The sequence below is a fragment of the Neodiprion lecontei genome, chromosome 1, assembly GCF_021901455.1.
Source record: "Neodiprion lecontei isolate iyNeoLeco1 chromosome 1, iyNeoLeco1.1, whole genome shotgun sequence".
Taxonomy (NCBI): Eukaryota; Metazoa; Arthropoda; class Insecta; order Hymenoptera; family Diprionidae; genus Neodiprion; species Neodiprion lecontei.
Window position 1 is genome coordinate 41,229,482 of NC_060260.1, and position 144,179 is coordinate 41,373,660.

At 38.6% G+C, this 144,179-nt stretch overlaps 7 protein-coding genes across 23 annotated transcripts; 3 read left to right on the forward strand and 4 right to left on the reverse strand.

Annotated features, from left to right (window-relative positions):
• Positions 1–6,336: 6,336 nt before the first annotated feature.
• Positions 6,337–36,439, reverse strand: LOC107216659 (voltage-dependent calcium channel subunit alpha-2/delta-4). Of its 2 annotated transcripts, XM_015653916.2 has the most exons (24): positions 35,010–36,439; positions 29,032–29,113; positions 25,212–25,322; positions 23,293–23,515; positions 23,002–23,133; positions 21,935–22,525; positions 21,618–21,754; positions 20,115–20,195; positions 19,898–19,978; positions 19,706–19,780; positions 19,605–19,619; positions 18,749–18,856; positions 18,483–18,554; positions 18,040–18,181; positions 17,310–17,531; positions 16,929–17,028; positions 15,255–15,287; positions 12,262–12,381; positions 12,021–12,133; positions 11,370–11,509; positions 10,612–10,784; positions 9,804–10,006; positions 8,229–8,544; positions 6,337–7,751 (listed from the first exon to the last, which is right to left on the reverse strand). In XM_015653916.2, exons 1-24 carry the CDS (start codon positions 35,105–35,107, stop codon positions 7,454–7,456), a joined length of 3,666 nt encoding a protein of 1,221 aa, XP_015509402.1. In that variant the 5' UTR covers positions 35,108–36,439; the 3' UTR covers positions 6,337–7,453. The 2 variants fall into 2 exon arrangements, with proteins under 2 accessions (XP_015509402.1, XP_046597078.1); XM_046741122.1 differs by lacking the exon at positions 15,255–15,287.
• A 2,646-nt stretch (positions 36,440–39,085) lies between these two features.
• On the reverse strand, positions 39,086–46,564 carry LOC107216656 (exosome RNA helicase MTR4). The gene is made up of 10 exons (XM_015653910.2): positions 46,254–46,564; positions 46,092–46,193; positions 45,730–45,972; positions 45,450–45,657; positions 44,144–44,410; positions 43,216–44,044; positions 42,777–42,949; positions 41,535–41,966; positions 40,917–41,454; positions 39,086–39,593 (listed from the first exon to the last, which is right to left on the reverse strand). The coding sequence occupies exons 1-10, from the start codon at positions 46,547–46,549 to the stop codon at positions 39,436–39,438; spliced, it is 3,246 nt and encodes a 1,081-aa protein (XP_015509396.1). The 5' UTR covers positions 46,550–46,564; the 3' UTR covers positions 39,086–39,435.
• Positions 46,565–48,362: 1,798 nt separating this feature from the next.
• LOC107216652 (39S ribosomal protein L42, mitochondrial) lies at positions 48,363–49,361 on the forward strand. The gene is made up of 2 exons (XM_015653906.2): positions 48,363–48,781; positions 48,870–49,361. The coding sequence occupies exons 1-2, from the start codon at positions 48,779–48,781 to the stop codon at positions 49,227–49,229; spliced, it is 363 nt and encodes a 120-aa protein (XP_015509392.1). The 5' UTR covers positions 48,363–48,778; the 3' UTR covers positions 49,230–49,361.
• Positions 49,362–49,926: 565 nt separating this feature from the next.
• On the reverse strand, positions 49,927–59,977 carry LOC107216647. The gene is made up of 10 exons (XM_046741131.1): positions 59,371–59,977; positions 59,113–59,180; positions 58,952–59,042; positions 58,694–58,790; positions 57,852–58,013; positions 57,094–57,323; positions 54,679–56,896; positions 52,850–52,917; positions 52,092–52,298; positions 49,927–51,148 (listed from the first exon to the last, which is right to left on the reverse strand). The coding sequence occupies exons 4-10, from the start codon at positions 58,771–58,773 to the stop codon at positions 50,514–50,516; spliced, it is 3,600 nt and encodes a 1,199-aa protein (XP_046597087.1). The 5' UTR covers positions 58,774–58,790; positions 58,952–59,042; positions 59,113–59,180; positions 59,371–59,977; the 3' UTR covers positions 49,927–50,513.
• Positions 59,978–61,516: 1,539 nt separating this feature from the next.
• On the reverse strand, positions 61,517–70,951 carry LOC107216651 (mitogen-activated protein kinase p38b). 10 transcript variants are annotated; one of them, XM_015653905.2, is made up of 10 exons: positions 70,513–70,942; positions 68,899–69,028; positions 68,766–68,824; positions 68,550–68,691; positions 68,244–68,406; positions 68,007–68,078; positions 65,931–66,010; positions 65,317–65,395; positions 64,638–64,811; positions 61,517–63,047 (listed from the first exon to the last, which is right to left on the reverse strand). In XM_015653905.2, the coding sequence occupies exons 1-10, from the start codon at positions 70,623–70,625 to the stop codon at positions 62,968–62,970; spliced, it is 1,092 nt and encodes a 363-aa protein (XP_015509391.1). In that variant the 5' UTR covers positions 70,626–70,942; the 3' UTR covers positions 61,517–62,967. The 10 variants fall into 10 exon arrangements, 8 of the variants coding, with proteins under 8 accessions (XP_015509391.1, XP_046597144.1, XP_015509390.1 ...); XM_046741188.1 differs by lacking the exon at positions 65,931–66,010 and adding an exon at positions 66,846–66,976; XM_015653904.2 differs by lacking the exon at positions 65,931–66,010 and adding an exon at positions 66,846–66,925 and having other exon boundaries at positions 70,513–70,939.
• A 6,450-nt stretch (positions 70,952–77,401) lies between these two features.
• Positions 77,402–85,615, forward strand: LOC107225361 (ubiquitin-protein ligase E3C). Its single transcript, XM_015665798.2, has 5 exons — positions 77,402–77,477; positions 77,889–78,387; positions 78,916–79,454; positions 79,627–81,671; positions 82,000–85,615. Exons 2-5 carry the CDS (start codon positions 77,972–77,974, stop codon positions 82,165–82,167), a joined length of 3,168 nt encoding a protein of 1,055 aa, XP_015521284.1. The 5' UTR covers positions 77,402–77,477; positions 77,889–77,971; the 3' UTR covers positions 82,168–85,615.
• A 12,585-nt stretch (positions 85,616–98,200) lies between these two features.
• Positions 98,201–111,412, forward strand: LOC124292746 (hydrocephalus-inducing protein homolog). 7 transcript variants are annotated; one of them, XM_046730510.1, is made up of 18 exons: positions 98,201–98,403; positions 101,728–101,850; positions 101,934–102,017; positions 102,173–102,354; positions 102,928–103,172; positions 103,292–103,507; positions 103,841–104,021; positions 104,245–104,537; positions 104,996–105,205; positions 106,714–106,977; positions 107,255–107,430; positions 107,505–107,596; positions 107,745–107,927; positions 108,125–108,366; positions 108,674–108,813; positions 109,007–110,125; positions 110,794–110,984; positions 111,388–111,412. In XM_046730510.1, exons 1-16 carry the CDS (start codon positions 98,270–98,272, stop codon positions 109,179–109,181), a joined length of 2,940 nt encoding a protein of 979 aa, XP_046586466.1. In that variant the 5' UTR covers positions 98,201–98,269; the 3' UTR covers positions 109,182–110,125; positions 110,794–110,984; positions 111,388–111,412. The 7 variants fall into 7 exon arrangements, with proteins under 7 accessions (XP_046586466.1, XP_046586471.1, XP_046586460.1 ...); XM_046730515.1 differs by lacking the exon at positions 111,388–111,412 and having other exon boundaries at positions 109,007–109,196; positions 109,908–110,125; positions 110,794–111,121; XM_046730504.1 differs by lacking the exon at positions 111,388–111,412 and having other exon boundaries at positions 110,794–111,121.
• Positions 111,413–144,179: the final 32,767 nt, after the last annotated feature.

Sequence of the window (144,179 nt, forward strand, 5' to 3'; positions counted from 1 at the left end):
GAGGCACTACTAATTTAGTATATGTATAGATTTGCACAAACATAATCTACAATGTGCGCTTGTGTAAAATACACGCGTGTTCCCTATACCTATACTGGTATGCCCATGACCAAGCCCAAGTCTTCGGAACCAGAAAGCCGAGGGTGGGAAGTCGCTCGATAACCGCTCAGCTTCGGCATAGATTTTGTCCGGTTATACAAATTTTTCGAACCAACGACATAAGTCAAAGCAGAATGGTCGAACTACAACTTGTTATAATTTGAAAACTATGTACACCTCCGACTTTACCAGTCACGCAACTTGAACCAAGTTTTTTTATCAGGCCAAACTAACTGGCACGTCTTCTGTTATAGGTACGTATATACCTATAGGTGTATGTAACATGCCACTATTCCGCATACAATTGGAATTTGTTTGCAATTACGTAATTTATCGTCTACAACATATCTAATGAACATTACGAACAATATTTTTTACACAACTTGGAATTAGTATCTATAAAACAGGCCGTTGAAGAATTCTTCTCTCGGGAACGAATACGTGTGAAGAAAATTAAGTATAAAAAAAAATTCAATGCAATCTTTCAAGAACGATGCAAATTCGGTCTCAAGATGTATTTCTAAGATCGTGAGTTTCGCTTGTTTAAAAAGTCGCTGATCTGAATTTTCTATGCGTCTTGAAAAATACTCTCTTGTGCTTCTAGCCTGGGGAAAAATATATTTTTAATTTCTGTCTTCATGGAATAACAAAGTTTAGCAGAATCAGCTTGGAGAAAAAGACTTGTAGTCTCATGAAATTCCGATAAGCTATTACGTATACAGCTGTATTCGCCGGTTACTGAAAAAAGTGACCTTTGAGCAATAGGGAGCTATTATAATGTAGGTTTCGAATAAAGTCGGCTGCGTTAGTTGCACTTGGATTCGGTAACCAATAAATGACCTTATCCATCAATCCTTCGACGTTCGTATAGGCATTATCGATTTTTTCAAGTTCAAAAAAATTACTATTCATTTAGACGTAAGTGTGCATCGCCAGGACCTATTGGGATTACTCCTTGTACGTACGTGTGTGAGGTACAATTAACGTATCTACATACCTACATTATAATACATTCATCCGTGACAATCGAGTTAAAATCCATTGGTGGCTGTCATATTTCGCTACAACTCTATGATCAATAATTAGTGAAAATTAATATTTGTATAGCTCACCCCGCCGGACTCTGACTTGAGGGTCTCTCATTTAATACCTAGGTAAACACTCGCTACTTAGGTATCTGTCGATATTGGTAAAAATTCTTAACCTCGTATTGTCTGTATAATAGATAATTCAATTTTTTTTTTTTCTTTTTTTTCTCATGTTAACAATAATTATAGTTGCATAGCGGTAATAGTTGTAACTGTACAATATAAATACATACAGGGTGATTCTGGGCGGACGATAGCGCAAAAAGAAAAACGCCTATAGTGTTTCTTGTTTCCGTTTAACTAGCAGTGCGAAAGTGGTTTGTTGCATCGGCAGGAAAAGTCTGCAGTAATTCTACCTATCGTGCAAGACAAACACTGACACTCTTCCAACTTTTATCACCGATTGTTTATACCTACAGCGATCTGCTCTGACAGGGTACTATCAACATTGAGCAGCGTTAACATTGAGCAGCATTGTCATTGAGCAGGTATTATCGATATTAAGTGAAGCGGCATAGCACCACGCAGGCGTTTACCTCGAAACACCCTGTATTATGCTATACATATGTATTATATGTATACCAGATATATGTATATAATATACATGTCATATATGTATGTACCGAACACGTAGATATTGGTGAGGCGGACCCCTCTTAGCCGCTCTGTATAAGCTGTCTACTTGATGATAGCACTGATCGTTCTTGGATGGCCGCATGGGCGCATGCGTCCTTGAAATCCGTTTCACCAAATATTTACAGTATCGCGTTATTCTGATACGTTTCAGCTTTGCAGAACTGATTCATTCGCAAAACATACCTTATTTACGGATATATTATTTCAAGTTTCATCCTTATCGTATAGCAATACTTGTGATAAGTACGTAGATTACAATGTATACAATAACAATTATTGGGCCAAATGCATGAAAAGACGGCAAACGTCCTCGCTCCGTTTTCACGCCTCAATCCACTTCCAGGACACTAAGGAAAATCTGTCGTATCAGTTCAACACGAATTATTCAGACTTTTCATGCCCCGTCGATCAACTTCTATAATCATTTGCTTTCATTTCACTTATACAGCCAAGTTGATAGGTAGCTTTTGTAATCTCACTTAAATTTCTATGCACATACGAAGCAAAGTCTCGACTCGCGTCTAATTGTAAATAAAACTACCGAGATGGGTGGGCGATTCCCATACGTTTGTGTAATATGAGGTACTGATGCAGGTCTTGGAATACAAGGAATATACAGGTGTGAGGTGATTCATACAAATTTTCGCGCTATCACGTAGGAACTAAGATATTTTCTTTAACCAGGTTTGGGTCGACTATCCGATTCTTTTCAAATCATTCGCATATCACGGTTTTTGTAAAAAAAATACAAAAAAAAAAAAAATACTTGGCGAACACCGTTTAACCTTAAAGGGGTAAACTCGGAAGGTTGACACGGTCAACCCCACTCCATTTAATCTCGACTAGCCTTCGTTTTCCTAGCTTTGTTGACCTGCTGAACCGTACAGAGTAATTATATGCTTTACTCGTGCCGTTGATGTTCCGCATTGAATTGCGATGTATTGTGGTAGATATATATTGCGGTCAATATGATTATATCTGTCATTGTCATAATCGATCAGGTACTATATACCTTGCCCTTAGAGTAAACTGAAACATATACTACATACAATTTACTTATGCCATCCACATCTGATTCCGATAGCGTTTAGGAAAATCTGCTATGGTTGTGCGTTTGGAAAAACCCATTCAACTTATAACCTTATGTCTATAATGCTTTATCACGGTTTCCACTTTAACGCAGAAATTTGAGTATAATCCATTTCTCCGACACCGATTTACGTATGATAACTAAGTTGAGTCATTCTTGAGTTGAATAAAATCCTTTGAATAGTCAAAATGGATATACAATCTACGCGTCGTATATTTCTGTGGGTTGGTGTCTTGATGTAATAATCAGTATTTTCTGTAGGTAACTGATATTACAAGTGCCCAGCCGATTGTTGAGTACGATACTTCAAAATTCAATGCCTTGTCTTATACCTGACTTATACTGTTGTGATCTTATTGAGTTATCACGCGACGAATTCACAGTCCAAAGTAATGACAGTCATCGACGTGTTAACTATTTACATTCATGGCTGACTTCCATTCGTCATAAGTAACTTTTTGAAAAATCCTCACACGTGTCCAATACCTTGGGGTAGTTTATTTCATCCAAACTCGATCAGAGATTCTCCCTACCTTTCTTGCAAAATTACACTGAAATTTTTCTTTTCTTCGCGAAATATTATTATAACAGAAGAAGAAAATTAATAAAAGCATTTTTGTATAAAAAAATCAGTGTAATTTGACCTTTTATGTGTAGGTGTAATGATTTTATCGGTCTGACAGTTCGAATATTATTGAAAGTTCACAATAATTCAGAAAGAAATAGTTCAAAATTGAAAATAAGAGCGGAACCAAAAAAAAAAAAAAAAATGTAATACTCAGGCGGATGAGGGAAAAAGTATGTGTGAGGGAAAAATCATATGCTACTTTCCTCCCGCTTGTGTGGTCAAGAAGTGAACCATTATCGTTGAGTAGGGAATAAAAAACTTTACAACGTTCGTTCGAAGCACTAATTCGGTACCTACTTTTATGATGAATCTAGGGTAAATGACCCTCACAACTCTTCACGCGCGACGGCAGTTTGAGAGATATCAATTAAGGCAAGTGGACCAGTCTTTGACACGTTTGGACCCAATTATTGACCCTTTTATTTTTCAAAATTATAAATTTACGGCACGGATTGTGAATTTGTCGATGGCTAAAACTAACTGCTAGGGGATTAGGCACTAAGAATTTATTTTTTGCTAATATTAGAACCAAGGATCAAACAGATACAACCAAAGAAGGTCAATAATTGGGACAGAGTCGGCAACAGGTACACTTACCTTACTCGACCGCCAGCAGAATCGTCTTATGTCAGTAAATTTGATTTTCGACCTTATTTCAAGCCGAAATATTTTGTATAACAATAACGCAGAAAACTTTGCTCCTAAAGTATTGCGAGTAACGTGACTAACGCAGTACAAAAGAAAAAAAAAAAAAAAGAAACAAACCACCAACTTCGGTTAGACAATGGCAAATATTCACTACTTTGAGCTGTAAGGCGATATTATTGTAAAATTGCGATTTGCAATTGCTGAAGTGTTTTGTTATACATAATTTATCCGTACATTATACTTTAACAATTATACACAGGTTACATTGGCTAGTTTCTAAACATTCAACATTATCTTCGACTTGATCAGTTACGAAGTTTTAACCAGAAAAACTTGGTCATTTTCACTCAATTTATACTGATCCATTTATATTTGGCCATTAATTTATTGTCTATTATGTACATAATATATTATTCGCGTATAGTTCTTTCTGTAATATCGGATAAGTAACGTTATAGGATCGCATGATATCGGACATTTTTAATTTGTTGTTGTTCGTGACGCCTAGTAATCAAAAAATATTTTTCTGTTTCAGAAATTACATTGGGAATGCATGAATATTATTCATCGTTGTTCTATCCTTTGGCAATTCACTATGATATAAAAACTCGCACACTTCGATATCGATCGACGAGTTTTACTTCACTAGGTCATAATTACTGTAAGGATCGATTATTATACAATCAGCCGTATGACATCGCCGTAACCGATATACCTAATCTGGTGAATTTGTATCAAAACGGTTTACAAGCATAAATATAATAGACTCAAATCTCTGAATTTATGTTACCCAATTACTATCCGCTGTTGCGTTGAAAAGATCGTCTCTAACTCCATTCTCTGATAAATCGAAACCACACGTAATCCATAGAATTCACGTGCGTGCCGAAAGCTTCACCTTCGCAATCAGTGAATTTTCTTGAATTTGCGTATATCTACACCGCATGACGTCAGTATTAATTCTTCGTATTCGTATGGCAAACTTCCGACAAAAATACGTATTGTTTATCAGACCGAAGCATCAGAAGACCTCATACCCAATTCTAATTCGCAGGGTGTGTTTGCAGCAAAGCAAAGTTATCCGGATGCACCAAGTACCTGTGGCGTTCCAACTATCAAATCACGGGTATAGTGAGATAGTCAACACAGGTATAGTTGACGGACATTTGCAACATTTCTACGACACGGCTATAATATACCGTTACAGGGTATAGAAGCTGTTGATAATGATTGTTAGATGATAGTTCTCCTACAAAGGAATTTCCGCGTTGGGGTAATAATTGATAACGCAAACGATGATTGTGTGAAAACCTCCCGAAACTTATTATAAAAATATCATGTATAGCTCTTCACGCACAGAAGCATAATTGAAACGTATGGTCCGTACCTGCAAGCCAACTCCAAAATCAGCGCGCAGGAGGACGCAGAGAACGATCTACGGTCCATGTCGAGGCTAGTAATTAACATCACGGCCGCAACTCAGGTGATTCTCGCGATTTTACCTAATTTCTTATTGCGAACACGCCATCTTTGCTTTTTTTCTGATCACGCGGTTAGCGGAGATTGGTCATCCACCGTACTCTTAAAATGTTCCTAAAGATATGAAATACTTTCGCGATACTCGCTTGCGTATATCTTGCGGATTGTCGAAAAATTGCATTGCACGACACCTCGGGATTGGATAAGAAATTTTATCGACTGCCTTTAACAGCTAGATATAGTCCAGGAAGAGAGACCTGCCCGCGCAAATGCAGACCATGCAGTTTCCCAATGAGATTCCGGTATTGTACGATAACTATGATACGAGTATAATTATATTACAAAAATTTATCTGCTACAAGAATGACAATGACGATCACGATTCTTGTAATAATGATTATCATACTTATACATCGCAGCGAATGGATACAGGGACGTTTATTGTCCTACCAAGGGATATGTCAAGATTATATTATATTATAATGATTTAGAGTGATTCATAAAAGTTCCGGCAACAAATATTTATCTAATAACAATAAATCTCGAAATGAACAAAATAGAATGTTTTCATTGCCTAGCAATATATATATATGTATATGTATATATTTGTGTGTGTTGTGTGTGTGTGTGTGTATATATATATATATATATATATATATATATATATATATATATATATATATGTATATATATAATATCTCATAATTGCATATTATACCTATTAAGTGTAAATGTATTTAATTACCCTCATATTACAATGAAATTAATTGAAATACTCGCAATGATTAGATAGTTAACAATTGTCGAAGAAATTGGACCGCACGTCAAATTTAAACGTAATACGGAACTAAGCACCGGTAATTAACGTAATATACGTAAACGCGGTAGCATTACCGTACGTAGCAACTCTCATCTCTATTGTTACGCGTCTATAGCTCCTAGGAATTTCCAAATCAATACAATCTATTGCAGGAAACGGTCATTCGAAGTGAAAACTGTTCCACCGTTCGTATCAATCGATGTAAGCGTTGCTTATAACTGTAATCGCATCTGCCTCCCATGCGGCCCAATTGTGTGCACGATATTTCAATCGATAATAGAATCACAACATAGATATATATATATATATATATATATATATATATATATATATATATATATATAAGTATATACACATGTATGTATACCTATAATGTATAATACTATATCATTCGGATCAGTTCCTCAGCGATCAGTATAATTCCTTTCTCTCTGCGTTCCCCTCATACACGCAGCATACACACGCACGCACGCGCGCCAATCTACACCATATTTCGTGCAGATGAGATTTATATTTATAGGTGCGTATTGCCAACCGTGACTACTACCCACCCGTGGCGTTCACGACGCATGCTCCAAAATAATCGGCAATAGTGTCCGGGCGTATGCCGTATATATATATGCGTATCTTATACAATACACATATACATATATATATTGTATAAGGTACGCATCGCACGCATGTAGACAATTCTTCTAGGGTCGAGGTACAGGGGTAATATAGGTATACACGTACAGCACGGCAACGTTTCTCATGTGTTAATTAATAATATGATCGCCAGAATCATTAGGTACACCGCGAGGCATTCGAATTTAAGGTGCTGGCGTTATATAAATAACCGGACATGTAATATCCACTGTCCTACGTGTTACACGTATACATATATGTGGTATACTGTATACTTGCCCCCCGTCCCGAACCAGGTATACTATTATTATAAATTATTGTACGATAAGGTGGAAAAATCACGTCAGTTGAGACGTTGCAGTTGTGAGGAGGATTGTAACGACGGCCAGAGTCGTCACACTGATGTCGACGCGGTTTGATCCTCCGCACTGTTTAATTTCCATCTCCTCGGGGTGATAATTTATACATTTCGGTGGTCTGTGTCGGTAGAGGCGTTCTCTCCTCGCGGTACACGCCTCTGGTTCGGTAAGTGCCTCTATCGGCTCTATACTGAGCAGTTTGCTTCCGCAGGGGCACGTAGTGTCGACCACCAGAAGGATCAAATTCGTATGTTGAATCTTCTGCACACTGAACGGTCTAGAATGGAATGGAAATGCGAGGAGCACGATGAGCGCCATCATTCATTTGCTGACATGCAGCACTTATCTCCATTCAAGATTTTTACTTTCGGCTTGGGGTGAAAATTAAAATCTGGTTCGAGTCAATTTTTCCCTCCCATCGGTTAACGTAATCAGTGTATTCAATTTCATTGATTATACAAAACTAAAAGTCGAAGGGATCAATCCTCACGCGAATCCAAGTAAGTCTGTCGTTGTCAAATGACACCTGGAAGGTAGTAGAAATGCCCGATTTCGACGCTATGTTTAAAGTGACGATTGACAAACATAAACCTATATCGTGCATGAGGTGAGTGGAGTCGATACTATACTCATATACAGTGATATACTGCGGTAAAAGGTTGCGGAATCAAGTATCATAAGCCGGGGGATTGAACCAATAGAAATATAATTGACAACGAAATAAGTAAATGTGCAAGTAATACTTATACGATACCTTTCGCACCCGCTCTCGTCGCAATTGGTCAACTTCCCCTTGAGCGGATTACTCAGGCCGCTGGTATTCAATCGTTCCGGTTGCAGTATGTAAAGCTCGGTCTTCTTCTCGCAAGCACGAATCCTTCGCCCTGCGGAATAACTCGCGTGAGTCGCGTGGGTCGCCGGGGGCACCGCCGGAGCCGGAGCCGGAGCAGGAGCGGGTCCTGCAGCCGGAGGCGCCGGAAGTTCCTCCGTCTCAGGTGCGGTTTCCTGAGTGTATTTAGGTTGATACGACTCGACGTGGTTCGTATCGTAGTCCGTATAGGCGGGTTCGTCTGAAAAATTTCACGTTCCAAAAATTCTTACTACACGTTCGGTCGTTATCGCTATCACAGAGAGATTTGATTGAATAACCAATTGCTTAATTACTACGCCTTGGTACCTACGAATTACCTCAGAACGAGGCGAATAATAGAGGTACAAGGAATACAATATACCTAATGGTAATAAAACTATAAAATAATAGTTGGCTAACATACGGTAAAGTAGAATTAAAGTGGCAATAATGTATCGCGTGTCATATAATGGTATTATGAGGACGTCCGCGCCATTATACGCCCTTTTACCACGCGTAAAGTAGAAAAAGCGTATTTTCCCCTCTTTGTATGTATGCGAAAAATATGAGGATACATTTAAAAACGTTGAAATCGGCAAATCGATCGATTAACGATAAAATATCTTGTCGGTTAAGCCCTTTCATCGCGAACTTTATGGAAAAGTAGCAGAAATACCCGGCGTCACCCGGTTTATAATTTTTTCTTTAATCGTTAAATTGAAATACATGGAAAATTCTGATGAAGAAAAAATATCGCATTCACAGAGGAAGGAGCGTCCATAAATTACGAAATCGAAACTCGAGGGTTTTCGACCCACTCTCCCCGCTTTTTTAATTTTCTGTCAGCTTTAAAGACCCCCGCTCCGGCAAACGACATAAGCATTGCCCCCCCCCCCCCCCCCCCGCCCTCACTCCCCCCATCCGCACATGAACCTAGACTCCCTTTGTTACCGGGAAGAAATAATCACGCGCAGTATTCATTTTTATTCGTGAATTTCACTTTTTGCCAGACGATCCCAGAGACCCGCGTAGGATGCCCGTTCGCGCGTGTTTGCCCGCGGGACCGGCAGCATTACAGATCTGGCTCCGCTTCTCCCACTTAAACCACATTCCCCCCTGTCAATATCATCTTACCCCCACTACCGGCGATCAGAGTGGTGGGGCAACGGTGAGTCTGACAATGAGCGCGATAGTTCAAGGAGTAGAGAACGCGTAAGACGTTCATTGATTATTAACTCAAACTTTTACGTAGAAAATTGAATATAACATAGCCTGTGACACTTCCGTAATCATGAGGAACATTTTAAACAAAGTTTCATAAAACTCCGTCAAATAGATTTTAAGTTAAATCTGTAAAAACGTCCGTACAAAGAATTTTACAAGTACATTGGTATACGTTATGGAAAATAATCACTTTCACTAATGGTGTAAGGTCACATGTGCTCAGTTACGAGCTTGTGAGTCCTTTCGGTCACTTACCATCCGGCTCTGTTTCTTCGGCGTGAGTCCACTGCACGGGTCCCCATAATCCGTAAAGATTCATCCGGACGGCGAAACTCCAGAATAAACCACCAATCGATGCTAACGTTTTGACGATCGAGTTCGAAATGGTTCTTACAGCAGCTGAATAATGTGACCGTTGAGGAAGACAAGCTCCCTGGTAGTCAACGACCGTTATGTTTCTGTTCGAATCAGAGAAAGCGGAAGCGTTGTGAATGCTGGATACCATCCCAAGGCAATTGCATCAAAGCCATGCACTCAAGTCACCGACGAATGTTGACGAAATTGCGTCAATTAGCAAGAGTACAATCACTCGCTGTCATTCCGAGAAATAGAATTTAAACTAAAAAACTGTACGGATTTACAAATTCTAATGTATCGAGCCGGAGACAATCGTTATTAACACTCGTATTGAGCAGAAAAAAGAGACGCGTCGAACTGTGAATATTCTGATACCTTGCCTCGATTCGAATCCAATTCTTTCTTTTGAACGGCGCGATCGCACCATGTATCGAACGGCTAATACTCAAGCTCATGCAATTGACAATCGGAAAATACGTAATAGATATAGCGTTCAACGATTTAAAAAATTGCGAAACATATATGCTTGAATATGGAAAATGAAATTATAGGTTGACTATAAGCGCAGTTTCACGATATTCCGTAAACATCTGGGCGCTGACCGCGTCCGGATAATCCTTAACTTAGGCGCATGACTCTGAAGCATAGTAATAATACCACGTGTTGTCTAGTGTGGCGAACGATCATAATTTAATCCTTGGTTCACCTGTAAATTCTATCTTGAACCAGAGAGTCCATGATTGTTCCGTCAATTTCACCGAAGAATTTCCCAGTGTGCTCGTGCCTTTCGCTTATAATAATAAAACCATTGTTGTCTAGGATATAACAGTCCAGTTCTTCAGACGCGCAAGTTTTTTTGCACTCCGTCATTGCTGTACACTGCGGATTGTAAAACGATTCGTGTATTATAAGTGCCCGTAATTTTATTCTTACACGACTTTAATGAATGACGATGGCCGAGTTCAAATGAAATCGATCCGCTCCTTCCAAGATATCGGAAGGATTTTTTATTTCACAGTCGTCGCTAAAATTTGCGCCCTGATTTCTCTTGATGAATGAAAATATAGGTATGAATTTAGGCAAATTGCACGTAAGTATGCGAGGAGTGGTTATGGATCTTTGCGAAAGGCTGGTTCTAGCCGTGCGCTTAGTTTCTTTGTTTTACTGGTAAAATATTTATTGCATGCGGAAAAAATATGAACATTTGTTTGCTGATTGGAAAAAATGTTTTGCAAGTGAATTGAACATTTCGACAGAGAAACAGAAGGATTATTATCAGATCCAAATTCAACTGAAATACTTCATTGTGATCTACCATGAACTATTTTTTGTTATTGTAAAGTCGGTACCGCGTAGGGCTTGGAATCAGAATAAGTCTTTTGGTTGGGTGAAAAACAATAAAATTTGAAGAGAAGTTAGATACGCCGCTAGTGAAATATACAGGTCAAATTACAGCGTACTCACCGTCGACGTGATATTGATAAAGTGAGATGCCAGCGATGAATGTAGGAACTGGAGACCGACCACTGCCGCAGGAGCCCTGTGGCCCTTTCGTTCAACGAATACAGCGTGCGTTGCGGTTACCAATGATTTTGCACCGTCGGCTGCCGGATACAAAATAGAAAAATTCGATTTATCGAGTTGGAAGCGTGCCCTAAGCCGGTTTCGTTGGCATTTGATTCGCGGGGTTTGTTCATTATTGCTTCAATAAGTGTTTCTTTTTGTCCTCCTAACGAGCGAAACATGCGAATGCCTACCTACGTTGGGTCAATCGTTCGATACTTCTCACCACAGAGAACTAATTCGCCACGCGAATAAAAAGACCGGATTTTTGTTAAACCCTACCGACAAACAAATCCTTGGCCACCTCTATCGTCGGCGGGATAAAGAGTGGCTTTGGTTATTGAAAAATTGATCAACTTAAAAATTTGTTGCATGGTGTTTCCGCCATTACGTGCATAGCTGTAGTATATCAACCAGTTGCGCCTGAGTAATGTACGGTATATCATTTCAGCTTGTATGCAGTTCGTACATGTTCGTTACGGAATATACCTATAGTATATGTATAATCAAGGTAGTATACGATGAAGAAAAGTAGGTACTTAATTGACTCACCGGCGTTGAAGGGCACACTGAACACAAAACTTTCCGGTTCGACGGAGTGCTGGTCGACGGCTCGCTTATACCAGGAGGAATCCATAGCCCTCCTGTGGACGTCGCCAAAGTGTCTGCGGATCACGGGAAAGTGATGATAAACTTATCCGGCAAAGCTCCGAATCGCTTATAAAGGAGAGTTTTTACCGCGTTTGCCCCATGGACAGCGTATAGGCATGTATAATATATCAGGTATAGTTACGGTTCGTTTGTAGCTTCGACTGCCGGAACATCCTCCTGTGACGGATGCTCGTGCCATCGGAGCAGTCCGCTACGGGTGGCGATAAAGCTGCGCGTTACTCCGAACATACCTTTTCCTTGGCTGCAAAACAAGAAAACACCGTCAGAAATAAACATTCACATCACCTTGAGGATAAAACGTGTCGACGTAACCCTGAACGGGGTTTTATTTTATACGAGTATAATTAGCATCAAGTATTATTACGGACTCGATGTGATAATATAAGTCAATTTTAATGGTGAATCGGTGTGCCGGTAAAAATAAATTTCTCTGCAACGGGTACATCGTTGCTTGGAGACATTCCAGAAACCACCGCATAAGTACACGCTTAAACTCTGACCCGCGCGTACCCTTTCACTGACCACTAATTACAAAATTCCTTATTATTATGGGAAGTGGTATTTATTGGCAAAATTCACTTGCATACTCATTCGCAATTGAAGGAAAAATTCAACTGAAATTCGGAGTATCGTATCAACAGATAAATATCGCAATTCCATGCATCCGGATGAGAGGTCAACAATATTCGTATAACGTATCACCAAAATTACCCACTCCTTGTCCTCGGGTATGCTGCTTGTTAAACAATTGTCAGATGCATCGGAATATCATACCAATTCCGGATACGGGCCAGAAAATATTTTCTTGTATGGAATATAGAAGAGCACCGATTCGCCTCAGTCCACTTTACACACAGACGCATCGTACTATTCAATACGGACTTATTTTACGCATGCATACTATTCGATATGACAACATTCCGCAGGGCTTTTCTCTGAAACAAACACCATCTTCTACACGGTATTATTCACCAAAGGTATCGGTCGACGCGAATGATATTTGATACGACGCGATGTTATTCTACTAGTACGCGATTGCACGTACGTACATATGTTGTATTCCCAATATTCTGCAGGGCATATATTTCTCTCCGATTTTTCAGAAACGAAAGATAATTTCACGGTGTTCGTGTTCAGGAACAACTGTTTGATAAAAGGCAATTTTGCTTTCTTCACAAGCTTATTGCAACACTTGTGTGACGGAAGCAATGTCGTCGAAAACAAAAAGAAATAAGAAAAACTCGTACATTGATGAAATACGTTGTTCCTGTTTGGAGAAATATCGGATAAGGTGACGCATCGATTCAAAAATTGATCCAGACGTCCGGATGAATTTTATTTTTTTTTCTGGAAAATAATACCCGTGTTGAATAACACATACGTATACTATAAGTTATATCGAATAATATCCGAGCCGGATAATGTCGTGTCGAACAACACTGCTTGCCGTGATCTTGTGTGCAAAATGGACTGACAATGAGGCGGAAAGGTACCTTTTCTGGAGTGATACGTCAAAAGCGCTACGTGTGGGATCAGTTTGTCCAGACCTATAAACCATTTCTGAGTCAATCCCGACCCTGTTTCGAAATTAACGAGCAGTACTTTCATCAATATTATGTCCTAATGTAGCTAGTCTCAATAACTCGGTCACTTTACGCGATGAGGCAATGAAATTTTCATTGTATAAATAAATATTACCTTCCATTATACGTAACAGGGTGTCCAGCGACCGGGAATTCCTGGAAAACCGGGAACTCGAAAGTGACCTTGAAAATGCGGAAAATATACGGGAATTTTTTCGTCAAATTGAACTTGCGTGAATTTTCGTCCCAGGTCTGATAATTATAATGAGAGCCCTTACTTAAATCATGTCGCATTAAAATCATATCTTCGAAATATTATATAATAACTCACCTAGTTATATTATTAATAAATATAAGCTATGTAAGAGTTTTTCCTTTTTTTTCGCGTCAATTTCCTCGCCACATCTCATATGCCTACAACTGCCATAGATGCATGTCTTAAGCAGGGCATAGGGATGCTCAACTTATTTTTACGGGAAATCCAACTGATTCGGATATTTATGTTCATCGACGAGCATATTATTTACAATAAGTATCCGGCGTACTTAAAGATTACTATTTAAAACAACTAATGTTCATTAGTTATACAGCTGAAAGTGATATAATGAATTTCCGGGAATTTTTATAAAATGATCGGAAAATTATGGGAATTTTCAAGTCCCGTGTTGCTGGACACCCTGTAACTACCCCTGCAATGTATTAGTATTGATTTCTTCGTGGTAATAAACCCGGGCGGATTTTTGAAAATCATCGTGGCATAAGGCGCGATGTCCGATAGTAAATATTCACGATACAAGAAGAATATTAAGTTTCCGGGTGGCTGACCTCGTCGCGATATCACAGTGATCAAAAGAAAAGAGCTCAGGGCATTGGGATTCAAATTTCAATCAGCAGAGCATCTGATAGACGGAATGGGCGCGGCAGTTACCCTGCAATACCTTACTAGTTCGTATCTTGAGAAGATAACAGGTGTAATTCACACCATTTGTAAACATGCCGCTCATCCAACAGTGGCATCGATATTGCATATATATGTGAGTTAGCCACATAAGTATATCGTAGATTTTCTCAAATTTCACTCGATACGAAATAGCTTTGGCGACTGCATAATTGAGCAGCCGTATAAGGTTTCGTTGCCCGGGTGTGCATATTATATGGGTACAGTTACGCTTTGCAAGTCAGGTTAACATTCCTTAAACACTTATTCGTACATTCTTGCAAGTTATCAAATGTATGAAATCCTTCCATTTCTATAAAGATCGGGTACGATCTTTACAAACCAATTAACAAAACACTTCTGTTGGTAACCCGTTGCAGTTGCACACCATTTACGCCCACACGTTAATATCATACGTTCTGATAAGTTATACATACACACATATGCACGTATACCATCCGAGTATACGTATACTTTATTTGTATGCATACACTACATATACAAATGTTAACGAAATCCAGTATTTCAATGACTGGTATATTCAGATAGGAAGGTGCACAAATTTTAATCATATAATCGTGTGTAATAAATTACCTGTGCAGTAGAGCCATCAGTATGGCAATTGGGCTAGCGGTGGAGACACAAATAAAAATGTAATAATAATAACAACAACAACAACAACAACAACAACTGCGGCAGCAACAACAGAATCAGTAATTATGGTGATGATGATTATGATGATGATGGTGGTGGTGGCGGCGATAGTAGGTGTAATGCGACGATGATGGTATAATTGGTATAATAATATTGATGACGATTTTGAGTGAAAAATTCAGTGAGGGCAATAGTATCGTAATGAGAATAGTGATGACGATGAAATCTTGGATGAAACCTTCGATCCAAACGAATGTTCAAAGAAAATGATGAATTATGAAATTATGAAACATTCATATCGGCATAATGTGTTGTGCAGTGGTGCATTTACAAGCTCTTTCCAACATACAGTTCGCCCGATTCCGAATTCACTACTCAATCCTCCATAGATTTTATTACGATACTTTGTGTTAATAATGGATAAGATATTGAAAATTTTTCTCGGTAATCATAAATTTCAATTACGGTCAACCCTTTGCAAAACTTGCATCTCCAATTATTATGATTAGCGTAAAAATGTACTAATTTAACGTTCAAATTTCCATGGAAAATAGCGAATGATTCCACGAGGCGTCGATTCGAATTCTGGAGTGGTTTTCCGAAAACAATTTTCAAACAAAATTTCAATTGTTAAAACCAAACAACAAATAACATATGTATACGATATGAGTTAGTCCACGTCAGGCAGAACGTGATTGGGTCGCTTACGCCAAGTTATTTGATTATTATAAATCGCTTTCGGTATATTCTTTCAGGTCTTCGGACAGGACTCGAATGTGATCGGATTATCGTCAAATCACTCGTGACCATGAATAAGTATATTCAGTAGAGATAAGCACAATCATATTTTTGTCACGAAATTGTTGTCGGTTGCAATGCATGTGAGTATACATTTTTTTTTTTCTTAATTTCCCTTGCAATAAATTCAATTCGATTTGTTAAACTTTCTCAAAAAAATTTATTCTCGGATCCAGAGAAATATTTTTTGATTGATTGAACAAGTAATCGCAAAGACAATTTGCATTTGCAAGTGGTAACTCGTGTATCTGAATAAACAAAAAATGTCATTCCCCTACACGGTTGATCACCATATTTGGCATGGTCGAACATATTTTTTCATACGTAATACAAAACATTCGTCCAGCAGGTACCTGGAACCGTAGAACGACCCTTGTTTAAAATAAAAATGATGTTAGATTCATATGAGTGACGGTAATTATATGAACACCGCTTTTAATAAACGGAAATAAAAATTATGGGGTTTGTGGGATTTGACAAGTTCAAAGAACATACGTGAATGTCACTTCGACATATTGAAAAATGATTCTCACCGAAATCCTTATAATTTCTACCGCAAGAAAGTTCCATCCATATAATTACTGTCATGCGTGCGAATCCAAAATAACTTTTTTTTCCACTTACAGATCATTTGAACAACAATATGCATATCATATTTCTGTTCTGCTAAGCGTGGAATAACTCAAAATTAAAGTCGGTCGAACAGCGAATCGAAAATTCTAATATCGTATTGAGTGCCAGTGCATGAGGTGCGGAAAAATTGTCGTAACTGGAAACAGTATGGCATCCGCATTATGTGCGATGAGGGTGACGTACCTTTGCTTATCATCTTTACGCATAGAATGTGTACTTTTTCTATCAAACTCATCGGTTACCAAAGCGTCCAGCACCAACGACTGCACCAAAGTCTTGTCACCTGAAACCAGCAGTAATTATACGTATAAGTAGGTATAACATGCGCAACAATTCAATTGCACAGACCGGCCTAATAGATGTGTAGAGAATTAAACATGTAATTTCATCGCCAATAATAAATCGTGCTCGCTTCCAGAACTATTACTCGACGTGTTCTACATACGCACGGTAGTGATAGGGTTGATACGACGAAGGGACATACACCAACACGATCTCTCGTTGGTATAACGCTCACTGAGATTTTACCAAATCGGAATAATGTTACTCGGTGATAATACTCACAATAGTACGAATCCTTGTCCGGCTTACTCGCTTGTCTATGATGCGAGCTGGGGCTTCTGGGTCTCAACGACATCCATTTCCAACCAGGACGGCGAGTCCGGTCTAAGAAATGAAAAACCCTATCCTCGGGGCTGGCGAACCATTTGTTCGACCCTGAGTTATATTCGCAGTAAACCCAGTCGGGGTGTACCTTCCAGTTATTCCCCTTGAAAAAGTCGGTAACTGAAATGTTGATCAGATAATAAAGATGATTAATCCAAAAGTTTCACACCACTTTACGACTAACAATAAAAAAAAAAAAAAAACCATATTTTCGAAATAGAGTCGGTATATATTCTACAACTATTTGAAAAAACAGTAATGGGAACTTGGCGGGAGGTTAATCATTGGCTTCGTCTTATAAACTAAGTGACCTAGTAAATTGAACGATACGGAGTCGGGTGGTTGAAGAATCGATTATCTTGTAGCTTGAGAGGCATATAATTTCTATTGCAATGGGCAATGGTAGATGGCGGTAAAACTCTACAGGGTGGGACAAGGGCAGCCTGTCAATTGTCAACTCGTGATCAGTGCGGTGATTAGTATCTACCAAGTTATTATGTGTAGATGGAGGAAACGGCCGTTAATTTATGAAAATTCACTACATCTATCTTATAGTTTTCACTCTGCCGATTTGGAAAGCGAAACAAAAATCATGGTAAATACAAAATTTTTTTCAATCTCATCTTACCGTTAAATTTAGCGTGCTTGATTTCTTGCTCTGCGAGGAGTTCGTACATCCCGTACCCCTCCGGCAAAGCGAGACCCAGAGAAAATGGTGTACCCTCGATCGGTATGTAGAAATATTTGTGCCTCCTCAAGGTCACCCTCTTCTGTGAATGTTTATTGGAACAGAAATCAAGTATTGGAATAGTTACGAAGATATCTGATAAGTGTTAACTGTCAGCACGCGGCACGCCTTTTCACATCGGCATTGGGTTCGCTCTTATTTTTTTCGAAATATCCAAAGAAGCAGGAGTATTATGTCGCATTAACAAGGAAAAAAAATGTCAATCACTGCGGTATCTTCCATATTCTAAATTTGTACCGATTGTATTTTATTGGCCCCTTCTCATTTCGTTTCTCCCAAATAAGGAAACTTTAGTTCAACTTTTTATAATGTGATATACTTACCATATCGTCATAGTGAATTTTCACAGCGAATTCGGTCTCTCCCTCCTTCTGATCAATCATATCGTGTCTCAGCTAGAAACGCAAAAAAGAAAAAATGAAGAAACAATACTAGAGATATCGAAGAACTCGATGATACATTGATACTTGTACGTTATACGCTGCTGTAGAAATAGTTGTTTCTATTACCAATCGCCATAGACATTACATATGTATAGGTATTGCCAGTCGCAAATCAAACTATAACCATTGACAACATAATGACTTACGTCCAAGAGCAGAGAGTTGTTCAGCGGATGGGAGGACGCCTCGTGTTCCGCCAGTTCGACTTCCGATAAATCAACGCTCACGTACTTTGGCCTCAGTGTCTCATCGTACTGAAGCAAAGTAATCGTTAACTTTCGCTCAAATGAGCAAACAAATTCTGTAGGCCAGTATATATCTGAAAGGTATCGACTTTGTCGCGGGATTTAATTACTATCAAGGAGACTGGTTACCATCATTATCGTTTTAAGAGCAGTAGGAAGGAGAGTAGAGCATGAGAGCACTTCTTTATGATTCAATGGCTATAATAGTCCCCAGATATGAATAAATATTGTTAAAAGAAAAGAGGGAAATGTCCGACATTTTTCGCCAAAGACGCTTTGGGTCACTTGAGGACGTTGTTTTACAATTAGATTCGTAAATGTAATTTTTTCGACTTTTTCTCCTCACAGTGGGTACGAGCCCGTACAAGATTCTACTCCCTATCCCTAATTTTTTTAAGTAACACTGCCCTCACGTGAATTTAATTTCCCCCATTGCGAGAAAACTTTATAGATTTTGGGCTAAAAATATGCCTAATAATTCACAGATACGTTTTCGGTCAGTTCCCTGGCCGCCCGACACCTCGTTCTATGCGGATAGAGGATTTGAAAAAAATAGATGTACCTTGTAAAAAAAATTCAGAATATTAATCCAAGACGCTTGTGCAGAGTGTTCAATAATAAAATAACCAAGCTCTAAATATATATATATATATATATATATATATATATATATATATAATAAATTGTATAAGTAACACATAAGCATAATTATTGTTAATGATCGACTTGCGGTCAGGAATGATATTCATGAACTTACGTCAATATTTCCTGGCTGCGTGTAATTAAACCACTCGTGTTAGGAATACAAGGAACGGGATACAGCTTCTGCAAGATACAGGGGAAATAAAAATACCTCACCAGGGGACGCAAATCCGGGTGGTACAAAATCCGACCATTGTTGTCAACAATGAACGAATAGCCATTGACGCCGAGCTGAAAATAAAGCAACGTCGTATGATATTTTCACGTCGTTATATCACACCTCGTCTATTGCTGTCGTCACGTCATGCGTCACAGTGTTATAAGGAGTCGTAACTAAATAATACGAACCTTATACGGAGGCACAAGCTTCTGTATCTGTTCGACCGGAACATCCGTACCTACGATTCCTAACAGATTGGCCACCCTCACCTAGAAAGATAGATACTTGCTCTGTATACCTAATATCGAATGCATACGCCTATGTAATTTACTTTATCAAAGGATTCTTTTTCTCTTCCGTGATACAGCTATAAGCATTGAAACAACTTTGTACTTGGATATTCACCGTATGGTTACGGCGGTCCAATATGGGCGCCGTCACAGAAGCCATCAGCTGCCCGCTACTTTCCTCGCCGTACCTGTTGCTCTGCATTTGGAAAGAAGAAAAGAATTGTATACAGTATACGAGGCGTACCCTGCGAAATCTCCATGTTTTGAATTCCACCATGTTCGATTTTATAGTAAACCTTTTTAGGCTATAGTAAGATGTTCTAGGCCCCTGCAGTTGTTGGTTTATTTATTATTTTTTTTTTTTTTTCTTTATTTTCAGCCAAACGTTTTTGATTTACGAACATGCAAATATTTTCTAGACAGTCGTATGTAAATTTCTCTCGAAATACATTTCTTTATGCCGATCATGCGATATCACTACCGTGATTTGATAATTTTGGTCCATTTTTTATTTTGTATTACATCAGGCCTTCCAGTTCATACGATCCGCCAATTCGATTCCCTTACACCTTGCATTTTGTCTTCATCCTCATCTATAATAACAGGTTCAGTTCCCATATGCTGGTCGGAAGGTGATTACTCGCTACACTGCTAGTTGTGCACAACGCCGGCTAAAATGCAACTAGTCGATCTCTTAACAATACATCATTCGCCCCAGGTACTTGATTCTTCGCTCATTCGGCTAATACATATAAAATTTATACTTTAGTCCGATCTTTCAAACAATTCAGTTCATTACATTCCATTCTCTCCAAAGTATACTCCAATTGCCAATCCCACTTCATAACACATCTACATGTTATGTTTACCTTATCCTCATTTGCAACGCTCCTGATCTAATAACGGAATAAACACAGCGATACTGTGGTATTGTAACTATTATAAAAAAAACTTAAGGAACGCAAGAATGCAATTTTTGAGAAATGTCTTGAAATTTTTGAACACAAACTTTTGGACATGACCGAAAGACGTTGACACAAAAATGGGAAAAACAATACAGGATGTAGGAATGTTAAATGTACTGCTATAGCCGCTAAGGTTTCATCTAATTGTAAATTAGAAATGATGCCGAGGTTCAAAACTCGGCGATTTCGTCTCAAATGTGCCATATAATTATATCCGATACCAGATCTTTTAATGAATGCGTGGAAAGGAAAATTAGATAATGAGATAAAAGTCCGCCTGTGCACAGAAAGCGCATGCAACTTTCATGGCCGATTTTTTTCTCGAGAAAGTCTATTGACCAAAGTAATTGGTTGCGTATAAGAGATGAATGAGAATTAAGTTGGTTTTTGTGCTACCCGGAACCAACGGCTTGGCATGGTTTCTTCACGTGTGGTGCTTAACAAACAATTGTCGTCCGCAAAAAGTAAGATCGTAGCTACCTAGGGTATACAGGTGGATTTACCTTTGCCGCCTGTGACATGTTACGCATCCATGAAAAGACCGGAATGATATGTTATCAATGTAAAGTTTCGATCATTACACTAGACCCCATAAGTCTGAAATGTACAATTCACTACACGGTTCTAATTCAGGTTGAAACAATTGAAAATACCTTTCCTCCAACGTATACGGACGTCCAGTGTATCGGATGATCGTGTTGATACAACACCATAGGTCTCGCCAGGACCTTGATATACTCGAAAACTTTTTCCTCGATTTCATCCATACTTGAAACTCTGGCGTAATAGCCTATAAATGATTTCAATGATCAATGATCAAATGATCAGATTTCCCCATTGGACGAATTCACGGGATTGTAGATGTGACTTTTTTTTTTTTTTTTTTTTTATAATCGTGAATTATATAGGTAAGTGTATAATGTTATTAATGTATATCTATTATCTATAGACCGATGACGAGTGAGTTTACCTTTGTTTGCACACGCCATTGCGCGTAGTCCGGGACTCTTTTCTCCGCCAACGAGATAGACGAATATCCTTACCGGCATGTGCGGTGAATTATATCTCTTGATAAGTTCCTTCGGCACGTCGTTAGTGTCGGACGTGATCATCATGATCGCCTGGTTGCACTGGCTACCCTGGCCGGTTCTGTTGTACTTGTGCAATATCTCAAAGGCTGTGCTCAGGGCCGCGGAAGCGTTGGTTGTTCCCTCCGGCTTCATCGCGTCGAGGGCCACCTTGAGCTCCCTGACGTTCTCAGGTGTGGCCTGGACCATACTGTCCTTGAAGCAGAGAACAGTCTCGTCCACGCCCTCTGCATAACGGTAGACGTTCACGTAGTCGTCAGGGCCAAGGGTCCCCAGAATGGCCTTGGCTGTCGCTACGGCGAGGTCGCGCCTCTTTCCGGACATGTAACCTCCGTTGTCGATGAGAATTGCTACGTCCTTAGAACTCGTCGCTCCTCCGACGAACCATCCGGAATTGCGAAAGTCGTATACATCACGTACCACCGACGATGATCGAGACGGCGTCGATGTCGGTAGAGGTGGCCACGAAATAGCTGGAATTCGTCCGATCTCGTTATACCCATAACTAAAGGATACTCGGCAAAGCGGACCGTCACCCGGTGACTCGAGCTGACTCCGTGCCTTAATGTACTCACGGATAACAATTAAGCAAGGTGGTTTATCTCTGACGGTGGGTGCAATCAGTCGCTTACTTCACCGAATATTCCCTGTATTTTACGAGACAATTACGCGTTCGACGTCAAATAGATCGTATCTCGAAATTGGCGAACACAATACGGTTGCATGGTACAATTGGAGATGATGTACATACAATAACCCGAGACCCGAGAAATGTGGTGGTAATTATTGACGACATAGCCAAAAGTTACTTCACCAGCCTGGGGCGTAAGGCGTAAGCGGACGGTCTTATACCGTGGTTTGTGTGAATAACTTCATACCTATACAGGTATACTTTAAAGGCATATTCACTTCTGTGGCCCTTGAACGTAAAGGAGGAATTTCTACCCACCAGGAAAACGACGCAGGAAGCCGGAAGTTGCTCCGAAGTATTGCCACGAAAGCGACGGGTCGCTCTCATAATTATTGGCGAAAAGTGGATCCAGATAGTCGCTCCATCGAATACCAGCGGCGACATCCGGGTCTTGAACCAAAGTCGAGAATGATGAAAATATACTCGAAGGTACTACCGGCGCGGTCGCATTGTTATGCTCGTTATAAGTTGTGCATGGTCGTGAATAATATGATACAAATGACATGCGTATAATTCGACATGAACATTAAGATATAAAGGAATCCTTACCGGTATCTTTGACGCCAAATGGCAAAAGCACCGCGGACAGGCTAACGTTTACGGGCAAATGGTCAAAGTGACGGCTGGGAGTCAGGATCATTTCTTGAGAACCGGGAGCAATTTTTTTATCCTTTGTAAATATATTCAGACGGTGGGAAGAGTAATACTTAGGGGGTGACTCAACGTCCCTCGGGGCAGAGACGGCCGCCTGTTCCGCGCTCTCCATTATCCGCTGTAACATTCGAATGTAATTCGAATTTATTGTTCGACCAACACGAATACATTAAATACAGGTAAATAAGAACGCGACACCCGCATTTTACCATAGTTCAGTCTAACGTCGAAACGCTTTGATTCAAGAACTTTGAAACCAATTAATTCTACCAAATTCACCTCATAGGTCGCCAACCTTGGGGAATCTGCTTGGAATTTTAACGCTGAGAACAGCAAAGGTTTCACGTTCAAATTCATTCACGTTCTCAATAGTTTTGTTAAAATTAGCAAGTTAAAGTTGGCCTTGTACCCGCAGATTTGCAAGAACTATAGTCCGAACAAAATGTGCTGTAAATGGGATAACATGAAAAGATTGCGTGTGTATCTCATAAGGGTCAATACTGCATGTCTTACAATGTGCTATTAAATCCCGTTTTACATTTTAAGAGTATGAAAATTGAGCGAAGCATTCCCCACTCCACCCAAATTGCTTCGTGTCACCATCAGGTCGCGTCTCGTTGGAGATTTACCATTTCCTCACAGATCCGTGCCAGACAGTCACACTCTTGTTCCATAACGAATCCAGAATCTTATAAAAAGGCGCCAACAAATCGTGTACCTCCTGCCCGACTTGCAATTAGTCTTAAGTTTCCCTTCATCCTACTCACAATCAACTGAATTCAAGGAGTACCTGTTTACACGCATTGACAAATAAGCTTTGTTTTTGAACTTGTCTTTGCAAGCACAGTGCCTACAAGTACACAAACGTCAGGTATACGCCCACGTGTGTTTGTGCGCGTCGTGTCTAGGTATGTATAAACACAAGCGAAAATGGAGAGTATTGATTGGCGGTGGTCTTGAGACGCGGCCGGCGCGACGCTGGGCGTCCCTACGACCGTCGTACCTCGCAGTCCACAGCCCTTATTCTTCTTCTTGAGCCGTTTAGGGCGCCTACCCTGGTCATCCCCGTATTGCCCTTCGTATCAGAAGTATAGGTATTTTTATCGCCTGCCACCTTTTCCCTAATTTCAAACACAATTTCAAAGCGCTGGTACGCTTTATTAGTATGACACGTATCGTGAACGACAAATTCGTCAGTTTTTTTTTCGGGGGCAGCATTCCGCAGTCTAGCTGTCAGCCAGTGTTTCAGGTGCCATTACTGAGATCGGCTGCAACGCCAAGATTTTAGGGTATATTACAAGTTCAAAACAACCTTGTGACCTGGCAGAGAAACATTGCGTTCAATATTAAAACGTTAATGATTTTCTAGAAAATGCCCATCTTTTCGACGGTAAGGGTGGTCGGCATTTAAGGGGTGTGACTCACGTGGTGGCTCATTAGGCCAAACGGCGAGATTGTTAGCTGGGACACGGGATAATTCAATGACGTTATATAGTAATTTTATACGTGACAATACAATTTTATTAATTGCAATTCAACTACGAACTGTGTTCTCATCGTAAAATTGAAGTTTTTTAATCAACGAGGGATGGATGAAATTTCATTCGCATTTGCGATTTCAGATGGTTGGCAAAGGGTTATTTATTGCAGAGAAATATTCTCTAGAAAGATATTCTGTAGAACATGTACCCCGTAGACCTGATCATTTCGTTCAGTGAGATAAGTGCTGCACTGGCGTGCCCGGACTATTGGCAAAAACACGCAGATTTAACTGGTTTTAAGTTTTGTGTGAATCAGTGAAAATGACCACTCACCATGACGGCATTCATTTTGAAATCCATCATGTTTTTCACTTCTGCTGCCATTTCTCGGATCAAGAGAAGCCCGTCCTTCCGTGCCACGTCAGCCTCCACTTCGTGATATTTCTGTAGGCAAGGAATAAAATTTATTGCAGTAACGAAGCGACGAAAAGTATCAGCTAGAGATAAATTCTCGAGTACTGGATATTGACTAGTTGAGTAGTAAAATTATCTTTCTTATCCATGCTCATGCTCAGTCACCACTCACGATCATGAGACCTGGCAGCTTTCAAATTAGAGGAGCTCATAAGTCATTGGTCCAACGTCAAGAACCCGATACTTTGTCACCTTGAGCAGACAAACTACCCTTTCGGCACTTGTTTTTTTTTTTTTGTTTTTTTTTTCAATTTTCAACGCAGAGACATCAGAGAGAAAACTCTGGATTTTTCAAATCAGTTATCATCGCCCTAGCAACGATCTGTAGTAAAGACCAAAAATCACTAACCGTCTGCGTCCTAATTTGAATGAGAACCTGACGGCAAATTCTGCAGTACAAGATGCGTTGAAGCACTTCGGTACATATTACCCACTTTTTCAAGCAGATAGCATAATAAGAAGAACGTGATGGAAGACTGCAATGAGTTTGCTCTTTCGAAGTAACGGCAGAAATTTTACGTATCAGTGAAATATTATGCATCAGAAACATTAGAAAATCCGCCGACAGATGAAAATTGGAAAACGATTTCGCAATAACTGCACTAACAATAAGTCTTCGGCGAGCTTGTAAAAAGATTCGCGATAAGAAAAATTTCCGCCGAAGATTCACGGATGAAATTGTTACTAGACTAAGGGTGGCCAGGGGTTAGCCACCAAAGCAGTCATTGTGTTACTCCTTACTTTAGTCATTTTGCAATCACTGTAATCACGTTGTACTCACGAAAGTGCCTGCCACCAAGGAGACATTTTTTAAATACTAATCATATCGTAATCATTGTGATTGCAGTAATCATGAAATCTTGAAAACCTTGATAATGTGAAATTTGAAAAGTAAAAACAAAATCACTGATGATTACAGATGATCGCATATGAGTGCTGGTTTTTTGTAATCAAGGCAGTCATGAAATTTTTCTGTAGTCATATGTAGTCAAATTTTCATACCTAAAAGGTGAAATCTTTTGCAATCGTAAGAATTTTTATATTATCTCTGTAGTCCGCTATCACTGCGTCGCGTTTTTCCGAGTGAGCGTGAGAGAGCCTACCACTTGAACGGCGGCTTCTGTCCGACAATCAATCCAAGATGAGTAGATAGATACCTACTTGTCGCAAAGTTTACCAATCCGCAGCTGTAGGCAATTGTCTGAATAGCCATTTGAATTGTAAGTATGCGCAGGAAGCGTTTTCGTCGCCCCTAAAAATATTAATTTCGTGGAGTTTCACCACTTTTCTCGCCATTTTGAAAAACCTTTTAGAAATCTTGCATTCTGACAAAGTCTTCGGGGTGTCGAATTTTCATACCTACAATAACGATTATTCATGTTATGCCGAATTCATTGAGTTGTTCCCAGTTCCAGCAAACAAATTTTTGTATTTCCCGAGACACGAAACCGGCTGTTTCTACACCTATCGTGCCTATTCGAGAGAACTTTCGATTTGAAATTATTTGCGATAGGGCGGGTAATACGATACCTGATAAATTAAAGCAAAGAAAATAAACATATACGAATGTTGCAATACTAATTGCCCGAGGAATTCTTCGTAATTTGCAAAGATATTTGGCAGACAAATCTCACTCGTGACAGACCGTTACCAGGCGAAATTAATAAAATATCCTACATGTGACGCTACAGCATCGCATGGAATGTCCCATAGATGCATGCATAATTAATTAATAGCCCTGCGTTGTACGTATACGTACAATTTTCAACGAACCATAATTATTACTATTTCCAAGTAATTTTCAACGCATGAAGTACGTACCGACGCGACGACGGTACACCCTGCGAGTGTATCCCTACCCCGTGCCTAGATAGATACGACAGGTATAGGAAGGGTGGTACAACAGGGGCGCTTCGCAGACGTGCTACCGACAGCCGAGAGACCGCTAACGATGACGGATGACGAACTACCCCTCCGCTCTCCCCAGGCCGCTGCATTCGACGTTGTCGTCGGTTGCTCTACGTACGTATAGCTCAGCTCAACTGTGGCCTATTCTTATGCAAGGATCGTTATGCCTGTAGAAACTTCTACACGCGTGAACGCAAGTGTCACTTTACAGGACTTCGGTTGTACCTATGGCGGATCGCGGGCTGTACTCTTTCGTATACCTGCACATTTGTTATCTGCACTGTGCAAAGTACCGCATACTCTGCCTTTTCGCCGAGTTACCCCTCCGCTAGTTGTTGGCTACATATTGTTAGAAAAGTAACAACGTTTAATTGTAAGTAAAGGTTCACCGATAAAATCGTGTGTGTTTTAGAAATACGTCCACTCGTCTTAAAGTTGTGAGATTTACTGTTTCTCCAATCGCAGTGATTGACGCAGCAATTCACGATCAGTAATTCAATTGATCATGACATGCGTTGCTTTTTAAGGGCCGAGATTATCTTCTTTAAATATACAGGGTGAGAGGGTACCTTCGTAACAGCATCTATGTAAGTGTTCGTTTGGTCTTTGGACCAACGATTTAATATAAGTAGCATATCCAATTGCTGGAATGATTAGAACGACCCACAGACGTACGCATATACCGTCCGTTTAATACGCACAAAACCATATTGTTAGTATCTTGTTTCTTTATAGAATGGCAGTCCGGACGCTTGCCGATATAGTATGCAGACAATAAGATTTTCTCAAAAATCGCAATCCCCGTGCCCTCAAAAAAGTGCTCCCAGTTGGTAACCAGTGCAGGTTATGAATATCATTAAAAGGGTACGATCAGGCAACTCGCTAAAACTTTACGTCAAATTTTTATGTTACGAAATTTTTGACTGCCAAGTGTCTATAAAAGGTCTTGGTAGCACAATTTAGCCAAATACACAACATTTACGATTTTAGCCTAACGAAAAATTGGAAAAAATTAAAGTTCGGACTCGATCGTCAAGTAAATTAAGTTTTGTATTTTTTATTTTTTTTCATCACGGTAGCGCTCCTACATCTGGATTATTGTACATGCAGAAACTGAGAGTCAGCAATTTTTAAAGAGAATCGAGGCAAAAACAAGGAGAGACTACAACGGTGGGAATATTATAATCAGCTGCAGTATGTTAAAAAGGCCTTCTCGATAACTTCTCGCACAAAATTGCAGTAAAACGACGTAGATGTACATATGAGTACAACTACATGCGAAATGCTCGATTTTCTACACCAAGGTTTTCAATTGTCTCAATTTTACGCACTATGTTATTGAGCGGAAGTTTACAGGTGGGTACCCACCTGACTCAATCTCGTTTCCGACAATTGTCAATTTTCCTTCTGTACGTGTAACAAATGTTGGTACGAAGGTAAGCTAGCACCCTGTATATTTAAAGACGGGGAGTATATCGTTTTTGAGATAAATGCATATTATAAATAAATAAACTACCTACAAGAATGCTGCATCAATTGACATTTTTGTGAACATAGTCTTGCCTCAGAAGTTAGAGACACAACACGTGTGTCCGAATGTTTATTACATGAATATTCTTAATTTTTTAATCATTTTACTTTACTCGCACTGTCTTTCACATCCATACACTTTTAAGTTATCGCTTGGGCACCTCTTTTGCAATCATACACGATATGTACGCTGGTCGGCGTGGCGTAGAAAAGAAGTTGTCGAAATCGATTTTTAACTTACCCGTTGTATTTCATTCATCTTTGTCACCTGTCTACCAAACTCCCAAAGATCCACGCCAAATTTTAGCGCCCAGTTCTTGACTCTATAACAGAATAACGAACCTGTGTGAAATACTGCGAGTGCATATTATTTAGGAGAATATTAATCATCATTAGCTGGAACGCAGACATCGACAAGTTGGTATAACATTTTGCGAATGTACTATCCGGCAAATGATTTAAATCTTTGCACGCTGTATTTTATTATTACTCTCGGTCATTCATATTTCGCTGGTAGAAAAGAAATATGAATTTCGATATCCTTTCAGAAGAATGCGGAACACTTCGGAACCGAAGAGCGTATAGAGTGTTTCTGGAAAAACAGAATTATTAGCTTGGCGTACCGATACGGTAGGGCAATTAAAAATTGCGTTTCGTTTCTACCAAAAGTACGAGTATAGTCTACAAACACTTCACACGTAGCTCTGGCTTGTATTGAGAATAACATTTTGCAATCACTAATTCTTAGCAACGGTTATTTCCTACAGGCCAAAGAACCGTCATTCGTCTTCAGCCATTGAAAATTTTCACACAAGTCGTGACTTACAAGGATATTCGGAAGAAACGCGCAGTTTCGAATTCTGTTTAAGGCAATATAGGTATGTCTATCCACTTGGCCCATTTAGCTCATCGAATATCTTATGGCCCTTAGCCCAAGTATTTCTACGTCACGTACTACAAGCGTAGGAGTTTTCCGAGTTCTTGGAAGTCCTAGGATCAGAGTTGCGAGCATCGGCAAAAGCTGGCACGCAACTGTCAGTAGGTGAACCTACAACTTGTAGGTACATACATACCTAGCAGCGTAACAAAGGTACGCGCACCTCTTGCGTTATAACAACTGTGTAGATACCCAAATAGATACGCTATTTACTTTATACCGGCCACCGGGGTAAACTCTATGAGTTTCGAGTCGAGATACCGACGCGTAACTGCGATTTCAACTCGAAACTCAAACAACCGATACAATTGCGTTGTATCAGAAGCATCACGCACGGTCCTTATACAGTTCCTACAAACGGCAACGGTTGTAACATCCCTACATGCCGCGTATATACGTATGTTATAATGTCATACATATTTGCACATACAATTAGATATAGGTAGGTAAACGGCACACACTTATCCGCAGATGTTTGCACGTTACGCGGTCACAACTGGCCGGCAATACCGAAATGATTCCGGACCCTTGCCCGGCCCTTCTTTCGCAAGCAGCGAGATTATCCACGGCAGAAGAGATTTGTCCGTAAATCCCGTATGCATCTATAAAATGCGAGAAGGACAGAGAGAAGAAACTGCGAAACACTCTATTTCTAGAGATACGGCAAGGATTCGCGTGATGAGTGTTCTTCAAAGGATTCACGCGCATGACAAACATACTCGTATTCCTAAGCCGCGCAGTTTGCGAAAAAATTTATGCAAATTTCGACTATTACATGAAAACAAGACGCAGCTCATGCACTTATGTTTATCCGGAAATTGGTGGTGACAACAAGGAGACACATGTCGATGATTCCGTTGTACTACATACAATTGAAAAACCAGCCACACGACTCGGAATCTTACGATTTCCATTGGCGATTGCTGACGGAGACGGTATAAGAAACCTGCAATAGCCGATTAAGCAACAACGTTACCCAAGTCCCCACGTGCGAAGGATCGTATCTGCTTCGAAATTCATTTTCAACAAAAGTTACACAAAGTATACTTTGGGCAGAAAAAAGTTTGAATTCGATATTATTATAGGTACGAATGCGTCCCAGATCTGGTACCCGTTAAATCCGACCGTACGTAAACGACTGATTGCGAGCTACCTCGAAGACGATCTAAGCCCGTGTGATGTCTTTTGGACAGCATCGTATACGGCATACATGAACATGGGACAACCTATACATATAAAATAATTATCCAATCAGTGACCAAGAGCTTAACGAAATCCCTCTACATTTATGCATCAGCTGCACTCAGAAATTACAAAATGAATAAAGGTATGCCTGACCACTTGCAAAGGAAAACCTCCAAGGGAAAAAATGCATTTATTCAAAGTGGTTGACATAATGATGGGAAAGGTCATCGCGTGAAAATTGTTTGGAACTAATTAAAATTCACTGTATATAGAGAGACTGCGTAATGGGGCATTACACCTGAAATCTCGTGCAATGTTTTTTCTCATATCGGACGAGGCGGGAAGAGGCAGCAGATATTACGTTATAAATTCAAACATATAATACAATTTGAAGATGACTAGTTGGAATTATCGCATTAGCAATTTTAGTACAATTACACCAACCTATTGTATGCCTGCCTATCTTAGTAGTGTGTTGATTTGGAATGCGAAGTCCTAAATATAATATTTCATTATAACATTCTAAAGACACTTATCCTTCTTCGGTCACAAGACAATCTTATATCGATGGCAACGAGGTTTCACTTGAACCGCGCCTGAAGGTTAGACTCGCCCGACTTTTTTCTCGCGTAATCCCATCTTTAAGCACCTCGTATCGAATTTGTATACCGCACCTTCGACTTCGCGCGGTCATACGTGTTTAACAGAATTTCTTTTTAGATTTTCTACATGACCGTTTAGTAGCTTGGAGATCTCCCTTCAAGGTGATTTTTTAAATATTGTTCGAGATTGTTCCTCGCCAAGTTATCCAATATCAAAAGAAATAATTTCTCAAAATCTTTGATCCTGCTTAACAAGTCAAAAAATCATTTTATGGAAATTTGAAAATAAACGAGCTTGAACCTCGAAATGCTGCTTTTCTGAATATTGAACAGAAAATGATCCGCAATGCCAGCTGCAGATTTGACAACTGCCCAAGATGGCTCTTGAAATTCAGCGATCGAGATTTAAACTCACCGCGACACAGCTTCCACAAAAATACCGAGCGTGTTTCCCGGTCGTACAATCTTGAGGAATAGAACAGTTTTACTTCAAAGCCCTGTTCTAAAATTCTTCCCACGTTCATTAATACCGGAGATATTGAAGTACAAACGCTACTTCCGGTATTAAGATTGCCCAAAGTTTTTTTCACTCATTATACCTATGATCAAAGTTTTCGCACACTATTTGTTTTGATATTGGATAACCGAATGAGTAACAATCACAGATGTTACGTGCTCATCGCTATTTCGCACTCACAACTCATTCTTGGTCTCTATTACCTGGAAGCTACATAGGTATATGTATTATTACGCCAGATTAATTGTAAACAATCCCTAGGGCATCCTATGCACACCCGACTATAGCCTCTTGTTCCCAGAACTCTGGTCATGGACTCTGCTTTCTGCACTCACTCCCGCATCGTTCCGCTCACCCCAAGTCACTTCCCGTCTTATACCTTCTAAACTGTGCACCTCGTCTTTACCTCTCGATCTATGCGCTAATCTTTGCGACTCTCTAATTAGGATCGTCACCACGCATTCCTACGTTTATAATCAATGAGTCACCAAGTCCTATTTCACTTACAAGACCCATGTTCACTTTCAACACCTCAATCAAGAGCCCTCATCCCAGTTAAACCCAGTCGCACTGTATTCCCTGCCGCTCGGGCATAAACGACCCTCAATTCGCACCACAGACAATATTGAAAAAATGATTTTGAATGGAAAACGCCAATCTGCAACTCCGGGCTATCTTGAAAATTTGAAGAACAGTTCTGTTGTTTGCGTTAACGGTGCAAAGTCGAAGGTTCAATTTAAAAATTTGGCATGGGTGACTTAAAGATAGAATTACTCTACAAAAAATGCATATAGACTAAATGTGATGGAACTTGAAGCCAAGATTTGCAGTTTTAAAATCGTTTTCGATTCAACTTTCTACTTGCATTTTACGCAAAGTTTCTGCGTTTCAAAGTTGGATCTTTCTACAGCAAAAGCGGGAGGGAAGGGGCTCGTTAATTTTTTTCACGAGTGTATTTACGTTCTTCCACACTGACAGTGAGAAAAAAGTGAGACGTATTATTTATTACAGAAAGTAACAAAAGTTTTGAGACCTCGCAATATAGTGTCTCGATGTTCGTCACAAAATCAGAACTTTTCAAACTGTCGAATTAACTGAAAATCAAACCGTAGAAGTCACACGAAAAGTCTGGTAGCCAAAAATCATTTAAAATAGCAGATGAAATTGAACATGATGACGATTTAGACGTACAAATTTCACGAGAGATGCTCTACGTCTAAAGGCCTCAAAAAAGTAACGTCAATTTTCGCATATGTCAACTTGCTCCTAATTGCCTTATACCTATACCTATCGTGTTGTGAAGTTGCGCGCTTTGGTCCTAAATTCGAAAAGAAAATCCACTTGCAACAAATATTAAGTTTAGTTGAGGAGGAATTTTTGCGATTTGCAATTTTAAATTAGGCTAATTCTGAACTCTAATCAAGTCTTCTGTATAAAAACGGCAGAAAAAGCAGAAAGTGTATGAAAATCCGGAAAATGTGACCAAAAGTGACATTGTGTACAAAAAGTAGGTAAAATCGGCTTTAGTGACTGATCACCAGAAGTCCCGCATGAATTCAATTCACTTTGCAAATTTGTATTGAATCTGCGTCAGGGGATATGTTGACGACTCGTCTGAGACGCTGCAAAGACAGATGACATGTCTAATTCAAAAACTGAGAATAATCAATTAGTAACCCACCCGTTCTGAAATTTCGTTCTTAGTTCGCTTTTAGTGTTTTCCAAACTGGACTGTGATTAATTGTAAATGGAATAATAAATCGTCTATAAATTTGTGTTAATTAATCTACGGTTATATGATATGAACGGAGGGTCTTCGTAAGATGTCACGGTACCGACATGTCACTTATAATTCTTGGATACTGGACTCAACGATGTTATTTTTTTCTCATTTGCGTTATACCTTTTTAAGTCAATTACGTTTCACACCTTTTGACTACGATAGCGCATTACGATTTCATTTAAACTTACGAATATAAAGATTTGTCTCGCATTGTTACATTCGTACCAAATCTCAGAATCAAAATTGATTTAGGGTAGAGAGGAAATTATTGAGTTATTAATATCATATTTAGCTATACATCAAACTGCATTAAGATGAACGCGCACAATGTACACCGGAATGCAATGTGAACACACATGATATCTCTACAGAGCGGCATTTGAACTTGAGCTAAAATATCATCCATAACACGCTACCCGTTGTTATAATTTTTTTTTACAATTTTTTTCCAGCACAAATTGTTCATATGTTATATTATTGATATAACTGAACGTCTTTAAGTCGCCGTATTTATGTGCCAGCTATGTACATCGAGTTATGCATCGGTTGATATAGGTATATGTATAATTGGTCGATAGACGATGGTAGAAGAAATGTAAAAAAATAGTAGAATTATCGGAAAATTTTTATGGCGATGCAAACGATGTTATTGTACTACACTCGCTTGTTTCGGCCAATTATTTATGTATACATACATCTATGCGTGTAGGTAAAAATGCCAGTTGGATGTGGGAGAGACACGTACAATTTACGTTAAATTACACCGATGGAGGGCAATCCTCGCTTCAAACAAAGTACGGTGATGTCGCGCAACTACAGAAAAACGAGGGGGACTCGAGTAAAATTTAAGTAATACCGAGCTTTACGTTTTTGAAATAACTAAAACGGAAGTAATGAAAAGTTTATTTCGTACAAGATTTGGATTGATAGTATGTGTGACCTGAAAAAAAATTTCCATCTTCTTCGATGAAAGTGTGTACGCAAACAAATTTTGGCAGAAAATTTTCTGTCCCCCGCTGCCAAAAATTTCACGCCCCCCTCCCCCCGCCCGCAAAACCCGTAGTACCGTTATGTAATCCGTATTCCTATAGACAACTAGTCATCGAGAATTACGTGTAAATTGCATCATGCACGTGTGCGTTATCTATAACTATGCCTATAGATATAGATAGATTTGCGTAAAGGGTATACTAACTCGTTGTGAGGAATATCTTCTTCTTGTTGGCGGGAAGTTTCTGCTCTCAGCAGAAGGATTACACCAAAACACAGAATTTTTACGCAAGCGAAAGCCATTTTGATTGAGATACTGATTGAGATTTAATAATATTACACCGGGTAGAAATTGATAGCGTTCACGTCGAAGCCGAAGAATATGAATTGTAAAACATGCAGTACAAACTATCTCAACGTATCGTCAATTATTTTCGTCGCGAATCCGAATAGCAGGTATAATTATTATTTTTCTAGTCACTTTTGCCCGGTTCTCGATTTAAATGATGAAACTGGATCTCGGGTTTATGCCTCGACTTGGTTCACATATTTTTGTCAACGTACGAGAGTATATCGACACACCGCCTTGACGAACCGCTCAACGATTGTGATTTTTATTTCTTCAGAGTGCTCCACCACAATTAGTGGTACTATTCTTATTATTATTGCACATTTGTCGCACTCGAATCTTTGCACTTTATGACACCAGTTTTCACTCGTGCTGCCTTTTCTATTGTCTTTATCGTGAAATCGGACCGGCGACCAGCCCTCTTCACATCTAGGGCTCTCAGGGCACGGCGGGTAGTCGAAGCTGGTTTTGATTCCGCAGGAACTCTCGTTATCACTCCGTAAGAACGCTATATAGAGAGGTCCGGATGAAGATTCAAACTGTCCGCAACAGCGTTGAAACGAGTATGTAGTCCAACGTTTGAAAACATCGAATTTCGCTGCCCGCGGACCGTGCACGTTGGGTGGAAATCCGTATATCTGGGTTTTATCGGCGAAGAAAAACGAAACACAAATGGAAGTCACTCCCCTTGCGAATATAAATTACACGCGATCAATCGCTCTCAGTCACGATGAAAATATTGTTGAAAATTGGCTAAGCTACGCGAAAGCACACTAAACAGTTTAAAAAATTCTAAACGACATCGAACGTTATTCGGGTAATTTTTTCGTTTCCTTAGGCGATTAATTCGGATGTGACGTTGACTTCGGCGACAAACAGCTCCCAGTGACACTTCTTGTTCGTTTAAGCAAAAACTGACGATTCCCGTCCCGTATGATATTGGTTTCACGTGCCTCCGTTAACACACGATATATTCGAGAATACAATTCCATGAGTATTCACGCATTCCCTTGCCTTATTCGTAGAGAAACACGGTCGAGAAACACAATCATCTTGGAGGCGAACCTTGGACTTGCGCTGGCGCAGTCCTTTTACTACGTACTACGTTACGCTGATACGTAGCGGTGGTCTACGTCGTCGTCGTCGTCGTTCGGCAGGTCGCGGGGCGCAGGGCGCGGTCCAGCTATACGGGGTACAGAGGGCTGAGGGCTGTGCGGGGGTGATACGGTGGCGGAAGGTAGATTTTTCTGGAGGAAAGGAACGGGGCGACAAGCAGCCCCGGTACCCGGACCCGCGTCGCTATGTGCGATTTCTACGGCGCGCAGCCGCCGCATCATTGATTTAACCCTGCGTATACCTATTGTACTACGTTCTTCCTCGTGTGTATTACGTAAAGTGCCTCTGGGCCGAGGCGCAAGGTAGCACGAGAGGTGCACGGGATCAGGCGGAGGTGACTTTGCCGATTTCACTCCGTTGAGTAAGAGACCTTCGAATCAAAGACTCGCGGGACCAGCCATGCTTAATTACAAATAGTAGCGCTAAATTTGAATCACGCAATCTAAAGTATACCCAATTCACGCCAACTATTTTAGTCATTGCAATCGTTGAACAGTTTCCAAAGTGGTAGCGGACGGCCAATATGTATATTTTTCGCGTAACGCAATACATTTTAACTTCGCTACTATTAAAACGGTGGATCTACCAAGAAAAAGTTACAGTTACGCCTACTGAGGAACCCTATATTTTTTCCTCGTCTTGTGGAAAATTCGGTTGGGACACGGTATTGTTCTGGTATATTATCCTGGTTGCTGCACCAATGGCTTGTCGAAAATGCTTATTACACACTCTTTGATTTTTCTAGGGGGTTTGGAGCGTGACGCCAAGTGATTAAGGGGGTGCCCTGGTCAATTTCGATGTTTACGTATTAGTATATATATATATATATATCCACATATCCAGATCCACGTATCTCAAACGCGAAAATGGGCTCAAAAGTCCCGTTCTATGCACAATTCTGAAAAAAAAGAAACTCCAATACATTTTCATTTGATGCAGAAATAAAGAAATACGTTGTTGCAGATAAATTCGCAATATATTCAATCCCACCGGACCCATACCAATAAATAGAGGTTATAAATAGGCAGTCTGTATATCTCCTTTCTCGAAGCAACGTCGTTAACTAAACGGTTGCTGAAGATTGCTATAGACAGCCGGCTAAGCGGCACCTTTCGAAGCTCTTGGCTCAGCGGGTTCAGCGCAGCTAGGTGCGCGAGGATACGGATAACTGACTAATTTAGCATCGTAGGACATTACCGTCATGATGGGAGGTGTATGTTCTTTCGATGGGCACATTTTCGTCCCATTTTGAGCAGACCATATTTGATTCTGAGCCCAATGAAAGCCATCTCGAAAATGTACAAAGTGGAGTCTACACGTATACCGTGCACATACCATGTGGAGATTTTCACACTTTAAAATGTGCGCAAAATGATCTCGAATGCGATTGGTTGAAAATCCAAGAAGGCTTCCATGGGGCGCGGGACGCGATTGGTTCTTACAGATGGCTTTGCAAGAACCTATCTCATCTCGTGGCCGCTATGCTGGCGTTGTAATATTGGGATTGTAAGACTTCCAATTAACAATCCCAGATTTTTTTATTCTTACGATAAAAATGCAACTGACAACCACTGACTCAATCACGTCGTTTTGATCAGTTTTAATCACTGAATTTTGTCGGTGCCCATTGTTGGGGGTGTCTTTTTGCTGCCGACGGCGTAGCGCTGCCGCATCAATTTGACGCCCGTGAAAATCCAGCCATAGGTACCACGTGCAACAGAGACAGAAGTAACGTTCTACTACCGGACAGTCGCACAGTGGTGAGTAACACGAATGAAGACAGTAGACACTGAGGGTGCCAGTCCCCAGGATTAAAATTCAATTTCGTTAGCCTGATGGAAATAATTTCTACGCCGAACCACGAATTTTATTTTACGATTAAGTAAAGGAATTCGAACTCTTTCGTAGTTTTGGCATAAAATTTTTTGTAATTCTTCATACGTTTTCGTCGCATGTGACAGATAAGTGTAGAATGGCTTGCATTTACTCGATCGTTTTCCTTCTATCAAATGTTGAAATGGGTAAAAATTCCTGGTTTAGAACAGTAACAAATGTTTTTTATAAGACTAGCGTATTGAGTCAAGGTCAGTTCATGAATATACGATAGATTCTCTAAATTCGTCTAGATGATACACAATAGATGAGAAGATCAATCTTCAAATGAAGACTCAAATTCTGCTTTACAGGTTTATCCTGCCGCAATAAGTTTTCCTTCCGACAATGAGCGAGATACGACAAGTAGCGGTGGTTTGAGAAGAGTATTGCATACTCTCTTTTACAGATTCGTAATCTTATCCATCTAAATGAAATTCTAAAATTGCCGATCATTAGAATCTGATTACAATTTTTCTTAGAAATTCATACTCTTTTATGAGAATTCATGGAGTTTCATAAAAATTTGTACTTTTTAACGAAATTCTAAGAATACTGCACGAAATAATAATTTATGAAAAAATGATTTTCTGCGAAAGATAATTACTATTTCAGACCCATGTCGCTAGTTGGGGGAAAAAAAAAAAAAAAAAAAAAAAACTACCAGTTTCTACAAAAAAATTATAAAAAATTCATATATACATACATACATACACGTGTATATACATATAGATTCATTTCAATCGAATGAAATTAATCTAACCATACCATGGTCACGAAATTATAATTATATATACTGGCTACTTTTTGAATTGTCGGTAGTGTACCATTCAATTTTGTCGATACACTAACTCCCATTAGCCTGGTTCTCCTTGGTAGAATGTGGTTACTGAACGGTTTGGAGAAGAAGTTCTGTTTCCTTCTTAATAATAATTCCATAATGCTTAAATGAAGTATTCCAATTTATAATCAAACATAATTCAGTTGCATGTACGGTTCATACAAATAGATAAACCGTTAGCATAACATAAAACATCCCACACATTTCCAGGACTAGATCGTCACAAATGCTGAATTTTGCTGATTGTGAATGGTATTGTCTCCTTTGTTATCATCAAGAGTTTGGCAGTTAACTGATAAAAATAGATCCAGACATTCCTTCAGAATGCACCCCAGGGTAATAGTCGTATATTCTTTCTATTTTCCATTCCGTTTACAATTCTATGTCAGTTTCTCCCCAATTTTTTCATTGCTCTGACAACTCGTCAACGTTTTAATTATAGACAATATTATTTCACAAGTACAAGGAGGCAGCGAAAACAATGTCTCGTTTTATCACCTTTATGCCTTCACTGAATTTATTTTCCAAATCCGAGTTTCCGATATTTTTTGCTGCTTGACAGAGTTGTCTCAGAATCTCCTCTAACCGACGCATACATCTTATTATAGACCCTGGAAAAAATATCATGTTAATCTATTGTTGTGATGTAAATAAGGGTAGCACATGAAGCACACGAATCTCAAGGTATTCTCATTCTTATAAACATGTGGAAGCTTCCACGGATGCGTGTGTACGTTTAACATAGCTACTCGGTTTTTGTTTCTACATATTGTGTAGCATAGCTGAACATTTTGATCCAGCCATAACCAATCACCATTGTGAAAGCTTTCGATTTTGAAAAAATTTCATCTTCACAGTAATTGCTCGAATAAAGAAATGACAGTTAGTCATAATTAATTTTTATATAATTTAAACTGTATATTAATTCAGGAAAACTATGATTTTAGCTATGCTTTTCATATTTTAAGTGGGGAGTAAAAAGGGCATGCGCTCAAGTCGTGGATATGAACGGAAACGAATCTAAGGAAAAGCAAAATTTCGTATTCCGACAATAATTTCATATCAATTTACATTATTTTGAAGGAAAAAGTATAAGTTTTTTTTTTTTGCAACTAAAATGTGAAAATGGGCGATTTTGGTCGCATGCTGAAAATGAACAAAACATGCTATTTCTCAACGAATGACGTGCGCGTTGAGAATTGTTGAATCATTTTTTCACCAGAGAAAAAAAAAACTGTTTTTGTCCACTCATAGAGCAAGTAGCCTCTGTACGGTGACGCACTTTACCACCCATCTCATACACGCGTCTCGTGATCTTGCAGTCTACCTTCTGGACTTGCGCTCTAAACTGCATATCCAATGACACTTCCCTAAAATATATCTAAATTTCTACCTTTCAAACTGAACACTTTGCCTCTAAAAACGTAATTAACAGAAGTCAATATCTAAAGTAATCCTTAGAGAAACGTGTTAGTAGCCATACTGAACATGAATTTTTATACAATCTTGCATTTCAACATCCTGGCTGTTGTCAAGTATGAAAGCAAAAAATAAACAAGAATATGCGATCTTAAAGCCACTAAACTCTCGTTCTCAAAACTAACTGCACCCACATGAAAATGAAACTTTTGTTCTTTCTACATGAAGATATTTGAATTTGATGAAACTCTATTATATCTATCATTTTGATATTCGAACACTCACTAGCAAACTAATATTAAATTCTATTATATCTAAAGCTGCATGAACAGTGTTTCTTACGATACCCTAGAAACTACTGAAACAAATGAAAAGTTGGAAATAGTGCACATGCTGGCCATGAATGACCACAAACATTCCATTCGCGCTGCATAAATATTTCACCACTGCTTCAATAGATATTGCAGTGATTAGTCCAAAATCTTCACTGTATTATTGACAATTAGAATACCCACCTTCAAATATATCAGTCATTTTGCAGATTTGTAAGAAATTGGCACCTTTACACCACGCGTACACAACATCCATTAGATATGGTTTAAATTTCTCCACGTATGCTTCTTCATCTATCTCCAGTTTAGCATCGGTGGTTACCTTAGCTATTCGCCTAGCCAAATCCTGCATCTGTCTTAGGGGTCCGCTTAGCTCTTCTGTGCTTTTAGGCATTTCATTACTCTTCTCGTCGCAAACAAAGCAACTAACTAGAGCCACCATTTGTGGTACGCTCAATGCGTTGAACAACCCGTTAAAAATCATCTCAGTCATCAACAATTCATCAGCGCCATTTAATTCACAAGCCACCCGACCTTTCAACTCGATAACATCAGCTGCTGTGCAATAAGCCATCCTGCGTAAGACTCTCTTTCTACATTTCAGTTCATCCATCTGCAATACGGACTTGGCGCGTTTGAGATCGGTTTTTGCTTGTTTTAGATCTTCGCCAATCTTTTCTTTGTGCAAAAATCGTTGGGATAGATCTGGTAATTCAGGATCCTGCAGAATAAAAAAATAACGTCTACATAATAAGTCTGATGAATCAGAGTATAGCCCACAAGTGATTGGCGACTTGTTACCTTATGCAATGGATGGGCAAATAGTCTTTCCTCCAGGGTTTCAATTTTTTTAATGACATCCTTGAAACCTGGATCTACGATATGCATATCAGTTATTGGATTTAATAACGGTGGACCATCCGGAAATCGCTTTTCAACTTCTTGAATAGTTTTCAATACACTCTTTCTGTTATCGGCAGGTCTTAGGTCTTTTGGATAAAATACCCGTAGTGAACTGACTTGTGAGATTAATGAATGTAATACTGGTACAACTTCCATATCTCCCTCATCACCATCCTTACATGGAAGTGGATTTCCTTCAGTAGACTGACTGGATATGTGAAGCAGAATGTCCACAATGATTACAGTCTTATCTTTCATTGGATTGTTTGGACTCTTCTTTTTGAAATTAACAATGATACCCCAATCAAATTCTGCAGTCTCATTTTTAACCTACCGAAATTATTTACAAGTACATATTATACAAAACATTTAGGATAATATGTCGCATTGTTAAGTAGTGATTTTTAGATGTAACAGTTGGTAATTGATAAATAAGTTATAGGAGACTACATTGGACTCCGACTATTTTCTTTCTAACTAATTTCCGATTGGGATTTGACATTTCCTTACAAGTACCTATCGTAATCACATTACTATTACCGACTCTCCACTGTTCGTGAGACTGCATACTTATATGTACTGGACGCGTCACATGTATCAATAAAGAGACGAATTGAATCTTGCATGCAAGTGTTGATGTTAAACACGCTTGGTCATTTCTCATGACTCAAAGGGAACCTAAGTGTGCAAGTCAAGCACTTGATTTTAACTGAAGCCTTAATAAGCGAGTTTCTCTTACACAAAGATCAGATAGCAAACGAGCAGCAAGTAAGTAGCAACGGCTCATGTGGGCTTCAGGAAACATGAGGCACTCAAAAATTTTATACGTATAGTAAGGAGTGACCAAGAGCTCAAATTCTTAATGTAGATGCTTAGTACTTTGCCGTAATATAAAACTGGCTGGGCTCTACAGCCTCATTATCAAGAAATTAATCAGAGTCGATTTTTAATAACATTCTTCGTTTTGTGCTCACACAAACATACTGTTTTTGAGGGACACTCGCATGAAAAAAACATTAAAGATAACGTATTACTGTGCACATTGAAGTAGCATGGAATTCAAAATCGCAGTGCTTCGTAAATTGTATTAGCCAACTACAAATAACTGGCATGGAAAAAAAAAATGGAAAATTTGAGTACCTTCACCAATCTACCAGGTTGTAAGAATGGAATAAGGTATTCAGGTTTCGTTAGATACATCCGAAATTCATTTCCTAGCTTGTCTAGTTGATCCCTGATCTGATGATATGATGAAACCTGGACAACCTTATCGATCACTATAGAATCGTGTAGTTGTTGCAAATTTTTAACCTCTGAAACATATCACAGTATTTGGTTAGTAAAACCTAAAATTAAGAAACCACCTTAATTCGGGTATACAATATACATATTTAACATAAAGAAAAGAGAACATGTATTGGCAGTACCTAAGTACTGTTACCAACGACTCGAAACTGTTGGAGATGCAATACTTCTCCGGCTGTTGAGAATAGTCTTTTAAACTTAAATTTCTTCTTTCGATGTAGAAAAAACATTACTACATTCGTTGAAAAATTGTAATAGCAATTCGCATACTTACTATTGTACAACTCTGGTATATTTGCTTGGTTTTGAAACTGAAAGAAACTTCTCTCCAGCATATACTCTGGATTTATTTCTTCTACTCTCAACAAGTTAAGGACCATATTGTACGTCAAATGAAACGCCGAGTTGATCGGATCAGGTTTTCCTTTAACAATGTCTCTGCCGACAGCTGGGCTTACTTTTTCATCTATCATTAAAATGACGATTCCTTTCTCGTCCAGTCCTCGTCTACCGGCCCTACCCGACATCTGAATATATTCACCCGAGGTTATCCATCGAAAATCTTTACCATCAAATTTTCTTGGTGCAGTGAACAGTACAGTTCTTGCTGGCATATTAAGGCCCATGGCAAATGTTTCAGTTGCAAATAAAGCTTTGATTAACCCTTCGGCAAACAGTATTTCAATGGTTTCCTTCAATATTGGTAAAAGGCCACCGTGATGGATTCCTATGCCACGCCTAAGTAACGGAAGCACATTTTCTACTTGAGGTAGACGTCTGTCTTCCTCATTGAGTACATCCATTGCGTTGTTGAATACTTCATCAACCAATCTCTTTTCATCTATGGTGTTGAAATCCAACTTTGCCATCTGCATGGCATAAATTTCGCAGTCCTTCTTTGAGAAACTGAAACTTATAACTGGGGCAAAGTTTCGCTCCATAATCATCTTGACAATTTTAAAAATATTGGTTTGACCAGCATTAGAGCGCATTCCGCCTCTTCGACCTTTTTGATCCCCTTTTGAGGCTTCGCCGCCTTGGTGCAGACAATTCATAGCTCTGTTGAAATTTTCCTCTTTAAATTCGCCGCTTTCGTCGACAACCTAATCACCGAAAATTTGTGAGACAAAAAATTTTTTAAACGAAAATTTGATAGCAAGAAATAGAAATGTCAAATTTTGTGCACAGGTAGTGATACTAACCAAATGAATTCCATCGCCACCGGCCGGAAATATATAATGTTGCAAAGGTGTTGGACGGTAATCTGTATATACTACATGGCAAGGTTGATTGTGTAAATGCGCTACCCATTCAGCAAATTGCCTGGCATTTGGGATGGTTGCCGATAGAAACACATAGTGAACATTGTCAGGTAGAAGAATCAAGGTTTCTTCCCATACCACCCCTCTTTCTTTGTCACGCATATAATGTATTTCATCAAAAATAACCCAACCAACCTCCCTCATCACCTGATAATCGTAATTCGTTCATAATACATCAGAACATTTTCCAAAGACTAAATTGATTTATATTTATACAGCGAACTGCCCAAAAGAAATGAGATCGAAGTTAGCAACGTCAACAAAACGAAAAGTTGAAACAAAATTCACTGTTTGGCAATATGAAGATATGAATATGAATATATGTTTATCCTTGTTATGAATAACTGAATTTAACACAATCCAAAAGTTGTAAAATAAGGATGTTTGCTATAAAAACATTATTACATGGATGTTACGAATTTGAACCACATCAAAGGAAACCAGCTTTAATTCAACTTTATTACATTTCAATTTCCCCAGCAAACTGTTACGACTAATATGCACAGTGATTCTGAATTGTTGACTTAGTTTAGGCATACCACTGTGTCACATTACAAGACATCACATTAAAAAAACACTAGCCACTCGAAATATCAGTCAAGCTGACAAATAGGGTTAACCTGTACTGACATATTCGTAGCGGTATTACTATGAATTAAAAAACTGGAGACGTACAAGCAACATCTTCCCGTCAGCCTCAAATATTAAGTTTGAAATTGACGATGAATTGAGAATAGCAAATATAAGTTACGGTTCTATTCAAAAAATTTCAGTTATGGTAATCATATACATACATTTAATACTAGACCAACCAACAATTAAGGCAAAGGTATTCTACCAGGTCGGTCAAAATGACTGATCTTTGAGAAGTACGCAATAATATAATATGTTTATAGCGTTCAAAATCATTGTTTGGAAACTTCAATTCTTTGCAAATAATTTGGGACGATCAAACATTTGACGTGTCTGGTGTTCAGTGAAAGTTCACTCTGTAGTGAAAATAGATAGTTAGATTAACTAAAAGATTGAAACTGTAGGTTGTTGTCTAAATTAATAATTTTTATACAAATGATATGCTATATTTTAATATTGTCAGATACCTTATGACTTTAAGTAATACTGTTTCTAGGCTGTCAATGCACGTTCTGCAGTTGTAAGTTTTATATTTTCAAGAGCAGGGACTTACCTCAGAACCTCTGTAGAGCATATTTCTCAAAATCTCTGTGGTCATAATCAGAACGCTGGCAGTGGGATTAATTGTGACATCGCCAGTAATCAATCCAACATCTTTAAACTCTTCAAAAAATTCTCTATATTTTTGATTGCTCAAGGCTTTTATAGGTGTAGTATATATCACTCGTTGCTTGTCTCTCAAGGAACATGCGATGGCGTATCTGTTTAGGAATTGCATTTGAATTTTCAATTCTGACGTTTTTATTGTTTTGGAATTGTTTATCAGTACATACTCAGCTACAACAGTTTTCCCAGCTGAAGTATGTGCAGATACGAGTACTGATTGATTGTTTTCGATGCACAAAATTGCTTCCTTTTGAAATGGATCTAAAACGAATTTATATTCTTTGGCCGGTAGCGAAGATTTCTTTTCCAAAGGAATGTAATCCTGCGCAGGTGGTACAGCCACTTCATGGGTACAGGACTCAATTGTTTCTATAGTATGTATTGTTATACGTGTTGCCAACTCTTCCAAGCTAAACAGAAATAGAATAGGTTACTTAGGAATGTATTGTTGAGGTAAAATAATCACGAAAACTTGTGTGCCAGGAAATTATATGCACAGTGAGTAGAATGCCACAAGTAGTTACTGTACTTTATGTCTTCGGTTATGGAATCTGTCCTCTGTCTTTTTCCAAATGGTTCCTCAATTTCCTCGAGATCTCTTTTAATGCTAGGATCGGTTTGCTCCTCCTTTCTAAAAATCGGTAATTTCGTGGTTAGCTATTGAGGTTAGGCGTCTATGATCACAGCTTACTTTGCTGTTGCTGTCGACTCTTCGAAAGGAATAGCATCCCCAGAAAACTGAACCACATCTTCACTGCTCTCTTCGAACACTTGAAAAAGATCTTCGCTAAAATCAGCCATTACAAAGTACAAATATTTTGTAGTTTGTAACTCCACGAGATTTCTTTTAATTTTAACATTAGTGGCCTTCTTGTGGAGGGTACATGTGGTAGCACGTCGGCCATATTGATGAGCTAAGTTTTCGGGCGCCACGTTTAAACGATTCACTTTAGGCAGTATTAAGTTTTTCGGACAGATCGTTGCCATAAACTATTTCCTCGAACTGTATAGGTATGTACGAACACAGATTCAATACTTTTTGTATAAGAAACTGTGCAGGTAAGCACTTTTTTTTTAAATCCAATTTTAATTCCGGCGTACATTCTATAGAGGTGCAAAGCACCTGGCATAGAACCAGAATAATACTCAGTATAAATGTATACAAAGAAAAAACCAAACCTGAATGAATATAGATACAAATACATTACTTGGTATCACAGCATTGACATTATTTACAGTTCCAGAAGCGTTACTTATACTTACAGGTGAAATGTAGTCTTATTCTCTACTTCGATCTCACATTGATTTTTTGGTTTTGAAAAAGATCTGTTTCTGCAGTTAGGAGCTACACAATACGGCATGTTGTATATTATTCTCACTCACTATTCAATTAAAAACATCGCTGTGGAAAATTATTGACTACCTTCTTACCTAACCTATACAAAAACATAACGATCCATCAAAGTGCAAGCCGTAAACGCTTATAGGTATATATCCGTGATATTCATATGTAAATCTATTTAGCTGTATAGAGTGCTTTCCATTTACTGACTCAAATCGACTTGTGTCGCTATTTCTGGTGTAACCGACCAATCTGGGCAGAGGAATTCACCAGAAAGAGCGACACAAGACAACCTGAGTCAGTAAATGAAAAGCACCCATACTTATGTAAATCTATATCTATTTAGCTCATCAATATGGCTGACGGCGCTGATTCCCCTCCCGTCTTTCGCTTTAACCCCGCTGGGAGAGGATCCGTTCATAAGTCCATGATGGCCTTAATGCCGCCTTGTCCAACCCCTGACACATGCTGCTAAAAGTGGTTCGCAAAATGTCCCTCGATTCTGCCGCCAATCTCCACCACTAGTGGCGCTAGTAGTTATTTGACAAGCTTGCGCGCGGTAAGCGAGGACAGTGAGCGTGTCAGAAGTCTACTAGCGCCACGTAGAGGAACTAAGAAACGGGGACAAAACGCGTACCATTTTTTAGTATACGAGCAATGGTGAGTGCCAGGGGGCTGGCCCTGTCCACGGTCTTACATACAGGTCTGGTAACGCCGGCACTTTTGAGTGGTAGGGGGTGTCACCGTTAGTGAGGCACACGGTCTTGTTTCCTATCTATCCGCTAGGGGCGCCATTGGCCCGGGGTATGATAGATATAGATATATACCGATAAGATAACCTGCTCATCGAAGTTTTTGACATTTCATAACTCAGTGTAAAGTGTGTAAACGGTGGATCATCACCACAAGATCTCAAACTGTCTCAAAAGTTGTGAGCCCTCGCTTGATGTTTATGGATTTATTGACTTAAACATTTGAGGATTCCGTTAAAATAAAACAATTATCACGTCCGCCATGGAATGCTAGTAAACATCTCAATCATTTTTTATTCGCATCTTTCTTCATTTTTGAGTGTTATTCAGGATTGTTGATTCCGAAAAATCAGCTGTTCGGATCTGATTTATGATTGGATCACCCCGAGGGGGCAGCGCTGCAGACGGCGAAGACGAGAACCACGGTTTTGCCTCATTATCTGAGTCATTCCCCACCCTACTAGTTTTCGGACCTGTATGTAAGACCGTGGCCCTGTCACATATGCACATTGCACAGAGGACCAAGACTATACAGAGATAAGAAGACAGAATCTGTCGGTACTGAAATGGGTCCAATTTTTTATTTCACTCCTAAGATGGCGTTACAATCGCAGAGGACCCTCCGCTCCGGTTTGTTCGCATGAACTGCGTTGACTGAAATTAAGGATGGTCTACAATCTCCGTAACCGTAACAGTGTCAGGAAGAAGTTTTGAGGATAGGGAATCTGTGTAATATGGTTTACAATCAGTCACCATTCGGCGTTGTAAACCCAAGAGCAGATTCCCTATCCTCCAATTTTCTAATGGTTACGGCTACAGATCTTATGAACCGTCCTTTAACATACACATTGCTATCTCTGTATCTTGCCTACTGATAGTGCTGACTGCTCTATTTATGACATCTCTATGGCCTGAGTCGCGAAATTTCAAAGAGTAAATCGGTGAAAGAGTCAAGACTATTGGTACCTCACTGTAAAGATTAGAATCATCAAGATTAAGAACAATAAAAAGAAATAATAACGCTCATTTCAAATGAATAAAGCAATGAACTAGATCAGTACAAATTTCTAATCGGTGACCAGAGTATATTCGTGATCGTCCTGATTGAGAGGTTTATCAGACATGGTTAGTAATCGTATACATTTTGTCACCTAAAAAAACCGCATATCATTCTCTAGCCTTCAGCCTTTGTAAAAATGTTACGATGTTTTAGATGAGGTTCTGTCTGAAAGGACCGCTGCTTGCCCTACGATCAATTCGGTGCCCAAAATTAAACTATTCTACGATGCCGTCGGAAGTGGTGGTCATTGCAGACGATGGAACGATTGTTTGCTGGCATCCTGAACAACATTTTCCATACCAATACACCAAACCTTTGCCAGCTGAGAAAATTGAGGAAAATTCGGTGCTCAGTAATCGAGCAAAAGAAGCTATGGACGTATTTAGGAAAAAACATCCGGAGGTAGTACGGGAAGAACTGACCAAAATCACATTCACTACGAAACACAGATGGTATCCAAGAGCTAGGGACAAGAAAGCTAAGAAAACGCCTATGGATAGGGAGTACTTGTAGTGGAAAGTTATTGAAATGATTGTTTGCTAGTTGAAAAAGTTATGTATCATACGTGCAGCACATAATTAGGCAGACATATTTTTGTAATGCACCATAATAAATCCATCAAATAAAATATGTGGCCCATGGAAACTTGTAATAATTTCTATGTACGTACATATGATTCTTTTGACAAGTTAACTTTGCACTCCGTTATCGAAGCCTCACGATTTGTTGAATGTCATGCTGTCAATAGTGGGACTCAGCTTCAATTTAGACTTAGTGTTCAGCCTGCCCAAAAGAAGAAATAATATAAAGGATTCTGCACTGATTTCTATCTACAGCCCGTAGATTGATTCTGAAATATGTTAAACAAACAGTAGCAAACTATCCCGTTGGTCTTAAATATGCCGAAATTAATTCAGTCAAAAACATTATACAGTCGTCGGTAAATGTTTACGCTACGGACATAATAGGGAAATGAAGTACAGTGTGTCAGTTATATAACGGTAATGATTCTGCCAAGAAATGTATTCAGTACGTTGAAAAATTATAGCAGTATTGGAAGACAAATTTGTATTACACAAGTCATTGTTTCAGCCCAGGTAATCAGCTGTTTTCATACAACATTTCATACAGGAAATGCATCACGTATATTTGATTAAAGTACTAATAAAGTTCTCCACGTTCACGCGACTGAGCACCTTGGGGAACCTAGATAGTTTATAAAAATTTATTTACACTTCAGATATTCCATATACTTATATTCTATTTACAAATGTTTTTCCCACCTGATCTTACATCAACTTTACTCTAACTTTTAATGCTATGATATATGTATATATATCTTTTTTCTGAGTAAAATTTTATTATCACATGTGAGATTTGTACCTTGTTTGCAGAAGTTTTGATTCCTTTCTTTTCTCACACTCAGTTAATTCGTGTAATGAAAATGTATGCGAAGCCAACACTATGGGAAAATATGGACATACTGAATCGTGAATACAATTTAAACATAAGGCTCAGAATTGAAAGCGCAATTGACACAAACCAAACTTTAAATCTTAACATTCCACATTATATCCCACAATAATGACCAATATGACTTTGAAAACGTTACTAAATGAAAAAATTCATGGTGAAGTTACTTATTCTTACATTGTGGTAAAAAGATGAAAGTAGACTGTCTGCAAAAAATCCTTGTCTTAAATAAATATAGTATTAGACATGTTGATAAAACATGTTTCGTCGACATAAGCATTGTATACCACATACAAATAGTTATCATTGTTATGTAATGTTGCATCATCTTCCAATATTGTCAGGGCATAATTGCCTCTCGCCATCATTCATCAAAATCTGCATTGCTTTGTATAATAAATACACGCCAAAGGTTCGCTTTTGATGGTGACTCCATGTTGCGGCAACACCATAGTACTCCCCTGATTTTGAATTTTTCAGTCTATCCAATCCCAACGCATCTATCATTGCAGCCTCTCGAGTGTACGCCTCAACAGGAATTGTATTTTGAAACAGATGCAAGCAGACCACTCCGCAGTTGCTATTCCAAATATCCAAAATGTAGTTCATTTTTTTATCGCTTGTACTTCTGTTACCTCTTTTCCATTCTCCGTATGCTTCATACAAATGAGCATATGGTCTTGATCGCTTTCCTTTACCAACGTAAAATATCGACGACAAAAATGATCGCCAACATTCGATCGATGATAATGCATCTACTCGACGTGGGAGATTATCTGTAATACGAGGATCCATCAGCAGGTAGTTGAATGACGACTTGATTGTACCTTCTCTCCATCGTCGTGTTGGATCAGGCTTCGAAAATTCGCTGAATACTTGCTGTTCTAACGTTTCATACAGCGACAAGTCATTCACCCAACTCTCAGATCGCAACGTTCTTTCAATTTCCATGCTGAATTCTAGATGAAAGAAAATTCGTAATAAATACATACACGTATGAATAGTACATATGTACAGATAGTAGATACTAGCGCTGTGCGGCTTCCCGAAATCTCTGAAAAAAAGGTCGGGTTCAGACGGGTATGTATCGGATTGGGTTTTCTGGCGATCTCGGAACAGTCGGGAAACCCAGAATCTTTGGAAGACCCAGGATTGTCGGAGAACCAGAAATCTTTGGGAAAGCTGAAACGTGAGTAACCTAATTTATCTAATATTTATAATATTAGACAAATACTAAATACTAATAGAAAATAGTATAGCGAAATGACATGGATATCGTCAGTAAAAAGTACATCATCTTTCATTGGGGGATCCGAGAATTTCGAAAAATTCGACAAGCGTTTTTTTTCGAGGACCCCGATATTTTCGGAAAGCCCGACATTTTCAGAAATTCCCCAAGTTTCCGGAATTCCGGGGTTTTCGGGAATCCGACCCGAAACTAATAGATTTCTCCCGACGCGATCCGAAGAATTCTGACACCGGCACAGCCCTAGTAGATACCTTAACTCTTACTCGACACACCTCACAGGTGAGGTGTAGCCGACACACAATCATTAATCAATGCCCAGTAAATATTCAACAGAATGACTTGAAAAACTTCTGACATACCCTTCAAATATGAGATTCGCTGGCGGCATGATTTTTAAAGGAAATTTCGTTGTTAACAAGTGAAAAAAATTGGCAAATTTCTGAAAGCATCTGTATTCTATAAGTTATTAAACTTGGCGTTGTGTCGAATAGACCCCAAGATGCCGAGTAAGGATCAAACAAATTATTACGATGAAGATAACAACAGTAACAACAACAATAACAAAAATGATAATAGTGATATGAAGTATCGTTCAAATTGTACTGAAATAAAATAAATTAATTATTAAATAGTAGCAGGACAAATTTATTTACTTGGTGAAGCTGCAATCTTGGGACATGGCAAACTTGGGGTCAATTTTTGAAGTTTCCATAGTCGCTTCAGATAGACATGGCGAGTTGTAGCTGTTATAGGACCAGGCGGATGACCAATCAGTTTAGTCAACTCTGCGCGCAGAGTTTCACTGTCCATAAATACCAATGATGATGGTAAACTTGAAGTGTACGATTCTGTCGATTTATCTGCCAAATGAAAATATTACAATTCTTACGTACAACTAATAATAAATTGCAAGGCATATAATTTTTCTGAAAGTTTCAGCAATATTCATTGTGGTAACATCCTTTCTTTTTAAATAATACTTCACACACGATTGTAGAAATTTGATTTTTCGTATTTTAAATGTCGATACGCAACAAAGTATTCCTGTACTTTATACATGTATTGTCTATGCATGCGTGCAGATAATTATTTTAATTTGGAATTTCGAATACGCTTATAAATTACTTCACACACAGTATACCAAAAATATAATCAGGCGGTTACGAACGAATATAATCAAGTGTTTACTCAGTAGATAGTTAACAACTTTTGCAATTTTTAAATAAAATAATTCCACGAAAGTTCAAGTAAACTACAATCGGGTTTCGCATCTTAGAAAAAAATACGCGTCCACTGCCAATTAGTGTTAAGGGTAGGCAGCCATACATCACACAATACAGGTCAGTTGAACCAAATTAATTATAGCACGTACCGAAATAAAAACCTTTTGTAAATACGGTAATTCACTTACCATCTAAACAATCGCTGCCTTTCTCAGATGGTGAAGAACAGTTGACTTCAGGTTTGATTATTGGAATGCTACAACATTATTGTCGAAAAGTTATAACAATTAGTTGATCTGGAAACTGTGATAATTCTCAATCAAAATACGCATGTAAGCCTTGTACCTTTTGACCAAGGATAGGCGATATGTAAAAAAAATCGATAATATGTAAGATATCGAACATATATCTGAATCTATATATACTTTCAGTCACTGTGATTACACATATCTTGAAAACACTCGGAAGTTTAACAACATTTACAGGCAATCAAAAAAGAGATATGTATTAATACTTTTTGTTGATGGCAGATCACTGTGAAAATTTTTGGAAAAAATTGATATTATGTAGTGTGCAAAATCAATTATTAAAATAAAAATTTAGAAAGCAACTAAACTCAATCGTCACGGGGAAAATATTAAATTTTTTTTGACTTCATATTTTCCGCTTGAAAGATAAGAAAAATAAGAAAACATTCACGCGTGGTTTGATAATTTCTTCATCTTAATGGAACATATTTCCAGAGTGACAGAAAAATAAGAAATTATCGGGTCAGGAACTTTTTGCAGAATTAAAAGATGAATCCATATATTGCTGAGCATACTACAGAAATGCTGAAATAAGAAAACGGAAAATATCTACTCTGCAGGTATACCCGAGCCAAAATACTGTGCGTGCACACAGGCCTCCTATGATTTATATTTATGATCTTGCAGAATATGCCTAGTTTAAATAATCTAAATTTTCTAAGTATAAGCCGTATTGTTTTTAGTACATATATGGTGGCCACTCAAAATAGTTGAAGAAATTCCCTGATTTTCCCTGACCAAATTATAACTTTCCTGATTGAAACGATAGTGTCATTTCGAGTATCTAATAAATAAACCTCTGTCTGTATCAATCAGTTTTCAAAAATACCTTATAATCTATTTAATAGTCCTGTAACCGAGCACGTGGAAAACAGATTGTTCATAGAATTTCCTGTCATGGAAAAAGCATTATTCTTTCGCGTTCTGTCACAATGACATAGAAATACCTGACTTTTCCATGACTATGTTTTTATTATGTTCTTTTTTAGTCTGAATGACAGAGCATTTAACAATTTTTCTGCAGCATCATGACAATATTCCTATCCAGTATAGTTTTAGCTATGTTGAAAGTACTTTATGCTCTTTCTTCTAGCATTATTTGTAATTCTAGTTATTCTTTCTTTAAACCACAATCAGGGTACTTGGGTATTAGTACTTATTTAAAGATATTACGTCTCAAAGTTGATAGAGATTCGTTCGAGGTGTTCTCCACAGTTCTTAATTTGTGTATTGGCATATGTAAACTTTGCAGAGGATGCAAATGCATTTTCATATTCACCACCCCGATTAGTCACAAGTATCTCACAGTGGTTTGTTTAATCAATTTTTCAATAATTTTCATTCCTTATTACTATTCATAATTACATGATCGTTGCAAATATAAAATAAAACAAAAGTAACAATCTTTGTTAACAAGTAAGTTATGAACCAGAATCCCAGTTTTCTCGGAGTCATCCAAAAAGTGGCAACTTGTATGATTGTGGGTTAAGGAAAGTGTCACACAACTGGCCCACGTCTTTACATATTAGACATCTAACCACAATTCTCCTACACATCTCACACATTGAATTTCAAGTTTATTCAGATCCATGCACAGTTTTGGGCATAAAGGTCGTATAAAGCATAGTTTAGTCATTGGTGTTGAAGGAAATCTCACCTTGTTTTGATAAGGAAAGTAGATAGTATATGTATGGGTAGTTGTAACTCACTTCACTGGAGTGACCAACAAGCGGCGTTCCAATAGAATGACTCCCTCCTCTGCGTCTTCATATTTGTATTCCTCTTCGATGCTAACGAAAGATGCATAACTTGATGTGTTAGTACTTGACGTAACGTTGGATAAGAGACCAGAGCTTTTCCTATCACTAAAGCATTTGTTGTTAACCAAATCAAGTGGGAAATTACACTGATTTTGAGATAATTTGGATCTGGCTTTTGCCAGGCTATCATAACTGGCGGATTTGTTCTTGGTTAATTGATGCGGTTTCATTAATGAATCTGTTTTGCTGAAATTGGCTGAATCTGTTTCATCTTCGATATAAGTATCAGAGAAATAACTACTGTGATCAGTGTGTGCAAGCGAATCGTCAGTTTCCTTCAAGTTTGATACATGTGGGCAGGGCCTTAACGTTAGTTTCTCATTGTTTTCATTTTTCAAGCCGATTGACCTCACGCGAACATGATTACCAGCAAGTATATTCAAGTCAGGTTTCAATGTTCCATATTCAATTGCTTCCTTCGGGAGATGTATGGTATTGTTTGTCTCTGTTGAGTTACCATTAAGATTGTCCGATCGATGGCTCACACCATCGGCTACCTCGTTTCTTGTAGAATCAATGACGGTATTCACTATTTCATTTCGTTCGTTCGTTACTGGAAGTTTTGGATTTAATCTTCTCTTCCAATAATTGAAATGATTATTATCGTCAATGCCTAATGCTGGAAGCTCAGTAGGGATACAATCTTTTAATTTAATTTTAGTACTTATGTCGTCTTGAAGTTGCGTCTCAGTTCTTGGAATATCTGAAATCTGGTTGGAATCCATAGGTAAAATACTTTTGTCAGAATCATCGTCATACATCGTTTCCTCTAACTTTATGGCAATTCTTTTAGTCAAAGTCCTTCTATCAAAGAATGGAGTAGCTTTTTCTATATTTGGTGAGAATCCTGCAGCATCAAAGTAATCACTTTTATTATAGGTTTTGTTAAACGGGGTTGCTGGTGAACATGTCGTGGAATAACTGGGTGTCACAATTTTTGTTGGTTTGGCTGATAATGTTTTTTTTTCTTTCGCCGAATCTGTAAGGTTTGGGATGTATATATGTCTTTCTGATTGCATTGGAGAAGTGTGGAGTCTATTTGGACTTAATACCATTTTCTTCATTTGCATGTAACCCAGGTCGGTCGGTTTGCACAACACAGAAAGATTTTTGCCATTGTCCCCGTTGATGACATTTTTCCGACATTCTGATACTTGATTGATACTACAGACTGGTCGTCTCTTTGAATGCTTTGACATTTGTACAGCTGTACTATTTGTAGACAATTTTCCTTCCGCGTGCAATTTTTTATAAGCATTAGTCGGCGTTACGATCAGATTTGGTGACTTGCTTACAATGGAACAATCAGGTGAATACGAAGTCTTTTCAAGGCCTTGTTTACTCGGCGTGCGAAATAGTGCTGCCTTTTTGTTTGGTGAGAATTCCCTACCGTTTGAGGTAGTTTTGACGTTCAAATTATGCATGGTTTTCCCTGTGGTAGATGGCGTTTTTTTCCTTTCAGAAAATGGTTCTCTCTTTGGACATCGTAGAGGAGTTTTGTGAATGATTTTATTTTTAGAAGCGGTTTTTGTGTTATGCTGTAGCACAGTTTCAGTCGTTTTGACATCTCGGAATTTAGTCCTGGCATCAGATGTAGCCTCTACCGATTTTATATCGGTTTTCGGTGAGCTGATGCGAGGCATGTTTTCGCCTTCTTTTCGTGGTTCTAAAAAAAACGGTTCTTCAATATTGGCTTCGTTATTGAGGTGTGAAACAGGACACCAATCGAATACAAGATTTTCGTTCATCATGTTTCGTTCTCCGCATTTGAACCTCTCCTTGTTGTTCAAATTGTGATCAAGACCATTTTTTCTGCTCCGTGGAAGACACTTCTTATGTCGCCTGATGTTTATATGTTTTGGCAACGAAGTCGACGACTCGTCAGTAGTCGTCATTGTACTGTCAATATTCGCAGGATACCTTGCGAACAGGTTAGACACCTGGTTGCCGGTTTTTCCATTATTTAAATTTACCGCTGCATCAGCGTTGTTATTGTTAAATATATGGCTTTTTTGAATATCTGGATGCTTGTTGCCAGCCATGGTGGATGTATCCTCTGAGACAGCATATTCAGCCATCACACCACCATTGCTCACTACAACTTTATCTGTGAAACAAATAAGGGAATGTATTGAAGTTCTTGTCTTTTGAATTAAAGAACTTAGAGCAATTGAAGTGCATCTCCTGTACAATTTTTAATGAATAGCTTAAGAACATATTTCCTGAAAGCGATGAATATAGATACACAAGCATACATATACATCTTTCACGAGTATACACATGCATTCGTCAAGTTCTCCTTACCCAAGGCAATACTGTACTTCAGATTTAGGTCTTCTTCAAAAGATTCGCCACAATACTTTCCAAGGGTAGCAATGGCGTCGTAATGAGCCTCGTCAAAGGCATAATGGAAAGGGGACCTCCCATCATCATCAAGCAATAGAGGATCACCGCCGTTAGATAATAGAAGTTCAAGAACATCGAGGCGACCCCACGCAGCAGCTACATGTACCGGCGTCATTCCATCCACAGACCTGTTTTTAAATACATCTAGCTACAGTATCAAGCAATGATACTTGGACAGCCAATTAACTATTCACTTTGTTTGTTGCTTCCTTTCTTAATCTGATCTAAAAGTAAACTGCATAGGCGGTCGTTTACTTTGATCTACCGAATGATAATTTTTTTTTTAATTGAGTGCGAACCACTGCGCATCAGTTCGAGCGTAGCTAGTATCAGTTTCGTGTTTACTTTAATGAATATGCTACAAATTTGGGTGGGAAGTTTGATACGTCAAAGTGAAACACGAATTTTTTTAATTTCTACTTTGAAGAGACAAAGGAAGCATATACTCTTTCCCTTTTTGATTTGATTATGATTAGGTAGAAAGTTAATTCTTGGGTAGGAATAACAAGTTATTACTGCGATATATACGCCTTTCAGTCATCGAGAAGAAATCGTGCTCTCAAGTTAAGGCTACCAACCATGAGCTCCTACTTGCATTCGTGTGTTTTATGACGTTTCAATTTTATTAATCGAATATGAAATCAGTAACTACTGACTTGATATTAGGATTTCCACCATGACGCAGGAACAACTTGGTTACTTCTTCGGCAAATGTTTCAGAGTCATTGCCGATAACCAAATGAAAAGGCGTTATCCCTTGGGATGGTATCAAAACATTGGGATCTGCCTCTTTATTTAGTAATAGGGTTGTCACTTGCCTAAAAAAAAAACATACCTTAATACACAATGCAATGAGACTAGGTTCTCGTTTAAGATCATTGCCCTAATAGCTCGCTCGATGGTCAATATACATGTATATTGAATTGTAATCAGGATATAGTCAGGGTTAAAAAAAAATAAGATCAAATTACTTCAATATGAGTTTGCGGTGCATTTCGATAACCATTGTTAAGGATAAGATTCTGGATATGTGCAGAAATGGTGATTACCATTTTTTTTTTTTTTGTCACTGCCTTCCAATTACCGTTATCTAAATAGCTATAATGACTGCTAGTGATCACGGTGATTTCAAAAGGTAGTTTCAGGAGGTGCACTGGTCCATTTCGACGTTGACGTATGCATCTCCAAATGTCGAAGACCACGTATCTCAAACGCAAAAAGGGCTTCACAGCTCCATTCTATGCGTCAAAGGAAAATGCGTTGGAGGCTTTTTGTTCAGAATTTTGTATGGAATGGGGCTGTTGAGCTCTTTTTCGTGTTTGAGATACGTGGACCTCGATATTTGGATACATATATGTGTCATCGTCGAAGTCGACCATGGCCAGGCCTTTTGATATTTTGCAATTGTAGCGGGAATAAATGAACATAGATTTAATTTTGTTATTTTCATTGTATTTATTATGTGTGCAGAAGAAACAATCATAGTAACAATACTTACGTTATATTATTGTCTTCCAATCCGTCATAAAGAGATGATGCCAGAAACAATTCAGCCTTGGCTTTTGGCGTTGAAAGCATTTCGATCAATTTCAATCCTAGATCCGAGTAATGATTTTTATTCTAGAGAGTAATTGTACACATCGCTTAGCAGCGGTAGAAATTGCATTATACGCCTACACAGTAAAGTCTTTTGCTATAATTCTTATTACTAACGAATATCGGATATTTGTTTGGTAGCTTATTTTGAACTTGTTACCGTTGACTTGAGAGAATATAGATCGCCAGCGTTACGGGGTTTTGTCGCTGTCATACGCCCAATATACACTGAATGGTTGAATGTGCATGCGCTAAAATGTAAGAGCAAGAGCAGTTGTTTTGTTAGATAGAGCTTATAGACACTCTATGGATGTTACATACATCACGGCCACGAATGTAAATTGTAGAGTGGACTGGCAACTCCTGGTGGTGTGACGTCGGAACGGTACCTAGTGGAAATCTCCAGATGTTAGACACCGGAAACATTCACACGCAGCTACAGCCAGACTCACATCAGTAGTTTGGGTCACCAATTACCGATTAAGTATTGAAATACACCGGACAACGGGCATTCTGTCGCTCTAGTCGAACGAACCGAAGAGGGAGAAATTGTTGGATAAAAGATTTAATTTGGCTTACCTTTTTGAGAGTATTCTGGATGCGATGACTTGTAGATTGGTGAGAGGTTTTAGTGGAATAACTGACTTTAATATATTTGGATATTTTGACTAACTTGGTTTATTTTATAAGTTTGATATTTAAAAGTCACAAACGCAGAGTTACACAGTGTAAGATCTTAGACTTAGTAAAAATGGAGTTGCAGCTCGCTGAACTTTTGGGCAGAGTAACGTTGTATGAAAGTTTTAATGCAAAAGGCTAAAGGATTTTACCGCGAGACTGTACCGGAACTAGATGACGAATCTGGAGGTAGAAACACAAGAGAGCGATCGAGTGATCGGTCGCCGTTTTTATAGGGGTCGATCGTTGCGCAGAACGATCCCCCTCTCTAGTTTTTTGGTCGCCTTTGCGCACCTCCCCTCTTTTCTAGGAATTCTAATTAGGGCACGACATCTTCGCCGCATGCACGCCTGTGATCTTATTTCTTTAGCTATTACTATATTGTAGGTTTTTACGTATGGTATATCGCTGCTTGGTGCGGTGGTGTAGGTGCGTGGACTTGGTTCCGTAGTTCTCCGAACTGCGTGAGCTTTTCGTTGTGTCGCCAGCCCCCTTTGTGGCGCCAGCCCCCTTTGTGGCGCCAGCCCCTTTGTGGCGCCCGTCAGCCACTTAACTACCTGTCTACCTCTGAATGTTTTTTGCTATCTTGCTCGTTACAAAGCCCATATTTCATTTTGGTTACCTGTCGTTTGTTAGTTTTATAGTTATATCTATATAGAATTGTATATGTATTATAGTCGACTACTGTCGTTGTTAGTTTTATAGTTGTATCTATATAGAATTGCATATGTATTAAAGTCGACTACTGTCGTTGTTAATCTGGAGTACAATAGCAATTGTTTATGAACATAGTTTGTTATTTGTTTAGCATTATTAGAATCACGCTGCTGCGAATATCTTTAGTTGTTTGTGTTATAACTATCTTAACAGATTTAGGGTACTTAGTAATTTGATGATTCATAGCTTTAGAGCAGGTTTACATGTGTGCTTTTGTATATGATTCCCTTCTGTAGTTGTTAATTCTTATATTGATATAAATCGGCTTGGAAGCTTCTAGAACGTTTTCGTTTCGTCGGTAAGTTTCCTAATGTATTCTCTAGGTAAGGCCCTGTATGGCTCCACATTGGAGATCTGCATTGCCTTCAAAACGTTGCGCGTGTTGCCTACAATACGGCGTTGCGGAAGAAGGTATAGTTCATGCTGGGTAATTAGCATTCACGGTTTGATGGTTTTGCAGCCTCTGGTTTTATGGGTTGCAGCAGTGCTATCTTTACATTATATTGGTTATGCATTTATCTATGGTTTTACAGTCTTCTATACTCCAGGCTATATAGTAAAGCGTATGTTGCTTAAGTATAGCTCTCAGCTCCGAATGCACAAATGGCATTGCTGAGTGCTATATAATAATTGGGTATAATTGTGTTAGTTAATTATAGTGTTAATGTGATAGTGATATATAATAACGTATAATAATATTATAGTTCTCTGTAGTACGAAGATCTCGTAACATGGTTTGTAAGCCTTGGCTAGTGAATTTCATAGTTATTTCCATCTAGGGGTATTCCAAATAGTTAGACAGTCGTTTTAATTTCTTATGGTTACAAGATTCTCGTACTTCGAGTTTGGTTAGTTGATAAAAGTAACATGCAGTAATAATAATCGATAAAACATACGGACGTTCCGGTCGGACGTTACAGTGGTTTCGCCCATGTAGGCACCTTCGCCGTTATAGCCCTGGTGATCTTGATGCTCATTTTATTTTATTTTTTTTAATCTAGCAAGTTATCCACAACCGATTTGCCTGACATGAAGTCTGAAATAACCACATCATTAACCGTATTTGAATGATCGAGCATATTTCAAAGTCGGTTTCGTTTTGTTTACATTGTTTGCACGGTTATGTTTATCAGCGGAGCGACGTGACTGCCAGCGCATCAGTCAAAACAACGGTACAATGCGGAAGTAGCCGATAAGTTGCCGGATTTTTTTGGTTTACGCGGTCGCCGCAGCGTGAAGTGGCGTATATTCGATCGCTTTTTTCAAAGATCATCTTCGACTATTTCGTGTGTGTTAGTTTTATTTTGAAATTAAATAATCAACGAGATGGTACAACCATATAACAGATTTATTTAGCATTTCAAATTCGCCGAATCAAATTTCAATACATTATATATTATCTTGTACATTACATGTACAATCCTGTATGTATATACATACGAGCTTTGTCGCAACCTTAACCATATTATTATATATTTTAGTTTACTTTTCAACGAACAAGTTTGTTAAACATGAAATAATACAAGTGCAGCTAGTTATTAGTTCAAAAGTGCTGCTCTATACAAATTGTAAGTAATTTTAATTTGATTCTATTATGAAAAATCACTCGCACACAGTCATATCATATTTTTGTTGTTTTTGCACCAGTCAGGCGCTATTCCTTAACGAGAATAGTACACGTAGCGCTCTATAAATGTCACAGATGAACAAAACTGAAAATCAACATGTATTGTATGATTGCCTTTCAGGCCACTTCGATAGATTGTTCTTGACTCTTAAAAATAATGAATTTCTATGAAATAGCACATTTTTTCCAACACCAGGTGCCAGCATTTTAATTCATAAAAGACGTGAATTTTTATAACATCGAGTCATGGTATTTAGGTCTATAAATTCCGCCATAGTGAACTATACAGTGAAGTATCTGTACGGTTTGTTTGCTTTGCTTATCTGTAAGTTGTACACGACACTTATTTTGCAAATTCAAAATGTTGATCTAAATTCCACAGATAAAGTATTACCAGATTTAGCATAATATTACTCACGAAGTAAGTTTTATTTTGGCTGTTCTACTTCAAGTAAATTGGATACGCTTTTAATGTTTTAGTGATGCAAATGGTAGTTCGTTATATGTAAATTTTCAATGAATTCATGTATCTGGTCACTTGCCCAAGTTCTATTCATTTGTCCATACCATCTTAGTTCCTTTGACTTCAAGTTTTGTTCTAATTTATGCAAAATTTTGATACACAAATTCTGAGAAATATAACAAATAATATCTTCAGGAAAAGCGTTCAACTTAGTTTGATCTTAAAAAATTTACTTTATTGCGTAGTCTTTCGTTAAGGGGGAAAAAAATAATAGTAATTGTTGAATATTATTTTGGTAATGATGTTTGTTACATTCCCATATGACCACCCTTTACATATACAGATGGGTCAAGGTTTTCCATTTCTGTGCTGGCATAAATATACCAACCATCAGTTTTTAGATCTTTTCACATTACCTAAACAATGCTCATCCCTCATGGGTAAATTGTAGCAAAGGTACTCGTGACAATAAGATGAAATGGGCACACATTATAATCAATATAAACGACTTTCCAATACTTCGTTCATATCAATAATTTAGGGAAGTGGTACACAAAAATAAGTTTCATAATTATCTGCACTATTTTTTCGACCTTAATTATGGATTATTTACAGCGACAGATGTTCCACGCATTCAGTTTCTATGATTGCCGCCTTAAAATTAATTCACTTAGATAAACTATTCTTCATCCTAGGATGTCGATTCCCCCTCAGCAGCTGATGCCGGCAACTGTTGTGGGACAAAATTCACAACCTCGTGGTAAACTAGTTCTGAAATTAACAAACACAAAGTCCATGTGATGATTACTTCAATATTCATTTATTAATTACATATTCATGGAAGATTCCCTTGTGCAATACCGCTATAATCCAGAAACCATAACAAAGCACATATATTGCATGTAAAAGAATACTGATTTAGGTTGGTATGTGATACAAACTAACAGCGCCTCTGCATGCTCACTGCTAATGGTTTGTATTGCCTTCCCAACCTAAATCAGTATCACCAAACATATAACATAATGGTACATAAACCGAAAGTAATATTCAATGCATCTCACATACGCACAGCCAACTGAAAATAGACAAACTGAAATTCGAAATAATTAACTAGCAAGTAGCGCCACTGATTATAGTAGTATTGATCAATTATGAAATGAAAGCCTTTCCTCGAAGATATTATTAAATTTAGAGATTCTGATGCTACATAGCAGACTAACAGTAAGCCTAACGACTGCAAATCTGTATTACAGAATGCTTTAGTTTGTTACGGCCGACGGGTATGCAAAATTGATTACAGTTATCCCTTAGCAATCTACTCAAGACACTTAAATTAATGCAACTTACAAAATGGAAGCAAATCACTCATTTGTTAAAGATCTCATATGTAAATGGAATTTCAGCATACGTCTTAAAGGAGCTGAGCGAACAGATTCTTAGCTTTCTAGCGATAAACGCGTAGTCATGATACATTGCAGATAAGGATCTTTCCAACAGCCACCAAAAAATATTAATGATGTACTTAATTAAACAATGTTGGTAAACATAGATGAAAGTGCTTATACAAATCAGAGTCATTGAATACAGTCAGGAATTTATGGTCAGACATAGCTCGCTACGGATATATAAAATAATTTGATATGTGTTGAGTGTAATGTGCATACCAGGGATAAAGTAAGTGAAGTTGATTTAAAAAGAGTGCATTTTTGTGCACAGTTTTGGTCTTATCCTGCTGTGAAAGTATCAGATTTAAGTGAAATATTAATGTAAGATTCGGGCCTGTGCACAGATGATATTCATCTCTACAGGGAATTAATATATGTATCTTTTTCATGTATAATTCTAAAAACTTACCTGAATACACAATTAATGTTACAAGTAATAATACTCCGTAGCTATGCTATAGGTACGTCCGACGAAGATCGCGTAAGTCGAGGTTACAAACTTGCATAGTTTTTTGAAGAGTTTAGAAAACGTATAACGAAACAATCACTTTCCTCGATCGTAGAATCATAATCGTGCACGTAGAGTTCGCACGAAATGCGCCTAATTTGTAGAAACACTAAAGACAGTGGATAGCAGCGTTGTCAAACAAGAAATCGAAAAATGTGCAGCTCCGAGTTTGCATAAGGCAGGGTATCATTCTGTATCTATCCAAGAAACCGATGACAATGAAGGAGTGATATGTAGAAAAGTTCACTAACGAATGACTGCGAAAACAAGGATGGCATTTTCTTTCATAGTCAAGACAGGGTTTTAATCGAGAAACACGAAAGTGTCTCGGACGAGACGCAGTCTCTTTATTGCGATACGATATAGAGGTAGTAATGTAGTAAGTAAGCTTCAGTGAGAGACACTCACCCTTCCATTTCTCTACAGGTAGATCCATGTCTTCGAAACTCTGATCATAGGGTAAAGATACAGGCTCATCGGTAGGATCTGCGTATTGAGCAAGGTATGGATGTGCCAAAGCTTGTTCTGCTGTTATTCTTCTTTCAGCATCCAACTCTAGCATTAGTTCCAATAGGTTGATTGCTGTAATGTGTCGAGTCGGACATTTAACAATATCGAAATACGCTCGATACAAAGCAATTTAAGTAGAATACTAATTGTAATAATAATGATTATTACTAGTTCCGCCATACCCAAAAAGGTATTTCCCCATAAGCGACTAGCTTGTGCGGGGTGAGGGAGGGATGGGTCAGATTATGCATCTGCTGACATCTCAATCTGATCAATAGAAACATCTGAATTCACCCAGGAGATGAGGAAAATGCGCGAAAAACTTGCCCAGGTGTAGCTGGACTCGTTCAAACCTCGGCTATTTTGTGCAGGCTACCGCTCAGGTATTATTTTTTTGCAGCAGCGCGCCCGCATACAGTATACATATACTATGTATATATTTTATTATTGATCATTGTTATATTCAACTATCTAAGACTAAATTTGATACGACGGTTTTATATTCTATACTAAGAGTTTCTTCAAAGTTGGGTACACATTTTAATAACTCGCATAAAGTATTAGCAGTTTTCCTTACCCAGAGGATTTGCTCCGCGAAATACTTCCTTGAAATCCTTCTTTTTAAGCGGTGGTAAACTCTGTATATAATTTCGAGCCTGTAATGCAATTAGATAATTACCTAAACTTAATTCACGTTTGTGCCAAACGCTGTTCTATCATCTGATATTATGTTAATATTGTAGTATCACTTTAGTTTGTAACAGCTCGCAACAAGCATTAATCATTAATTCATTGTTAAAAATTCGAGTGCTTTCGAATTTTTCCTCTTTCAAATCTGGTTAATAGTTGCAAAATTCATATCATTTGTGCAGAAACTTGCTGGTAGTTCAAGCGTACTATATTGTTAACCTCAGTAGATGCCTAGTATAAACTTTGCCGTGTCATTGATTGTTCTCACCTTCCTGAAATTCTGTGTATCATACATTAGGTACCATTTTGCAAACATTGGGTTGATTACGAAACCTTGTAGTACCCTTGACTCGATAGTTCATTAATTCTGAATTCAAATTTTGACAGCACAAGAAAAAGTAAGAGATGATCCCTTAATACTTGGGTCGAAGCTACTCTGTGATGTGCTACCATATTGTGAGAAATCCTGGCGTTATCTCAAACTAATAATATCCCATTTACCTCTTGGCTGGTTATTTTGCCTAAAGTATCTTCTGTGGGCGTGCCACAGAGCACGAGTACTCGCGTCAGGTGATCGATGTCTGGCAATTGTTAAGGTAATTTTGGCCGATGCACATTCCTATTGAATTCTTAATGAAAAATAAACATTTTGCTTGGAATTAAATAAACAAATGTACAGTAGGTATTATACAATCTATTGATATTTTAAGTACTCAAACATCTCAGAAGAATATCAGCCCATGAAAAATTATTGTGAGAATAAATATAAAGGGTGGTATGATACAATTGAAATGAGATTGATGTTCTGCTTTTCAGAATGCGCAGCAAATTCTTAAATAATATGCGATCAAACGTCCATATAAGTTTGCCAGAGGTATGATAAGTTAGCCACGAGTATCGATCACACTGAATCTGTGCATTAATTTCTGATCCCCTGATTTGATGTAAAATGCGAAGATATGAAAATTTGTCAACACTTCATGCACCAGAGAGTTAGAACATGCAAAGTTTATCTTACCTTAAAATTTTCATACTGAGAGCCAATTCTTTATTACCGGCTTTAAAACCTTGAAAAATGTGCATCTGACATAATCGAAAGAGGCTTCGGCTATTTTCTCAATCCTATTTAGTTCCAGCTGAAGAATTTTCTGATTCATACCAAAAGTTAACTTTGCCCAGTATCGATTAGACAGTAGTGGAAATGGACACAGAGCTGTGGATTGAAATCCAACTGATAAGAATTAGATGGGGATATGAATTGGCAGCGACCAAGGCGTTGAATCTCTCAAACTAGTTTACAGTGACTAGATTTAATGGAACATCGAGTAAATGCGTTTATTGCGGAAACCTCTTTCATGTGGAATTATATAGCATTTACAAGCGTTACATACCATTTGGTAATTCAAGCATACTCACAGACTCTGATGATATTTTCTGCATGAACTCATCTCGCGGAGTCCCCAGAATCTCCATAATAAGGTTCAACTGATGAATATCTGCTCTTGCTAAGGCTTCACTGATAATACGCAAGTCTTTGCAAACCGCGACTTTAAGAAATATGAAGGTGTTTTGTATAAATATCAACCCAATTTACCATATCTACTATACTAATTCAGATGATTATTTATTATTGAGAATATGCATCGACACTGAATTGGGTGTGTGTGTGTGTGTGTGTGTATATATAGGTATATGTATATATACATCTTGAAGAAAGCAAAGATGACAAATTGTGACAGCCCACGAATTTTATACCTCGAATTTCAACAACATATATCCTTATATTAAAATTTTCGGAATTAAATTATACAACTTGCCAGAAAAGTACAAGCCTTGTAAATTATGAAGCTTGAGATACAGCACCTGCAGAACAAAAGTCAATACAGGAAGTGTCATATCGGTTACTGATGACCAATGATACAAATTTAGTATCCTAATGTTATTAATCTTGCATATTGCTCAAGTTGATAGTATCAAGCGCCATAAATGGAAACATTAGCAAAATGGACTCTGCACTTGGCGTATTAAAAACAATAAGCATTACCATGAACGTATTGGTGGAAACATGAATTTTTTTTTTGAATTGGAATGAGATGAGCTGAATGTTTTACTTCATAACATCAGTTCATATGATAATTAAGTCGTCAGCACTTGCGCATGTTATGACGTCTGACTCTCACTGCTGATCCTTCTGTAGGTTGAGCTGTGCTGCACGAGAGAAAATCTTGTAGAGAGAGTGCTAAAGAGCTGAATATTTACTAGTGATCAACATGATATTACCTGCACACTATAGTCGATAATGTCATTTATTTCCAGTAGCCCTCAGCGCAGAAGCAACAATTGTGACAAGACAGTAGTAACGTGAAAACATGGAATGAATCATGGAAGCATGCTATTTTCAAGCTTATTTCAGACAATAGGTTGCACGCTAGGTGCATCAACACGAATAGAGGAAAGTGACCGACATAGTTTTAAGATATCGAGGTACCAAGGTGTTTTTTCCTTGAGGTGATGAATATTTTATCGACGGTCACAGCAAGCCATTCAAACTATTGAACAAGTCTTTGAAAAGGATACGATCTGTTCCTGGGAATAGTGTCCTGCCAGTTAGTAGTTCAGCCATTATACATCCAACGGACCAAATATCAACTAAAATTCGATTAATTTTATGTGGCAAAACGTCGAAATTTGTACATACATAGACATGTGCTTAGCGTGAGTAAAATTTGGAGAAATAAGAAAAGTTAAGAAAAGGAATAACAGTTTTCTTCGAAACGCCTCTCTCCCGCTTTTCCTGCTTCTTGTGATAAATACCAGTTTGATTGTAATGCATCCAGTTGAGCATTATTTCAGGAGCTCTGTACCACCTGGTTGCCACATATCCCGTCATTTCATTCTCTGTTGGCCGTGCTAAACCAAAGTCCAAGATCTTCAACTCACAATCTTCGTTGACGGCAATGTTTGACGGTTTCAAATCCTAAAGCACAAGCAGAATATCGACTGAAATCAATATTATGAATCTTGGTGGGTATCGGTAAAGAAACTTCATCTCAACCATAGCCTGATACTCTTCTCTGGCGATACCTCATTTTTCAAAAAAAGATGTCTTAAGAAATTTACCCTGTGAATTATTCCTGCAGAATGAATATATTTCAAGCCACGAAGTATCTGATAGACTAAAAATTGTACATGGTCGTCGCTTAGCTTCTGAGTTCTCACAATATTGTTCAAATCAGCTCCCATCAAGTGTGTTACTAAATACCTATAACAAATGTTATAATTGTTAGTAGGCGCACTGCTATGCTGAAGTAGTGTTGTTTTTCTTGCAATACTTACACATGCTGGAAATCTACAAGCGATGTGGATGGATGGAATACATCGAGCAGGCCAATCACCTGAAAAGTAACGCGACTTATCAAGCCTCATTCTATTTCGTGTTTGTTTCAGGTTGTACTGTACTCTAACATACATTTTCGTGATTCATATGTTTCAGCATACGTAATTCTCGATATGTTCTTTTGGCATGTACTGCCGATTGAAACGGCCTTGCCAATTTTTTGATAGCAACCTTTTGCCCATTGGTTGTATCTACAGCTGAACTGTAAAAACAAATTAATATTTGCTTAATGATGACTCATTTTTACAAGATTAATTTGCAATTATACAAATGTAGGCGACGCGTTTTTTATTACCAAACCAATAGAGGTATGCTATATATTTACAGTTTGAAAAAAAGAACATTTACTTTTGACATTGAAGATTTTATGCAGTTTCGTGCTACATTGTAGGTAATCGTATTAGTTTATCATCGAAGTCATGAGAAACGGAGTAGATGGTTGCAGTATGTAAGTGCATAATTTTATTATGACACTGAAGTTAGCTGCAAGTATCGGCTACAACGTAGGCAAGGTCAATGAAAAATAAGCCTGGTCTTTTTCGATGTAATTTCTTTTAGATTATGGATCTTGCAATCTTCAACACTACGTACTACTACTATTAGGGTAATGATCAATTGAAGCTCGTCACATTTTTTCATATGCTCAATAGTTGGAACTTGCGGCTAATTAGTCTATGTGTGACCCAATAGATAGGCAAATGCAGCTGCTTGCATCTTGGCTCAACATGTATTGATTTTGCAGAGTTTGCTGAAATCTGGAGTGATGCAAAAAGTCCCCTAATTTGCAAGGGAGATTCAGACATGATCAGTATATTACATAATCTATTACAATTTATCTTCACTAATTTTAAATACAGAAACATTTTGATACCATATCCGTGATGGTTAATATAATTTAGGGCAAATAGGTTTTGGTAATCTGTGTCGTGTCTTCACATGTGGAACGTAGCCTGAGCTATGTAACTTGTAACAACATTTTCCTATTTAGCTCTATATTCTTTGGCTTAGTTGAGTTTGTTACATTGAATAGGGCATGACATTCCTAAATTCGAACCAAATAATATGTTCTTTAAGCAAGTTAAAATTTTGTCATTCTAACATTTGAAATTGATACTGAAATCTGGAGGTTCAGAGTAAAGATGTTGTGATAATACCGTTAATACCTCAACCAACTAGCTGAGAACTCTGGGAAAGAAAAAGGTCACTGAGACAATGCCATTTTTTACTAGATGCTGAAATGAATAAATCTACATAGCAGGGTACATATAGGCTTGCACAACTTGCTGCTCTGTACTCTGCACGAGACATGGTAATACTAAGATGGGAATTGTCAGGCAATGGTTCAATTCTAAATTGAGAGAAAGCTATTAGCAAAACAGATTTTGCAGTCTTTACCAAGTCAGGGACAATTTTTGCTACTCTCAAATCGAGTTTTGCAAATTCCCTACGTCACCTATGTTTGGCATGCCAGAAAATGCTTTCTAACAACGATTTATCACGAGTAAAGTTGACAGATACCAATAATAGATGGCTTAGCTCATTCATCCCTGGCATATCTGGGCTGGTACGTAATAGAAAGGAAAATGAAATAATTAGATATATTCTAGTTGGGTGGGAAAAATTTAGCTAGTGAGTATTAATAAAGCAGGTACAGTATTGCTCGAACTTGAGGCGAGAAAATCTTACCAAACCTGGCCGTAAGCTCCTGAGCCAACTGGTGTTAACATTTGATAACGTTCCGGAACTTCCCATTCCGTTCTATTGATTTCTATCTTATGAAATCGTGGCATCTCGGACATTTATTATTTCGACGACGTTTGATAGAAGGATTTTATTGAATGAAACTACGGTTATACTTCAAACGAAAACAACCTGTAGCACGAACACGAGATCAGTGAACATCACCACCAGCACCGTCCACTATCGCGGCCATTACCGAAATCCATCTCCATCACGATCTGCGAGCTGTGGGTATACCTCTGCTCACGTTATGTCGTTATGACGGCCAAAGCTTTGGTTATGGCTTATACGACGTATAGAGATACCTAGTCGTGAACGCTAGCACGGTCAACATCAATTGACACACGTTTTGTTGAGTGTGACTGACGATATAGGTATAAAGACAATTAACCTTATGGGCTTTGCTCCGCAGGTAAAGGCACGATTATGGGTAACTGGAAGGTCGGGGTGAGAGTGCAGTATCCTGCTATGCCGATTCGATTTAAAATTGGAATTCCGTAGGACAGGTCGGTAAGTGCCAGAGCAATATAAAGATCATAATTTCTCCTATATCAGAAATAATGTGACGTTACTTGACCAACTGCGCGACTGTCAGTTTTTTAAGCAAGTGTAACGGTAATTTTTCGTTTGTAAATAAATGTCACAAATGTTAGGCACGAGCATACAGGGCAAAAAAAATTGAAAAGATAAAAATTAATGAGCAGTAAGTCAAATTGTCCCAATCTCCTGAAATATACCTAGCAGTTAGCCTCTAAAAGCTGAAAAAATGTGTATACATACTTCGATATCGGACATGCTGTGGATTACTCGTATGAAATTTGAAATTTTGCGAGTCTCTCCTCTATCTTTCGGCTCCAGCAAGTCATCATCACTGCTAGACGAAGATGAAATTAGATCTAGTAAAAGAGTTAAGCTCTTACAGCATCTATTTCGACTCTTTCACGATCGGCAGCCATAATTGCACTGCTTTGACACCGACTCCCGGTTTCAGGGTAATATTTGACACACTGAGTGCTAAATTTACGAACCCGAGCTGCCAGTGGAACACGCTGGAAATACGAGTCTACCGCTAGTGCGCTCTCAGTGCACACGCAGTGCAACCAGAGATGAGTAGGGAGATCTCCAACGCTCGGCTTTTCGTGATACCAGCTAGGTTGGAGCGTCGACGTGACACCTAGGCGGCCACGCACCGAAGGTGGCCCATTTCCGACCTGACACCTAGGCGGCCATGCACCGAAGGTGGCCCACAATCGTGCATATATAGATATACTCGGTCGCTCGAGCAAGCGGTTGCCAATCGCATCCTTGTCCCCGCTCGCACAAATCTTTCCAGGAATGCAAGAATTGGGATTTTTTTGTTTCAATTTTGAATGTCAGCGAATAAAAGTATCTCCAGATTTGATAAATTTTGGATTCAATTAGCGGACGCTGAACCAAAATAATTAACCATTCCCAGCCCGAATACGTTTTTTTTTTTTTTTTTTTTAATAAATATTATTTTTTTATTGATATGAAAATATGTGACGCCTGGTGTTCTCGAATATTTGTACGCGCTGTCTATGGAAAAATATACGAAGCCAGCTCGATAACATTTATGCAAAATGTGCAATGGGCAAGTGGTTGGAGGAAATTTTTTTTTTCTCGAACTGAATCTTCCAGAGAACCATCAGCGAATTCCAAGCAAGCTCCATAAACATACCGAGCAAACGCGCGATCACGGACGTAGCTGTGGTGTGGCTGAGTGGATACCACATGAGGATGAATTTTCAATCACAGGTTTTTGCGCGAAGTTTTCCTGTATTTAAGTTAATTACTACTGCCTTTGCTATAATACTGCATTCAAGTCTTAAACAAAACACTAAAAAATAAGTTAACCACTTAATGTAAAACAAAATGTTAGATCGAGCTTAAAATTTAAGCCGGAGTTACATAAACTAAGATAATTACAAGTGCAATATTGTAAATATTGAGCATTTATTGTTCATCTAAATAAATATGGTTTCCTCCTCAAAAAAAAAAAAAAAACATGAGGATGGAGTGATGCGGGACACGGGTTCGATCGCAGTTCACTCTTTTTTTTTTTTTATTTTTAAATTCAATCCCGGCTTTTTTTTTTGTATTTTCGGAGAGAAAAAACAAATCAAAGAAAGAAAATTTCGAGAGCCGGTCGATTTTTTCCTTCTTTCCTTTTGCTTTTTTTTTTACTGAACCCACCTTTTTTGTAGTGGGGGTAACCCGGAAGAGAACAAATAATTGAAACAATAAAATTCCGAGAGCGAATCGATTTGTTCCGCGTTTTTGGCGCCTCTTTTTTGATATGGAAAAGTTTTGACAGTAATGGAAAATAGAGATTACTAAACGCAAATGTATTGTTTTTTAATAACACCGGCCCACAGAAAAAAAGTGGCCTGTACTTTTGACCGGACCTACCTATCTTTATGTATTTTGACGCGCTGAATCCGAATCTGAAGTCAGTTTTGCCCGTACACCCTCAAAATTTTGAGTAAATTGCAAAAAAACCATAAAAATCGCCAAAAATTAGCATTTTTGGTAAGAAAAAAATTTATGGAACTATAGACCAAGTATGATTTTTATGCATTTTGGTCCGCTAAACCCAAATCTGAAGTTTATTCAACCATAAGCCTTTTAAAATTTAATTGGGCCGGTGTTATTAAAAAACAATACATTTGTTTTTAGTAATCTCTATTTTCCATTACTGTCAAAACTTTTCCTTATTAAAAAAAAAACGCCCATTTTATATCAGTCTTGACGAGCATTTCTTAAGAAGTTTGAGAGATGCGAGATCGGAACGACAAAATTATTTCAGTAGCAACAATGTATGGACCCCTCTCCTTTTCTGATATTCGCAGCCAGTTAAGAGGCTTCACAGTGTTCAGTTTAGTGCCAGCAGCTCTCGAGGTAGCAAGATGGTAAGTGAATTACATAATTATTTTACATGTATGGAAAAACCGGCAGGTTTGACGATCGTCTATTTACTTTATAGATTAAGAAGAGAAAAAAAGGGAAGGACCTGTAGTCGTATTTTATACTTTATTTAATTTTCCTTGAATTGTCAGACGTTTTTATTTTTGATTGTATAGGAAGAAGATGTGTGGGGAATTCCATTCTAGTGCCCAAGAATATAGTACACATTTTCGATCATTTTTTCTTTTTTTTTTTTGGGAAAACATTTTCCTCAATTTCCAAATTTCCTTAATTTTTTGGTATTCAAATCGATTCTTAACAATTTTGCGCACAGGTGGGATTTCTTTAATTATTTTTTTCCTAATCCTGAGGATATTTCCTATCTGAGACCACCGTCAATAGGCGAGATTCCGGAAATCATAAAATTACCTTTTTTTCTAATTAAAAAGAAAATCACATAAGGCCACTAAGAACTCGAAATGAAAATCTGACAAAATTAGAGATGTTTTTTTATATTCTAAGCCATTAACGTAAATAATCCGTTTAACGACCATCCTAATAGATATACATTGTATATGGGGCATTCCGCGTCAAATTTGCAACCCATGTACCTCACCCTCTTCGATTTTGATAATTCTTTAGTATGATGTTACAACCACGGTTTCAATCGACTTGAAACAGTGTCGGAATTTTTTGCAGATTTCTTTAGCCACCACTGAAAGAGAAAAAAAAATGAAAAACCAATTCCGGAAACGCTTCTTTTAAAATTCTGAAAAAATTCACACTGATTTTATAATTAAAAATATGATTTGTAAGCATGACAGGACAACGTGATCTCAACATTCACTACTTTTCTAGCAAGCATTTTTTTCTCATGCCGGAATTGGAGTTTCTATTTATTTGTTCGGTCATAAATTTCTCTATTATTAATGGATATCAATTTTTCTGAAATTTAGAGGAATGCCAGAAGGCCTGAATACAGTTCATACCATTTCATTCTTTTTTTTTAAGTTATCCAAAGATCCAAGAAAACCAAAAACTTGCTAGAAAAGTAGTAGATGTTGAGATCACGTTGTCCTGTCATGCTTACAAATCATATTTTTAATTATAAAATCAGTGTGAATTTTTTCAGAATTTTAAAAGAAGCGTTTCCGGAATTGGTTTTTCATTTTTTTTTCTCTTTCAGTGGTGGCTAAAGAAATCTGCAAAAAATTCCGACACTGTTTCAAGTCGATTGAAACCGTGGTTGTAACATCATACTAAAGAATTATCAAAATCGAAGAGGGTGAGGTACATGGGTTGCAAATTTGACGCGGAATGCCCCATATACAATGTATATCTATTAGGATGGTCGTTAAACGGATTATTTACGTTAATGGCTTAGAATATAAAAAAACATCTCTAATTTTGTCAGATTTTCATTTCGAGTTCTTAGTGGCCTTATGTGATTTTCTTTTTAATTAGAAAAAAAGGTAATTTTATGATTTCCGGAATCTCGCCTATTGACGGTGGTCTCAGATAGGAAATATCCTCAGGATTAGGAAAAAAATAATTAAAGAAATCCCACCTGTGCGCAAAATTGTTAAGAATCGATTTGAATACCAAAAAATTAAGGAAATTTGGAAATTGAGGAAAATGTTTTCCCAAAAAAAAAAAAGAAAAAATGATCGAAAATGTGTACTATATTCTTGGGCACTAGAATGGAATTCCCCACACATCTTCTTCCTATACAATCAAAAATAAAAACGTCTGACAATTCAAGGAAAATTAAATAAAGTATAAAATACGACTACAGGTCCTTCCCTTTTTTTCTCTTCTTAATCTATAAAGTAAATAGACGATCGTCAAACCTGCCGGTTTTTCCATACATGTAAAATAATTATGTAATTCACTTACCATCTTGCTACCTCGAGAGCTGCTGGCACTAAACTGAACACTGTGAAGCCTCTTAACTGGCTGCGAATATCAGAAAAGGAGAGGGGTCCATACATTGTTGCTACTGAAATAATTTTGTCGTTCCGATCTCGCATCTCTCAAACTTCTTAAGAAATGCTCGTCAAGACTGATATAAAATGGGCGTTTTTTTTTTAATAAGGAAAAGTTTTGACAGTAATGGAAAATAGAGATTACTAAAAACAAATGTATTGTTTTTTAATAACACCGGCCCAATTAAATTTTAAAAGGCTTATGGTTGAATAAACTTCAGATTTGGGTTTAGCGGACCAAAATGCATAAAAATCATACTTGGTCTATAGTTCCATAAATTTTTTTCTTACCAAAAATGCTAATTTTTGGCGATTTTTATGGTTTTTTTTGCAATTTACTCAAAATTTTGAGGGTGTACGGGCAAAACTGACTTCAGATTCGGATTCAGCGCGTCAAAATACATAAAGATAGGTAGGTCCGGTCAAAAGTACAGGCCACTTTTTTTCTGTGGGCCGGTGTTATTAAAAAACAATACATTTGCGTTTAGTAATCTCTATTTTCCATTACTGTCAAAACTTTTCCATATCAAAAAAGAGGCGCCAAAAACGCGGAACAAATCGATTCGCTCTCGGAATTTTATTGTTTCAATTATTTGTTCTCTTCCGGGTTACCCCCACTACAAAAAAGGTGGGTTCAGTAAAAAAAAAAGCAAAAGGAAAGAAGGAAAAAATCGACCGGCTCTCGAAATTTTCTTTCTTTGATTTGTTTTTTCTCTCCGAAAATACAAAAAAAAAAGCCGGGATTGAATTTAAAAATAAAAAAAAAAAAAGAGTGAACTGCGATCGAACCCGTGTCCCGCATCACTCCATCCTCATGTTTTTTTTTTTTTTTTGAGGAGGAAACCATATTTATTTAGATGAACAATAAATGCTCAATATTTACAATATTGCACTTGTAATTATCTTAGTTTATGTAACTCCGGCTTAAATTTTAAGCTCGATCTAACATTTTGTTTTACATTAAGTGGTTAACTTATTTTTTAGTGTTTTGTTTAAGACTTGAATGCAGTATTATAGCAAAGGCAGTAGTAATTAACTTAAATACAGGAAAACTTCGCGCAAAAACCTGTGATTGAAAATTCATCCTCATGTGGTATCCACTCAGCCACACCACAGCTACGTCCGTGATCGCGCGTTTGCTCGGTATGTTTATGGAGCTTGCTTGGAATTCGCTGATGGTTCTCTGGAAGATTCAGTTCGAGAAAAAAAAAATTTCCTCCAACCACTTGCCCATTGCACATTTTGCATAAATGTTATCGAGCTGGCTTCGTATATTTTTCCATAGACAGCGCGTACAAATATTCGAGAACACCAGGCGTCACATATTTTCATATCAATAAAAAAATAATATTTATTAAAAAAAAAAAAAAAAAAAACGTATTCGGGCTGGGAATGGTTAATTATTTTGGTTCAGCGTCCGCTAATTGAATCCAAAATTTATCAAATCTGGAGATACTTTTATTCGCTGACATTCAAAATTGAAACAAAAAAATCCCAATTCTTGCATTCCTGGAAAGATTTGTGCGAGCGGGGACAAGGATGCGATTGGCAACCGCTTGCTCGAGCGACCGAGTATATCTATATATGCACGATTGTGGGCCACCTTCGGTGCATGGCCGCCTAGGTGTCAGGTCGGAAATGGGCCACCTTCGGTGCGTGGCCGCCTAGGTGTCACGTCGACGCTCCAACCTAGCTGGTATCACGAAAAGCCGAGCGTTGGAGATCTCCCTACTCATCTCTGGTGCAACCAGTGGAAAACGCTATAAGCCCAACACTCGTCGGATCTTTGCGATATCAGCGCCTTCAGCGTCAGCTAGCGCAAGCCTTATTGTACGGATTTTTCATCCCGGATCAAGTGTACGAAGATCGGACTCCTTTACTCTAGACTCCATGCTAGTGATATTATTCATCAATTCAATATGGCGTGTATTCAATGACTAACGTGTAATCGTAACATTATTGTAATATTATAATTTATTTCGAGTGATTTTTAGTGATAAAGTGAGTAATGGTGGTGAAACATTCTCCTTCGATTTCGTAATTGTTAAAGACAAGCATAATTTATTGACGTTGCGTGGTTACGCAGTGTGGCAATAATCAATTAATACGGGCATAACCTTGCTATAAAGAGCCGAATTTGCAGAGAAAAGTAATCGAGTAATTTTATACTTAGTGAACAGATAATTTTTCACAATAGATATTTTCGCGAAGGTGAAACTGGACTAAATTTGAACAGTTCAAAATACCACGACTGTAATACTGCAAAGGATATAATTTAGTCAGTTAGGATTCTGCTGGTTGCTGAAAAAAAATTCATGCCCAACCAATCATAATGAACCAATGCATCGAATGCTTCTAAATCTCATTTATCATTATTCACTATTGTCAATATGTTTCTATCTGTGAATTCAGGCCGATTGGGGAGTCTTCATTGTTGAATTTCAAGTGACTCACAAAAGAACGGACGTGTAATTTTTTTTGATTGAAGTAACGTCATGTATAGCTTTGACGGAGACTACAGACGAAAACCCCAACAAAATCTAGCTGGTGCTAGCCGTCGTGATGAAAAAGCTGTGCTACTGCAGCATGCTCAATTGGAACGTTTAAAACGAGAACAACAGCGTCAAAGGCATGACGCCGCTGTGAAAATCCAAGCTCAGATTCGTCAATTTGTAACTAGACAATTAAAGCGTGAGCATGAAAGGCACAACTTTGATGTAGCGCAGAAGGCATTGGGTAATAATCCGCCAAGCTTGGAAGAGATTTCCCCTTTGCTCAGACAATTGTTATTTTTCTATGACGAAGCTCTAGATGGATCCAGATTGCTATGGATACTTAGACACGTCTTGAAAGATCACAAACGTATAAAAGAACTGACAACCATATCTACAGAGTGGTCATGGAGATTACGGTATGTTTATGAAATAAAGTGTACTATTTCTCTAATTAATTCAAAAGCAGAAAACCAGTTGAGTAGGGCGTAACCGGCAAGCGTTTTCGTTTTGAAGCTGATTGAGGGTCATTGGGGTTGAAATTTTTTTCTAAATACTATTGTCCCTTTATGGCTACAAGCAATTTCTCAATTTGAATGCAACTACGAAGACCAATTTGCCAGGAGGGTGTAACGACTTTAGCGATCTGAGTTTTTATAAAATCAATATTGCATCCTTGTGATGTTTTAGTCAGCATATTGAGGTGAATAAAGAATCGAAAAAAATCAGAGGGAAGAGAATACTTTAATTTTTGTAATTTTTGTAGTCACCTTCTTTAGCACCAATACGTGAAAAATGCATGTGAGATATGTCGTTTCCATAAAGTGATTTAAAGTTTCTGCTTTGTTTGCCCTGTCTGCTGTTAAATTGGTCTTTTTTTTGAGTGCTAAGCACTTTTGTTTTATAGAGTTTGAAATAATACCATCAGCTTTTTGTCCATTTTTAAGGTGGATTCTCAAATTATCAATGCGGAAAATAGTTGACACGGTTTCTCAAGATCCTGCTCGTTCTATAGCAGTTCCTCTGCGAGTCCTGGAAGTGTTCACTGTGAAAGAAAATACAGAGGGCATTTTAAAGACAGAAACAGATCGCCATTTGATCGGCATATTTGTATATTTGGCAGAAAACAAGTACTTTGTGCAATTGAGAAGGTTGATAGATGAAAAAGTGCCTCCTTTGTTGGAAGCAACGCCTGTACCACCGACACCGATGGCGGCATGTCTATTGGATATGATTAAACGACCGCTTGGACTTATTCATACCATGGAAGAGAATAACAAATTTTCCATTACGATACTTGAAGAGTTCTGCTACAGCATTCTTGCGCCAAGAATGTCAGAGCCAATTAAGATGCTTGTCTTACCTGCATTGACAGAATTTCAAAATCTCCCGTATAAACAATTAATCGATTGTATAAATAGACTTGCAAATGAGCCTACTCTGTGCCTTTTGTATAGCATATTATCTCTGGAACCAGTCAGATTTGGTAAGTGATAAACAGTTTGGAGAATTACAATAATTATAATATTCAGATTGACAGTGACAATTATGAACACTAATGCAAATGTACATTTGATATTTTATATGTTTGAAATGTTGTCCATACCTTGGTGTATATTGCATTGCTAATGTCTCTGTCTTCATCTTTGCACCCACAGCCTGCAGAAGGTCAAGGAACACTCTGACGAACTACCTTCAAGTTTTGGCATCGCTGAGTTCGACAATAGCCTCCCCACCTGTAGAGCAGAGTTTAAATTTCACCGACGAATCGGACAGTGACACAGACACTGATATGGTCGATCAGGATGAAGCGGACATACGTCAAAAATGCATAGAAATGTTGAATGCAGAAAATCGTGTACAAGGTATTCTTGTGGTGGTGGATCAAAGCGAGGATCCCCTTATGCTCCAAGCCCTATGTCAATTGTGCCACAATCTTTTGATAACCAACAAAATGGCTGTTCCTAAATATAAACTACTCTACATGCTTGCGTTCAAACCGTCGTTTCTTCGTCATTTATGGACGGCACTAATGTCTGTTCGTCAGACATCCCTGTTTGGGGGTGTCACTCTTCTACTGCAAGTAGTTTCTCGAGGTATCGCCCTAGATGCAGATAATACAAAAAAGATTGTACCACTTTTGGCAGTTTTTTGCTCGCTCTTCAGCCTGCTTATTGCAACGCTGCACGACACTGAATTCTTCAATGATGGCTCCCAAGTTGGAACAAGTGGTGCTAGCCAACAGACAATGCCATTCACGACTGTGGAACTAGTGCCACTTTCTGCTCATTTGAAGGGGGTTTGCTTGGGCTTGGTCGAGCTCGCGTTCCCCGATACCCGGCCGACAGTACGAGATGATTATAAAACTGCAGTACTTGGTGCCTCTGCTACCCAAACTCACCAAAACACACAAATGTGGGTGCACTTGTTCAAAGTAACTGTAGGTTTGCTGCGGCAACTTCACACTCGTGATCTGAGAAAACAATTTTGCCCTGAAGGCCATTGGATAGCGTCGAACATTGTGATACCACTGGACAAACCACAGGATTTTACATTCCGACGTCGCAGATTAAGAGGCTATGTACCATTTCAAGGACTGCGAGCATTTACTCGTGAAGATTTGGAGGAAGGCCCTCCTTGGTCGACAAAGGAAGTGCGAACGCTTACGCTGCTTCGTGAAATACCCTTTGTTGTGCCATTCAATGATCGTGTAGTGGTATTTCAATCTCTCTTGAATCACGACAAAGAGGAACAGCAAGGCGAATGGACGAATTTCATGCGGGGTCCATACATACAGATTGCTGTGAGACGGAATTACTTGTACGAGGATGCGTTTGACAAACTTTCACCAGAGAACGAGTCTGAGTTGAGGCTGAAAATGAAGGTTCAATTGGTGAACGCAGCTGGTCTTGAAGAGGCTGGTGTAGATGGGGGTGGACTATTCCGAGAGTTTCTTTCAGAATTGTTAAAAACCAGCTTTGATCCAAATCGCGGATTTTTCAGGCTGACCAAAGACAACATGTTGTATCCGAATCCAACGGTGCACCTTCTTGTTGATGATTTTCCAAAACACTACTACTTCATTGGTCGTATATTGGGAAAGGCACTGTACGAGAATTTGTTAGTTGAATTGCCGTTTGCCGAATTTTTTTTATCAAAAATTGTCGGCAGGCAAGCCGATGTTGACGTTCATCACTTGGCTTCCCTCGATCCAATAATGTACAGGAATCTCTTGTATCTGAAAAGTTACCAAGGCGATGTTACCGAACTGGGGTTAGACTTTACAGTTTTATCTGACGAACTTGGGGAGAGGCGCATTGACGAGCTCAAGCCTGGAGGAGCGAACGTCACAGTAACTTCGCACAATCGGATAGAATACATCCATTTAATGGCTGACTACAAATTAAACAAACAGATAAGAGCCCAGTGCTATGCATTCAAGCAGGGCATAAGTAATGTCGTATCCCTCGACTGGCTTCAAATGTTCAATAATAAAGAACTACAGGTCTTAATCTCCGGTGCACAAATACCTGTCGATGTACGCGACTTGAAACTACATACAAACTATACCGGAGGCTATACCCCCGATCACCCTACAATAATTTCCTTTTGGAAAATTGCTGACGAATTCACGGACCAACAGAGAAGTCAACTGCTCAAATTTGTGACAAGTTGCAGTCGACCACCGCTGCTTGGATTCAAGGTATGATGAAACGAGAAAGAAACTAAACGATACTGATACTAAATAAAGTGACTGTAGTGGCGTAGCGTGCATGACTGTGAAATGGGAGGGTCTGAGTTCAAATCATTAGCCTGTCGAGGAAGACCTGAGCGGCGACTCGCAGTAATTTTACCACGGGTCCCACCGTTCAGGCGCTGAACCGGCTACCTGAGGTTTGAACTCGGGTTAACTACACCCGGATAAGATTTTTTGCGGTTTACCTTGTCCCTCGTACAAACCCTGGTGTTTCTACATAGAGCTCCTCAAATCTGTTCCAACCGCATAATGATGGTCATTTCGTTGTTTTCAGGAACTTGATCCACCTTTCTGCATTCAACACGCAGGTAGCGTCGATCGGCTTCCGACTTCGAGCACCTGCATGAACCTTTTAAAACTTCCGGAATTTCCTGACGAAAGAACACTAAGGGAAAAGCTTCTATACGCTATACAAGCAGGTGCAGGTTTTGAGCTTAGCTAAATATCTAAACTCCACGACAAGAGGCACAATTGCCATTCTTGTTTTCAATGTGATAAACTTATTCCTTGTGAAATTGGGTGAACGAACAATTCGTACTAACAGTGGATATACCATGAACAAGTTCTTTACGATATATGCCACGATTGATGTACCTGTATGTACGAAGATAGTTTGAATGACAAAAAATATTGCATGAAAAGAAAAGCCAGACCAATAACATATCTGCGCATTCACTTATAATATTGGTTTGGTTTTGCCGTCAGTCCCACGACAAGCGATAGCACAGAAAATAGGATAGCTCTATTTGTGTTAGGTGACTCTCGTATACTGTTTAATATAGAGTTTCAAGTTTACGTCACAGTTGTGTGTAGTTGTAAATATGACATACTCAAACGAACGCGGTTCGATATTACGGAAATCAGTTCTACAGAGCAAGTGCTCTTCAGAATATGTTCTACTAACTTGTTTCTACAGTAAATTCTTTTACAGAGTATAATTTTACAGAAAAATTGTTCTACAATATATTTTTCCACAATTTTTTGCTAGAGATTCTGTTCAACGCAACACAAAATCAGAGCAATCGTCGAATTGTTAAAAACATTGTAATTTAATTCAATTTGATCTAATTTAATTGAAATTATGTGGTTTGAATTTATATGCGTGTTGCATGTGTGTTGTGTCGAACGGGTATTGTGTCGGATGTGTGAAATTAGAAAACTGTTCTATAGAAAAATCTTCCGTAGAAAACTATTCTGTAGAACAATTCTCCTATACAACAATTCATGGAGTATTATTTCTGATGTGAATCTCGAATTTCTTTCTGTAGGAAGAAATTCTGTAGAAACGGGTCTGTAAAACATATTCTGTAGAACATTTGCCCTGTAGAACGAATTTCTGTAGAATCGGTCGTCCTACTCAGACTGGTATTCCGTGTGTGAAATAACAAATGACGGATCGGTAATGGAGGAATCCCTGAGGGCCATTTTCTACCTAGTAACAGAAATTGATCCTTGTCAAATGCCAACACCATTGCTTTGGTAGGCTTTCCCTTTTCATAGAAAATCTAAACTGCTGTAGTAAAAATCGTGAGAAGTTAGAAGCCTGGTAGATTGAGGCGTGGACAGTGATGATCGCAGTTTTCTATTTTTTTTTTTTCTTATTTTTGGATTTTCTAAAAAGAGAACCCCTTCGGGCTCAGAAGTGAGATTACACTGAGAGTTTTCGGTGAGGACTCTTGGCGCAATTGAACTTTCGTCCGCAGATAGGTAACCTAAGTTATATTTGAGGCACTTAATTTGAGGTGATAAGGTGAACCCTGATTGGATACCAGCGTTGTTGGACACCAAAAATAATCGAAAACTGTATTGTACATGATATTTATTGGATACTGCCCGATTTGACACGGCTCCGACTAGATACGAGCCCTTTTGGGTGTAGCTCGATTGGACCAGGTACCACAAGCGGTCTTACAGACACGGCCCCATCGGGTCCAAAGATTGAATAAATATATTTAAATGCTCGATTAAAACCGAAATTGTGAGACGTGCATGAGATAGTGATGCTCGAGTCCCATTTTCAAACTGACTACGAAGAAGCAAAGATTCTTCTCTTCGAAGTTTGAAAATGGGATTTCAGCATTACTTTGCCATATCTGACAATTTTGGATTTAATCGAGCATTTGAATATATACATGCAATCTTTGAGACCCGTTGAGGGCGTGTCTGCAATACCGCTAGTGTCCAATCGGTCTGTGTCCAATCTAGCTTCCGATTATTTTAGTGTCCAATAACGCTGGTGAAAGGTCCAAACGGACCTTTCCCCTTACAGTGTATAAGATGTAATTCCTGTTGCCTATCTGCCAGCGAAACAACGTTCGCGTCAGGATCCTTCACTAAAAACTCCCGGTATAGTGTACTGAAGAGAACTAAAACACAGTCTGATTTATGATGCTATCGAGAGCAAAAGGAGATGTCGCTGTCGATTTAGTAAACGGTAATAGATTTCACTACTTTGGGAAGGGGAATTTGAACCATCTCCTTTTTTTTTTTTTTTTTTATTTGAATGCCTCTTTTCGTTTTTCTTAACAAGGCGTTGCAGCATGTAGTTGCAGTTGAGCCTCTAGGTTTACTCTTTTCTTGTTTCCTGGTGTTTGATTTTGAGAAACGAGATCCTACTTCCGCACGCAGAATTGAGGTCTAACTCAAGTATTAGTATCGAGAAGTTATAGTATTTCCACTTGCAATGAAAGTTACTGCACACGGTAAAATTGGCCTAATCAATCAGTAATATAACAAATAGCCACACAAAATAGATTTCAGACAATTTTTTTTCGTCGCAGTAATTACCTCTAACTTGGCAAATTACAAGTACTAACTTTCACTTGTAATCAATTGCTAAACGGCATGGAATGCAGTAGTTCGGTACTAACGCGTTCAGCTATGGTTGATATACGATGAGAAGAAAGATGTAGTGCTTACAATTACATCAGTCAGCACACTCAGAGAAGATTCATGTTATTGAAGTTATGTATTATCTGATCACTGCAGTTAAGTACTCGAAGAATTGATGTTATTTTTTTTTCCAAAACATTATTTATTTGCGATGAAACCGATAGTTGAGTCTTCATATATTCTAGAAAAACATAACTCTTATGGAGCATAGGTATTATAGCAGTTTCTCAAGTTTTCGCTACAGTTTCTTGACAGGCAGATTCCCCGGTTCTGGGTTCCAAGGAAACCTTCTGTCGTAAAGAATATATATGTACAATATGTATAGGTCCAAGGTTGCAATGTATACCAGAGCGCTATTGGTAAGCTTGAATTCGCTCCACGAGCCCAATAAATGCTCACATTTCCGGTATTGCATACACACACATACAAAGTATAAAAAATATGTAGGCATCGATTTAGGAGGGCTTATTGTTGTGATAGGAACGATAAGTTTACCTTTTGCTTTTTTTTGTTCCCATCAACTGAAAACCGGTGTGCGCGCATTATGTTATAACATCTATGTGCGGGTATGTTTTCACCCTCACAAAAATAGGCAATGGGAAGATATGGTCACGTGACAGAAAATCATAGCGCAGGAAACAGGTACTGATAACACATGACGAATAGATAATGTTATACGATTAATAATGTATGTACCGAGGGGCCAATTACTTACAATTAGGGTATGTTATGCAAAGCGCCAGTAAGCTCAGTTACGACTGTAGCAGAGTCGTTTCTTACCGTTAAATGTAAAAAAATCAATTTGAAAAAGAAGGGTTCCACATTGAATACACCTACATATATTTTTTGTTACAGTTACTGCCCTGGTGTCTGTAAATTGTGTATATTTACAAATTTTAAGTTTTATATCCGCCTGTCAGTTTAACAAATGTATGTATGCAAGAATGTATTTATCTAGGGGATATGAGTTAATGTAAATAAAAGATATAGTTACTCGATTTACAGGTGTAATATTTATTACTCATTTTGTCTCATAAGGATTCTCATTATTAATGATGTTGAAGTTCGTAACTTTGATATAACCATGCGATTTTAGATATAGTCGTTGTTGGCAATTTCAGAATTGTTTGTAATACGGTAAATCGTGATGAAGCAGCACGTAGTAGCAATTTATGAAAACTCGACTCCGTCAAAGATATTCTAAAGTTGCAAAGTAGTGATTTTTTAACCAATGTTTCGGTACCTTAACATTATTACATTCAACGAAGGTGTCGTTTTATACAATAAATGCAGCATTTTCAAACTTTACCAATACATAACAACCAAGTCGTTCAATCCGTATGATGACTTTAAAATACCATTAATACTTTACGTTATCATTTAGATATTTCTATTCTAAATCACTATTTTGCAGCAATAATTTTTGTTACGAATAACGCATTACCTTAATCCGGTCTGTCGGTTAGGAAACGCGTACTTTTCAGGTCAGCGATATTTTTCTGATTAATTCGGTACGCATGCAAAGATTGGTGTAAGTCTACAATTACTCAAGCAAATGTTATAAGCGATGTATCAACCCTCTGATTAAACGAAATTTGCAGTCATCAAAATAATAATTGAACATCAGTTTTTTTTTCTCTATCGGATTGTTATAATTTCTGCGAACAGAACAAGAGTTTTTATGTTTTTTTCAAAAACAATCAAAAATGAGCGGAGAAATGACTAACTTCTTTTCGCGTATATCTCACTTTTTTACGTTGGTTTTGTTAACAAGTGTTGAAAATCCCACGTGCACGACGTATGTAATTTCCCCAGTTTTCGACTAACAGTAGAGGCGAAATCCTAGGGAAATCTTACAGAAAGTGGACCCGGTGCAGCAAGCTAAGAACTCTAATAATGTCGTCTCTATAGAAAATCCATGGTGCAATTATTATAATAATATGCCGATAGTTTTGTAACTAATTATTACAAGGTATCCAATTTTTTATGAAGCCATTATTAATTACGTCATACAAGCAGTCGAATCTTAGTGTAAATTTACTGATAATTACCGTAGTATTCAATTTAAATAATCCGTTCGTCAGAAATTCACACTACGAGTCATGAAAATGCCATGATTTTCATTATTATTACATATTGTATTATCTCTTAATTTCTACCTACTTATATGTGTTCAAAACTGCTCGCAATTTCTGTTAGTCAGAAAATGGTGGGCAAAATGGAAGCGATTGATTGGACCGCGATTGAACTTTGTTTTGTAGAAAGAACCGATTCGCGTGAAATTTGGATGGTTCGCTGTTCTTATCGCGAAGATGTGGCACTAAGATTTTGAGCTCAATCATACTTTCGGTTTCGAAACTGCGTTTGCTAACCCCGACGTTCGTCGAGGTAAAGCTAATTTAAAAGTTAGATTATTTCATCGTCGTGCCTTCTATAAACAAACGATAAGCTTTTCGGCTATAACTGGCTCATTGTTTTGATGGATGCCCAAATGGTGATTATAAAAAAAAAAAGAAGAGAAAAATGAATTGTGTTTTATTTCTAATCCTATTTCGTGGCCTTCAATGGTGGGTTGGATTGATTGACATATTTATTGCTGGGCGATTAAACCTGGGAGGAAATGGAATTTATTAAGAATAAACTTGTATCATCGCCCGAGGAGGAACAAAGAATTGCCGACTATGTACAGATATTCACAGTCCTCCTGGATAGTGAGAATAGAAACAAGTCTGTTTCCGTAAGTTCGGCGCGGGTATGTAAAAGTACGATCGACTTGTTGAAGAACGAGATGACTTTTTCCTTTTGCAGCGCCGAATCTCACCCTCTTCTTACATAAAGCAAATGTTATTGACAACGGAGGAGCGTACCGAGAGTTTAATAAAACGAGAGCATGAAAAAGAATTGAATGCTGATCGCTCGGATGTTCCCTTTCGTGTTATTCCCAGCATCGTTGTATTCCAACAGTTTTCTCCTGGGAGTAATTACACTGTAACTGTGACCATCAAAAACATTACCTCGGTAAGCGCTGCAGTATAGTTAAGTGTATTTTTACAACACCTGCTCTGGAAGTTGACTTTTCGAGCGCTGTATGTCATCTCCGAAATACACAATAAACGCACATGTTCGGTTAAGTATCAGATAACTGCACAGATTCCACCTAAACTATACTATTATTTCTATAGTAGCCACATGTTTTATGCAAAGCGCCGTGAATGAAATAATTTAGAGGACAAATAGATCGCAGAGAAATGAGGCAACATACGGAAAACCGCGAATATACAATTAGGTGGAATCGTAAAGGGCAATAAATTTCTGGCAATCTGATGGTAAATTTTGCTTACGTTAGCGTTTTGCCGTCTGTTTTCTGTCTATCTGAATTGCAAAAAGCACATGTTGACATCTGATTTTCCGAAATTTTTCTTCATCAGAAACAAGGGCCGGTATTCAATTCGGTAGAAGTGGTTATTCAAATCTACGCGCCGTTGATTTCAATGTGTTCGCTTTGTATGCCCAATTCGAACGTCATACGTAAAAGTATAAAGATACGTTAAGGGGGTATTCTAGTGTAGAGGCATGAATTTGAGGTGTTTTTTGAAGTGCTGTAAACAAAAAACAAAAAATATTTTTACTATCCATTTTTTTATCAGGCGTTTATTATCATTTCACGATTACAAAAAAAAAAAACAAGTCAAAAAATACAAAATTGAAAGTGCTATGAGTTGTTGAAGTGGGGGGTACGAAAAAAATTGCGCGCCAATGTTGTCACGATTGCAAGCATTTTCAAAATCAGAAAAAAAAAAAAAAAGATTATTAATCTACATAAATGCAGCTATCGTACTAACCAAAAAAAAGTCGAACAAAAATTTTTTTTTGCCAAATTACGGCTGTCCGAAAAAATAATACGTTTTTTTTAAATTTTTTGGACGTTTCTGAATTTTTTAAAAATAGTAAAAATTATTATTTCGTTATAATAATAGTTCGTGCGATAGAGACATGTATTGAGAAGATTCTCACCAAATTTCAAGTAAATCGGTTCAATAGAACTTGAGAAATCATGTCAACCGTTTTGAAAAATGTAGTTTTGAGAAAAACGCGTTTAAAGTATTCGTTCCAGCCGAGCCAGTATTGAAGACGTGTCACTAAAATAGCTATATCTCTGAAAATAATTGAAATTTTGACTTGTCCTTTCAAGGACACATTCTTAAAAGGTTAAGCTTTGAAAATATAAAAAAAAAAAAATCGTTTTTTTCAAATTTCTACACTAAAATACCCCCTTAAAGGACCATCCGTTTTAACAACTAGTGATCAATTGAGCAACTTCGTTAAGTCGCTTCTTTTGCGATCAGTCTTTGTTCTGCGTATCTTCGGGTCCACATTCAAAAAGTGTCGAAATAAAAAATCTGATCCAACTTGAAATTTGTCGACCTGAAATTTTATTTTACCTCTATCGAGAATTCAGAATATCGTTTCATTTAGAGGTTTCACGCTATGCTTGTTCTTCGCTATCCAATAATCATTGGCTGTGAACATTAGCCGGCATAGTTAGCTATAATTTATGAATAGTGGACCCTAAGAGGTGATCATAATCGCGAGCTAGATATAAGGTCATCATTGTATCGTTAGTAGATTACTTTGAGGTACACATATGTAACCTAATAATAAATTGCAAATTCAATTGATCGATTTCTGTTCGAATGCATTCTTACATTTCCATACGTGTATTAAGACCAACTACTCCACTACCGCACAGGCGCGGGTCCAGGGGGTGAAAAAGTAATGCTAGCTAAGTATGGATGGCTCTTGTGATGTCACAGGTTTCGCAATACTTGAAGATGAATCGAATAGAGAGTCCGTGGTTCAGAGTCGAGTCTCGTGATGCAATGTACCGGGAAAAATTAGCACCAGGAATAAGTGCCGTTTACGATGTCAAATTTTATCCAGAGGAGAGGCGGGATTACAAGCACCAGGCAACTTTTTCTATGGGTTCTGACGTGTTCGTGATACCCATTTTAGGTAAAAATTGATAGTAATTCTTCTGTAGTTGAGATCTCAACAATTAGATCTATTTAACCTTCTTGCAATATTATATTCTTCCACGGGTTAAAAATACGCCGTGGATATACCTGTGTAACTACAGGTTTCATCTATAATCGAGAAATTACATACGATTAACGGAAATGTGCGAATTGAATAACTCTCTAAAATTGAATATACCTTTTTGTTGGAGTAAAAGGGGAAAAAAAAGACTAAAATCAATTAAATATTGCACTTAGTAAAATGAATCGAATGTATAAAATTGGAAAGAAATCCCACCGTCAATGTACGAGTATAATAATAATAACGGTATAGAACTGAAATTGAGGACCTGTAATTCCATTCATACATTTATTAATGCAGTCTTACCAATTGGCGTTATAAGAGATTAGATATTTCGCCCGTCAGCGATTATTTACGTTTCATTGGCCTTAGCAATTGGACCTCGACCATTGCTGAATTTTCCCGACGCTATCGATCTACCCAAAACGCCGGTGAAAGCCCTATCTTCGAAATCTTTACTCGTACGTAATATCAGCGACGTGTCTGCCGCCTTTTCTCTTACCACAAACAGGTACGTTATTGGTGTATGTATGGACGTGTACACCTGCGTGGATCGATTCTGATTGTGAAATGGAAGTATATAGTTTCTGGGATACTGATTTAAGATGCTATCGCAGTATGAACTATGTAGAAACCACTGATAACAGGCGCTTTTGATTTTCACCACAACACCAACCCAAATCAATTAGTACCTACCCTAGACACTACTTCCGTTTTAGAATCAACTTTTGGAGGTGTTCATTTATACATAGCGAGGAAACATCGAACATGATAATTGTACACAGTACCCACCCTATTACCCCTCCCTCCTTCTCTTCTACCCCTCCCCCTCTCTTTTCCCCTCTTTCATTCTCTTTTAATTCTTGCTTTTCTGTTTTCTAACGTATTTTGAGTGCAGAGACTATTAATGGTGGTGAATTTAGGGTACCCGGGGGACAGTCAAATATCATTTTTGCTTCAATTTCCAAATTTTTGAATGAAATTTACAGCCCATTCACGGTTTACCCGAGAAAAGGAAATATCGTCGAAGGAGCAGCTATGCAAGTGACGGTTAATTTCTTATCCGAGAAAAGTGGCTATTTTAGAGATAGCCTACTTGTTACATATGACACAGGTATTGGATATTGTTAAACCCACTCAGCAAATACTGCATTACATTACAGATGTCTGATATTCATTATTGCCAGTCGTATATTAAGACATAGTAATATCATAATTTATTTAACTTAACTGCAGGCTGTGCATGCCTTCTCGACCTTGGACACGCTTTGGATTCAATCAATATATGAAAGTTTGCAGCTCAGGCCAGGTTTATAATTTTTTCCAGGTGAAATCATTAGTCTTGATTTGTGCGGTACGGCTACGTCTTGCGTTATAACGCTCGAGAAACCAACGATTGTGATGAAAGAAACGTACTTCGGACTGACAACATCGACTACTTTTACTATTCGTAACAGCAGTGATTACATCTTGAACTTTCAATGGGCACAATACGCGGAACGTAGAAGAGATCAGTTGGAACGAGAAGTGTAATTATAAAACTTCACCGGGCAGCCCTGTGTACCTATCGATACGATGAAAGCAATATCTATCGCGAGCTAAAAATTTTTTTTTTACTTTTGGCACGACAATTTCGCACCCAATTATAAAATGCTACATATCAATAGTTTGCGGCTTGAAATTAACCCTCGCATGCCATACATGGGGTCTCAGAAACCCCAAAGTAGAAGCTTAAGCTCCCGTATTTTGAGAAAAAATTTTTTAAATTACCTATATCCCGAAACGATAGGCGTGGCATGCAAGCGAGAATCAGGTGGGGTCCCACAGACCCTGGTGCGGCAAGTTATATATCGCGGAAACATAGATGTGGCATGCAAGTATTAATTGCGTTGTAGTATTGAAGACGTGTTGAAAAGTTAGCTATGTAAATAACTATACTTCGCAGATTAGTAAAGATCAGCATCCACCGATTTCCACCGCAGGGTAATTACGTGTTATGCAGTCCTATCTAAAAGCTCGCGATCTTTTTTCGAATTCCCGATCAGGATATAAAAAGTTAGATATTGCGACCAAAAGAGAAGTGAATTAATTATCCAGGTGACGTTTCAAAGTAAAAAGAACCAGCTTCACTATGATTTTTTTTTAATGATCTACAACTTTCATAAGACGGTAAAATTGTCGCCTCGTTTTCATTCCCATTAGTCGTTTCGATTTCACCTTTTTTGGGGTAAAATGGGGGGGGGGGCTCTAGGTTAGTTACACATTTTTTGTACCGGGAGTTGAGGATTGTTACAAGCTCTTACGAAGAGTCGGGGAAATCTAAAATCCCGCAATATTGCGTTACGTGTTATTTGAACGGCCCCTTTCCGAAGGGGGACGCACCCCGGGCACATTACCTGCAAAGACGTTGCAGATGCGTGCATGTGCTTGGGCTTTGTAGCTGTCGAATTGCCAAGTTATACCTATAGGATATCGTTGTTTGGTATAATATAAATTGCAAGTGGCGTTACGAGCCACGTATATCACATGCAATTACGCAACCGTAGTAATATTCAAATTGCTCTCCAACAAACCATTCAGAATCAGGATATAAATTCCGTATGGCTAGCTACGAGTTCCTATATAATATAAAAGTTGAAGAAGTCTTGTCGTAACTCGCAACAGGGTCGAAGCTACAAAAAGCCACACCTGACTCATTTCACTAATTATGAACTATTTACGTAGAGGGATATTGAAAAAACAAAAAAATTTCACCGATAATTTCCGATAGGTATGAAAGGATATTCCGCAGACGTTATGCACTAGTGTAACATCCAAATACACTTATTATATATATGCATTATCTTACGTTAAACCAATAGGCATCAAAGATCTTTCGAGATGTTGAAAAACATGGAGATTTCACGGAAAGTCGACCTGGACCATTACAACATTTGTGATGCTCTGGTTCATGAACTGGCTTGCCAACGTGTTTACACGGACCAGTTGTCCTGTTTGACGGAGCAAACATTTTCGTTCCATCATCCTTCCTACCGTCTGATTCCGTCGGTGAGTTCGAACCTATATTTTCCCAATACTTTGGTTTCTTCAGCAACCACATACGTGGTGTTTGTTGAAATTTTATCAACAATACTCACGTTGAAACTTTTAGTTTTGAAACCTTCGCAATTTTATTCTATTGTATTTGATAAATGCCGGGATCTAAGCAATCCCAACATTAAAAATTTCTTACAAGCGAGGGAGAGCACTTTACCATATTATACAAAACAGTTGGTTCAATCGTTGATGTCGCGGCGGGAAAAAATTCTCTGCTTACGGATCGACTGACATACGTCCGTATACCAGTTTCAATGACTGACATCTCGTTTAGCGGGTCGTGATTGCACTCGATTTATCTAAACCGACTGATCTTACGACGCGGTGTAGGTATGATTTGTACATGTATGAGGGCGACAATTATTCGTTTCTTTCTCTTTCCTCGCTACCTCATTTTTCGCCGTCTCTGTTGACAAAGTTTGCGAAAGGAACGGTTCTCCCATAGATTTGTAACATTATCGAAATGTATGTTAACTGTATACTCTGTGAGTACAGATGAACGGTGTACGAGTATATGTATCACTACATATAGAAGTCCATCTGCACGTTTATATTTATGCATAATATTATACCTACGCATGCCGTTCAAGGAAGGACAAATATGGCCACACAGCGGGGCGGATATTACACTCATATTTGAACCGGATGAGGTTGGTGTAATTGAAACAAGAGCATACTTGGAGATCACCGGCACTGAAGAAAGGATTTGCCTCAAGTAAATTTATCCCATATATTGAAGAAGTTTCATTAATTCTAGCATACGTGAGATTATCAATGACTACTATTGAATCGTACACTGATACTCGCATATTGATATATCACTACGACAGTTAAATTTCATGCTATTCCCGGTTCAATCGTATACATACCAGGTTACGTGGAACTTGCATCGGCCCATTGGTCAGATTGAATGTGATTTGTGCCGACGTGGGACCCATATTTTTGTGCTCCAATCATCACTTCGAGGTACTATGACACGGATAATGTATACGGTTCTTATAGAATTAGAGCAATTTCGGAATGCATATGCTTTAAAACTTTCAAACCTGCCCGGACAAGAAATCTGTTAGACTTCCAGGTGCGGCAGTAATTATGTGGACAGCGCCTTTACGGAGTACAAATTACTGGGATTGCGGTATTTAACAATTTTAAAGAACATTCGTGAATTTAACGTCAACATACTAGTAAGTAATTCCCACGGCAATCCTTGTAATACTTACACCAAAAAAGTGTTCTCCATAGAATCAACGTTGCAGATGTAAATCAAACAGGTTTTTTTCTTATATAATACAGTATTATACACTGTGCCATGCATTCGGTATGTACAGTAATATTCATCAATGTCTGCCCACTTCCGGCAAACTATACATATGACTAATGCAGCCGACGTGCGCGTCATAACTGAGCACATTGTAGCATAAAAAAAGTTGGCGGAAAATGGGCAGGCATTAATGAATATTACCGTACCTGTATACTGTGATGATTCGGTGAAGCCGAGCCCTAGCGCTGCAGACCAAAAGGACCTTAGCTCTAGTAACGGAACTTGACCCTGTACGGTTCCAACCATAGACCCTCAAGTAAAAGCCTGGTCCGATTAGGCTAGTATTTTTTATCATAATTTCAAGCATAGTTTTGGGTGGGATTAAAAAGCGTTGCTTGTACCTATGTATTATACATTCGAATGGTATATTTATTCCTGCGATCTGGTACGCATCACTTTTCTCACTTTCGTCTTACTCATTATAGTACAATAAAACGAATCGAAAACTTGGAGCGGTGAGCGTTGAACCCCAGTTTCATGGTTTCCAGCGCCAAGGACCTCTTTCACGTAATCCTTGCGGCGCGGTGGGCACAGTGGCATGCTGGTGAAAATTAGTTTCGTCAGAACGTCTCGTTCAGTGATGATTCGTAATATTATTATCGTTGTGAAATAGGTGATCTGTGGGAATAAAGGCGATATTCCTGGTACGTTGGTGTACGCTCCAAGGACCCTCGATTTCGGTGGTAAGATCGAAGTGAGCCCCGCACAAGTGAAACTTGAACCTGGAGAATACAAGTCATTTGATATTTCTTTATCGTCGAACCGTAATGGCGTTTTCCTCGAGAAGATCGAATTCGTTATTAAAGAAAGTCTCGAGGTCATTTCGTTGACTATCAAGTATGTTGAAATTCCACTGTAGTAATTAGTAATTACATTGTGTAAGGATATAACAAGCTAAAGTGAGACGGACAGAGCTTTAGCCACGTCAATGTTTTCTGTGAGTTTTCCCTTCAGTTTTCATGTCCGGATTTGTATCATCATAAAGAGCTATCATTAAATACATCGTAAATTTTAAGATGGCAGCATAGATAATAATAGACATAATTTTAGGGGAAACCTGACTCGAGTTTAGGCCAAATTTCATATTTCTGTGATGAAATCGGTTCTACTTGGGAATAAATTTATTGTCACCGTTTCGACGCTATTACAACTCGATGTTGGAACTTTGGTCTTTACGAACTATGCATGTTGACACGTACAGTTCAAACATGTCACTTTGGTTTTGTTTAGTTTGGAAACCGTGCAGATTGTAAGTACGTAATATTGTATGAAAATATTTCAGCGGATCCGTGATCTGCCCCACACTGCACTTTGACAAACAGAGCCTTGATTTCGGTACGACGGCATTGGGTAAGAGGCGTGAGCTCTACATGTATATCCAGTGTACACCCGAGGAAAGTCGATTCTGACCTTCCCCCCTCGTTTTAATGACTCAGAAATAAGGTTGGCAGTGCTGGCATCCAACATATGCCAATTAATTGAATAACACACGTCGCGTAGACTCGGTGCACCACTGCCATTGGTTAGAGGGTACCGAAGCCATCCTTATTTCTGACCCGCCCAAATCGAGGGAGGTCAGAATCGATTTTACACACGTATATGTATATCATACCTATATGCATGGACGGAATAGGTTGCCTAGTCGCTTGAGTCTATTGATACAGCATGACTTATCGTTATACATGTTAGTAATTTAGTAAAAATAGTAAAAGGCATAGTAATTTTTCAAGGTTTCGCGACGAAACGTGAAGTCTGCCTTCACAATTCCTCGCTTGTACCTGTGACCTTTTGTCTAACGACCACGCACGACGGCACACAACCATCGTTAACGTACCAAGATTTCGCTCGTAGTGCCATCAAACCGGTGCCAATCGCTAATCCCAAAGAATTTACTATAGTACCCAGTGAAGGTGTTGTTGCACCCAACAGCTTTCAGCGGATCAAGGTATGCACATCCTAGATACAAGCGCGTATCGTTAATGTTACGTAATGGCGAGGTTTATATTATGGAGTTAATTGTGAACCAGGATTTTTGCATGAACGACCTTGCACGTACACTAGATCCTGCAGCGGATTGACCCTGGCAATACATGCAAGTCTCCCGCTCTCCAGTCAACTCCAACTTTCAGATATAACATTCGTTACACCGTGGTCTATGCTAATGTATACATCTAGGCAAATAAAAGTAAATATTATTTGTATCTTTTGCAGATATCGTATACGCCAAATATAGTTAGATCTGGTCAGACGGCTGTCAGGGCAGATATGTGGGATTCCGATTCAGTGCCCGTCACGCTGCCCATAATTTTCAGCAGCAAAGTAGCTTCACTGACTGTAAAACCCAGTGAAATACACTTCAGGTTCTGTTTCGTCAATTTTCCGTACACCAGATTCATAACCGTTGAGAATAATTCTGATGTCGAGGCATACTTTTACTTACCCCCACAGCCGGTAAGAAGCCTGCCATTTCCTCTTTAGCCCATTATCCAAATTGGGGGGAAATTTAGGCGAACAATGCATCAATTGCACGGGCACCAGGAATTCTCAATGATTCAAATCATGACAGCAACCGACTCATACAACTCGTTATAGTTCAGCTGCAATTTAAACCGATTGTTGTGGAGCCAATGGCTCGGATACCTTTCACGACTCATTAAAATATGTCCACGCTGCTAAGTTTTGGTAAATCTGTGTGGTGTTTCCTACACTGTTTGCTGACTTGTTTAACGCGTTCGTCACATAGATCGGACCCGTAGGCATTCAACGCCGATATTTTCCTCGACCACTCATATTTGCTCGCCGATCAAAAACTCCTGCTCTGGACCCACAAAAATTGAACAACTCTCGAATAGGATTGGCAAAATTGAAAGTTCAGCACCAAACTCGATCACGTTAAACTGTTTGAAAATCGTTGAAAAGACTGGGAGTCATCTAAAGACATGCGTGAGGAATCGGTGATTGTTTTCTGCTTCTGCAGGGTAGCTGAGTCAGTCTAACGTTTTTCGAATCCGCATAATGTAGCGATTTCAACTTCATCAACCTCATTTGTGAATTGTACAATTTGCAAAAGTCATATTCCAATGTGTATGTATACGCACAAGGCAATACAGTTCGCAATGCAAGTAGAGGAGAGGCGGGAAAAATGGGCCCCTTGAGGGCGGAATAACGTTAAGACTAATTTCGACCACGCCATTTTTTAATTTTTGACCTAAAAATACATTTTAAGCGTTATCGACATTTCACCCGTTAGGGCCAATTCTGCCCAGCTCGCCCCTATGTAATTATATATTATGTGGGTAAACTAGAGGGTGTTCGTCGGTTTCGGTTTCACTCTCCGAATTCTCAGATACATACCTATAAAATCCGTCAGTGACCCCATCTACACTGCACTCGAAAAACTATGATACTAAACGTACACCACTGATGCAATACACATTCGATCTGCGCGTAGGTATGACAGCTATGTATAAAAAGAATTTCTTCATGCCATTGAAGGGAATAACGTTTTCCACCAGGTAACGACAAGCTCGACGATAATGTACTCTTTGTCAGCGTACCAGGGACATTTGAAACCATATGAATGGACATCCATATCTGTGAAGATTATCACAACTGCCTTGGGTAGACAGAAACTGCAATTGAGGTAATTCATCTTTGAAATACTTATATGGAATCGTAACTGCACAGCTGCCCGGGTATGGTCGGTCGTTCCTCATATACCGGTAATTGAGGACTCTCCGACCCCGATTGAAATTACATGTAGATTCGCGTAGCAAAAACAAAAAGCCGTATTAAAACGTACAGGAGAATAACAAATTTCTGGTAATTTCTGTCCGCGCACTGCTCTCGTGCACGGAAACAAGGGTCAGGTAGCAAGCGAATGGCAATTGAACTGCTGATTTGTAGCCTGGTAGAGAGTTGTATAATTTAATATGCAGGTTTCAACGTTAGCTAAGATCCGGTCATCTTATTCTCCGTCAAAGATTATTTATGAGGTGTAAGGAATGATTGCTTCTACGGTTAAATACGCTCATCTGTATTATCGTTTGTAAAGTTTACACACACGCGACTGTATGCATTTTCAGTCTACTTGCCTTCGGCGATAGAAGTCACACGCAGTGTTGTTCTGTGATATGCAATGGGCAGGGCCCCGTCGTCACCGTACAACCGATGCTGGTCAATTGGGGAGAGGTCCGACTTCTTGAACCAGTTAAAAGGACAATCACTTTATTCAGCGACGCACCGATCGTCGCGCAATTCGTCGCAGCGCTTGTAAGTTGAATTTAAAATGTTTCGATAGGTACATTTGGCACAACGATTTAGCATTCTTGATGTCGCAGGTCATGAATGAAAACTGACAATCAATTTTCATGACGCGCCAGCCTTTAAGCGAGGCCCTTCTCATGAGTTGATAACATTTTACTGAATTGTTGTAAGCAAAATTATAGACAGGCAATTTTGATCTGAAACCAAGAGAAAGAACAACTCTCAAGTGATTTTCCGTTACACTTGACAAATCAACGCTCGTACCTGGATTCGATTCGCTTGATTATGTTTCGTTCATTGTAATTTTACTGTAAGGAAGTTGCTGAGAATTTCTTCCTCAAAATCAGAAACGATTTCGATGTAACGGTTCATCCGGCAGACATGCAATCTAAAGTCCGAGGTCGAGGTGCATTATCTAGAGGAGTCAAGTTTTGTAATTTTATCAACGTCTAGCGGCCTGTCCCGGCTTCGCACGTGTGGACATAAGATTTTTTTTATATTTTTACCCTTTATTTATATTTTGTTGTTGTTTTGTTTTTATATTTTTTTAAACGCAGAACCACATTATCTATTTATACTTACAATCATACAAATAATAGACAGTAAAGCGTGAATAAACAATTTATAATTAGTTCTTAGAGGAACTTTTTAACTTGGACAAAAAAAATTTGCAATTAAAGTAGTCAAAAAATGTTCAATGTCGGTTACGTCCGCTGCGCAGGGAGCCGACCGCGCGAATGAGCCGCGCGGCTACCTATTTCATAGATGTGCCCGCCCCTCTGCCGCGCCGCTGCAATGCCAGGCTAGCATGGAAAAGGCGCTGCCGCGCCGTGTCGTGGCTGATCTGTGACTTTTTAAATTCCTAATATCTTTTGAATGGAGTATGCGATTTGAAAAATTCAAGAAGTAAGCTACAGGTGTCGAAACGATTTTGAATACAAAATAATTTATTTGGAAAAGGATTGATAAAAAAATATGAATAACATGCACAACGCGACAGCGTTTATTCTTTCTATTTCTATGACTTATGAAATTCGTAATAACAATTCAAAAAGTAATCTATATGAATTGCAACAGTCTTGAAAACAATATGATTTATTTGGATAAGGATTTAAACAGAAGTTATATGAATGGTGTGGTCTAATTTTGGTCGGTATTTCTATCAACTTTTAAAATGTAAAGAGTGATTATTGCGACATAACGATAACGGTTGGACATATGGTATCGCGAAGTTTTTTGTAGATATTGATATGTTCTTTAATATTGTAAAACGTACTTTTGGTCTATCATCAATAGTTTCCGCAGCGCATGCGACGAAAGACGTTTTTAGTAAGGATCCCTAATCTTTTCTAGCAATAAATATAGCCTATGTCACTCAGGGTGAATGTAGCTTTCCAATGGTGAAGGAATTTTTGAAATCGGCACAGTAGTTTTTGAGTTTATTCATTACAAACATACACAAATACAAAAATACAAAAATACAAATCTTTCCTCTTTATAATATTGTTATCAGTATATCAGTATAGATTTTCAAGCATTGCTTTCAGGCGTATAATATCACAGAGAAAAAGTGAAATAACACGGAAGTCAGGTTGTGTCTTTCAGATGCCTCCGCGAACTATTTCAGACACCCAAGTGTTGGAAACGTTTTACGTCGTCCTGACTCGATTTGAAGACGTCTCGGAGATATCTGAAAAATCCCATACAAAAACGTCGTATCTGCAAAGCTGATTTTTGTTCACACAGCAGTGAATGATGTTTTATGCTTAATACCAATACTGCAAATTGCCAGTGGCTGGAGGAAAAGTAGTAACGTGCCAAACAGTTTTATACTGATTTCACGTTTCTGCGAGGGTTTTTTTTATTATTTTTTTTTACGGCTCTGTGGCTATACCTACATGGCCATATCCACCATTGGAAACAAGTCAGACTTTCGAACGAATAGTCAACAATGTTAAGAAAATGTAATAGAATGGAAAATTTTCTTAGCGAAACGACACAAAATTTCTGACCACTGTTTCTCCAATCAGATATATCTTGTAATCACAGCATTGCCTTAGCTACCAGTCTGCAGTAATACTATATGTATAATACGTGTTAATGTTGAAAATTTATTCCTTATCTTTCGCAAAGCACAAGAAACCTTCCCCTTGGACGGTGAGTCCAGCTTCCGGTGTATTGAAGCCAAACAAGTCACTGGTATTGGAAATAACACTTTATCTCCGTGACACCGGAATGTATTCGGATAGAGTTGACATCGAAATAATGAATAGCAGAATCATTACATGTTCTCTCCATGCTGTTGGCATTGGAACCAGCATTGAATTAGATCCGAACATCGTACCAGTATTCGATATTGGTCTTCTTTTTAGGTAAATTGCTGACAATGCGAGTATCTTATAAGCAAGAATAAGTAGTGTAGAGAATGGCTATAATACACATTGAGGCACCCACGAAAATTAAATTTTTGCAATCGTACACATAAAATTAATGATATGCATGGTTGGGTGTCCATTCGGCTTGAAAAAAGAATTTCTAAATATACTCAACAAATATTATGCCACCAGAGACTTTGAATTACCAGTCTTACGCTGTAACCATTTCATTACCCTATATGCTTTGAAATTGTCGCAATTCTTTTGTATCTATTTGAGGGCCCCAGTTTGACGTCTAAGTTCGCTTTGGAGTGAAAAATAAATATCTTCAATTCTTCACTTCAATTTGCACAGTGAATAATTTCTTTTCTTCGCTTGCAAAAAGTGACATAAAAATAACTAAACAGACCTCAATAGTACATTTTAATGTTTCGAAAAGTCCGTTGTAGCAGTTCAACATGATGGTCCAAAGTGAAAGTGAAAAACTTTTTTGTCCGCATGTTATTGAGATAGCACAACAAAGCGTCGTTTGGTTTGATCAAATGATCTAATTTCAACACTAAAAATTAACGTTCATACTAATGGCAGGCTAGGAAAAAAATGGTTAATGCTTGCATCAGTAAACTAATAAGTGCACTGCAAATTATTTGTCATGAATAGCATAAATTTACCCATGTGGGCGAGTTGAGAGAGAACGCGCTCTTGATAAATTTAGTATTTGGCACCAGAGATTATCCGCGTGTTTGCGAAAATCACGCTTAACGTCATGGCTAAAAATACTATACGAGTAGACGATTTTCCTGGAAGTACGGGTGGCAGAGAAGATCGATTTACAATGCCTTGATGTGACATTACCGTACCATTGCGTGAATGAATTCACCCTTTTTTTTATAGTGTACTTTTGGGCAGACAAAATATTTAATATAGTCTTGTTTTGTATACTATCATGTTGCAGGGGTCAGGCTATCAGTATACCGATAATGTTAGCGAATAAGGGCACGAGGCATCATCGGTTGTTGTGGAGTACTACAGAGGAATCTCAAGTTCTCCAGAAAAGTGGGAAGCACGAACAACGACAGTGAGTCCGGAAACGTTATCAATGACTTGTGATTTATATATAATAGGTAGTAATGACAACTCATGTAACATAAATTGTTCAAGTGACAAGTTCACTGTTGATCCGCACGACTTGGAATTACCGGCTGGCACTAATGCGATCGTTCATTGTAAAATACACTGGCAAACGTGAGTTCCTAATAGTAAAAGTATCGTAGTCCTATTATACTCTTCTAGGTACATTAGGTTATTGTGAATAATAGGTTATTGTACTTAAGGATAATCCGATGTGTCAGTTTCGTTCGTTATCATTTGTTCGAACTGTTGTATTTATTTACTTGTAGGAAAGAGCCAATCGCCGAACAGTGGTACCTTCACGGCCAGATCAAGGGATACGGGAGGAGGGAGGTTTTGGCAACAAGTCTATTTCGTGCAACGTTCATTGATCCGCATGTCATATTCAGTAAGCGCAAATTGATGTTCCGGTACGACATGAGCGCATCGGAAAATGAGATCCAAACAACAGGTGGGTTAGCTACTGCCTCTATACCATTTACGGATATAACAGCATACTTTGGGGTGTAAGGATTGCGTGAACAGTATAACCTTCGCTCTCCGCGCTGTACTTCGCGTTCTCGTTGTTGAATTGATACGAGTGTCGTGCATTGGCTTTCTTATCTTTACTCTTTCACCCTCACTTTTACCTTGCAGCTTTATGAATGCGTGTATGTAATATACGTGTTTTGGGGATCTTGAATCTATATATCCACTTTAAGGCGATAATTAATTCCAATGATTCAGCTGCTAATATAAATTCCTGTTAGCAGCTGGCCATTTCACCGATGCCAACCTGTCATGCGATCCGTAATTATCTGATGTGTTGCCGAAACGGGCAGTTCAATTTCCCTCGAAACGTCATTTTGCTACATGAAATGTACACACCTATAAACATCAAGGCACTTGTCCTAAACCTGTGTAATACCTAAAAATTATTCACCTCGCTCCTTGAATTCGTACAAGATTTTGCCTAGAATTGCCTCGTATTAATACAGTACATCATGACTGCTCATATACATAAATCCTTCTCTTCACAATTCAGATGAACTATATGTGACGAACCGATCAAAACTGGACCTGAGGGCATCGTTAAAGATCGATCCTCCATTCGAAATAGTGACGGATGACGAGGGCGATGGTCTTGCAAACACGAATATAGATCTTCGGGATGAAACCCCTAATCGCATCTGCGTGAGATTCAACACTCAAGCTATGAATCCATTGAATTTCTACTCCAGGAAATTTAACGGAATTTTGACATTCCAGTACGAGAATCACCGTGCAAAGGTTGCGTTTTTATAGTAAATTCTAAGTAGGTCCTTAGGCCGGTCCCAGACACATTGCGGGGTATCGCTTGCCCCAGTTTTTACTAGTATACTGTCATATGGACGTCCTGTTGCCAGTAGGATAAAATTAAGTGCATCGCTGAATTGAATTATCCGAACATATCCATCTTGCCAAACAATTTGGCGGTTCTCAACAGCGATGTCGGATCTACAGCGTACAAGAACCTTATCCTTGCAAATTCTGGACATCTGCCCGTTCGGTACTATTTCGAGTACCTTGCTGATGATAATATCGGTATTGAATCCAGTCACTACGATCATGCTCGATGCTTACAAGTAAGAAATCGAGTAAAATCTCACATTTTCATTCAACATAAAATTCACTTTATTGGAGTGAAACGTAGTCAAATGTATTGCACACGGTACAATAATGTAAAAATTACACAAATGTATACTCTACGCCTATATACTCGGGCTATTTCAAATTTTTTATCTTTCATTTTGAGTCTCGTCGTAGAAAAGTAAGTTCCGGCCTTCCAGAGGGTCCAACCCAAAGAACAGCTCCGTGAATAAATATTTGCCATTATTACATCACTTCCATCATGCGGCGAAACACACGATGCTTGTATAGATTGTTGATCTCGCCACAATATTTCTGTTTGTTATTAGTCGAGCGAGACAATGGCAGGAAAATCGAGTTTCCGAGATTTTTCTCCATCAGAAGTACAAGAGGCGGAGCAAGAGGCGAAAGACAAAGAGGATCCCGAAAATAATTTGACCAGCTACCTATTTGAGCGATTAGTCCCGGAAATCACCAAGCTTGCGATACCTTCATCGGGATCAGTCGATGGTGATTTTTTGAAATTTAGTTATAGTACCTAAATATCACCTGATATCTCCCGTATCAAGTAAACTTGTAAATGTTCAGTGCACGCACTTATCAGTTGCAGGATAATAATGTGGATCAGTGTGTCCCACCGCGGAACCCTGTTCGTGGATATTGTGAAAAGATCTCGAATTATCTGTACCCGTGAATTTTAACTGTAATTACTACTGTTATTTCGCTGCTGCAGACTTGGTTTATACGATTGGCGGTACGGCGCAAAGAGACAAAGGGGATAAAGAGAGGAGATATGCACCCGCTGCTACTTTACCGCCGGTACGCTCATTGGAACTGATTGATATCGACAACACCAAAGAAAAAGATCATGCAGAGAGATTGGCACCCGCCAAGGAAAGTGAGATTCAAGACTTGATATTCGGAATAATAGAACGTCACCTTCGCAGAGACTCGGAAATTCCAGCCCTCGAAGATGCGCAAAAAGCTACGACAGATATTTCACTGGAACGGGAGCTTATGACGGAGGTTAGTTTGATTGCTGTACCTGTCATTTGATTGATATCAATTATTCTGACAGATTTTGTCAATTCTAATAATCACGTCTAACCACTCCTGTGAGACTCATGAGAAGTTTAGTTCTCCATTAATCGTGTATATACTTGCAATTGCTAGATGAATTCGGTATTTCACAGTTACGTTCAATTATCTTATTACATTTCATACTTGACTACGCTCGATCCCTATTATAATTATGAGCATACACAACCAGGATCATGTTACAAATTCGCGAATAATCTGTCTATACGTATGTTAAGAAATTATTCGCTCTTTGAAATGCTCTTTGGTTTGTTAAAAGAATTATGCAAGAAGCAAATGTTTTCTACCCGTTCGAAATGTCGCAAAGCACCGCTACGGACGGTACTGCATTATACTACATAGCATCAATTTCTCCTGGTTGCTGCATCGAGCGTATTTGATTTCAGATGCTCGAAGTAGTACCAAGGTGCGGTACTATTTTACCGTATTCATCACAATACGTGTATTTTGACTTTAATGCATTGTCACGTGTTGGATTCAACGCGAACGTAGCCTGTCGTCTTTTGTCCGGCCCTACGGAAGTGATAGAAGTGCAAGCATTGTGCGATGCGATTAGCTTTTCTATTGATACGAAAAAAATCGATTTTTATCACCAGGTACGCTCTCAAATTCTACAGATAAGTATACGCATAATGTTATGGTAATCCAAGTCTATAATACGCAAGTCGATCGTATCCTTTTCTATGACTGTATGAATAATACTTACCAAGATTTTGACGAAATGACAAGGGGAAAGGATCGTTATTACTTAAATCAGTTACCGCGTGCGACTGCAGTCATCTTCTGTGGTTTAGAAAAACTCGTCATGCCATTTGAGGGGGTATTCCGTTGTGACGGCCGAAGTTTCAAACCTTGTTGAAGAATTTTTTTTGTAGCAAGAAAATGTATAAAAATTTCCATTTTCGTACACGTTGCTATTGGTATATTCAATGAAACAAAACGGTTTTTCTTCAGGACAGCTTATAACATTTTATTAATGTGTTTTATGCTCGAAATTAACTTCGGAAAAAAATGAGGAGGGTTGCGGATGATTGCAGCATTTGCAGTGATCCGAAAGAAAAATTCAAATGGATTTTGTAGGCTTGTTTCTCAGATCCACACTAGATTTAGACGTTTATACATACGATATAAATGTAAAATATGAAAAAATGGTGGACTGGTAAAACAAGAGTTTATAAAATCGTGATCTTTCTTTAAGAAAGTCGACAAAATAAATAAGAAATCATTAATAAAATTACGTCATTCTAGTAGGGACCATAGCGGTTGGTATATAGAATAACATGTTCAAATATTAGCCCGTTCGGTTGGATAGGATTTCGTGAAAGTCAGGAACCGACCGGAAAAAATTGGGTTTCGAGAAAAACGGGTTTCAAGTTTTAGCAACAGATATTTCGTAAAAAAATTATATATACACTAATCAGCCATGCGTGGTGCATAGTAAAAAAGGAAATCATCTTAAGCTATTTTGGCTGCCCTTCGAGCGGCCCTTGCCTGTTTTGAAGCCTCAGGGAAAGCTTTAAGACTTGTTTCGGGAAGATCGCTATGCGATTGCAGATGCCGCGCGACCGACGGTGCGCTCTGTTCTACATGCCAATACTCCATGAATGTTTCTAATTTCGTTCTGAAATTTTTACAATATATTCTCAATATGCTTTAATTTCAAAATGCAAAAAAAAAAAGAAACGTAACACCCCCCTTGAACATATGTCGTAGTGGGCAAATGACTGTTCTCTCAGTTAAAATCAACGTACGCTAAATTGGTACGAAGCCTCTTTCCGAGGTTCGATCGGCAGTTTTCAAGTGATATTCACGGTGTTAGCTGTATGCCAACTGCCATTATCGATATCTATGACTAGCATCCAAAAATAATTTGCCACATTTCTGACTCAACAACTCAACCCTGAGGTATGAGTACTGTTTCTCATGTCTATTCCAACATCGAACTTCCAAAGCCTGTGCTCAATTGACCTACTCGTATACTCGTGTTTGGCCATGGAAATGATGAATCGGTATTTCTTTACAGAATTTTTTCTGATTAAAATATATTAAATGTATGAGCTGTTATTTAATGTAAATATTATCGTCACTATTTTGTTAACCCAAGTTACCCTGGGAATTGTGCCGTGCGAGTTTGACTATTGTCAATCAGGGCGTAGTTGGATTCAATTTCGCGACGTACCTCACACCGGCTCTTTCGTCAAACGTGGAATCTCGCGAATTAGTTGAAGGAACGGAGCGAGGTGTTAACGTAGATCGTTTGAGAGTGGAGCCGAGACGCGGATCAGTGAACCCCATGTCAAGGACTTACCTGGATATTACCTATTACTCAGGAATACCCGGACGGATTCATGAACGATTCGATTTGGAGGTACATTGTTTTATATAGTGATATATTTAGATTGTTATCTAATCAGTGCGATGCGCTAATGCACATAGGACGGGCCCAGTAGCCGTGTCCCATTTAACATACAGGGTCATACATCGGTGTTTACTCACGTAGTTGTTCTTACCTGGATCCCGTACAAGCGACTCCCTCTTGTTCAAGAGCCAGGTGTATAACGACGAATGGCCCTGTATTGTAGGTATATGACACGTACGCACCTTAGACATCGTACATTTGATCTCTAACTTTCGGCCAAGGTCAGATCGCCCACTATCCTCCAGTCTCCATTTGCATCGAAGGCTACGTATCGGCACCGCAGGTTTACTTGAGTATACCACGCGGCATGGCTTTCAATAAACTGCCGGTCAATATCTGCTATCGAGCGATTGCCTCAATCACGGTAGAGTTCTTAAACCAAGTGAAATCCACACGCCGTTCGTAAGCTACAATTGCTTAAATAGTTCGATAAGCGGAATAACCTTGAATTTCACTAAAATGCCGTCCACTTCTAGATCTCCATTGACCAGCGAGGGAGGTTTGTCAATCGAGGATCGCTCCCAGGGATATTCATTGATATCGGATAACGAGAGACAACAACTCACAGGTAAGCGGGACAAAAATTTGTTCTCCAGGTAATACTACCTGTTGAGAGTTTTCGATGATTGCAATCAGTTTTGCCATTACGGGTATGGAAAGGCATCAGCTGATAAGCTCTGATAAGTGCCTCATCTTTGGCACGTATGAATTTCCAGAAAATGGGTGGGTGATAATCACCTGCGACGAAACAGTTCCTACTGTGGTGGACGTGGAAATGGCTATTGAAAGATTGTTGTTCATCGAATACGTTCGTGACAATCCGCAATTACTAGAGAAACACGACGCGGCCATCAAGAAGAGAGACGCATTGTCACTGCTTGTTCCGGAGTACGTAATTGGTACGATACATGATTGTATAAAAGAGTATCAAACCTCGATTCATAATTTTACCACTTTTGTCTGCTTACTGTAGATATAAAAATTTTCTTGTCGGTGACAGAGTGTATAAGAGGAATTTGAGATCTCATCACGTTTTGGTATCGAGTGCCTTATGTCCGCGAATATATGTATTAAGGTACATATATATAACCCGCAGATCTGGGCTATATCGTTGTAGAGCAGACAGCTTGTTTTTCTACATTATTATTCAACTATGGACCGATACTGGCGGACATTCGTATAAGGAAACCATTGAAGAAGTTTGGTATTTACGTACAATTTGACCAGGGGAAACCCTTACCGATTGGCGAATCCACTCCGCTAAACGTGACCTTTAACCCTACGAGATCCAAATATACCGAGCAAGAAACGATCATTGAACATACAATTTACCTAGAGGTACACGATGTTTTAATTTATTCAAACATTCTCCGTACTGGTCACAGGATATGATTTACTTTTACTTGAAAAAACGTATCTAGGGTAGACTGTTTCAAGTTGGACGAATTTTAGAAATTTTTTTCTTTCTCTATGCCGAGGCAAGGCCAAACATTAGTTTTTACCGCAAAAAAGTCCACCGGAACTATAGGATTCTGAGCTCCAGTCTAAGAAGTGCTTCACAGCATGTGACACTTTCCCATTCGAAGTTCTGCATGTAAATAACACAGTTATTCCAGTTTTCTTTATTAAACTTCTTTTCGACTAGGTAAGCCACGGATCCACGATACCGATTTCTATCAAGGCCACTGTTACGTACCCTTCTCTCACTGTTCACACTAATTACCTATCATTTGGTCAAGTTGCCGTTGGGAATTGCATGCTGATCCCTGTTTTACTGCGTAACAGGTAAATAATCTTGTATTCACTTACTCGTAAGCTAAGGAGTTGAGTATATCAACTTTTTGGGACTGAAAATGCATCTAAATGCACATAACTCTCACTGAGTGTTTCATTTCTTTACCGTCTCGGAAATCTCGCGAGTTCCGGATTGCCTGCAGATCGGCATTCAACAATAATAATTTCTTTTATCGGTACGCAGTGGTTGGGTACCGTGTGAATGGCAAGCGACAATTCGTTATAAGGATAGTGGTCGATGGAAGGAAGGAACGGCAGGACCTTTTTTTCTTCATTACAGTGCAGATACGTTTTTACCGGGCAGTGAAAACCTGGCAAACGTATACTTCAAGCCGAAAGAGGCTGTAAGTTTCATTTAAGAAAGGATCTTGAAGGTGAATAAGCAACAGAAAATGATCAAGATAAATTCGGTACATATAATTTACACCTCGGTAAATTTTATTCCGACTCTCTTCACTTTCGCGAGTCGGAAATTACCAGTAGCAGTGGCTCATCAAGCCGCCGTGACGTGTTACTCAATTAGCGTATATGTTAAACGCTGATGCTGTCAAATTTATTATTGACCCCATGAAATTGGGAAGGCTAGAATCGACATTACTCCGGTTTACAATAATTTACACCTATGGAAATCAATTCTGACCGCTTGAGGACCACCGGTGTGGTCTGCTACCGTCTATTTAACCTGCGTGCTAGACTACACGTGTGGGTGTATCTTAAACCGATCAGAGGCCACCTCTGTAGCGGTACATACACATACACACTTACTCATGCCTATTGCAGGTCTTTAGCGAATTATAATTTGCAATATGTTGTGCTGAACTTTTGCGAGACGTTAAGTAAAATCATACGGGTATGAATTGCTGAATGACAAAATTAAGAATGTATTTGAAAGTAAAAAAAACTCCCCCTTATCATATGAGATTACAATAAGATTCTTTCAAACTCCGTTTAAGCCCTGAGTCTATAACGCATGCTGCGGCACGCGTCACGCCAGTGACGGGCTTTTCATGTATCGTGGATCTTACGCATTTAATACTCAGGGTTTGGGTCCGCTTATTGTGATGTGGTGTATTGACTGTATTTAGAGATACTTCGAAGGGCAGTTGAGAATAAAAATTTGCAAAAATATTTCTCCTATCCTGGTGACGATGTCGGGTCAGGGTATCGAACCACAGTTACACGTCTCCGAAGTGTCGCTCGTATTCCAATCAACGATACCGTACGATCAACCTGTGGAGAAGACATTTTTGGTGAAGAACCTTTATCCGTACCCTATCACCGTATTCTGGAAGAATTTCGACACGTAAGTATATCTCTGTGGCGAACTGGGAGAACCACTCGACTCTATTTTTGTTGTTTTGGAGATGTTGCCGTTTCAATATTTCACCTAGTGCCTTTAATCGAGACTACAGAAGTGGAAATTAGTATTAGGCTAGTTTAGTAGTACTTCGTGTAACATTTTAATCATAGAAACGGATATGCTAAAAAGTTGTTCTTGTCCCCGAAAATTAGCATCGAAGTCGAGTTAAGTAGTTCTTTCGGAAAGATTAGTCAAGTCGTTTCGCGGTTCGCAATCATTTTGATGGTTTCGTGAATCCGGAATGCATTTTTCCTGTCACAAGTTAAATCCGGTACCTTTGTGTGAGAAAAAAAAATGTACGATTGTATTTGGAATGTGCACAGCTGGTGCGAGATCTCGTAAGAGCGATGACAAAAAAACTTCATAGTATTACTCTCAAGTGTTCCGTTTGATATTGTAATTTTTTTTTAAATCAACATAAGACCCTGTAATTTGTCAACGTCTGACGTCTGAATATCTGCGTGTAAAAATTTACAAAATATCACACATACTCTTATCAACCGATGAAAATATTTCACAAAGTCTGAACCAGTTCTGAGACGATGAGAGTAATTTTTATGCCGACTAGACGTTGAATACTCCGTTAGCGTTTGACTTGACCGTTTTTATAGGGAATATATCGAAGAGGAATGTATGATACGATCAATGATGCACTACTACGGCGTGCATGAAATGTTGTTCCCACTGCGGCTTACCGCAGGTCAACAATTATCATCCATCATCCGTGATTGTTATCGGTCGCTTTCCACCGAGCTGCTGACCATGTTTGGATCACATGAATTGGAGTCAACATATTGCGTTGGTAAGCTGTGGAGACGAATTCCCGAGTTAACCGATACCTTGTATTGTTAAAGTATACAAAGACATGCTATAGATCACAATAATAATGAGACAAAAGCGTGGGAGATTGCTGGTTTACATATTTATTGCCATGAAATGTTTTTAACTCTCAAAGAAACGTCGTGATACTTTTTTTTAATTCGTTCAAATGGATGTCGGATCATTTATTTTACAAGTGATAATCGATGAAAAAATTCCTGTAATAAAACGAAACAACTATTGTCAACCTTACCGATTGCCGTAACAGCATGTCGATTTTTTTGTTTTCTTCTATTTACAAACAGTCATATTGACACGGCGATTGGAGTATCGTACATAGTGATGTGTCCGTATAAAACTTATGGAGCAGCAATGTTTTTTTCCAGACGCAAAATTAGGCGAAAAAGAAATAGAAGAACAAGGAGTCGTAGGTAATGATCGCCTCGAAGTGGTAAACGGAATTGACAGCGATCTTGACACCAGCCTGTATCGCGTGCGCGATAAAGGAGAAATGCCGTTATTGCAGCGACGGCAAGGATCAATGAATCCGGGGAAAGGTCGCAAAATGTTTGCTCCTGACAAGATGTTCGAAATATCTTCAGGATTTTCTCTTGACGATCTTAAACAAGCGGAAACCTTACTGGATTGTAATTTAATTTGTGATAGCTCGCTTCTCTGCGAGCATATACCGTTGCAATTGACAAATTAGCGACATAATATCTATATGGGGCAGAATTCCCGAAAGCTGGCCGAAACCTTAAAAAATTTAAATTTGATTTCGCGAACTTTCACTCGTGGGTTCGGTATGACGGGGATGATTGATGCATTCGATTGTAAAAGGAGAAGGCCGCGCTCTGAATAACTGCGTTGTTTTTTTTTTTTTCACGAAAGTATTACGTTTATATATACTATAATACAGTACCTGGTTATTTCGCGCATCAAATGAGGTGTTCGCAGTTTCATGCATAGCTTAGAGGTGACAGAGAAAACTTAAACTCGTTGAAACTATTGACGAATTGGCTGGGAGGGCGACGAGCACCCATGGCCACGTAATTCTTTTAATTCCTCAAAATTGTTGGACAAATACGGCTCAAGCATTCTGCGCATTCGTATGCATGCCGTGATAGACTATTCATTTGAAATACGTATTATTTCTTTTACGAACCTGTATTGCAGTTTATACTCTTTTTCCAATATTTTAAGGTTATTCACATCAAATGTATATACTTAATACTATTATTATACGTATGCATTTGTGGGCACACATCATTTTGCGACAGGTGAGGCGAGGGTTGATAGACATACAGTTATTTGTGGCTAAAAGATTCCAAATGCCTGTAATTATTTTTAATGCGATTTTTTTTTTTCACATAATCCCAATGGTTTTGCCTTGCAGCGATCGGGCACTTGCCACCCGGCGGTATTACGGTGTGAATACGTCCCGTATATATTATTGCATTTACCATGAATAATAACGCGAAGTTATATCGCAGATTGTATCGATGAGTCCCAAGAAAGAGGGATTTCCCCGAAAATCATTACAGATCCAATTGTAGAAGTTTCGAAAGAAGCCGACATCACACCGCCGTTGGCAAACGAGACGCCGCTGTCAAGGCCCTGTATCATTTTCCACGGTGCTCCTTTTACAGGTATCATACATATTATAGTAAAGTATAATTATATGCATTATGTGAACCAGTAAAACAATAGAAGCTTCGGTGTCCAATTGCTTGATAAGCCTCCGCGAAGTGAAATATGACTACAAGTAATACAGGTCTTAAATAATGGTAATACATTGTATGCGATGTTGTACCTATGTTCATGGACCCCTTAAAAAGTGTCGAGCCCTATCTGTGTCGGGAACATTGATATGACGATTTGATGTCATTCGAATTGACGCCCACTATATCTATTTTTGCAAAATGTTGTACACCTACGTACCTATACACAGGTATAATCCACCGTAAGGCACTGTCGATTTTTGCGATCCTATTCGCTTACTCGTCGTTTGTTTATCTTCTGAATAACGAGCTTCTTGTGCTGCTTTCCGAAACTATTTGCCATTCAGTAACTGACAATTTTTCGGTGTTTTTATGACGCCCATTGTCGCAATTTCTCTGAAAATTAAGGTCGATAATTGCAGAATCTTAAAGATGAGACCCATGGTATGCGTATGTATCGCTAGGAGTAGAGGGCAACTATTTCAAATAACTTTCGAACTGTTATCACGCAGCCCATTACCTACAAATTCACTTGGGATTTTAGTTTCAAGTACGCAACAATTGCAGTTATAGAACTGTGTTTTTTCAACACATCCATGCAATGCTATATGCATTTTATCTGGTTAACATTGCCGTATACATGGTAGTTGCCTGGAAGGGATAATAAATAGACGTACGTTATTATCCTTTCAGAATATCAACGAGTCGCTTGTCAAGTTGCAAAAAGCATCGGCATCTCACTCCTCAATATAAATAATGCACTTGTGGAAATAATCGCTTACGGGAAAAGTGACTGTTGTTACAAATTACGAGAGATCGTAGACGGAAGCTATGAAAAATTACTCAAGGCTTGGGAATCTTGTCGGTTAGTAGAGATATAGGATTAAATTGAATATGTGCACCATAGGTAGATGCTATGATGGAGCATTTGAACTCCTAGACCACGGTGGCTCTGCTCCAAAAGAGAATTCGAGAGAGGGAGAGAGAGAAAGAGAGCTAGTTCTTTATTTTGCACATCAGAGCCACTGCAAGGAAGCCTTTTTTTTTTAGAAATTTTCCCATCCAACAGTCACTTAAGTTACCGAGAGACACGGGGAAAAAAATCAAGCACAGTCCGACCGCTCAATAAGAACGCCAAAGCCCCCGACGGGAAGAGTTTTTCCACGAATGCTTGCTCCCTATGTCGCTCTCCTTTTTTTTTGCGTAGTCTGGGCGTTCTTTTACAGAGACGTCGGACTGTACGGAAGAAATCGAACCGTATCACCGAGATGACCATATTTAAAAAACAACTCGCCAAACTAAAAAGGATCTCAATGGATCTAGTCGCTGGACCCCTGATGCTACGGGCAATGATGAGATCGTTGCTGGACAACCGGTCAGCCTTAAACCTACAGCCGGGAATAGCGTACCAATTGCAGGGAAGGATAATACCAATACTGCGGAAAGCTTTGTTAACTTCTCTGGAGATTTGGACGCTTTCGAAGAATTTAACAAAATACATCGACGTGGTGAGATGCTATTGCTTACCTAATAGTTTATATCTACATACCTATACTCAACTGGTTTTCTGGATTGTCCAATCATGCCCAGGTACTAGGTAGGTAATACTATACTTCCATCAGTCGATTCTGCCTTGCCAAAAAGTTATTAAGGAGGTTCGTCAGATGAAAATCAATACTATTTTCGTAGATTTATTACAAAATTGTCGCACGTAGAGTACTTATCATACTAATACATTTTTAAACCGCAGCGATTTTCTCGAGAATTACAAAAAACCAGTCTCTCTTAGCCAAAAAGCTCATCACTTTTTCCCGTAAGGCGGAGTCGTACAATGCTAGTTTGTTTGAATATAGCATTCGTAAGTCAGTGGTATGGTTTGATTTCCGTTGTCTGTGTCAACTATTCGTGTTGATTTCATAGTTTCAACCAAATTGGTTTATGATACCTCGTTACGCTTTCACAATATTCGGATGTCACGATTTGTGAAGATCGGAAATAGAATCAGGTGAAAACGCTTATTCGCACTCTGCCGCACTTTTTCCCAACACCCGCTTCGGAAGTTCAATCGTCACAGGCCTTTGGAGCATGCCTGAAGTGTTCCGTTTCCAAACAATTCGGTAAAACGACGTTGGGGCATGCCCATAGTTGAAATACTATATTTTAAATACTAGGACTTTCTTTAGCGAATGAACACATTCGAATGTCTCAATTTTGCGCACTGTGTTGTTGAGTGTAAGTTAATCAACCTTAATTTTTCGCGCTGTTAGCGCCACCATCATTGCTTTCTAAATCAAACTTACATTTACCGCAGTTGTCGGAAGGCATTAGCCTGAGTGATGTGTCACACACACACGCGCGCGCGCGCGCGTACGTGTTTGCTAGGGGGGCTTCGCCCCCATTCTCGACTTTTGATGGAAAGGTGGAGGGAAGGCGGTAAGGGGTCAGATTTTTGTAGGTATAGGGATGCGCGTGTATATATGGTTTAGTGTTTAATCCCTGATTCCTAGATGGATGTATATACAGAAGGTGAAGGGTTAAATCTGCACATGTATAATGGTATATGTATACGTAGGGTAAAGGGTTAAATCGTCATAGCCATAAGGGCACAAACGTAGGATAAAGGGTTGAATCTGCATAGGTATGAATGTGTTTATAGTGAAGTGAAGGGAAGGATGAATGGTGGGAGGAAAGGCTGGATTCCTGACACGGCGGTAGCGGCGAGATATCTTTATAATATAGGGAGATAATATTGAGAGATATATGCGGTTTGAACGATGTCTGACTCGTGTGATTAGTGCTTGGCTTGGTTCATATTAGTACTTGTGCGATTGCACCACTCGCCTTTGTGACTCACACTGCAAGTTTGACACATTAACTTTCTGTACGTGTAACACAATATTCTATTAACACGTCGGCTTCGTTGAATATTTCATTTTTCAAAATTGCACAGATACTGACTCCGACCAATAATAAATAGCAACATTTGCGTTTATTATCACGAGAAAAGGAAATCTGTTTCGACAAATTTCTAACAAACAGTTTTCAAAATGAAGCAAGCTGTCTTCGAATGAAATTCGACGGATCTATTCAATTTTTTATCGTTCTAAGGTGATTTGGAATGAGAAATGGACATCAATGCTCTTGTTCATAATTTTCGGCTCGTCCTTTGTTTAAAATTTTTTTTTTTTTTTTGCATCTCCAGGATAATCAACGCAGATTTTGATTGTAGTAATTTGATAAACATTCCGGGCGCGACCATTTCGTAATAAAATTACCAAAAAAGTAATGATTTTCAACTGTCAATCTCCGTCCGTAACGATACACACAGGCAGTTGACCAAATACACAAAATCTCATTGCCAGCGGCACTTTACGTACGAAATACAATCGGAAGTTTCGCTACTAGGTTTCAATAGTCATTTTATGATCTCTATCATTACCAGAATGAAAAAAAAGAGAATTTACAAACGGTTTTCTGCGCAACCGGATAGTATTTACGTTAAGTATGCAGGTACATGAAGCAAAAATAATTCCGCAGAAAATTTTGAATCGATGGATCTCTTGGATGAATATGAATACAAAATTCAGTCAATAATGCTTTTACAAAGAATCATGTCGCACGCGGTGGGCGAGAAGGGAAAAAATCCACGCACCGTACATCAAGATGTCGCAAATGATCAGACAAGTGGAAAAAGTACCGGTACCGGGGCCAAAAATTCTCACGATGGAAAAGTTTTCCTTGACATCGATATTGATTTGATTTACGAAGCCCTAAAACAGAGGTACTTGTTGTTAGTGTCAATGATAATTATTAGCTTACAGAGCTATCGAGTAATTTGCCCGTAATTTTTTATAGAACTGAGTAAAGTCGATAACGAATCCCCTTATTTTAGCGGGTCAGAAATGAGGTCGACAACACTAGCGTCCGACTTACGCTTATTCAACGACACATAACGGATCTATTGGATCCGTCGCTGGGATCAGCTAGAGGCTGCCTGAGCCAGCTTCATTTCTGACCCATTTGAACGAGGGAGGTCGTAATCAACTTCACATCGGTGTACATTAGGGTGTGCGTAATTTTTTTTTTTTCCTTAAGCGCCCATCAAAATTCCGGTAGTGCATCTCAAATAGAATATTTCAGCCAAATACAACCTCTTAATATTGATATTTCTTTGTGCTGATATTGTTTTTTCCATTTTCTAATTAAATAACACACAAAGGAAATCGGAAACTCTTTGAATACTTATTCTTGTAAACGGCTTGACTTATGAACTATCTAAATACAGATTCTTATAGAAAATATCACATTAACATTGAGTCATCGCAAAAATCTCTTCTAAGGAGATGTCGATGCCGTCATTGATTTATCGATAAAAAAAATCTATCGGTTTTACTGACAATGAATAAGATTATAGCTGGCCTTCAGAAAAATCTGACCAACAATGAGGCGATATCTTGCAGTTAGCGTAAAAAACTCAGAAACTCGAGAATAAGATCGTCATTGTTAACTAGCTCATTAGAAATTTATAATTCACAACTCAAGAGTCCGTGAAAATATGATTATGCCAGACGTGAAACGATCCGAATGTTTTAATGTTAAGATTTCTTTCTCATTACCCCCATTTGGATGTGCAATTGTGTAAACATCAGATTTTTTCATGTCACCGTTTTCGAGATCATTGCAGGACATTTTTCTAAAAGCCTGTTTTTCGGATACTAGAGGTACAAAAACGTGAAGATTCATTGAAATGAGAAAAGGTCATCTTCGACCGAAAGTTACCTTATATCACCATAGGCGGTGAATAGTAAAAATAAACTTTTGTTCTGTGGGACCTGTAAATACACTTTTTTTTTTTTTTTTTGAGAAAAAGTGAATTCCTGATGGTAAGAATTACAGCAAGATAAAATTAATTTTATTGGAACAGTTAAACTTTGTTTTGCGTCGACAACGTCTGTTTATCTATTTTATTTCCTTACGCGTCACCTATTATAGGTGTCTGAAAAAATGATCGAACAAAGTTGAAACTGATGCGCATCGAAATAAAGTATAATCTATTTTCGGGAAGATCAATAGCGTTAAAAGGCTATTTCTTATCACGTGCAACAAAATCGTTATGAGAATCGCAAACAGATCGATTTTTTGAACCCGGATGGCTGCGTAAGAATTGATGGAAACGCCTCGTTTCACAAATTTCTTTCTTCTCCGCCTTATACATGTACGATCTATTATAGGTAGCCACGTCTTTCTTATAATTGTTATTATTTATTTCTGATACAACCTGGGGCTGCAAAGCGTTTGAGGCAGGAGCATTGTGGATAATATTCTACAAGTCGAACTCTCGACGACAAGCCTATAAACATAAATGAATGCACTATATTTATTTCAGACTCGGCATGCCAGATTTTCACCCTGGATTTGCGTTACAGACCATGGATAATATTTTTATTACCAGTGAAGTGGAGATCTTGGTTATGGTACTACGTATCGTTGGGAATGCCAAGCCCTTGTTGTTTGTAACTTTTCACAATACTTTGGAGATGTGTCTTAGCCGAAATGATAAACTTGCTCAAGCCGAAGGTAAACAGCTTGAAGTAATTCCTTTTTTCACGTGACATGCGAATTAATTGAGGCAAGTATTTTGACGCAGCACAAAAGTGGTTCGCTGATAATCCACCATTACAGTGATTTGAAGCATATCCCGAATCTCTCATTCAACGTTAATTAATGACAGCCAATAGCATATATCCATCGTGTGATTTCACGACACACTAAAACAAATTCTATCATGGACCTGAAATTTTATCGTGACGCGGCATAATCGCAGGGACCCAATGTGGATTGAGTATTTTTTAAATAACGAACTTGCGGAAGATACTAGTCCCTAAATGACCGAGGAAATACATTCTTATGAAAGCTTTGTATCGAAACATTTTAAACGTTAGATTTCAGGATGTTCAACAGCATTGCGTGACGCATGATCCCATTTTTGGGATTGATTTATGCTCAGCACGAGACATCGGCACGAATGTATCGATCTCATTTTGAAAATGAGCCAACTCTGGTGCCGTTTTCATGCTAGAGTGTTTCAATCAAAGTCACAATGCCACAAGCAGCTGTACACAATTGTATCATGTTCTTTCGATGAAACTTAGAATATTGCTATTAATTGCAATGCTTATTTCAGACGGAAGGGTGACAGAAGAGCTGAGAAATAAGGTGATGGCAGTAGAAGAAATGACGTTTACCGAATACGAACAGGTTTCTGAAGATAGCAAACTACTTTATGCCCAGCATACGCTACCTGGTAAAAGAGCAGACAGTCTGCGTATACGATCAATTTACAAAGAAAGGCTAACGGTAAAAAGGTCGCACCGAAAAGTAAGAATGTCAGGGGACATCATTTCTCGTGTGATGGTTTTATCAAATCCTGTGCATCTCACTTCCTTGTTATACAGATTAATAAAGTATCCGCGGAACATGCACTCATTGCGACAAGGAAGTCCGCAAATAAAAAACGTAACGATAAAGCGAGACCAAAGCTAGATGCTATGAAATCTCTAAGCTTGAAAACCAACAAATCCGAGGCGTTCCAAGCAAACGAATTGGTCCCAACGAAGATGTTCCAATCGACGCCCATAAATGGTAGTGTAAGAGCTGCCGAAGCAACCAACAGAGAGACCGTGAAAAGTATGAATTATTTGCAGTGTGCTGCTTTTTTTCTGCATACATAATAGGGATAAAATGTCCATAGCAGCTAGTGATTAGTGAGTTGTTGTTTTATTGATCATTTAAAAAATGTGCAACTATCCCATAAAGAAGGTTCTTTTCGCTAATCTATGCTATACACATAAGTATAATTATGTAAGATCGAAACATCTTTACTGCGATCCATCCAAATTGTTTTGAGAATTTTTTCGTGAGACCTGTTAATGGTGATCGATGCTAAATACAAGTGCTGGAATTTCTGAAAGAAATACATGTTGGCAGAGGGATTGAAAGAAATATCCAAACTCATGGATGCACATCAGATGAGCTTGGCCGCCTTGCAGCCGGTACTTGATAACTGGGATCTTCGAAAGGGTACTTATATCGTGAGTATATTGCAGACGTACAACCCAAATACGGTTACGATAAATCCACTTCCTATTATTCTATCCTTTTAACTAAAAACGCATTAAATCACCGAGAAATTGTTCTTCCTTCCAAGGAAACTACCATGAAAAATAGAACTCCAAAAACTGTCAAGGCGCAAGATATAGTGCAGGTACTTTCCAATTTGATACTTTAGAATTGGAGGCTTGGTCATCACATCTTACACGAACTAATAGTATGGTAGGATTCGATTTCGCCAATACTCGTAATCAGCTTGATACCACCTTAAATTATCGTAGCAAACAAGTCAGTGCAAAGGACTTGACGTCTGGTATGTGGCACCAGCAGATCCGTGGAACAGTAAATTATATGAAATGGTCACGTCTCATTTAGCCAATAATTACGTCAAATTTGTCCCAGGTAAAATTCAATAACATTCCTATGCAGTATAATATAAAACGAATAGCATCGGTTATACGTACATCGTTTATACGGTGAAAAAAACGACGAGTGCAAGAACTTTTTATTGAAAATATGTGCCGAGGATATACTCGAATTCAATCGATTAACTTTCCACTTACAGCAGTGACAAATCAATCAGGAGTTTGTCTTGATTCACAACTGTATTCCGTGGTTGATCGGAGCTGCGCTTCTTCCAGAACCCGGTCGGGCCACGCCAGTAAATATTTTATGATAATCATTTTTATTTTTTATACACGCGTGCTAAATATATAGTACATGGAATTGGCTGACAGTAAAATGAGTAGCTGAGGAGTACAGTTAGTAATATTGATCTGTAGTATTGTCATGTTCATCTTGTAGTAATTGCATTTCGAAGCTACATTTTCGTTACTCAAGTATGTGTGTACCTACGAGTATATTCTGTAGCTGCCTACACGCTGACTTCCACGGGATCCAGCTTCTTTTGGGAGCTTGGAAATGATGCGACCCCAATCACCGACTCGATGAGGGAAATCAGGCTTAATGAATCAGAGCTCGTCGCTACAAGTATGAAATCTTGTTAAAATTCAGTTATCGCCGATTACATCACCAGTAAATAGACCCTAGGGATTCGATGGAATAGGCTGATTAATTACAATCCGTGCAAGACGACCCGTGCTTTGCAAAGAAACCCGAAATAAGAGATACGGAGCATGGAATCCCTTTTATTCCTTCCTAAAATCTCTTTTCTATATTTAACATTTGCTAATGCTACTTTTTGCGAATTCAGAAACTATTTTCCGTCGCAATTATAGGAGAACCTCTTAAAGCACGCTGGATCATGCAGCCTAATGAAGTTTCAACATTCAAAATACAGTTCTCCCCTAAAAGTGTCGGAATTCATGAACAAGAATATGAATTAGGCATAGTTGGCTCGAATGTTAGCCGTCAAATTGCCATCGCTGGAGTTTCCGATATCCCATCACTGAGTATGGACCCAAATGTTATGTTTAGTAAGGTTAGATTACGTACGTCACAACAGTCTCATTATAAATAAGGTCCTAATATATGCAATACACCCGCCTCACTGGAGAGGATTACTTGATAATGGCAGATCTATTTATATTGGAGCAGCCCTGGATACGCTGATTACAGAATTTCATTCCTTTCATGTATCTAATTCTTATTGTAAGTTCTGCCCCAAAGTCTTCAAAATCTTACATTCAAACAATAACCGATTTTCAGGGTTCCACGGCTATTTTTTTTTATAAGTAAACAGCTTAGCCTCCCCTCCCCCTCCACTTTTTTTTTTCTCCCTCTCCCTAAGAATGTCATACCTTAACGTAACCTCAGAGAAAAGTATGATTATCAAATGAACGGAAATACGCGATGTGGTTTCCCGTACTCTACGCCTACTGAGAATTAAACTTTCAAACTCTATGCCCGTGAACTTGAACGTTTACCCGTACTATACCTCTACTATGATGAAAAATATTTTTCGTATCTCGGGCGTACGACTTTAAGCAGCTCGTGTAATCTCGCAACTCTCGGGGCATAAAGTCGTTCTTTACACCCTCGGTACGAAATAGAAGCTTACACAAAAAGGGCGAAGAGCGAACTTGATCACACGAGTGCCACGCCGATCACACTTACTGCAAAAAGTCCACGCTCGAGTTGTACACAATATTCTTTGCGCTACTTCCGTCAACAACTCCATCACTTTGCAGTTTTTATGAGCACTAATGCTTAAAAATAGACCTCAACGCACTAGTGCTTAATATACTTATGTATGCAATGTATGGGTTGTTGCTTTCAGGTAGAAAAATCAAGGACGGATAATTCTACCGAGCCCGCATTTTTCCTTGACATAGAATCTTATGACTTTGGATCCATTTTATTAGACAAAGCTGGAGAAAAAAGGTGAGTAAAATATGTTTTAAAGTACAGCGTTGCATTGAAATCATTCTTTTAATACATCAATTGGGTCCAACTTATTCACATTTGATATTGAATGAAATATGTTGTACTGCCAAGGGTGAAATTATTGCAAGGAGAATTTTAATTCATTAAAGTTCACTAATCCATATGCTTGGAGCGTCATAGACACCGGTCACTAATGTGGTACTGCCAAAACTGTTATCAATGGGATCTCAACAGCGCGTAGAAATTTGCAAAAAAAAAAAAAAGTTGCGATCCGCGGTATTGCTTAAACAAATCCAGTATAGTCAACTTCAGTCTCACCATTAAACCTTTGTTGGTGTTCTTTTTCTTTACTAATGAGCTTACAACGGCAATTGGACATCATTAATTAACTGTGCCTGAGAATGCACACAACGTCAGTTATTGAATACTGGTTCAGACTGGCTTCAGATAAAAATGACTACGTCAGTTGCACTGTTGGCTAGTATTCGGTAGATGACCCTGTTACTTCATATTCAATCTGACCGAGACTTGGATTTAGGGCGTTTCTGGTTTCTATGAATCCAAATCTACAATCAAATTTCAGACGCTTGAACCAATATTACTGGTCAAAAGTAGAGAATTTTTTTATGAATTTTTTGGTCGCTGATCTTGTAACTGACGCGGTGGTAAGACAAAGTAAAAAACAAAAGCCGAATCGAAAATAAATGATTAAATTGTAAGAACAGGCAAAGTGCTCAGTAATCCTTCAATTATATACATACTTTGGGATTCCTCAGAGCTGTCAAACGTAAAGCGCAATTCACTTTGTCAAATATTTCGACACTCGCGGCAACCACAGCCATTTTTTGTATGGATAATAGAGGTGATTTCGGTACTACAACTGAGCACGTGAATATTGAGGTGAGTATGAAACAACGTTACGATTGTAGATGTGCCACTGATTATAATTTTTCACTTGAAGTCTGATGAGTTCGATATTTTGGATGTATGGGCGCAAGTATGCAAGGCTGGCTTACATCTTGAGCATCTTCTTTTCTGCACAAGAAATAACCCACGAGTGGAAGTGATAGAGGTAACGGACTGGTGTATTGTTACCTTTTCGGGAAATTACTACGGTATTAATGCGGTGGGATACCAGTATTTACGCTCACTTTGCAAACACTTGATTCCAATACTTGACTAGTGCTTTCTGAAACTTGGCACCGCTGCATTACCTGATTCCAACACTCCGTCGTACTCAGACCAGCCGTTAGCAAACTTTTGGAAGATCCAAGAGCGGTATATTGTTTGTAGAATCCATTTGGACATCCGACGTTAACCTTGAATTTTAAATCAGACGAAAATCCGGTGCATCACATGTACACCTCCCGAGGTGGATTCTGACTGATTCAAGGTTACCAATGCCGACTGCTGCCATCTAGTCAACCTGCACAGTAAACGTTGGAAGTGTACTTGAATCGTTGAGAACCCACCTCGGGAGGTGTACAAACAATTGTCTTGAAATTGGTATCACGTGTGAGTAACTGGACGGTGCCGGTCAGTCGTGCTGACACACGAGTATAGGTATCTCTAACATAGGCCTGCGATGGCTTACCACCACAAAACTGAGTAGTAATTTCCGTAGGTATCAGGTACGGATCTATGAAAAAAATATTATAACGTGAATTTTCTGAGAAATTTTTTTTTCAGAGATTTTAAGTATATTTAGAACTATTTCAGTATAAGAGGGAAAGATTGAACAGTTTTTAAGAAAGTAGAAAAAGATATTATAAGTCTTTTCGATTTATCTTGTCTCTTAAGGGCGGGGGGGGGGGGGGGGGTAAGGTTTTCAGCGTAAAAAAAAACACTTTTTTTTGAATTTTTTTTGAAAGTATGGATTGAGCAAATATAGTCAAACCTTTTGTACATTATTAAGTATACTTTTAACAATATTCTGTAATTTTTTCATGCGGAAATATTGAAAAACAAGCCAGTGACAGAGTTTGCCCCAGAACGTCTCAGAAAAAACACAATTTGCGGTGATTACTATAAGTCGGTCGGAAATTATCTGATATCAAAAACATTAAAATTTAGTCAATGTATCATCAAATCCTCCCCCCAACGTTCTTTGATTATTTTTTTTTCATTTCAAAATTTTTGGTGGCTATCTACCGTGAAAACTGCTATTTTCCACGAAAAATTCCGCCATTTTGTGGGTGGGAAATCCCCTTGATGTAAAAAAAAAAATTTAACTAAACGTTGGGGGGAGGTATTTTATATGTAGAAAATGTGTACCAAGTTTAAAATGAATCGGTCAAGTAGTTTTCAAATGGCAGTGATCGCGGACTTTGACAAAGTAGTTTTGAGAAAAAATCACAAGCGCACGATCGAACGTACGACGACAAGCTGACGCTCGTCTCTCGTTTTAAAATATTGTACAGTGTATAGTATATACATAAAAATATAAAATATGTCTTTATGGCTTTACTTGCCTGTCTTTACTGAATAAATATTGTAAAAAAAAGGGTAATGGACCAGAACGATAGAAGTGAATAAACTGTATACCTGCTGTCAGAGCTATAGTGTTAAAGGGCAGGAGACTAACTAGACAATAACTTCAAGAGTTTTGCTCAGATCGACTTGAAATTTTGGGAATATATTCTTGAAATGTTTAACAATAAGATGAGACAAAAAAAAAAATTCGACTTTTCGAAAGTGCAAAACCTTACCCCCCCTTAAGTCTTGTTCGAAACTATTGCTGTTCGGTTTACATCTAAACATTCAGTTTTATATTCATTATATATCTTTTTTCATAAAAATTGTTCAAAAATCGGTTAATATGCGTATCTTGCATAAAAATAATCTCGGTGTGCTGTAGAAAAACTGGCTCTATATTTTAATTCAGCATACCTAAATCCTCTCCAAAAAAGCATTATCACTTAAGGGAGAAATTAAAAGTTATATTTCGCAGGCCTGTGTAATCTGTCATAACTAAAAGATCTACTGCACGGGCCTTCGCGCTGATACAATGAAAGCTGCACCTAAATAACTTATTGTAACTTCTTTCAGCTACGGAGTTATGGTGCAAAGCTGGAGGTGGAACTTGAAGGGCAACTGGTATCATTTGGGAAAATGTTATTATGGATGAGAGAGAAGCGAACAATCGTCGTTAAAAATAAGTCTAACGTAACGCTCTACTGGAAATTAGACTTCGGTGATAATCTTACAGATAATCAGGTGGCTTTGTATCCAGAGAAAGGTTCGGTCCCACCACTTGCCACTGTTGACATTGAATGCATCTATTACGCTGAAACGGTACGTACCTATGCGTATATATATATGTCGGCGTAGTAGTCGTGTCGTCGGAACTCTTTGCATTTGCCGAACGGGTATTCATATTTAATGAATAGGAATTACAAATGATGCGTACAATTAATGTACAATAACAATACTGAGCTTTCTTAATTCAGTGTCTCTTAACACGATAGCTGGCACTCAATCTATCTATTATGAGTTATGGGAAGTTCGGTAACGAATCCACGTTCGACAGGATAGTCGATGTGTCCTTACTCGACTGCCTCTCAATCAGAACTGACTCTCCCTTCGCACCTTCCCATTCCAAAAAGCTTCACCGGGCTCATCAGCCCTGTCCCCTTTTCCCTCTTTACCTCTACGGGTAGATAACGGTACCTATCCCGCGACCGTGGCTACGTTCGGTGACCAGATGTGTCACCCTGAACCCAATCAGCGAGTGTCATAAACGACTACCCTTATGTTTAAATTAACTACTTATTACGGTTATAAATGTTTAAACTAGGGTCTTGGGAATTTCCACTCTCAGGGAAAAACCCGACCATTCTTCTCTCTCCGACATATATGTATATCATAAAATTTTATAAAAGTAAACATTTTTGCAAAACTGTCATTCAAAATATTTATTCTTTATTGCATGCCTCAAGCGCGAATGCGCGTAAGCATATTTCTACTGGGGCCTGAAAATCAAATTTCCTATTTCTTCTATTATAAAATTACTTTAATTGATGAATATATATAGTGTGCATTGAAGTTTGACGGTGAATATCTTCTGAACAGTGAGGTGAACAAAAAAATTGTAAGAGACCTTTTTTGTAGAGAATTCAATTTCCTACAAAAATATGTTACACATTTTTTTTTATAAATAGTAGATACCGAGATATGTATTTTTCTTCCTCACCATAAGAAAAAAATAGAAAACTGCGAGGCGGAAGGCCTTCCTATTAAAATTAAGAACTCATACTTGGAGAGAATGTTTTTGAGGTCCCTACTAACCAAGTTTTCGGAGTACAAAGTGAAAAAAAAAAATAGTCGATTTTTTTGGCCCACCCTAATATATATATATATATATATGTATATATTATATATGGACCAGTATCTATGAATTTTTGAGGTATCGCAGATGGAGAGATTTCCCCCATAAAAAGGTCTTTTTTTATTTTTACTGTCTACAATATTGAGCGTCAAACATTACACGTGGTCCTTCGAAGAATTTTAATTATGAAACCACGAATCTTGTATGCTTCGAACATCTTGCTCATCTTCTATAAATATGAACAGGTTATAGTGTATTCAGTAATTTTTGTAAATGCATTAGGGACAAGAAATAATCTGACAATCGTAACACCTATGACTATCGTTACACAAATATCTATACAAGTTTATTGCCAGTGGAATCTATTGGAATTGAAAAATATATGCAACTGGACATGCATGATCGGAACGACTTCACATTTCTCTACATCTGATAATGTTTTTTAATATCCATTGTGGATGAAAATTAGAATTCCGTTCCGCTCCATATCCAATTGTGCCCCTGGGTACGGTGAAAATCTCAATCACATCATATCTTACAATTATGATGTCGCGTTGTAACTGAAAGTGTACAACATTTTTTACATCATACATATAACACAAACGCATAGGTGGGTATCGTAGATCGAAGTGTCATCTTTCAAGCGTTCAGCGAGGAGAGGGACGAGGAACCGTTGCTCGCGAGTTTGATAGAAATAAATGCGGAAAATTACGATGTAAGCGTGGATGTGATCAACGCTGCTCCTATTGATTTCAAAACCGTTCAAGTGGGCTCAGTAACGACTGAGACATTCTCCATAAGGAATCGCGGACCATACGATATTGGGTTCATGCAAGTGTTATGTTATTGACCTACGTGTGTTTAAATTCATGTACGAACTCTCCACATTATCATATACTCACCAAATAGTATTCAGCTTGACCTGACGGGGAGCTCAAACCTGCTTGAATTGAATTTACCGCCTACCCTGACTGAAGATCTTACGCTCGAACCAACCACTGGATGTCTATCGTCTGGCGAATCTACTACCATAAAGGTACAAAATTTCACCACTGGAGATAATCGACTTACATATTTTAGCACTATTGGAATTTTGGCATCGTTATCACCGTCGTTATACTCCTAATCGTAATCATCACCATTATTGTTATACATATAATATAATTATAATTATATGATCTGACCTAAAAGAAAAGAAACATGCAAAATGTATAAGTGCGCCATGGCCTTCGCTATAATGTGATAGCGAGAGTCATTTAAATCGAAATAATCAATCGTAGGTGAAGCTTGTACCTCGCGTTGAATTCACGGTTGTTAAGGTTCCGTTGATCAAGTGCCAGCTGCTTGATACATACAATGCCGCAAATGCAGTTGCTGAGTTACCTATTCTATTATCAATAAGCGCTTTTTACGCCAAGTAAGATTACAACTTTCAATATTAGTTTAGTTGCTCAAAATTATGCGACGTGTAATTTTAACTCCACATTTGAGATGATTTACTTTTCACACGATCCAGATTCAAGATTCAGCCTAGCTTAGGTCTGGACTTTGGGCCCGTGGCTATCTTCGACGCAAAGATCATGGCCTTAGAAATTGAGAATGTTGGTCGTTTCCCGTTACAATACAAAATGCAGCACGTTCTTCAAAGACTAGGTTCATCAACACGAGCTTCTCCCCGTATTGACAAAGGTGACGCGAAGGAGAGAACTGCAGCCAATCCAGGGAAATTGAACAGGTTGACATCGCACAGGAGCCCTAAGGGACAACTCAAGACAGATAAAAATAGTCGCAATACCGGAAGAAGGACCAAGTCTAGGTAACTTTCATCTGGCAGGTCAGACATCAATGAAACTTATATACTTGGCAATGCAATTAAATACCAGAGAGCCGTATATCTCGTGAATTTAAAATTCGCTATGAATAGCGAGAGCGTATTGCAACCAAGCAGGTGTAATCACACGTCGAACACAAATTTTATGCAACGGTTGTGACAGGGGAGATGAGCAGTTGTCTTTCCTGAGGGTGGGCCCATTCCTTCTGTCGAAGGTTGAGGGAGAAATCGAGCCTGGGAAAGTAGAGATCGTCAACGTTCAATGTTGTCCAGACTCGGCAGTGGTTTTTCAGGAGGAAGTAGTGGTTTTTGTTCCCAATACCGAGAAGAATACTTCTGACGGAGAGCCCTTGAAGCTTTCTGCTACGGGTTGCGTTCCCATTATTGATTTGTGCAATTTTCATGCAATTTTTCCAGAAAGCCTTATCGTTGACAAGATCACAAATTCTGAGTGCCCATGTGAGGTACGTTCGAGTTGCGATTCCAACACAATTTACAACCTCTTCACTTTCATCTTTTTGTTTTGAACCGTATAAAAGTAGAACGAATTTGTCTTTTTCGCAATCCTTTTACCCCAGATTGTTACTCTCACAAAGTAGAAACCTCTGTTTATCTTATCGGCAAGTGTACTCTGTACTATTTCATATTGCTGTTAAATATCGCTATACCAAAGATACAGCAAGGGCAATATATCGCTTTCTAGCGAAAGTATTCGGAGAATATAGAGCTGCTATTTTTTCTCTAGTTTGGCCCGCACTCTGTGTTTGATCGCCAAGAAAAATGTTTGCACATTCGGCATGTAAAACTGTTCAGTACGAATGCCGTGCACCTGAGACTTTACAATCCCGGCCTCGTGTTGAGTGACGTAACTGTCAATATTGTGAAAGATGGCCCTGTCTACAGTGATTGCGGGAGTGGCCCGTTTGGCGTCCAACCAGCGCAATCTGCCATTGCCCCGATGTCAGTGAAAATTTTCACGATCTCGTTTACGCCGACAACTTTAGGGGTAAGTGAAGCCATAGCTATTCTTGTATAAAGGGTACATCAGAACTTTCAACGAACGTTATACTTATTACAATCTGAGATAAGCAATTGCATGTTCCGCTGTAGCGGGCTTTTTAATTACTCAACAAAATTTGGCTCACCGAGACACAGATCGATCTGAAAAGCGGTATGGTTGGTCTGATTCATTCCATTAAACCGCATTCATATTGTTTGTACCGACTTGTGTAGCAAGCGATTAAGCCTAACGGAATAAAAATAATTTCCTTTGACTGTGCTAATTCTTTAGAGTGATTAGCCAGCTCGCACTCTTGGATGACGTTTTTTTTTTTCTGCTGCGCGGAAGACGACGGGCAATTCTACACGTGGCGGTGGCTACGTCTTACATTATTCAGCTAGATGTTTACTTAAACGTATGAGCGGGGATTTGTAGGATTCGATCGAACTTGACGTGGGATTAGACCATCAATCGATGTAGATTTCGGGTAAGCTTTGTGGGTAGGACGGAGAGTCAACATACCCCGCGTACCAACGTTGACAACACGGTTTTGCGCGTTATTCATGGCCTAAAAAGCAACCGTACCTCTATAGTCTGAAACATACATACATTAGCAGCTGTCAATGAGTACTACCAATAACTGGATGCCTTCGACGAATTTTATTGGTTGGACGAGTCAGGATACCGCGACTGATGGTCGTCAGCTGGTTTAATTTTTGTAGCTACCGATATGCTTACCCTCTGATCATGTATTTATCATCGCATATGGTGGAAAGAGATTGATCGTAATTATTGGGCGGTAAGGACCGCACGCAGGCCTTCTGGCGGTTGATTGCTCAGAGAACAGTGGTCAAGCAATACTCATTCACAAGACACCGTGTAGAGTTGTCCGACGGAAAATGCGGCATTCTACCATGAGAATTGTGGTAAAGCGCTGTGTCTAGACAGACTAAAACTTGCAGTTTTAATGTGATTTTTAAACTGCCTAGAGTTCCGTGGCGACGCTGAATATTGTTCATGAGTTGTCGGTGCCTTTGAAGAGTCACCAAGTGGACATCAGAGTATGTGGAGAAGGTGTAGTGCCGCAAATAGCTTTGATCGAACAAACGACTTCGAACGCCAAAGATCGATATATTATAAACTTCGGATGCAGCGTGGTAGGGGAAACGGGAAACCGATTGCTATGTTTCAAGAATATTGGTTGTATCGAAGCAAAAGTAATCCTTCGAATACACGATACAAACGGCTTCTTTACCTTCGAAGATGACGGTGATGATACGGGGCGATCATCAAAATACGCGGGTAATGTGTTCCTGATTAAAAAATAATAATTATACGAACCGATAGAAAATTTGTAACGGATTTTACCGAATTCCTGCCGGGACCTTAAACGATGAATCTCTTATCATAGATTGAAGATCCTCGATTGTGCGAACCTCCATTAAGCGAATCCTCTGTTATCACAAATCAAGGCTTACTTCATATTCGAACGTTCTATTATTCGAAGAAAGGTTCGAAATTTCGCTATACATAAAGACGTCAATGGAAAAAAAATATGTCTGAGAAGGTTCATTAACACAGTCTTGTATTGGAATTGATGATATTTTGATTAACTTTACGCGTGATCGTATAATTGGAATAGTTTGACGTGTGTTAAAGAAACGCATCGTGTGTGTAAAAATAACATGCACATATGTATATGCGTTATGCTCCTAATATTCTGACATTAGTCTTCCACTGTCCAAACTTTCGGTAATCCGAACAAGACCCGGTCCCAGTTAATTCGCATAATCAGGTTCGAGCTTACTAGGGTCGTGCATAATTGAGGAGTTGGCTGAGTTAACGGCGACAAAGTGCTTGAACTTGAACTCCGGTGCAGGTATTTTGGCTATTGCCTCCGTCATATGATTCACAGTTGAGATTTCTATAATAATTGATGTAGAATTGCCTCAAAGTGCCTTTACCGCGGTAACTTCTCAAATCGATGGTTATAGGCAATCCCCATGCTACAAACAATTATCTTATACATGTACCAATGTACATAAAATAACATGTAACATAATATCGCGCGGTTTGCCAAGTATTTACAGACTACCGTTTCAAATTTCAGCCAAAGATGAGCGGCGCATCGTTTGTCATTTGATACCGAAAGAGACTGCTTCTGTGAATATAAGATTTTCATCAAGCCAAGTTGGCAAGTACGAGGGCAATCTTCAAATACTTACGGTAGATAATCCGTACGAAGAAACCTCTGTGCGTATCATAGCGGAGAGTTACGCTGGGAATGTAATACTGGAGGGTCTTACCGTGATGGAAAATGCATCAGCGACGTCCTTTATGACCGAAAACTCTTCGCAGTCGCGAAAGGGTTCTTCTGCTACGCCAACTGCAGGTGAAATATATATGGTAGACTTAGCACGTACTACTAACAAATCTCGATCAGTTTGAACCAGAGTTCGTTTCCTCATTTGCGAGCTGTAAAAAAATTTGGTTGACATCGCCAAAAACCGAAAACTTGCGTGCGATCTATACACCTGCTCCCTTCTATTTTTCATTCACACCGAGTCAAGGCGGATAAACCGAATATGTATGGTGCTCAGTTACACGTGCCACGAGCCTTACAGTCAAGTTTTCGAGGGATATCGGGGGGAGTCATAAACTTTGAATCTAATAGTCCTCGGAAGAGAAGAGGTCTTGCGATAACGCACATTTCTCGGGCGAATACAGGGTGTTTATGTTGACTGAACCCGATCTGATACAAACCCGTCTCGTCCCGAACCAGAATATTATCCCTCGAAATTTCGGGCACCCCCACAGCCCTACTGCATACTAAATACTAATAATAAATAGTTTATTTATTATATGACATCAGTATTTTCATTTCGGGAATCCCGACGTTATTATGAAGTTTCACGATATTTTTGGGAATCCGACTCGAAACTAGTCGATCTTTTACGACCCAACCCGTCCCGTCCGGCGTCCGGTCGTAACCAACGGGTAAAAATTGAGTTTCAAAGTAAATTTTACAGAATTTCAAAAAGTATAAGACAATAACATGAAAAAACGTTAACCAGACCCCACGTTGGTGGGGTTAGGATTATATTTTATAGTTATGAAAGAACATTAAGTAAATACGTGTATAGTTTCGTGATATAACTGCAATTAGGTAAATTGTTTTTTTCAACTTACAGAATCCACTCGCTCGATTACTTACAAACTTGACTACGGTCGATGCTTCGTTAATGAGATGAAACGGATACGTTTCAAAATTTCCAGCAAATCTGAGAAAAAACTTTTTCGTTTCGAGCTGAGCTCGCATCCAAGTGTTACATTTTCACCCTCGGTTGGATATCTAAATGAACTCGAGACAAAAGACATCACTGCTACTTTTTTGGCAGTGGAGCCGATGGTCCATATCGAGGTAAACCTTTAACTGCGGTAATAATTGTAAGTTTACCTGGAATTCGAAATGCATGCTTACGTGGATGATTCATTTGTGTTGACACACAAAAAACTGTCACGACTTATGAACCATTCGGTACACTATTAGACGCAAATGGAATGCTCAATAAATGAAGTGACACGGATATCTAAAGCGGCAGGTGAAATTTGCTGGGATGACAGACAGAAGAACATCCGGTGGGATACCAGCGAATCGGATGAGTTGACGAAACCGTGGCAAGTGATTAATTCACGGTTTGGAAAAATAAAGATCCTACTTTAATGCTTATGCTTAGTGAGAGAAATTTTATTCGACATTCAAGCACAAATTGCTAAATCTTGTCGAATTATGTGGAAGTTGTATCGATATTGTGTGCGAAAAGCAGACGTACAAGTGTAATTTGGAAAATAATTTACGAATGATGAAAGCTCCGAGCCGCGAATGCTTGAAACTAATGTAATATTATTTGGAAATATTATATGCGGCGTTAAAGCCTACTTACGATATTTCATACGCGTTTAGAGTTATTCAATTAAAAATAGTGGTAATTTTTGTTTGCACGGATGTTCAATTTCACTTCACCATTGTGTTCTGCGGTCGTTTACTGTCCAACAACCGATTATTGAGAACGAAATTATACACAACTGCGACTTAAGCCCGGACCGATATACAGGTGTAGGTATAATAGTTCTAATTTGGACCGCTACGAAATTCTTGCATTGAATACCTACGTATTGTTAGACAAATTCCTTGTACCTAGTGCCCGGATGTTGGACTTATTCTCTCTCAGTGTTTTGGGAAAATTCTACGTCATAGGCAATTATTGAATGAACATTTGACATACATATTATGATCTTATATTACCAACAGTGAACAGGTTTTTATGAAAGTAGTGCAACGAATAACGGAGCCAGCAGAATTTCATGTTAAACGAGAGACAAGTGGAACCATTCAAATCATACTGCTCGCCATTGCTGCACACTCAAAATATGATTGTCCAGTTAGAGAAATAAACTTGAAAGACACATTGATGTTCCAGGTAAATATAGCAAAGGCTTGTCTATTAACTAGAGTTTTGAGCCTGGGAAAAATTTGTGTACCCTAGCTTCGCATAGTTTAAGAATCCACGTTATTTCCCGAGCGAAATCGTACAATCAAATGGTATAGTTATCGATGCTTTTCACAATCAGATCACCCTGCTAGGTCCGCGAGTGAGAATACATAGGTCCTTGCCACACCTAAGGTGCCCAATAGGCCTTGTGAGATAGGAATCCCCTCGCTTATGCTAGTTTCAAATAAACGTGACATATTCTCCCTCACGTTCAAGTTCTCCTTATGTATGGTCAGTTTCAAGAAACCTGTTTTGATAAATGTGAATATGTACCTGCAGAGCTGCAAATATACTTTTGAACTGAAGAATTCTGGAGTCGTGGAAATGGCTTATCAGTGGGATATAGACATGGATTCCCAGCATCAATCGAGACTGACCAATTTGGTGCTTCATCAAGTTCTGAATACGTTAGACAATCCCAGCGATCTGCAAGTACAATCCAATATCAAAGAATCAAACGAGGCACTTGACTCGACGGGTCAAAATAATCTCAGCCATTCCAAAATCATACCTACATCTAATACAGGTGAGCTATGTTAATTGTCACTGTACGGTCCACTTGATTTCCTTAATCTGCTCTGTTTCTGACCGCAAACATTGTCTGAGTTTGAAAAGTACCGCACGCGGTTTATAGATAGCCCTATCTACGAATGGCAGTCTTCGTATCAGTGTGCAATAGAGATAATTGTTTGTCCCCTAAGGAGTTTTACATATGGCAGAAGAAGTAGAGTATAAGATGCAAGCCCATCTACAAGGTAGTGATGTCTTCTCTGTAAAGAGTATAACTGTAGAGGATTTGGCTAAAGAAAATCATCTCCCATTCGATATTACGCCGAGAGCCGGGGTCCTCATTCCTGGTGAATCCATACGATGTACATTCGTTTTCTCGCCATTGGATGTATTCGACTATAAGGCGTGTCTATCGTGCAGGTATGCGTGTATTAATATAATATTATACGCTTCGTTGTACTGGAAATCACCGAGTTCAGTCAAATTATCTGTTCACTACAGTTAGAATTTCGAAGATTCAACCCACGAAGCATTATCGTATTATTGCATTATGAAGGTATTATTAACGGCTCCGAGCGATGTACATTCTCTTGGCTAATATTTCATTGCGTACTATTACGGGCAGAGACATTTCCATCCTCTGCACTAACCAACAGACAAATTGTCTGTATATTTTATTCGTCATCGTGCGAAATGTATTCATTACCATCGCTGGTACATGTTTTCAAGGATAGAAAATCTCGACCCCGGGTTACTGCCCTTGAAGATAACGATAACAGCGCGAAGTCTGTTGCCTTACTACCACTTCGAACTACCCCAAAGTGATTACTTGAATGGCAGCAGACGAGATGTGGACACATTTGGTCCGTCACGAAGCAAAATTGTTTGTCATCCAGTTGATGGAATAAGAGTTGTTGAATTTAAAGTAATCGGATCGGGTCGGAAGCATATGAAGTAAGTACGAGCGATGTGGCGGGTTTATACGTTATATTGGCCAATTCGATTATACTGAAATTATCATTAGGGTAATGATACATCACAGATTAAAAAAAAAACCTAAATCGCAATAGTAGATACACTCGTGAAAAAAATGAACGCTCTCCCATTCGATTTCGGCCAAAGCAAGGTCCAACTTTGGAAAGCTGCAACTTTGCGTAGATCGAAATAGTAGAAGATTGAATATTGAAAAAACGATTTCGCGGCTGAAAATCTTGGCTTGAAGCCCCATATTCCAAATTTAGTCTCTACGCCTTTTCACCGAGTGATCCTATGTTTAAGTCACTAATGTCAAATTTGTAAAGCGCACCTTCGACTTCCCGCGATCATGCGCGATAAACAGTTTTTATATTTTTTATTTTTCAAGATTCTCATTTTGTCACACCAAGTTTTCCTTTCAAAATACTTTTATTCAATTTTGTCTGCGGTTTCTTGTCACCAAGATATCCAATATCAAAAGAAATGGAGTCATAGAAACTTTGATCCTACTTAACAGCTTAAAAAACCATTATACAGAAACTTTGAAAAAGAAGATTGAACCTCTGAATGTCGTCTTTCTGAATCTTTGATCAAAAAGTGTCCTCAACGTCAATGGCAATTTTGACAACTTTCCAAAGATGACCCTTGAAATTCGGTGATCGATATTTAAATTTTCACGCGAGATAGCTTCCGCAAAGGTGGCGAACATCTTTTCTCGTCTTACCATCTTGAAGTACAGAGATTTGGCTTCAGAACGCTTTTTACATTATTCCTACGTTCTTTGTTACCAAAGATATGAAAACCAGCGACTGTACGCTTACCTCCGGTATTACCATTAGCCAAGATTTTTTCAATTGTTACGTAGCATCAAAGTTCTTCAGACACTGTTTACTTTGACATTGGACAGCTTAGTGACTAAAAACCGCAGACAAAATTGAAAAAAAAACATTTCGAAGGGAAAACTCCGAGCTGCTAAACGATTATAGACAAAATCTGAAGAGTGAAGATTAGAACCAAGATTTTCAGCTTCAAATTCGTTTTTTTTCAATGTTCTACTTGCAATCTACGTAAAGCTATACCATTTCAAAGTTGGACCTTTTTCGCTCAAATACGGCAATAGGGGGAGAGGGGTGAGGGGCGTTAATTTTTTTCACGGGTGTATAATAATGTTATCTTGTCAGTGCTAGTTCTTATGTAGAACAAAGTATCATAAATTGTCAAAGAATCAAATCATCTCAGAATAATAAAGTGATCTAGCAACAGTAGATGTGCGCATATGCAGGTATGTATGTATGTATGTAACCTATTATATCAATTCACATGGAACTTTCCCAAAATAAGGATCATTATTGTTGTAATTACAGAAAGTTTCATATGATTAACCCAACTACGGAGGATTATCATTTTTCATGGCGCAAGCTGACCAAAGATCTAACCGAATGCGCCGATACGGTTTATTATCTCAATTGCGTCGCCCCGGAGGGTATTGCTGAACATGGTAAAAAGACCGAGTTCACCTTTACGTTTCTGGCCGAGGAAGTGGGCATTTACGAATCGTTCTGGATATTTTCAATTGGAAAATTCGAATTGGAAACAACATTCCTGTTTGTGGCTACGGTCACCGAGCCATCTGTACATTTGTCGCCTGGACATTTGACGATTGCGCCTACTGTCGTTGGTAATTTTCAAATACATAGTAAACAAATTCTTGCGTGATAGATGATAATGCTAGTGGGTCCTACTTGACGTATTCGGTCAGGTCCCATCCACATGAATACGTGTAGTATGTACATGTATGTACATCGGTATAAGGCAGGAGAGAGTGCTTAGCATACACTGAACTGTTATTGCTCAATGCATAAGCTGCATAATTTTCCAGAAAAATTAAGGATTTTCATTGAAAAGCTAGGAAGATGTACCTACATTTATTTTGCAGTGCTCAAGTTATGTCTCGAGTAATACTTAACTTTGCACTGCAATTGTTTGGTAGTTTAAAATAAAAAATTTCGATACAGTTTTCACACCACATGGAGAACTCCCCGAAATTCGCAGAACTTTTCCAAGTTTTATGAGGAATCTTACAAGATCATACAAAGCAAGTATCATCAAGAAAACTTGAGTTATATGCGTTTTCATTGCATATAAGAAAAAGTCTCCATTAGCTGGCTAATGATTTTCATTTACATACTTCCGGGTTTCCTAAAAAAATTGAAATGTTATTTGATACCATAAATATCATGGAATCGACGAAAGTGGGTTGTATCATGTGATCATTTTTTACGACATTTTCAAAATAGTTTTCTTCAAAGATACAATTAGACCTCACGATTTTGAACTCGTAAAATTTCAGCAAGTAAATATTCAAGTCTCCGAAGATCTGTATGACAATTTGAGTCTAAACTATTGAACGTTAAAGTTAATGCTTTACACATGTTTCGGCACCTGCGACGTTTAGGTGCGACAATAATGATTCGGTGCAGGGACGGATTTGGCACGGGGACATTTTGACGGTGAGACGTTTCGGCACCGCACGTTTGTGCGCGGGATCTGCATTTCTAACAGACTCCAGGGCCAAACATTTTCAAACTCGGTTGAGGTATACCGGGCCGGATTGATTGTCGTACACCCAATCACATACGGAACGGGGGTGAGGGTCCTCCCGCACGTGCCTCCTGGCCAGGTCGTACCATTTCTAATCGACTCCGATAGGACGAAACCTTTTCTCACCGACTGTAGATTTTCGCAACCTTTTCTAACTCTGTTGCGGTATCGCGGCTACCGTTTATTAGTTGTATCTAATCACATCATTCCATTTTTTTTTTTTATTCTACTTTCTCACCTAGCACTCACGTATTGTCGCAAAATTAAATTAAACTATGATTCACTCTGAGATTTCATTCATGCGCCTAAATGGCTCGCGCCGAAACGGTAGTGCCGATACGTCTTGCTTTCTCTATTAGGCAACTGACCCGGTTATATGTGAATTACATTTTCTTTCAGGAGAGACGGTGTACGGGTCGATAACCATCTTTAACAGAGAAAACATTCGACTATCATTTCGCATAATTCCAGAAACACTGTGCACCGAGGATCGAGGTCAGTGTTTGCTTGTCAAGCCGATGTCCGGCACCTTGCAGCCCAACAAGAAACACCGTCTTGAGTAAATAATGATCTCTTATAAACGCGTTAACAGTACAGTACAATTCCCGCCGTTGCACGCTCCCCCGTTGCCTCTTCATTTCGTAGTTAGCGAGCGTGGAGCTGACGCCCAACCCATTGTTGACGCCGAAGCCTAGATTCATACGGGAGGATTAGCCTGTTCCGTGGAAGAGCATGTACCTATTTAATATTCTATATTGCTTAAACCCACCTATAATATACTTCGCGATAAGTGGTGAGGTCACCGAATGAAGTTAACCGGACAATCGTACGTGTTTTTGAGAGGTAGGTATGTCACGAGCGCCGCACATTTACCCAAAATGTAACATACTACCGATCATAACAATTTCATCATTTATTATTATTATCTTTAGAGACAAGGAAGCATAGGTTTAGTTAGTACATAAAATATTTTAATCAGTTCGTGGTATAGCCAAGCGCAACGGCGTAGTTGGACAGCCAGCAACGTCAGCGTCTTCGCGCCCGCCGGATCCCGGGTGTAATCAACACCGAGATGAGGCGAGCGCGAAATCACGCGCTTCGAGGATGACCGTTGCGAGGCGAGCCTTTGTTTTAAATTGCAAAGTCAGCAGAAATTCGCTCGCCGCCCGACGTTCCAAGGGGTGTCGGACGAGCGAGCGAAGACAGTCCCCGTTAGAGACAGCTAAGAACGACATCTACGGAACCCGGGCTCCTTCAGAGCTGCTGTGTGAAGAGTATCAGACTTAGATTCACCGACGATTAGAGTGGGAATCCCTCTAATTCTATAAGCGGTGTTCCAAAGCATCTCGCGTCGCGGCGTTAGTCCTTGAAGTAGTAATAAGTGTTGAACCTCGAGCCACGAACTCTATAGAGTAGTGTAGTACGTAAGCGAGTGAGTGAAGTGAACTTCGGCACCTTCGAGGCCGAAGCAGCAACCGAAAGAGAGAGAGAGAGAGAAAGTGAGAGAAAACGTGAGTAGTATAGGAAAATACTGTAAGCTTCCTTGTCGATAACCCTGCTGCCTTTTAGTTTTTCATTAAATATTTCTACTCGCTTCCATTCAAAATTGGTACCACATAATTGAAATCCTCCAAACCATTTCCCACGGAACGCCCTGTAGAGGACGTTCGCCTCCGAATCCACCAAAATTAAATATAAACCTCGGTAATCACAAAGAGGGTGAAGTCGTCGCGTGCGAGACCGCTCCGCACGTGACAGGTATAAAAAACTTCCGCTCAAACACTGGTTCGCTGCGGAGCGGAGCGCTGAAACGACAATGATTTGAAATCTATCGTCCTGCCTCAACGCGGATCTCTCTGCGCCACCTGTTACGTGACGTCATGCACCACGAGGATTGGTAACAATCGATTGTAAATCAATTTTTCCTACTGCGCAATCTGACGCGCACCTGACGGGACGTTTAGACACAGTGCTTATCGATAAATCGTAATTTCGTCGATTGCGCAAATCCTCGGCGATCCGGTGCTGAACGGGGTGAGGTGCTCTCTCGTCCCTAGTTGAACCGCCGAATTTCCCGACGAGCAGCGCGCGAAGAGAAAGGCCGCCAAGGCGGGGAGACGCTGCGGTTCGCCGTCCGCCAGCGGGATTATCTTCCACCATGGATTCCCTCGCTACGGCAATTCTCGTCGGCTCCGCTTTCGCCTTCTCAATATCCTTGTTTCGAAATTGGTGCCACTTCACTACTCCCTAATTCCTTGCTTGACGTTGTAGAAACTCTAATGACAAAAAGAAACAAAAAAACCTGAAATAAATGCTATTTGACACGCCTATCGCGTAAATTGTTCCTTCGCGGAATTCCGGATGAATGACTCCCGTTCTGGCGCTCTTTTCGTAACTGACCGTAATTAATTTGACCAAAAATGCAAATTTTAGGTTTCTCCTAAGGTTCAGGGGACTCATTGTAACTTGCATTCGAAATGCCACGTTACAGTACGTAGGTACTCGTATGTACGTATGTGATCAAGTTTTTTGTCCAACGATATCTCGAGAACGAGTTACCGTATTTCAATTATTTTAGTTTCACGGTTTGTTCAAATTCAGAACTGATGCGAGTTTGGCTTTGATCGGTTCAGTATTTTCGAATCATTTCAATAATATTTAAATTCCAAAAAATTGAATATAAAATCTGGAGAATGGATGGATGGATTTGAATGAAAATTGGAATAACAAGGTTCACTGAACCGTTAATCACGAATGCAACGTCGGATTTGTAAGATTTAATTTTGGCGTATTCAATATGCTGAAAAAAAAAACTATAAATATTTAGATTCTTATGGAAATTGGCACTCGAGGGTTTGTTGGGCGACTTATCATGAATCTGCGATCAGATTCGCAAAATCCAAAATGGCAAATCCAATATGGTTGTTAAAAAAAAATTTAAGAATATTCGGATTATAGTAGAAATCACTACGTGGAGGTTTTTTGAATCGCCGCTAACGAATCCAAGGACAGATATCCAAAATTTGTAATTGTAGATCAATTATAGTGGTGAAAAAAAAAATGTCATATTTTCGTCTAGCATGGTAGCTGAGATCTTTTAAATCGTTAATCACGAATCTGAATTTTTAGTTTCAAATTCGAAATGGAAGTTAATATCTTTTTTTTCTGTGAACTTGGAACCTTCTGTGTTAAAACGGGAAATTCGAGGATTGGCTCACGGTCAGCATAAAGCCGCGTTGTCTTGGTTCTGCGGGCCAACTCAGTCTATTGACATTTACTTTTGACTTCAGTTTGTGTTCAGCAGGTTGAAATATGTAGGAAACGATGCGTCTCTACTTTAGCACAACACATTTTTTTTTTGTGGGCTTACGTACTTTTCATCTCTTTCATACGGATACTAGGTAAAGAAAATGAGACTTTCGACGACCTAATCACGTTATTATTATGATTCAACCGCAACCAAATTGTTTCGGCCACATATTTTTCAAATTGAAGCTGACAAATGTCATAATTTTTACCCTCGATGATCTATAGTGCATTTATCGAACATACAAATCTTAAAGATCGATTAGGTTGTAGAAAAATCGAGACAAGATTCTGAAAGTTTGTGCGCGCGTCCAGAAGAAAGTTTGAAAAAAAGATTTGGGTTTTTTTTGATAATTCGAAATTTTTTGTAGACGAACGAGATCTGAATGATTCTCAGTACACCTTTGATTGGATTCGGATATTTTTCTAGTATCAGACAGCACACACATAAGTTGTTTCAAAAGCTTAGCTCTCCTACGAGGAAGATTTTTTTTTTTTCTTTGGTAGCCAATTATAATATCCTATCACTCTACTCGGCTTCAGATCGAGACGGCAATGCACTGTGCTGGAGGATACGGTATAATCCAAGCTTGCTGGTCAATATACTAACAATAAGAGTATTAAATACCTATGTGTGGAAGAAGGGACCAGTCACACGGTCTTGCTCTTGATTTTGGTCATCTCACTGTCGCGTGATAATTTGGTTGTAGATATGTCAATAATTCTTAAGAGGGACTCCTTGCAACGGCGGAAGCTGTACTGTAAATTTACACCTATGGGGGGGGGGGGGGGGGTGCATTCTGACCGATTCGAGGCCACCCGTGTCATTTACTACGCAGGTTGAATATAAATGGGAGCAGATGACACAGGCGGCCGGGCTAGAGTCGGTCAGAATCTACTTCCGTATAGATATACATGGAAATACTGATACGCTACATCATAGTGATCCTTGCAATACATTTCAATAGAAAAACATAATATGTAATTTTCTGCACCCGGTGTAAATGCAGACAATATTTAGTGGCGGTGATTTCTCCTCCCAAATTGCCTATCAGATACGTCCACCATAACCCTAGATCTAGAGCGAATCATTTCCAACGTATTCTTTTCAAAGGCGTGAAATTCACTTCGAAAAAGTATAATTCAGCCTCTGTGTGCAACAACAACTTAACGTGAGTTAAGCTTTGGACAATGAAGTAGTAAAAATTATGATCTTATGGACGCTGTTGTGATAACGAAGGTTACGACAATTTTTTCAAAACAAAAATCTGTTGATTTTTTCATTAAAACACCTGTACATCGGTTAACGAATACTTTATTCATGCTTCATTGTCCAAAACTTGACTCAAGTTAAGTTGTCGCTGCACGCAGGGGCTCAAATAAGTCAACAATCAATTTCCAATGGCGATCAATGTTTACAAAATTACTACTACTTATCTATCTCAAGTGCTTATTCAAGGTCAATTATTAAAAATATACCTTCGTCAATATTTGTAATGAATTGCTGATCGTGCGGAAAGTGATATCAATTGCGCTATGACAACCGCTGAGTCTACAAATAATCAACATTTTGTAATCATAGAACACTTGTCATTACAGGATTCAATTTGAACCCAGTTTTGCTGGCGAATTCGAGTTTTCCATCCATTGTCACATTGAAAAACTCAAGAATCTACTAGTTACACTTGTCACTGTTAAAACCTTACAAAATTGAACCGTATCATTTGTAAATGAAAATAATAAGACATACATGTTCATTTGCCTAGACTTGTTACCTGAGAGTTGTATTTGAATAACACGAGTGATAGTAAAATAATTCGATTATTGCAGTATGTCGTCTATTCATTTTATCAATGGATGCATTGGATTCATTATGCAGATTTCAGATCATCAGGTTGAAAAAGTCTTTAAGCAAGAACACGACCGGTACTGTCGAATTCTTCTAATTTGCATCCCTCTCTCTTTTAATTACAAATAATACACACCGACTGAAGAATTTTGTGTGATTACGAGCACCGTGATCTTTTTTAATAGAATCTTAGCAGGTTGTAAGTCTCATATCGAACTACACATGTGGACGCTTTGAACTTCAACTTAAGGGGGGAGCCTGCTTTAGAGGCTTCAAAAAATCGATTTTTTTTTTTGCATAAATATCTTCCCAAACTGTCCAAGAATGTGTCCCTAAAATTTCAGAAGCAAATTCGAAAAATTTTCGGAACTACAGAAGAAATAGTGAGCAAGCGTCGAGCAGGTATACGAGCGGTTTTTTGAAGTTTTTGAAGTTTTGAACTAGTTTTTTGAAGAGTCTGAAAGGCAACTCTATGGATCAGGAATCGCTGATTAGCATATTAATGCGGTAAGTTCAAGAAAATTACGATTTTTTTCATACCAAAACTTTGACGCGCGATTTCTCGGTTTTTCATTTTTACCATGTTTCCTAATTGGCGGGAAAGATAGGGAAAAAATTAAACGTCCTACCGAAACGAGACAAAATGGATTGTATTCGGGATTAAATTATCTTCTAGGTGAATCTGAAAAACCTTAAGAAAGTTGAGATTAACCCACTTTTCAAACAATCTAATGTGAACTTTTCTTTCAATTTGAGAAAAATTGTTGAACTTTACACTTTTTGTTGAGTTTTCTTGGTTTAACTAGAAGCTATACTGTTGAAAAATGAAATTTTTGGAGTTTACTCCTTAAGAAACGATTTGAGTTATAGGGCCCGGTACGGAAATTATATGTGGAGTAAAATCAAGTGTAATACGAAAACTTGAGGCGTTATAGAAAGAGACAAACATACATATTGAACGTGCAAAAGAATGAGATTAAATACATTACACAGCGTATCCTACACTCGGGGTCTCCTCTTTGTGCGGTGCTTCGTAGTCTCACTGTATA

Excerpts from the sequence above, each read along its gene's own strand:
- LOC107216659 (XM_015653916.2), bottom strand. The coding sequence starts at position 35,107 with ATGGCTTTCGCTTGCGTAAAAATTCTGTGTTTTGGTGTAATCCTTCTG. Across the intron at positions 19,979-20,114 it reads TGGACCGCCGTAACCATACG|GTGAGGGTGGCCAATCTGTT; the intron begins GTGAATATCCAA and ends CTATCTTTCTAG. Across the intron at positions 12,382-15,254 it reads CTGATGGCTCTACTGCACAG|CCAAGGAAAAGGTATGTTCG; the intron begins GTAATTTATTAC and ends CTTGTTTTGCAG.
- LOC107216656 (XM_015653910.2), bottom strand. The coding sequence starts at position 46,549 with ATGGCAACGATCTGTCCGAAAAACTTAATACTGCCTAAAGTGAATCGT. Across the intron at positions 42,950-43,215 it reads TATACCAGAGTTGTACAATA|AGGTTAAAAATTTGCAACAA; the intron begins GTAAGTATGCGA and ends GATATGTTTCAG. Across the intron at positions 41,455-41,534 it reads TTGCCCATCCATTGCATAAG|GATCCTGAATTACCAGATCT; the intron begins GTAACAAGTCGC and ends TTTATTCTGCAG.
- LOC107216647 (XM_046741131.1), bottom strand. The coding sequence starts at position 58,773 with ATGCTTTCAACGCCAAAAGCCAAGGCTGAATTGTTTCTGGCATCATCT. Across the intron at positions 52,918-54,678 it reads TTGTTGGTCACTCCAGTGAA|CATTCCAATAATCAAACCTG; the intron begins GTGAGTTACAAC and ends ATAATGTTGTAG. Across the intron at positions 52,299-52,849 it reads AGGCAGCGATTGTTTAGATG|ATAAATCGACAGAATCGTAC; the intron begins GTAAGTGAATTA and ends TTCATTTGGCAG.
- LOC107216651 (XM_046741188.1), bottom strand. The coding sequence starts at position 70,625 with ATGTCCGAGATGCCACGATTTCATAAGATAGAAATCAATAGAACGGAA. Across the intron at positions 68,407-68,549 it reads CTGCAGGAATAATTCACAGG|GATTTGAAACCGTCAAACAT; the intron begins GTAAATTTCTTA and ends CTTGTGCTTTAG. Across the intron at positions 64,812-65,316 it reads TCGCGGAGCAAATCCTCTGG|CAATCAACCTATTGGAACTA; the intron begins GTAAGGAAAACT and ends GACACATTACAG.
- LOC107225361 (XM_015665798.2), top strand. The coding sequence starts at position 77,972 with ATGTATAGCTTTGACGGAGACTACAGACGAAAACCCCAACAAAATCTA. Across the intron at positions 78,388-78,915 it reads GAGTGGTCATGGAGATTACG|GTGGATTCTCAAATTATCAA; the intron begins GTATGTTTATGA and ends TCCATTTTTAAG. Across the intron at positions 79,455-79,626 it reads TCTGGAACCAGTCAGATTTG|CCTGCAGAAGGTCAAGGAAC; the intron begins GTAAGTGATAAA and ends TTGCACCCACAG.
- LOC124292746 (XM_046730510.1), top strand. The coding sequence starts at position 98,270 with ATGGGCAGGGCCCCGTCGTCACCGTACAACCGATGCTGGTCAATTGGG. Across the intron at positions 104,538-104,995 it reads AACGGGAGCTTATGACGGAG|ATGCTCGAAGTAGTACCAAG; the intron begins GTTAGTTTGATT and ends ATTTGATTTCAG. Across the intron at positions 107,597-107,744 it reads CGAGAGACAACAACTCACAG|AAAATGGGTGGGTGATAATC; the intron begins GTAAGCGGGACA and ends ATGAATTTCCAG.